Source organism: Paramisgurnus dabryanus, chromosome 6, assembly GCF_030506205.2.
Source record: "Paramisgurnus dabryanus chromosome 6, PD_genome_1.1, whole genome shotgun sequence".
Taxonomy (NCBI): domain Eukaryota; kingdom Metazoa; phylum Chordata; class Actinopteri; order Cypriniformes; family Cobitidae; genus Paramisgurnus; species Paramisgurnus dabryanus.
In genome coordinates, this window is record NC_133342.1 from 24,482,522 (window position 1) to 24,604,249 (window position 121,728).

General features: G+C 37.5%; 3 protein-coding genes across 8 annotated transcripts; 2 read left to right on the plus strand and 1 right to left on the minus strand.

Annotated features, from left to right (window-relative positions):
• Positions 1–1,408: 1,408 nt before the first annotated feature.
• slc12a7a (solute carrier family 12 member 7a) lies at positions 1,409–25,423 on the minus strand. Of its 3 annotated transcripts, none has more exons than XM_065276262.1 (26): positions 24,997–25,423; positions 20,910–20,995; positions 20,135–20,266; positions 19,871–20,017; positions 19,582–19,636; positions 19,368–19,498; positions 18,905–19,149; positions 17,417–17,625; positions 15,250–15,408; positions 14,300–14,398; positions 13,922–13,979; positions 13,618–13,792; positions 13,315–13,433; positions 12,994–13,092; positions 12,620–12,739; positions 10,440–10,544; positions 9,975–10,143; positions 9,533–9,728; positions 8,510–8,679; positions 8,280–8,411; positions 7,501–7,608; positions 6,142–6,249; positions 5,152–5,315; positions 5,026–5,040; positions 2,585–2,718; positions 1,409–2,316 (listed from the first exon to the last, which is right to left on the minus strand). In XM_065276262.1, exons 1-26 carry the CDS (start codon positions 25,115–25,117, stop codon positions 2,225–2,227), a joined length of 3,348 nt encoding a protein of 1,115 aa, XP_065132334.1. In that variant the 5' UTR covers positions 25,118–25,423; the 3' UTR covers positions 1,409–2,224. The 3 variants fall into 3 exon arrangements, with proteins under 3 accessions (XP_065132334.1, XP_065132336.1, XP_065132337.1); XM_065276264.1 differs by lacking the exon at positions 24,997–25,423 and adding an exon at positions 21,610–21,751; XM_065276265.1 differs by lacking the exon at positions 6,142–6,249 and having other exon boundaries at positions 24,997–25,421.
• Positions 25,424–31,273: 5,850 nt separating this feature from the next.
• Positions 31,274–76,722, plus strand: kcnh2a (potassium voltage-gated channel, subfamily H (eag-related), member 2a). Its single transcript, XM_065276267.1, has 15 exons — positions 31,274–31,501; positions 33,043–33,273; positions 43,855–44,022; positions 44,826–45,254; positions 45,473–45,681; positions 67,603–68,040; positions 68,151–68,547; positions 70,831–71,030; positions 71,154–71,406; positions 71,836–72,029; positions 72,990–73,116; positions 73,540–73,791; positions 74,930–75,125; positions 75,217–75,409; positions 75,491–76,722. The coding sequence occupies exons 1-15, from the start codon at positions 31,426–31,428 to the stop codon at positions 75,734–75,736; spliced, it is 3,609 nt and encodes a 1,202-aa protein (XP_065132339.1). The 5' UTR covers positions 31,274–31,425; the 3' UTR covers positions 75,737–76,722.
• A 1,405-nt stretch (positions 76,723–78,127) lies between these two features.
• On the plus strand, positions 78,128–121,212 carry map4l (microtubule associated protein 4 like). 4 transcript variants are annotated; one of them, XM_065276268.2, is made up of 17 exons: positions 78,128–78,229; positions 88,520–88,704; positions 93,870–93,980; positions 94,071–94,160; positions 94,263–94,442; positions 98,399–99,463; positions 108,839–109,239; positions 109,494–109,664; positions 110,275–110,401; positions 110,504–110,563; positions 111,192–111,448; positions 113,063–113,116; positions 115,984–116,076; positions 116,858–116,939; positions 117,032–117,132; positions 117,883–118,063; positions 118,198–121,212. In XM_065276268.2, the coding sequence occupies exons 2-17, from the start codon at positions 88,524–88,526 to the stop codon at positions 118,200–118,202; spliced, it is 3,159 nt and encodes a 1,052-aa protein (XP_065132340.1). In that variant the 5' UTR covers positions 78,128–78,229; positions 88,520–88,523; the 3' UTR covers positions 118,203–121,212. The 4 variants fall into 4 exon arrangements, with proteins under 4 accessions (XP_065132340.1, XP_065132342.1, XP_065132343.1 ...); XM_065276270.2 differs by having other exon boundaries at positions 98,402–99,463; XM_065276271.2 differs by lacking the exon at positions 109,494–109,664.
• The last annotated feature ends 516 nt before the right edge of the window (positions 121,213–121,728 follow it).

The window sequence follows — 121,728 nt, forward strand, 5'->3', positions numbered from 1 at the left end:
TATCCTTATTATCCTTAAATTGTCCTTAAAAATATCTAAGTGCACTTATCTGTATTTAGGTAACACTAGTAGTAAACTTGAACCCATCTTTGTATGAAAGATGGGTTTAAGTTTAATACAAGTGTTAATTAAATAAATGTTTTAATATAGAGATAGTACTGTATGTTTAAAGCGCGTTTTTGCAAAATAGCACAAATAAGCATCTCCAAAGAAGTTTATTTAGTGTATTAAGTATAAAATTAGTTCGTGAAAATAGAGCACTTAAAGTACATTATGGAAGTGTACTACTTTTTACCTGGGTAAAGGCGCAATGTGTAAACTTCAAGAGGATCTATTGACAGAAATGCAATATAATATCCATAACTATGTTTTCAGTGGTAAATAAAGACCTAATATGAACCATTATGTTTTAATTCCCTTCGAATGAGCCATTTTATGTACTTACAACATGGATGTGTTGTTGTAGTCACCATTTTGCTGCATCATGTTTCTATAGCCCATAAGTGACAAACTGCTCTACAGAGTGTGTTTCATCCTTATGTTGTCTCAGATGATGACATGTTTGTCATTTGGCGGCTACCGTAGCTTCTCTATGGCTGTTTCTCAAAAGCAAGGTTGCATCCTATGGGGGCTTTGTCCATCATAGACCAGTCATTCTGAGGCTTTAAGGTCCTTATATATTTAAAGCTAGAACAGGATAACCGTTTGTAGTCTTCAATCTTTACCACATGGGCAGTTTAACATTAGGCCTATGTGAATAATTTACAACAAAACTGAGAATATCATAAATGTCTTCATCTCTAAAAACATGTTTTTGCCCTATACAAAATTGGGCAAGCCGACTTGATTTTCGCAATGTTTATGGAATGTGTGCAGAATTGTGAGCTATTTGAGGTCATCCTTCAAAAGAGGCCAAATGGAGGACACGAAATAAAGGCTGCTTTCAAAACATCCTTCAAATTGAGATGTCCTTCAATGATGCATGATGCCGTAGCAGCTGAGATATGCACCCTTTCTAGGATGTGCTTTGAAAGGGAAGGGTGAGCATTGGACTGAGCCATTGGTTGCAATTCCCAACCTCACCTCTAGATGCCACTAAAGTCTACACAGTGCACCTTTAAGGTGATACAACACAAGGAATGGCCTCCTAAAACACCAAATCAGTATGTTTTCATAGCTAGTGATTTAGTTACAATGAAATGGAATTTTCTGAAATACTGTTGTGTCAACTAGTAATGCATCCACAGTAAATTCAAGATTTATGTCAAAGTCCATTTAACACATACAGTAACAGAATATCACAGTGTAAAGAATGAATGGTGATAATGAAAACACAATTCCAGTCTTAAACAAAATATGAATTAGAAAAAAATGTTTCAAATGATGGTGTAAGAAAATATTCATTCAGTCAGACTTGAAATATCATTTATTACTGATATTAAGTTTAATGAAATAATATAAAATCTATATACATACATACTCATTTGTGAATACTTGCAATATGAGTGCCTTTGTTTCATACTCATTCTAAACTAAAACTAAACATTAATAATTTATTTATGAGAAAACTAGTTCCTATGCACAAGTTTCATGTTTTTGTTCTAGTTTTATTTAAAATAAGAAATATTTAAAAGAAGTGAAACTCGTAGTAGTAAATAATGCAGAATGCATTTGGTTTGGCTGATTTGATTATATCAGTAATTCTACCCATACTGTATTGTGAAAGCAACACTGATCAAATCATATAAAACAAACAAACAAACAAACCAAAATCTAAACTAACATTAAACATGACATAAAGATCAGAAGAAAGATTTGAAATGTTTCAAAATAACAAGTAATACATATGTACAAATCACAAACTCAAAACACTATCATAATTGAACACTGTTGTCTCTGCAGTTAAATTACTATGGCCTCAGCAGTAAGACAACAATACTGACATTACCTTCAAGTCTTAGGGGATCCAGCTAAACAGTTGGTGTGTCTCTATTTACAGGGTATACGTTATTAAGGATCACATTCACAGCCAAGTAAAGAACAATTCTCCTCCACCATCTGTGAACATTCAGTGCTGGCCTGCAGCAGGGGTGGGACAGCTTACAGCTGAGTTCATCTGTACAGTATCTGCCCAGCTCTGGCCTTCTGCGAACTCTGAAGTACTGAACAGTCTGTTCGCACAAAAAATACTTTCCTCAATGTCTGTCCTGTCCTTGCTTGGGTGCTAAGAGTAAATAGTGATGACCTCCCTGCCACCACCTCGGACAAGCAGCACCCGGTTCAATCCCTCTGTCAAGACTTCCAGGAACTCCATATCTGACATCAAAGTGAAGGAGATAAAACCTTGCAGCGATAAAGTGTGAAAAACTTTATATAAAGACATTTAAATATTTATAATTAAATTCTTGACTAAAGGAAGACTTTAAGTAAATGACCGAATATTTGTCATTTACTAGAAATAAATCTCAAGAGTCTGAAAGAAACAGGAAATCATGTTATCACACACGATGCTTTCCAGTATGGATCAAGCAACATAACAGCCCCTTTCAAGTACCACTGCAGGGCATTTCACATGAAAGGATACAGTTCTCATCCCCATCTTTGCTTTTGGGTGGTCCCGGCATGTTTAGCAACACCAGCTGGGCCCCTTGGGATTTGTTGACCACGACCTCATTCAGTTTTACCGCCGTGTGCATTCTTCTTACATTTGCATGATTCCTATGAAAAATTCATTCAGACCACCCGATCAGCATTATTACTCGTAGCGTAGAGGCAGAACCCAAACACATAATTTTTGTTGTGAGTTTTTCTTGTTGTAGTATTAGTTAAACTAGATATCCATTTCCTTAAAATACCAGTGTTTAGCAGAAGAATTATGTTTACGTTTCAGGTAAGTTTTGCTTTTGGGTTATTCCTCAATAAAGAAGTCCATCAAAAAAACTCATTGCTGTTCTTGACATGGCCCTAAGGTTGTATTTTTGCAGCCTGATCTCACAAGAATTCTTACATATTTTACAAGTTGGCTAATTTGTATAAATTCATACAAAGTTAATTGTGCAAAAACATACGATTCTCATAAAAAACAATGAAAACCCAACCCCTAACCCCAACATCAAAGGGGTCAGAGCAAATTGCACAAAAACTGACAAATGTGATCATATGAATTAATACGTATTAGCCAACTTGTATGAATATGTATGAATTCTCGTGAGATGGCGTTGCTACTGTGTGGGAATTAAGGTACTGTAAATCCACACCATCTTTGCAGTGTTCAGGCAATATGGTAAAAAATTTTAGAAAGAAGACCAACTGCAATTCAATATGCAAATATTGTGATGATGCCAACATAAAACCATGACAAATACTCATCCTACTAAATGAGTTCCTGAAACTTCTGCTACGGAGCACTTAAGGTAAGAAATATGGCTACATTGGAATAACGCAACCGGGTGTTACTTTTGGTATATAGCTAAGCATCTTTTTCTGCATTGATGTAGGTTCATTCAAAGTTACAAAGCAGACAAAACTGAACCTTATTGGTGTATATTCTTCAGTTTATGCTTGTGTGACTGTAACAGTTGGAATTGAAGGTATGCCAGAACTTGCTTTTTACAGGAATATATTGGCGACCAGTGTTGGGGAAACTTATTTATAAAAGTAATGCATTACAATATTAAGTTATTCCCCAAAAAAGTAACTAATTGCGTTAGTTACTTTTGATGAAAAATAATACTTAAGTTACTTTTAAGTTACTTTTTCTTACTTGGCTGAGGCTTGATCTCTTTCAGGCCTTGCAGGTGTTTTTATGACTGAAAAGCTCTACATTCAGAAACTGCATATTTCCAATACAAAAATGTCAATCTCTGGCCTGCCACATCCGTTTCTGATCCATACTGTTCCTGCTTAGGCACGCACGCATAAAGTTTGCATAATTCTACATGACTACGTTTAGTTTAATTCAGTACATTATTATTTTTAAATCAAATTAATTAAACTGAAAATCAACTCGCATTACTTTTTAAAAAAAGTTTGTGTACTTTATATTAATGTGTACATTTAAAAAGTAACGCATTGCTTTACTTGTAACTTCAGAAAAGTAATATGTAAGGAATAATTGACAACGGGCCATTGAATTATAAGAAAATAATGCACACCCAAGGTGCAATGCGGCCAGACGCGGGTGTGCAATATTTACAAATAATTCAAAGGAACGAAGTCAATTATTCCTCTTATTCCACGGTTACCACAAACATTGCTCTGGTGCCTATTTTTTAGACATTTGACAAGTTAGGTGTGCGGTTATCAGAAATTAATGCATACCCACGGAACATTTCTCAGCCAATCAGAATACAGCATTCAACGGACTCGTGGTATAATATTATATAATGCACGTTACTTGTAATGCGTTACTCCCCCCCAACACTGTTGCCGACTTTCCAAAGGGACAGTAATGAAAGATCAAAATACATCTTTACATATGTTTAGTCAGCTGTGTTTTATTTGAATGCACATGACCATAAATAAGTACCAAATGGCACACTATACCTAACAAAGACAAGTTGGTTTTACGTGTCTGCTTCACAAATTCATAACTAAATCTGCATCAAAACAGAGAAAGCCAAACGCCTCTGGTGGAAATCCCATTGAAAGCGAAGTGTACCTTAAACAAGTGTACCTTACAAAAATGTATGCAGAGGTATGTATGGCGAGTGAGGTATGTATGGCGGGTTGTAAATATTGTCAGCATCAAACTAATTGTTATTTAGGTTAGTGTTGTTACACAAGTAAACAGAACGGACTGTCACACGGACACAAGTAACATGCTTTGCACTCACATGCTGTGCCTATGCAAGTCTACTATGTAACTTAAGCCATACCAGCCCACACAAAAACACACATCACGTCATGCCATACTGTATGTTTAGAGCGACACACGTGCACATTCAACACATTCTGTTACTGAACATCAAAAAACTAACACAAGCCATTAAGCAACCAAACCGTCTGAAAAGTCTAAAAACTTACAGATTCTCCCACTCTCTGGAATAACAAAACAAAACAAAATCATCAAACTGTGACAAAATCATTTTCATTACACTGATCCACAATATGTAAGTGACCTGCGTAGATGTAGTTAATCAATGAACTCACGGTCTGAAGATGTCCCGCACAGCCATGTTGGGCTCCCGATGACGGTTCCTTTCACTAATCAGCTTCTCTTTGGTCCAGGTCATTTGGACCCGGTCGGAGGTGGGCGTGACCTTGTCATTCAGGATAGCGTGAGACTTAGTGTTCCTGTCATGAATCAGCTGAGCCTGAAGAGGTAAGAAACACAATGTTAACAACAATATACCGCTTTATGGTTCTCTCGAGATGCAATACAGTAGAACAGGAAGTTGGCCCTAAGAAAAAAACATAGAAGACCGTGCTGAAAAGACCAGGCATGGATCAGCATGATTTTTAATGTTGGTCCAGGCTGGTTAGTATTGGGTTAGCCATGCTGATGAAAATTAAACTCAAAGCTGGATAATCAGCATGGTCTTTCTGGTAAACCTCACTGACCGAGGAAATCATCCTGGTTCAGTTACATAGGAAACCTATAGACACCAGCATCAAAAACGCAACATGGGCTGGTGGGCAGCTTTGGTCTTTTCAGCAGGGACAAACACAGTATATAAATACAGACTACTGAGAGTAACAATCCTTATATCCATATCAATAAATGTCAAATAAAAGATCAGAAAATATAAGAAAATTAGTAAAGCTACTGTATGTACATTGACATTAAACTTAAAGCTATCCATGTACAGTATACTACACACATGCTCTATTATAACACATGCAGGCATGCTGTTGACAAATGAAGTTCTGACACTTTCAGGGCCACAGTTATTTTTACACATAAACATCTACTTTAGTAACTACATATGTAATTCTTGATGAAAAACATAGTTGTTTATTCTATTCTGTGTATTTTAATAAAACAAAAAAGAAATAAAGTACTGTAAGTGGAAATACAGCTTTCAATACTGTAAACGCTGTGGCTCTGTTATGCCTAAAATTGTGAAGAGGGAGTCTGGATCGACCAGTTCAGTTGGAGATGTGAAAATGGAGTAAAAAAAAATGGAAGCCCTGAGCTACCTCCTTCTCCAGAACTATGGTTGGTACTTTCAAGACGTTGGGAGACGGTTTCTCCGCACAGGGCTTCCTTCTGATGGAATTCCGAGATTCGTCTGTGATGCTTTGAATCTGCCAATCGCCATGCAGTATAGAGCAAACAATCCAAAATTGTTAAGCAGGAGGAAGAGGCCTTGTTTGACACACAGCTCTGACATACAGTAACTAATGCAACTAAAGCCCATTTGCCACACAACCACATTTCAGGAGGAAGCGTCCTTACCTTTCCATGAGAACAAAATAAGAGACAGATCACCTTATGAACTTCATCACTTTAAGGGCACCTACAGTACAGTATTATGCCTATTTTTACAAGATGCAATATAAGTCTCAGTGATGCCCAAAATGTGTCTGTACCTTTAAATGCAAATGAGCTACTGCTCCTCACTCCCTTGGCAAAAGAGACAATAAACGCTTTTAGTTAAAACTGACTGTTAATACAGTCTGAGATAATAGTATGACACAATTTGCTAAGGCCGGAAACTATGGTAATGCAGGACTGTCAGTCAGGGGCCGTAGGTGGGGCTTTCTCAGTGTGACATCGCATTAACATAACAAGAGCATCAAAACAGCATGTCTAATGAGAGTGCTTTGCTTTAACGGGGATTAAAAAAGGAGTGGGTGGTTTTTTATTGTAGGGTGGTTGTGTTTACACACTGCCAACACACAATTATGTGCAAACACCTAAGGGGATTTTGCATAATAGGTGCCCTTTAATTTATTAATGTACAATATTTGCACAGTTCTATGCCAAGTTGTTCAATGTAGAACTGTCACTGTGTTTCGCTGTTTACACACATGCACTTTATGTAGTCTTGTGTAGTCAGTTTCATTCTTGGTTCTTATTTATTTAGTCTATTTAGTTTTGTGCAGATCAGGCCTGTAGTCCTGTGTCTTATGTTGCATTTAATACCATGCTCCTGAAGGAACATGTTGTGTTATATATATATATATATATCTCCCAAGGGTTTTTCTTAGGACTTTTTTTTATTCCCCGGCTAAAAGTCTGGGGGTTTTTTTCTCCTAGGGGTTTTTTTGCAGCCTTCTTAGGCTTAACTTAGCATCCTCTTCTTTACGTTACATTAGTAATACACATGCTTATAATGTTGATTCATAGTCGCAGCAAATTTAGCTGCTTGTGCTATTGTGTATTATGTTGTGTTATCTGTCGATTTTCTGTGCTTCTATTAATGTAAAGCTGCTTTGAAACAATCACCAATTGTGAAAAGCACTATATAAATAAAATTGAATTGAATTGAATTGTGTTTCACTGAATAAAGCTTGTCTGACTCTAAGAAGAACAGATTGATGGAGAAATATTACCTCTCTCTCTCGCTCTGTCCTAGAAAGCTGCATGTGCTTCAGCATCTGAGACCGTTGCTCCATCACGAGCGTCTTCTCATAGGTGAAGGCTGAGATATCACCTGCATGCTACAGTACATGACAGAGGTCACATTAAATAGTTCACTTTCAGCATATTTCTAAGATTGATTCTATTATATGTTTATTAATAGGATTTGTAGAGCAGGTAATATCAGTGGCGGCTCATGACTGCTCATCCGAGGGGCACAAACTTAAAATATGTGTTGGGAGTGTCATGCGTTTTGCTGGTGTTTTCAAAATATGTGTTTGTTGCGTCATGTGAACCATGTGCATCACGTGTTTTGTCAAAATAAGTGCCTGCTGTACATGCGTCAAAACCGTTTATGATAAGAGACGCTCACAAAATACACGCAAGACATTCCCTAAACAGTAAACTTTGATTACGCATGAGATTATGCAAGTATCTGGCAAAGGCGAGTGTCTCTTTTATCATAAACCCTGTAGACACGTCTGCAGCAGGCACTTATTTTGACATGACATGTGATGTGTGATTAAACGCCATACATGCACATAGGATCACTAGACGCGCAAAACACATATTTTGAAATGACGAACCACACACATGACGGGCTACATACATGTTGTGACGAACTTCGCATCATGCGTCCTCGAGAAAATAAATCACCGGCCGCCACTGGGTAATAATATAGTTTCTGACTATCATTATTTTAGATTTTTGGTGTGCTAAGACCCTGAGGGTGGTCAAAATTCATTCTCACCATTTCAACAACTTCCACTTTAGCATCGAGACGCAGGTGATATAAGAACATCTGCAGGTCTTTCTTCATTTGGATGCTGTTGTCATCCATCTGAGCCACCGTGAAGATTCTCATTCTGCACTTTTTCCAAACCTGGGCATTTTAATGCAGAAAAAGGGCATTTATTTGAAAACTATTATAAACAAATATCTCAGCAGCTTTGCTGTAACAGATATGCTATTGTTTCATACCTTGTGCTGACGGAGCAGAAATGGAAGAAGCATGAGCAGACCGCCATCATGGACAATCCACCAGACATCAATGGTACCCTCTGCAAACCGATCCTGGTTTGTGGGGAAACTGTCAATGTTTTTCGCCACTAGAAGGGCCTGGTGGGCAGCAGTTGTCTCTCTAATGGTTTCTTTGGGGCAAAAAATATTTGTTTAGTAGTGCATTGTAATTTTATAAGCTTTTAATGAGTTCAGCATTTGATGAAACTTGTACACTTGTAACTTGTAAAACCAAACAGTTCTTTCCTGTGTTGACATTTCCGATTAAAACAGGAAGTTGGGGTTCAACATATCAAAATGTCTTTTCTCATTTTGAAACTGGTCTGTTTTCCCAGAAACTTTATGACTTTTAAATTACTATATGTGCTAAAATATCACTTTGTCAACACTGGTGCAGGCAAAAATCCTTGATCTTGTGGCATATTTTCTTAAAAAATGCTATGGAATATGTGGGATATTTATGCAATTTTATGCGTCACATAATCACGTCACTTCATAACGTTGCCATGGCAACGGGACATGCTGCGCTTGTGTGAGGTAAATGCAACATTTTTCAACTTTCTGCTAAGATATTTGTGATTTTTGCTACAAAAATGCCGGGTTTATGAAATCATACATGCTCCGCATATTTTGTGCATGGAAATCTGCAATTTATGCTCCAAAAGTGCAGCGTATTTAAATATGTGGACTTTGGCTGATTACGCGTTAAATTGTGCGATCGCATAAGCACATTTTTCTGGAGGGACTGAGTGATGGTGCCTAAACTATGATACATGAACGGTACATTGACTTCAATGGACTTTTAGTTATTCCTCTTTCACTTGAGATTTGAGACTTAAACTGAGAAACAATTTAGTCCTAATAAAGCTCAGCTCAAGTCTTATAATCCTTATTAATAATCCCTGACCTCACCACCCTTAAACTCTTAAAAGCGGATTATCTGACTTTCTACCAGCACGGGATTAGAGAATTATGTTTCCGCACCGATGAAGTTCCTCCAGGAGAGGGAGCTCTCTGCCTGTTTCCAGTTAGTGGGCCAGGACATCAACACTGCATTGTGTTTCATACCACCCAGCCCTGCAGACTGAATGAGTTGAGAAAAACCATCTCGCTGGTTAGATGACACCACCACGTGACAGAATCCCTTCATTTTTTCTTTTGCCATGGCTGCTTTGATATTCTGTAAAATAATAATGGATAGGTTAGCGTTACACTGTACACTTTACTAGTAATATAGTCAGTTGTCTAGCAGTATCTGAAAACTTTCATACTGAATATAATAAAACATTGTGACTACTAAACCTGAGGTCTGAATATGTGCAATATCTTTTTTATTAATATTAAATAATCCAAAGATGACAAAACAGTCTGAGAATGCAATCTAGTTATCAAATACAGAGGTTCAGCTTTAACCTCATATCTTCACCTGTTCAGAGGTTTTAGCATCTGCTGTACGAGCCATGTAAGTCCCCTCCAGTACGGAGCAGACGATAGTCAGACCCCTTCCAGCCTTAAGCTGTGTTGTGAAGGACAGCAGACGTGAATGTTTCACTTCCAGGTCAGAGTCCAGTTTCAGGAACACCAGCAGCTGGGGTCTGGAAAAGAAATTGGATTCGAAAAATGTGATCCTGTCTGTGAAATCCAGGCTAAAGTCTCATAATCTAATAAAGATATCAGTAGTATCAGATTGATATCACATTGATTTAAATATCAAAAGTCATTATTAAAAATATCAAGGTTACATTTTTCACAGAATGTTCTTTACATTATGTACAATGATTTTATACTGAAAATATTAAATCAACAAAAAATTCACTTTAGCTGGGTTTTGACGAGCAGGGTCACAAATTAGCACAGTTTATACATGAATTAATGTCTATTTAATCCTAACCTCCAGTTTTTGGTGTGTAGTTGCGTCTCTTCCAGTTTGATGAGGGAGTAGTGAGCTGCATTAAGTGACAATCCTCGGAGCCCATCTCCCCATTCCTTCTCCGCCCTGAGGTGATGCAAAACAAAACAAAAGAGTGAGCAATGACATGTAACATAACCTGTAAAGATAACACATCTGTGTTAAACTGTAGGATTATTGAGTTAACTTATTTAAACATGAGTCAATCAGTAACTGCTTTTTTATAGGGTTGTAAACATTGGTTATCATCCATTAGGTACCATGAACAAACTAAGAGCAAGATTATTTTACACCATGAATTAAGTACGGGAAAATTCACAATTAGCTCCTGACATTTTTTTATGATCCTGAAGGGATTCATTTGCAATAACAAACAGCTACTTGCCACCAAGTAAATATATAGACACTAAATATTGCTTAATATAATTATGTTCTTAGCTTATCTGTAAGAAAACTATCAGCCTTAGGTCAAAAAGCGTTCAAACAAGTTCACATTCAAACGAGTTCACGTTCATAGAAGAAGAACATGCATTTGGTTAAATAGTTTGTAAATAAAATTTTAAATGTTTTCATTTGCATATTCATATTTAATTTTATTGAAAGTGTTAAACTGTACAGGTCAAGATGACTCATTCTACCTAGATAAGGCTGTGTTATCAGTTTAAGGCGGTTGTAATCTGCTAATAACAAATCTTGGAATGTCGTCACTGACCAATCAGAATCAAGCACTTCAGAATGCCAAGTAACGTGTCAAGGATGATATAACATTTCTGTGCAGATACTGATATTCGATTACTTAGAATGACATCTGCACTATAAAATAAAATGCAGCATAAAGTTAAAACAACTTGGTTTTGTAAGTCAATATTTTAAGTTTTGACCTGTAAATAGTTGACATAACTTATAAAAACAAGTTAAAATTGTTTAACTTATTAAGTTAAAATAGCATAAAAATATATATGTTGATTTGACAAAAAAAAAGCAGATATTTTTTACAGTGTCCCGATACCAATATTTTAGTTGTTTACTCCTTTAAAGGGGTGGTTCAATGGTATTTTAAGCATTCTGACTTATAAACACAGTTATAGAGTTGTTTCCTCATGCTAAACGTAGGCAAAGTGTCAAAAAGGCAGTTGGGCGTGTTACAGAGTATTTCTGTGTCGAATGCACTTTGTCAGGGTTCGTACAAGTTTCTGAAAGTTTTTTTCGATTGAAGGTCCAGCTGACGTTTCGGGGTTTACTATATGTATCACTTCTTTATATGGGCACTTCCCCTGGAAAACCCTGCCCAACCATCAAACAGCGGGAGACGCTAGACCTTACAAACACCATATCACGGGACACAGCATTGTTTAATTTCAAAACTCAACAATGGCACGAATGAAGAAGTGAGGTTTTGGATGTAAGGAGAAGAAAGCCAGCCTTATGAAAACAATAGATATAGTTTATTATCCGGGGTAGCAGCGGAGTTTTGCGTGTGTTTGATGCACTGGATTTTCCCAACGGGGTCATGGGTTGCATGCGGTAAGTAAAACTTTTGTCTTATGTTGGAAATAGGCGCATGCATATTATATAAATGACACAAACATGAAGTGAATCATAAGTTAAACAGTGTTGTATAGTGTTGCGTGACTCGTATTCGCTCCTCCCGCGGTAGTAACTCCTCCTTCTTCATTTTTTCGTACGTTATCAGAAAGATTCGGTAAAGCTAATCTTTCTTTTATAAATCTGATTAAACTAAAGACTCTTAAGAGATATAAAGGATGTAATACTGCTCTATGGGTACTCCAGATTAACATCAGAAATGCAGAAACAGCGTGTGTTACGCAAGCTTTAAAATAATTATTTAATGAAATCCTAGTAGTGTAAACTGTAACTTTGTTGTCATTATGACCCAATAAAAAAAATAAAAATCACACAGTATGAGATCTGGTGGGGTTATAATCTGCCCTGATCATCTGCTGTTTTATACATTCAGCCGATGTCCGATAATAGAAATGATGTATCAATACCAATTATTGTCTAATACATCGGTGCATTCCTAGTTATTACACAACTTTTTAAGTGAATAATTGTAAATAATTGCACTCTGATTTAAATATTTTGGCACCAGTTGGCTATATTGTGTATATTATTGTGTATGTAAAGTGACTCTTGCTTACCCTCTGTATTCTATGTATTTGTAGATGAATCCAGCAAACACAATGACAATCAACGCATAATACCAAGACGAGACAAACATGAGGGAGAGACTCAGACTCATCCCGAGAAACGAGAGGAACCTGCAGGTATATAAACAAATCCACGGTTGCATTTAATGGCATGCTGTAAGCAAACATTAACTTTGGTCAGACTCATTCTACCTCAGTGTACATGCAGAACTAATAAGCTGGAGCCACGCTAGTGTGGTTAATGAAAAACGAACACCAATGTCACAGCATTAATTTGAATGTGGGACAACAAAGTTTGTGTCCGAGCAAAGCCGTTATGTTCTAGTATACAAGAGTTGCTCTGGTAATCACACAATGCGACTTACCAGTGATAGAACTTGAACCTTGGCCTCCAATTTGGCGTGCGCAGAAGTGTTTGGACAGCACAAGCCAGGTTTACAAAGAGGTAACACATCAAGAAAAACCTGCAAGTGCAAAAAGAAAAATGAAAGTAAAAGAACTGCATGTGATGAACAATATTATAATTTATACCCTGGGGCTGTTGAATGCTTTATTCTGGTTGGTTGGGAAATGTTTCACAGATATGCATTTTATATATATACACATATAATATTTGGGCTGCTAAGGTGTGCGTATATATAATATTTCTCACATAAAGACAAGAAAAGATGGATAACAGCACTCACATTGAGAGGATGGGAGCAACCTCATCCAGAGAGCCAATGAGGATCCCAATCTCACAGATGGCTCCAGTGAGCAGTAAAGCCCAAGTCGGCTCACCGTTAGATTTACTATGACCAAACACCTATCAAAAAGACATAAATTGCACAATGCTTTGGAGCACACTGCACATCAACTACTACACTATGCTGTGTTAATCTTACTGTAAGAGATTACGTATATTGCAGCCTATGCTTTGAGAAATGTTTAAACATGACTCAGTGTAATATTAGCTTGCATATAAAGGTAAAACAGCAACATGTTGGTACCTGCAGGAAAGGCATGATGCCATCTCGTGCTATAGCCTGAAGGATCCTGGGGGCACTGGTTAGGCTTTGTAGCCCCGCCCCACAGCAAGAGAAAAATGAGCCAATCACAATCAACCAAGGAGACGGCCACGCTAGCGTACCAACTATGAGAGTCCTGTTAACCGACTCTCCATACCTATCGTGGAAAAACATGTAAAGACAGGTTGAATGCAGGCAAATTTTGTAACTGTAAGTGTAATATTTGCAAATTTAGCAAGCGTTTTCTGGCAAACTACTTTAATAGTTGTTACAAAACAGTGCTTACTTGTCTCGTAATGCTACTCCTTCAATACACGCTCCAAATAACACCACACAGGAGATGTCTGTTTATCATAATAAAGGGTTTTATCTGACTTGATAATGACTTAAAAATAATGACAGAGTAGGATGAGCTTAAATTCTTTCCCTAGAGCAGGGGAGTCAAACTCAGTTCCTGGAGGACCGGTGTCCTGCAGAGTTTAGCTCCAACCAGCTCAAACACACCTGTCTTGAACTTTCTAGTAATCCTGAAGGCCTTGATTAGCTGCATCAGATGTGTTTGATTAGGGCTGGATCTAAACTCTGCAGATACACCGGCCCTCCAGGAATTGGGTTTGACACCCCTGCCCTAGAGGATTCGTACTTCAATGCAGCAAAAAGATACAGATAAAGGAGGTGGTTACGACAGCCATAATTGTGCCCGTGGGAATGGATCGTTGAGCGTCTTTAAGATTTCCAGATCTACTTGAGCCCGCCATGATTCCTGTGAAAATAAATAAAGAAATAATTTTCGAAAGGTATGTTTGGGGCTAAACTTTTCCACAATGTAGACAAAGAAACAGTCTACCCAAGAAAAAAATTCAACACTTTAAGGCTGAGGGGCTTATATTTGTAAAACGTATACTATAATATAGGAATATAAACTTATATTTGTATTACTAAGGTACAGTTGATAACATTGCATGTTACGTCAAAGCAATAAAAGAAAAATTGTGAAGAATATTCCAATTAATATAACAACATGGGTTAACAGTGACAAGCTTTTCAAAATGAAAAGACGTGATCATTGTATAAAAAAAATGCTGTGTGAAGACTCTTCAAATGAACAGTTTGGTTCCAAAATGCGGTAAACGCCATTTTTTATTAGTTACCGCCAAAATCAGTATTGTATCTGGTCTGTATTAAAAAGTAAATTCTTCATTTTAATATGACAAAGAAAGTCTTTTGATTAAAGCCATGAATGTTTATTTTTTTTAATCAATGTATACCACTAGTCTACTAAATAAATATAACATGGCAAAGATGAATGCACATTTATATATTGATTCAATAGATTTATAGCATTTTGAAAAAAAATCAGTTTTTATAAATCTTTATAAAAATCAAATTATGGATTTTAATTTTTATGTATTATAACCTAAAGATGCTATGTGAAACTTTGTAACAGAAAATAGTGGTTTTCATCTTGTCAATTTGGATTTATGGATTTATTGCGTTTTGGAACCAAACTCTTCATATATGCTTTTGTGTGCCACAGATAAAATATCAGCATTAGGGTTTGGAATGGCATGAGGATGAGTTTACAAAAAAATGTAAGAAGATTATCAGCATTACCTGTAACTGAGGGAAAGTAGATCCCAACCAGAATGGTAAAACAGGTGGCAATATCATTAAGGACATAAGGTCCTGAACTTCCAGCGCTGTTAGATACTGAACTCAATTCCTCCTTCTCCACTATTACACCTTTAGTGCTATATTGTCCCCACAAGTTATCTGTTAGAAAGATAAATACATCACACTTGTGTTATACATGATACGAAATACTCGAAATCTGGTGCTATACAACTTCTGCATTGCGTTTTACTTAATGTATATACCACAGGGCTGTTGAATGCTTTATTATGATTTGTTGAAAAATGTTCTGCGGGTATGCCTTCTTTTTTGATAACCGCACACTTGATTAAGTTTCAACTGCAACAAACCACCATCATTGCGATCAGTGTTTGCATCTCATCAGCTCATTTGCATTTTAAAGGACACACCCAAAAACGGCACATTTTTGCTCAGGCCTACAAAGTGGCAATTATAACTATAGTAGTCAACATTTGAAGTGGATCAAAAACATTCAACAAATTTGTCCTAAAACAAGAACGGGTATTGGATATTGGTTTTAAGAAAACTTTTAGAAAAGGATTTGATCCACTTCAAATGTTGACTAGTGTATTTTGCTATAATAAATTACCTGTGGGGTAATTTGAGCTAAAACTTAACATACACACTCTGAGGACACCAAAGATTTATTTTTAGGGCTGTTTAAAGATTAATCCCAATTAATCACATACAAAATAAAAGTTTGTTTTTGCATAATATATACACTCACCGGCCACTTTATTAGGTACACCTTACTAGTACCGGGTTGGACCCCCTTTTGCCTTCAGAACTGCCTTAATCCTTCGTGGCATTAATTCAACAAGGTCCTGAAAACATTCCTCAGAGATTTTGGTCCATATTCACAAGGTGCTCTTTTGGGTTGAGATCTGGTGACTGTGGAGGCCATTTAAGTACAGTAAACTCATTGCCATGTTCAGGAAACCAGTCTGAGATGATTTATCCTGCTGGAAGTAGCCCTCAGAAGATGGGTACACTGTCGTCATAAAGGGATGGACATGGTCAGAAACAATGCTCAGGTAGGCTGTGGCGTTGACACAATGCTCAATTGGTACTAATGGGCCCAAAGTGTGCCAAAAAATATCCCCCACACCATTTCACCACCACCAGCAGCTTGAACATTGATACAAGGCAGGATGGATCCATGCTTTTATGTTTTTGACGCCAAATCTGACCCTATCATCCAAATGTCGCAGCAGACATCAAGACTTATCAGACCAGGCAACGTTTTTCCAATCTTCTATTGTCAAATTTTGGTGAGCCTGTGCGAACTGTAGCCTCATTTTCCTATTCTTTGCTGTCAGGAATGACACCCAGTGTGGTCTTCTGCTGCTGTAGCCCATCCGCCTCAAGGTTCGACGTGTTGTGCGTACAGAGGTGCTCTTCTGTATACCTCGGTTGTAACGAGTGGTTATTTGAGTTACTGTTGCCTTTCTATCAGCTCGAGGCAGTCTGGCCATTCTCCTCTGACCTCTGGCATCAACAAGGCAATTGCGCCCACAGAACTGCTGCTCACTGGATATTTTCTCTTTTGTGAAATACTCAGACCAGCCCGTCTGGCACCAACAACCATGCCACGTTCAAAGTCACTTAAATCACCTTTTTTTTCCCATTCTGACGCTCTGTTTGACCTGCACCAGATCGTCTTGACCATGTCTACATGCCTAAATGCGTTGAGTTGCCGCCATGTGATTGGCTGATTAGAAATTTGTGTTAACGTGCAGTTGGAATGGTGTACCTAATAAAGTGGCCGGTGAGTGTATGTGTGCACTGTATGCAATTATTTTGTATATATAAATACACACATGGATGTATACATTTAAGAAAAAAAATGAATACATGTATGTGTGTATTTATAAACAAAATAATTACACAAAATATATTATGCAAATACCCACTTTTATTTTGTATGTGATTATTTGCAATTAATCTTATGACAACCCTACTTATTTTACATCATAAAAAAATCTCATAATATGACCCCTTTAAAATAATCACTAGAGCAATGTCTTAGCAATATCTGTGGTAACCGTGGTATAAGCATTTATCGCAAATGGTATAATAATGGCCCGACATCAATTATTTTTATATAACTTTATATCTGAGTGCTTACCTGATATGTCGCCGCTGAACAAGCTACGGGTGGCGTTAATCTCTGTCACATTGTTATTCATGAAGTACTCATCACATGGTAGATCCTGTGTGTCGTTACAAAAAAGGGCCCACAGTTGGGTGGTGGTGGTAACATTGTCGATGGTCTCTGTCTTTACACACTTGTCGAACTTGTAACTTTGCAAAGTACGGTTGCCTAGTAGACAGATTCTGTTTATGTATAAAACAAATATAATTAATATAAATAACACACACTGTAAAAAATCTGCTGTAATTATGCAGCTGGTTCCCATTAGCTTACTGTAGAAGATAAAGACTAAAAATGTTTCATGTTCATTTAACTTTGAACAAACTGTTGCCAATAAATAACATAAATGTAAAATCTACAGTAACTTACTGGTAGCTAGTTGCCAGTAATACTGTATTTTCTACAGACATTTTTTACAGTGCACATTACAAAGCCAAAAGTCAGTAGTTTCGTTTTGGTCGAAAATGAGTTATTGATATTTTTGGGACATTCTTAACCTTATTTATCATGTGAATAAGTATCTTAAGTCAGTTTTGTTGTTGCTTTTTTTTAGAAAAAATAATTATCAAGAAGAAAATAACTGAAAACAAAAAGTCATTAAAAAAATCTAAGTTGTTTTTCTCAGTTCCCCCTTCAGTGAAATAAGGTATTTTTCCTTTGTATGGAGCACAGTACATGTGTTCACATCAAATATGCTCTATTAAACAAGTCCAACTTTTTCTATCAGATGTACAGCAGATGTGAAACTTATTATTATTAATTTGGCTGTAGCTTTAATCCAAACATTCAAGCTATTCATTTGATCAGTATTTGTGACCCTGCCTGTGGTATCCTGGTTTCATACTCTCATCTGATCTCAGTATAACTCAGTGGTAAAGCATTGCATAAGCATTGCGCAAGTTCATGGGATTGAACCCAGGAAACACTTACAGTATCCTGATATAGACCATTTCAAAAGATGTAAACAACACTGATTCACGAACACTTCCTGTTTCAGTTTGTGACACTTTTTTTTATTTCACATATATCATTATCTTTAAGGTGTTTGTTTAACTTTTTGATTCAGTTGTATATGTTCAGTTGGTTGTATTTTAGCCCATCGTTTATCTAGTGTTAAAAAACTGAAACAGGAAGTGCTTCTGAACCATTGTTGTTTACATCTTTTGAAATGCTCTATAAAATGCATACCTTGCAATGCTCTGGCACTTTGAATACAAGTATTTGCCAAATGCATAAATGTATGTAATAGTCTAATTTTGACATTAGGATCAAAGTTTAAATCAATCATTGATTTCAATATTTTACATTGCCATACTCAGTCAATAAAAAATGACTTTAGCTGGGTTTTCAAAGACTGGGTCGCATATGTGATCTCTGGGAATTGAACCCATGACCTTGGCATTGCTATTGCCTTAATCAGCTGAACAAGAGGAATAAAAAAAAAATCGCAGTGCTACTTACTTAAAATCGGTAGTCTTGATGGTGGTTTGGATGGCCCCCGCATAGACGGCCATTATTGACAGAATCACACATGACAAGAAGACCAACGCCAGCTTGTTGACATATTTCACTCCAAGAAACACTACCAGTGACAATACAATCAAACAACCGGTGCCATAGAGACGCATGTTATTTTGCATTGCTGTCATTTCCTTCTCTTTCGTGTCAGCTTGGAACACAGTATAGTTGGGCGATATTATGTACTTCTGTAAAAGGTGATGAAAAAGAAAACAGTGGTAAGTGTCATTACCCTGAGGAAAGAAGTCAATGTAATTTTTAAGGTCATGTCTAGGGCAAAGTACAATGTCTAACTAATCTTGGTATGATAGAATCTGCTGACTTAAGTAAGCTCAGTGCTGACACATGCCAGATAAAGGTGATATGCTATAGAGCATCAGTGGTAGTTCGCAAAGCATCAACTTACCAACAAAATTTCCATGGTGCCAAGCACGTACATAGATCCTGCAAAGGTGGTGCCCAGATAGAAACACAAACCAACTACACCTCCAAACTCTGGGCCTAATGTCCGGGAGATCATGTAGTATGAGCCACCAGCTAAAGTTGAAAAATAACAATTACTTTAAATTCAAACACAGTCAAATACATTACATTTAAAAGTGAGAAGATTGAAATTATACCAGGCACTACACCATTAGTTGCAATTGCACTCATTGAAATTGCAGTCAGCATGGTCTGTGGACAAGACAAAAAAAAACAGGGGGTGATTGATAAATATATTTATTAACAATATGATAAATATCTTTTATAGCCTTTCAAAAGTATGTTCCTAAAACACGAGCAAGGTAAAGTTGTGTTTATTATGTGTGTGCCAACACTGCATCATGCATAGTGAAATCTCACATTTAAAGTCATATGATTAACAAGTCAACAATAAAGACATATAAACTGTTGATGTAAGTAACTTACGCAAGCACAGCACATGAAGACAATAGCAAGAGACTGCAAGATGCCTGCTGTACCCACTATCCATGTAAGGCGCAGAAATAAAATCACACCTAGGATGTTCTGCATGCATGGCAGGTACACACCTATAAATGTGCCCATCTGAGGACCCTTTAAACAGAATGACGCAATGAAACATTAAAGTTTGGCCGGACAAAGAAACAGGACAGTAAAATACAGAAGCTGTGGACTCCAGATATGTGTTTGTTAGTCTGGTTGAAAACATACATTAACTGTGACTCTCTTGATACCATCCTCACTTTCAGCCTCCTCATGCTCAATAACCCCTTGAGTTATGTTGGTGTAGTTTGCCAGCTTGTTGAGGAGAGACGACACCATTGGAGTGCTGTCCATCTCTTCCTATAACATATAAAGGTATATTTAACTGTGACTTAAATGGTTTAACGTATTGCAAATCAGAGATTTATAAACATGATACTATGAACTTTACTATGACACTATAAAAAAATCTCATATATGCAGGTCAATCAGGCATATGCAAACACATTTCACACTAGACTACCTGGGTATGAAATTGGTACCAAATGACATTTTGGATGTAATAAATTAAATAAAAACACACATCATCTCCAATGAGAATAGGTGCATGTAAGTCTTATTAGTGGTTAGAAATATATATATTTTTTTGTCTCACATCTACCATTTCAATGTGCAAATTGTAACTGACATCTATATGACAACTTGAAACTTAGAAATGTGTGCATGTTTTTTCAACATTCAACAAAGATATTTGATTATAAAATGCAGGGCCTCTTAAGAAACATAGAAAAGCGAGTTTTGAGTGTATGGGGTCCATTGCACTTGCACGTCAAAATAAAAGTGTGGCAGGTTAAAAGCATTACTAGCCAATGACAAATCTTTCTCCAGTGTGCCCATAGAGAGTTGCAGTGTAAACGTATGTAGGTTTCTTTTTGATACTGCGTGCTTAAACAACAATTAAAGCTTTGACCACAATATTAGAGGTTATATTTTAAACGTTTACCTCATAGAGAGCCATATTCTTTCCATAGAGGCTCTCATCGTGATCTGTACTGATTAAGGAGCAGGTTTCTCTGTAGGCTTCATCGTCTGGCAAGTGATAAAAACAAGAAAGCATAATTCTTTAGCTTTTGTTAAGAGATTGTGTATAATCTGGTGGAGTTAGTTTTTGTTTCGATGTGTTACATTGTGTTTGCTATATGCTACATATACAGTATGTGTACAACAGCAGAAAGTAGACAGATGGAAGTACAAAGTTAATTCTTATTAAATATTTATTTTAACTTAACATTAAAATTCATCTGCTTTCTACTTTACTTGTGTACAAACCTATCTGAAGGTTGAACAGAGTATGCTGTGACATCCCAAAAAACGTTATCCAAGATGTGAATCACTGCATGCTCAATATACGACACTTTTGACTTATGCTATAAGAATGTTTAGTACACATTTTTGTCTATAAATAACAATATTGGTCTCTACACTGTTACTTTATTATTTCACAATAATTATTTCTGTACATATGTATATTTGTGTACTTATCAGTGCTGTCTATTGTATTCTGCCGTGTCTATAAGCATTCAAGAAAGTTTTTTCATACATGGTACTTGTACTGTAGATATGACAAAAACTATTTAACTTTAAATGATATGCATTGCAAAGATCTTTTGATCATACATATCAATAACAATAGTCAAACTCACCAAACAAGTCTGAATCTGAATCCATGCTGTCACATGAACGTTACTGATTTTGCAAATGACAAACCTTTTCCACTTTAATGTTAAACGGGGGTTTCCTTGTGTCCCCAATGATTTATTTATTGTATGTTCTGAAGTCGATCACTTCCTGTATGTTTCAGAAGTTGGGTAGGGCTAAAACCTGTTGGTCTTCGTTTTTTCAGTCACTAGCAACATCAAAATGGGCTGAACCTTTAACTTTCTATTGCAGGGGAGGTTCATTCTGTTGAGTCTGTCTTTTGACAGTGGTCTGTGAACTAGACTGCCTTTAACCCCTGAGACTTATTATTGACTTCTGCCAAAGAAGATTATTTAAAAACCAGTATACTCTGCCAAAAGACAAAGCGTGCAGCTAAAAAACTTTAAATCAAGTCTTATCAGATGCTAACTGTATACCTTTATTGGTTCAGTTAAGGAAATATTTCAAAGAGACAGGAGACAATAGGAGTCTGTTCTTCAGAAGGTACTGTAAATAAAGCAGTGACTAAAAAACTAATTCAAGGATTTCAGATTTAATAGATTGAAAGAACCCTTTTCATAAAGGCAAACAGATTAGGCTTTTTCCAAGACAAAAGGGCTTGAGCTGGAGACTCAACTACTGTTTATATAGTCTAAAGTTTTGAATGACAGGATCATATAAATAAGTTCTTCCTGAATCTTTGTTTAGAAGTCAATTGTAATCTAATGGGAAATGTCTATTTCCTAGCCTAGGTGTAATTTCAAGGTTTTTTCCGCTTTAAAAAAACAAAACAATGACGGTTCAAGGCATGAGAAACATCCTTTTCCTGAGAACTCAAAGATTCTCTCTGTGTAATATTTATTTCCATGTAAACAAATTTTTATGCAAAAAAATCATGTAAATTAGTAAGTAAGTGCCAAAGAAATTAATGCAACTTTTTAAAATCATAGTTATAAGGACGTTCAAAACCCAAACAAACCTATTTCTAAATATAATACAGGCTTGGGCGGTTTCCCAGACGTATCCTAGTCCCAGACTAAAGTGCATGTTTGACCTGCCTTATTTTAAAAACATCTTGCCCTGATATTATATATATATATATATATATATATATATATATATATAAGTGTCATTGTTTTATCTCAGTGTGCACACCAGTATGGTTTTTTTAAGGTATGTTTGTAAAAACTACCTAAATATCCTAATATAAGACCTAATCCTATGTCTGGTAAACTGCCCCCTGGTCATGTTTTAAGGTGGGGTTAATAACTGTTAATGCAGTCTTTATATAAGTTGACAGAATGCCCTATACGGCACTGGAAAAAATGTCAACAACTGTGTCATTTGTTTAAAGTGCATTTTTACATTGGTCTAATTGGAAACCATCATTTCTGTTTTTAACATGTTAAAAATGCTTTTTAGCACCATGTATTTTTGTAACTCTACCCTTCCCCTAATGTAAAAACTACTGTATTAACATTGTAAGTGTAGAAAAACTAAACAATTTTCTCTTTAATTAAATCTATTTTCTGGATCATTCCATTGGTAATATGCTGTGACTGGCTGTTTTTCCTTCATGATCACATTGATCATTGTTTAAAAATTAAGTGGGAACAACAAAGGAAAAGTTTTTTTGACAAATAATATTGAGGTTTACCAAACCAACTAATCTGTGCTAATCCAACTGAACTAATTTGAATGGAATAAATTGTTTGTAAAAACTTACTAAAGTAATACATTCAATTTCTGAGTAAAGAATTAGAAACTTGATATAAGTTAATAAAACTCATTTTAACAAAAATACAGTCTCTTGTTATTTATTTTAAATTAAATAAGTTTTGTACATTTAGTCAAAGTCAATTTCTGATTAATGTTAAAGTGACAGTAAGGCATAAATATAATTTCAGATTTTTTAAAGTTACTCCAAGATATAACTATTTTGAGTAGTATAATTTCATTTCAAAAAGGAAAGCACAATTGAACTTTTTGTCATGGAAAGTTTTAAATTAAACAAATTAAAGGGGCCATAATAATAAACCAGACATACTGGATTATCCAATTTCATTGGTAATAGAACTATAAACCCCACACTGTAAAAATAGTTGAGACAACTTAAAAATAAAATAAGGCAACCTATCACAAGCATTTTTTTGGACTGAATTCCACCTGACTAAAAAGATTGCATTAAAATCACAAGTTGGCCCAACATAAATAGTTTTATTTACCTAATAAATAACAGAACTAAATATATTTTGTTGGCCAAACACGACCTAAAATATTATATGAAAGACCAATACATTGGTCAAATAATTGCTCAATCATTTTGTGTTGTAGGCATGTTTGTGCATTTTCATTAGTCACTTTGCTGCGTCATAAGCTTAGATGACAAACATGACAAACATCATTAATTAAAAATAACTCCAAATACAACAGATACAGTAACTCACAGAGACAACAACAACAACAACAGCATAAGTAAAGCCAAAACACTAAACAATAAAATTTCAATATTAACCATCGAATTAAACATGATGCAATGCATTCTAGTAACGTTCAAACCCTTTTTAATTTTAAATATAGTAGTCAACATTTGAAGTGGATCAAAAACATTCATCAAAGTTGTTCTAAGACAAGAACGGGTACTGGGTATTAGTTTTAAGACAACTTTTAGGAAAGGTTTTGATCCACTTCAAATGTTGACTAGTGTAGTTTGATTCAGATTACTCAACCTGGCAAGTTGGGCAAACTTTCTGACATATTTTGGACCAAATAAATTGAGTATCAAAGTCCAGTCTACAAAATCTTTGTAAGCAACATGTTGAGGGCTAATATTATTTAGGATAAAGAAAATAATAAATTGACTCCTTCTAATAAAAAAATCTTTATATACAGTTGTTAGTTGTGCCAATTACAAGTTTGTCTTAAAGCCAACCAGTTGCGCAACAAGCTAAACCTGATGCTGCTCCAAATTCCAACAAGATGAGTCTATTCGGATCAACTTTTAATGGAACAAAGCAAAGGAAGATGTCAGAATAAAAAAATGAAATAAAGAAGTGTTAAATGTTCAACCCGGTTTTATATGACCTACAGAGAGAAAGAGAGATAGTAAGAGAGAGGAACAGAGAGAGAGAGAAACAGGAAAAGGGGAAAAAAGTGTCCAGTAAATTACCACTTTGTTTACACTCCCTGAGATGATTTCACAAACACATGGTAGCAAACATGTTTGTTTTTGAGGAGGTTCTTACTGCAAACAGACCCAAACTTGCAGGCAAAAAAGCATAAAGTCTTTTTAAATCATACATTAAAAAGAAAGAGTTCTGCCTTTCTGTGGGCATGTTCAGGCAGAGTTTAGCTTCAGTACGAGGCACATTTTTTCCCTGAAAAGTTCTCACCTGAGCAGGGTCCAGCCGCTGTGTCTGGCCCCTCCTTGTCCTCTTCGTTTTGGATCTGTTCATCATGTGTCTCTGATAGTGGGCTATCTTCCACCGGCACCACTGTGAATGTGGTGGGCATTTTTCCTTCACACCATGTGCTTTGCTGTCTCCTGAACCTTTCACTTTCTTCTTCTCCAAGCTACCAACTGAAGTCTTCTTGGCTTTCCAAAGTTCGAAGTTCTCCCAACTTCTTCACAACTGTTGTGAACCGTTCAGACGCAGGAGGCCACGTGATCTCTTTCACCAAATAAGGAGCTTACACAACTCCTCCCTTCTGCTGATGGGCCGTATTCTCCTGCCACAGAGCTGGTGCTTCCTGTTTTTTGCTAACTGCCCATTATACCTGCGAGGGTTGGTCGTGTTTACTGCTGATTGTTTGCAGTGTTGAAGTCATCAGAGGGTGCACAAAGTGGTGGCAACAAAAGGCGCAAGACAATGCGGCATTCCTTAAGCACAGCCCAATTCCCTGCCCAACCCCCTCCCAATGCTAGCAGCCAGAGAGGAAACATGTGCAACAATCATTCCCATTCACAGGAACCATTAGTACCAGTAAAACCGAAAATAAATGCTCCACCTTTGTTTTCCTGAAAGGTCTATTACTGGATCTTTGTAAATGTTTGGAGTTTATCCGTTCATACAAAACTTTGATTTTGAAGCCAGATTCTCCAAACAATTTCCATACTTTTTATTTTAAAAAGTGCATCACTTATGTTTTATCCTGTAGCGCTAAGGGTGTGTCATAACCATAGCCTTACATGACTTGTGGATTACCACTGACAACACATCCATCAGTCATGTGAGAGTGGCTGATAAGGGTCTTGGCGGTGGCACTTTGCTGAATTTACAGGAAACAACCTGCATAAGCAGCTGTTTAGCTGTGGGTTTGCTGATGTGCTGTTGGTTCTGCAAATTAATTCAGTTAGCATTCAAGACCATTGTTTTCAGGGACACATAACAACTAAGATGTGTACAGCTTAAATATTGGTCATTTGCTGATAAAACAGGAACATTTAATATGTTCAAAGCAGATATTTTGCACTCATACATTATTTGTTTAATGGAAAATTGTAAACAATTAAATGCAAATGACCTTTTTCAATTTTTATCAACCTGTTTGCAACAGTAATACACCTTTACAATTTTTTTTTCATTATAAAGGGTTATTTACATTACTAGAGAATTGACAGATGTTGCCCTCTGTAGGCTGAGAGAGGAAATACTTAGACCATAGCTTTTATCTATCACATAACTCTTTTCGACAGTAGGTGGCAGTATATACTATTTGTACTGACTCGTTTCTCAATACGAAGGCTGCAGCCTGCGGAGGTCGCATATGCAGGCTGCATACGTCATCGAGCCTGGTTTATTTAAGTTACCTGAGCATTACATTCGCAAGTCATAAGCATATTACAACAATTTAGTATTAACTAAGAATAAAAGTCAACTTTATAATCGTTAATATTCCGAAATAAGACAATTTTGATGACGTATGCAGCCTGAAAATGCGACCTCTGGACATTTGGATTAAGAAAGCCACAAACTCTACTAGAAAACTAGAAAACCCATTTATTCCACGTTAAGGACTGTTAAGAAAAAGTAATAAAAGTATTAATAGAGTCTTATTGATATAGGCTAATTAATATGCACGCATTTGCATATTTAAATCTTTGTTTAAATAAACTATACAAGCTACCATACAACAGTGTAAAGTTCAGTCTGTCTCTGACCACATAGCGTTATAAGCCATACATTGCACCTACAGTAATCCAACATCCTAACCTGCACTGTGGTTTAAAGAGCTCTCAGACGTTTAAATTTGTGATAACATTCAGATAAGATCTTCTGTTGTGCTTTTATAAACCAGAGGCTGTCTGCCTATTCTGTCTCCACCCAAACCCAAAGTACTATATTTACATACTATAAAAATATTTTATTGTATAAACCAGATAGTTTTAATATATAATAACTTTTACAATAGGAAACAATAACAGTATTACTTAATGCAAAACTAATGTTGGCTTAGTTACCTACCTTTACTCTCTGTATTTTGCCATGTTCTGGATTCATCTTATGGTCCTTACACACCGTGACGTTTAACTCTCTGTATTTTGCCATGTTCTGGATTCTTCTTACTGAAAAATAGAGAGAGATAATAATTTATACTCATCACTTTCAAACATCTAAAATTTTAATTAAGTGTTATCCATAGTGATGCTACAAAATTACTTTTTGTTTCATAAAAACGCTTTTAGTCTAAGATACTAACTGTTCTTTCTTACCATGCCATAGTCTGTTGAATAGACAAGGGGCAGTTTCCCAGACAAAGATAAGACTAGTCCTAGACTAAAATAAATATAAGAGCTGTCCAAACTGAAAACAACTTGCACTCTTAAAATACATCAAATTCAAGGCCCTTTGGTTGCCTCAAAATGCACACAAGGCATGTTTTTAGTAAGGCATGTTTGTTAAAACTAGTTATATTTCCTAATTAAACTAAGGCATAGTCCTGGTTTAAGCTAACCTCTGTCTGGGAAACCAGCTCTTAAAGTTCTTTATAGAACAAAACATCTCAACAACGATACTTTTAAGTACCTTTATTTTTAAGATTGCATATATTCTAAAAAAACTGGGTTATTTTAAGCCCAGCATTGGGGCAAAGCCATCTCTGCTGGCCTAAACACTATCCACTGATTTATATTTTTATATTTTATTTCCATGAATGTGTATTAAATGAATCCTATAATAGTCGTTTATCTTTACTTGATTGCTTTTCTCTTGGTTGCGCTGCTTCCAGTAGTGTTTATAACAAAGCATTTTTCCAATCATATTTCAGCCAGTGGCTGACATCATGTGTTGCCAGGGTCAAAGAAATCTGCCTAGGCCTTCAGAATGAACAGTGCTGGCGCCTTCAGCTCAAGATAAATGGCAATCAGATTTCAGGTTGGTGTCACCGGCGCCTTCTAGCTGTCTTTCAATGACGTCAGCATTTTTGCGTCATTTGATTGGATTGACCCCCAGCGGTTTCAAACATACGCAGAAAAAATTCCTGCAAGCGTTCTCCAACTTTATGTAGAGTCACTGAGCACTATTAAATCTCTCCCAGATAAAAAGCAGAACTAACTGTGATGTATGCCATGACTGATTTTGAAGTAAAATATCCCATTGAAATACTTGGTTTCCTTCAGCATAAAGATTAGTTTGTGAGCATGTGACAGCTGTACGCGTTGACATGTTTGGCGAGGACTATTCCTGTGTCCGCTGCTTCAGTCGAACAGACATTCTCAACCCTACAACAAAAACTTATGCCAGAACTTCTAATGGACAGTCTCAACTTTCAGTATAAGGCTCTATGGCGATAGAAAATGACTTATTGTTGTACAACAGAGTGATTGAACTCTTCCTGAGGAAAGAAAGGAGGATTTTTGTTCACAAATAAACCACAGGCTAAAGCCTAGTCCGCACCAAGCGTGCCGCACAAGCCCTGAAAAGTGAAGCCAAAATGTCTCGATCGCCCCCCAGTGACTGGTCCCAGTATAGGTCATAAACCCCGCCTCCCCATGTTATTCAATGGGACTTGAGACCAACTAAACAATTTAATTACACTTCAATTATCTTTTTTCCGAAGCTGGTTTCTCTCATTTACTGTAGTTTTTATCACGCTGATGTAAATTCAAGTGTTTGTTTTTAAAATAAGCTTGTTTTAGTTAGTTATTTAATGCTATAAAAACAGTCACGTCATGATTGACAGCTGTGATATGCATATTCTGCGAGAGCGAGGGCGGGGCCATGCTTTCGCGGCTTTACTTCCTACTGCGCTACTGCGCAGACTCAAGACCCAAGATGTCAGCGCCGTATCGGGACACTGACAGCTTCCCTTTTCACCAATGGAAGAGAGCGAGCGGGCATCGTCCATCTTTTTTTACAGTCTATGGTCCACACAGACACAGGTATTTTTAACACCAGAGTTTTTCCTCCCAAAAATATCCTGTCCACACATGCTCGGTTTAAAAGAAATCTCCGTCCACATGAAAAACCAAAAACACATCAAGCTCTGTCAAGAGCATGCCACCCCAGCAGCCGACGATATAACCCAAAATCGTAAAGCCACCTTGGCCAATCAGAAGCCTAAAGGGGATCGCACACCAGCCGCTCAGCACCGCGCCGTTCTAAATCAACTGAACACATTGTTTTCTATGAGTATACGCACACCGGCGCCGCCAGGTGGCGCCTGTCCGAGCCGCCCAGATGTGACTCTGGAAGTTGCTCAAATCCCTGTCGCGCCACACAGCGCCACTCACATAGTTTAACATTAAATAACATCATATTTGTCCCAAATCATTAACGATTAACATTGGCTGCTAACGTATATTTTGCATTTTGAAGTAGACGCTATCTGACGAAGCTCGCGCTATTTAATGTGTACTTCCGGTTTACAATACCTCCGAGTTGTCCTAGACGCGACGCGGCGTGGTGCGACGCTGAGCTGCGCGGCCGGTGTGCGATCCCCTTAACAAAAGTGACGTCGGAAATCAAAACTCCCCGGTTTTACTGTCTACACGCCAACACCGCAACCGCCGTTTCTTAAAATACTCACCCTGGCAGGGGTTTTCCCAAAATGTTTGGTTTCAGTGACGTCATACTCCGTTTCTGTGTGGAGGAACGGCTGAACCGTGTAAAAAAAAGTCACGGTTATAAAAATACATGTGTCTGTGTGAACAAGGCCTAATGCAGGGGTGCCCAAACCTACTCCTGGCAATAGACTGTCCTGCAAAGTTCAGCTCCAACCCAAATCAAATACACCTGAAGCAGCTAATCAATGTCTTCAGGATCACTTGAAAATGTAAGGCAGGTGTGCTGGATTAGATTGGACCTGAACTCTGCAGGATAGTTGAACGCCAGCAGGATGGGCACCCCTTGTTTAATGCATTTTATTCAGTAAGTCAAGTAATGTCAATTTTGTGAATAGTAAACTTTTGAAAAACTCTTTGCATTACCGTCAACAAAGTAATTTAGTAATTATTTTTGATTCTCCAAAACACTTGGTAAACTTTTTCAAGAAATATTTATGCAAGTTTGACTTCATTTCAAATAAATTTCAAACTTGTTTTGGTATAATATTCGCTGCGTCTCATTTTGTAGTTTCTTTTTTTAATAAAGTAAAATTTGACTTATTTATTGAGGTGTAAAATACAGTAATTTTTATTTTACTTGCATTAAACTGTTGATGTGTTTCTGTTTCCCTGACGTCATGATGGTATTATGAGATGGACTAATTCAGACAGGACACCACTAAAGGCCTAGGGGTGAAATGCACGGACTGCCACTGGTTTTAACCCATTGTTGGGTCAAATATAATCATTTTCTGGGTTAATTTAACCAAACGGTTGGGCTCATCCTTTATTGGGTTTAAAATAAGCAACCAAATAAAGCATGATGCTTATTTTTTATAATAAAAAGAAAATAAATAAAACAACATAATATTATATATATATATATATATATATATATATATATATATATATATATATATATATATATATATATATATATATATATATATATATATATATATATATATATATATATATATATATATATATATATATATATATATTTATACTGTTTTATTTGTCAACAGATCCCCAGCAGTACCTATATGCACAGCCCCAGTGGTTTTTAACTTGTTCCAAATATTGCAAAGTCTTTTTTGTATTTTGTTTAGCCACTCATTTACATTTTAAATGTAATTTACAAATAAATAAATCAACTCCTCATTATAACAATGTCATTCAAATACTTTTTACCTGGTAGCAGTTTACACTATTATGCACAGGTTGCGTTCAACCTGTACTAACTTTGCAGCATTTGTAAATCGGATTTGGGCTCGGTGAACACCAGCACACTAACATCAGGATGAGTGAATCATGCGGTCCTCCACACCCTTGACTCCTCACCCCTCCCCAACAGTCCTCTCACTTTCTTCTCCATTTTCATCATCAATCTATACACTATCAAGTTTTCAGTTTTTCGTTCTTCGAAAATCAGAGTGAGGGATCGCATCGTTGCAGTAGCCTACCTTCAGTTGTGAGTCAACGACACGATAGAAAGTCCGTTGATTTGCATCTATTTGCAAAAAATGGGAGCAGGTGACTTGGGGTTATTGGTCTGACAGACTGTGAGCTTGAGAGCGCGGATGCGCGCACTGACAGACAGATTCAATGCGTATGAATGGCTTTCAAGAAACGCGCGTTCGTGTGTAGATGAGGTATAAAAGTACATCTTGCATTAATGTGTGAGACCTGGCGGTACACTCACTCCATATATATCTCATAATTAAGCTAAACGGGGGTACTTGCAGAACTTTTTACCCCATTATAGTAGGACACAATGCCTGTTCGTCGAGGACACGTTGCGCCTCAGAACACCTTCCTGGACACCATCATCCGGAAATTCGAGGGTCAAAGTGAGTGAATGATTTCCTATTGTGCAATAAACATAATATTATAATCTGCTATTGTTATTATAGTCGTATTATTGGTTATTCGTATTTTTATTTGTTTCCTTGAAGTCTTTGAAAAGTGTAGCATATTGCTAAAACGCGTGAATAATTGGCAATTTTGACACCAGTTTGTTTTGACGGTAAGCTGAAGTAACGTTACCATATTGCGTTATTGTGGTTATTGTGGGATGTTAAGAAACCGGACATATGTTGTAGAAGTAACTATTCTTCATTCATCAAGTTCTCAAGTAAAAGAGCTAACTGATTTTTTGACAGCCTACAGTTTTATTTACTATAATTTACACGTGTATTAACCCAGATAAAACTACTAAATATTGAGGCAATATACCCAACTAAGCCACATACAAAACATGGTAAGTGAAATCTAGTAAAGCCTACTTAAGCATAATATAGTAAATACTATAAAGTATTCTAAAGTATTTTGTAGTATTATCTATTGTGAAATGATAGATACTGTAGTAGTCTATATGTTAATATTTACTGTGGTTTAAAAACTATTGTATCTTTACTACAGTTTACTATACTGTAGTAAAAAACTAAACTTTACTACAGTATTGTTCATGTGGGAACAAATAATGACAAGTTCAATAAAGTTACAAATAATAAGTAATAACAATTGTTATTTAGATATTTTGTAGCATACAGAAAAAAGTGGACCCTTGTGGCTTTTATCTAAATAAGACGATTTATGATTGAAAATCGTATTATTTACAATCACAATTCTGAACCTTCATTTTAAAAGAACGAGGTTTTGTTTGTGTGTGAAAAGCATATTTTTATTTTACAGCTGTGACTTCTGATGATCTTTACTGTAGGCAAAACACAACAATAATGATATCATCAATATTTAATTGAAAGATCTGGTTTTTCATAAACTCTTGTAACTGAGGTAAAGCGACATTCTGGTGTCAGACTGACCAACCCTGCATTACCAAATTATGTACCTATAGTCACGTAAATTTATGATTCTTTTTCCGTGACACTGACACGTTTTTACATGACCGTATATCAAGTATTTCTGTTTGCGTGTCATTGTCACATATTGGTTACTCAACTGTTTTGTTCTATTTTCAAATCATTGTCGCTTCGGTTTAGGGTTAGATTTGGTGTTTGCATTATGATGTCACTTTAAGTATTGGTTTATACATTTTTTTCAGGTTTTTTATATTTTCTGATTTTTAAACCATTGTCGCCTGGCGTAGGGTTAGAGTTGGGTTTGGGTAATGATGTAATTTTATGTAAATCTTACCCTAAACCGAAGCGACAATGGTAAGAAAATGGACAAGGACAAAACAGTTGAGTAACCAATACGTGACAATGACACGTAAACAGAAATATGTGATACTGTCACGTAAAAGAATCACAAATTTACGTGACTGTAGGTACGTAATTTTGTGATACTGGGTTGGACTGACAGCTTGATCTTTTGATATGGTCATGATTTATGTAACCCCCTGGATTTGTTCTATCTTATACCCCATCAGATCGCAAGTTCATCATCGCCAATGCTCGAGTGGAGAACTGCGCCATCATCTTCTGCAATGATGGTTTTTGTGGTATGTGTGGTTATACGCGTGCAGAGGTCATGCAGAAACCGTGTACCTGCAGTTTTTTGTATGGACCACATACTGGAAGACCAGCTGTGGCCCAGATGGCCAAAGCTTTACTGGGCTCTGAAGAAAGGAAGGTGGAGATCTCCTTATACAGGAAAGACGGTAAGCATTATAAATGTTAGACTTGTCAGGCTTGCAATGGTAGTATAATTACAAACATTTCAATACTTTGATATGCTGGTATTGTGATTCTACCTGTATCTTTACAAAAACAAAACTACATCCTTGGATTTAGATTTCTACAATTGTGTAATGTAGGATTAAGGTTTCATATTATCATTGACTATTAAATGACTATTACATAAACTATAACCCTAACCCTTTTTAATATTACCCATTAAAGGGGACATATCATAAAAATCTGACTTTTTGCATGTTTAAGTGCTATAATTGGGTCCTCAGTGCTTCTATCAACCTAGAAAATGTGAAAAAGGACAACCCAGTAACTTTGTTTTGGTAAACCATTCTCTGAAAGCATGTGAAAAAAAATAGAAATTTGGCTCCCCTTGTGAGCTCATTTGCATTTAAAAGGAGACACATGCTATAATAAATTATCTGTTGGGTAATTTAGGCTTAAACTTCAAATATGCATTCTAGAGACACCAAAGACTTATTTTACATTTTTCTTAAAATCTAGTAATATGACCCCTTTAAAGATAATTCTCTAAACATTAATTTTTTTCCATTCTGCCTCATCCCAGTTTATTTAAAAAAAACATTTGATATATGACTCATAAAAATGTCAAATAAATCTTTGTACATAGTGTACCCAGAGTTCTTATGTGAAATTTTAGCTCGAAATACCATATAGATAATTTATTATAGTATGTTAAAATTGACACCCTGTAGGTGTGCGCAAAAATGTGCCGTTTTGGGGTGTGTCCTTTTAAATGCAAATGAGTTGATTTCTGCACTAAATGGCAGTGCCGTGGTTGGATAGTGCAGATTAGGGATGGTATTAATAAAAAAAGATTCCCTTCTGAAATCACAAGGGGAGCCAAATTTCAATGACCTTTTCCACTTGCTTGCAGAGAATTGTTTACCAATACCAAGTTACTGGGTTGATCTTTTTCATATTTTCTAGGTTTATAGAATCACTGGGGACTCAATTATAGCACTTAAACATGGATAAAGTCAAATTTTCATGATATGTCCTCTTTAAATTATACTTTGTGACATTTAATCTGTTCTAATCTAACCAAGCTTGATGTTTAGTCATCTTGGAAGCCATCCTTGTTGTTGGTGCTTTGCTGATAGATGGTGCAATTTCAATTATGTCTATTTCTGTCCACTCCTATTTAAAGACAAAGCATTTCTGGATGATAGATTGATATCCAAGCCAGCTGGGATTTCGAGAATAGGAATAATTGTCATAGAAGACATAACTGCATGAAGGACAATTTCTCACTATTGAGTTTCATAGTGCAATACCCGAGTATTCAAATGTTTGCATAGGCCTACTCTAAGGGCTACATGGCATTGTGCTCTCTAGTGATGCTCTAGAGAGAGAGGCTGATACAATATCAGTTGTGTAAAGATATTCACAATACATACATATTGTTTCAAAGTATCTTCACGAAAAAATATTGCTTAAAGCCCTCAGTAAGCAAGGAGTATGGATGTATTGTAGTAACATTTAAACCAAACAGATATCAAACATCTGTTTTTTAAATACAACAATGATTTGCTCAAACATCTCTGCATCTTAGATTGGAAGTGTATAATAGATTTTTAAAGATTCAAGAAAAGTCAAATCAACAATTATAAATAGAAGCAGAGACAGTATAGAAATGTAGGGAGGTTGAGAGGCAGTATTTTTCCACTGATCCGGATGTTAGGAATACCTCTCAGTGTGACCCTGTGTAACCTAACCACCCTAAATTTCTCAGGTGTACTCAGGCTACATTTAGCCCTTTTGAAATATGAGAGCTCTCAGTCTTCTTTACACTGCTGCCTAAATGTCATTACAGTTTTCCCCTGGTAACACTCAGAATTAGGGTTTAGTGTGGAGCAAACGTCTCAGACGAGTAATTCTCTTTTAATAACTTGTTTCATTACAAACTATATTTGCAGCATAATTACTGAAATTTTTTGTATTCATGCTGTGTCCACACTTACTGTAAGCTTACGTGGACTTTTTTGATGTTATGTACCCTAAATAAAGATGGGGTGGCACTGGCACAGTGGTTCAGTGTTAGCACTGTTGCCTCACAGCAAGAAGGTCCTTAGTTCAAGCTCCGGCTGGGTCGGATGGGCTCTTTGTGTGAAGTTTGCATGTTTTCCTTGTGTTATCGTGGATTTACTCAGGGTAGTCTGGTTTTCTCCCACTGTCTAAAAACATGCAGTTTAGGTAAATTAGATATTATAAATGGTTCCTTCCCAATGTGCATCAACTTGTGTATGGATTAACCGGTTCTTGGCCTCAATATAGCAATATATGCTGAAATGGCATTCAAAATAAATAAACAAGCTAACAAAAATAAAGACGCCAAACGAGGTTCTTCACAGCAATGAACCAAAGAACTGTTGTGCAAACTTTCTTAAAATAACCTTTTCTTTCTGACCTCTCTTCATATAATCAAAAGAACCTTTTGTGAATTGTCATTCAGATGTTAAACATTCTTAAATGAACCATACAGGCAAAAATGGTTCTTCTAGCAAAGTAATTCAAATAATACCTTTATTTTGAATAGGGTACAAAACCATGTCAAAAATTTGCTTACATTTGAGAAGTGTCCTTGAAGTAATGTCCTTGAATCACAAATAGGTAAAAGAAAGGTGTTTCATGTTTGTGACTACTACACTGTCATAAATAAAGGTCCCAAGTTGTCACTGGGGCAGTACTCTTTTAAAAGGTCCTTATATGTACCATATAGGTACAGACCAAGCGTGCCGCACAAGCCCTGAAAAGTGAAGCCAAAACGTCTGGATCGCCCCCCCAGTGACTGGTCCCAGTATAGGTCATAAACCCCGCCTCCCCATGTTACTCAATGGGACTTGAGACCAACTAAAAATTAATTACACTTCAATTATCTTTTTTCCGAACCTAGTTTCTGTCATTTATTGTAGTTTTTATCACACTGATGCAAATTCAAATGTTTGTTTTTAAAATAAGTTTGTGTTTAGTTAGTTATTTAAATGATATAAAAACGGTGGTGTCACGTCATGATTGACAGCTGTGATATCGTGTTATATGTGCATTCTGCGAGGGGGGGGTTTGATTTCGCGGGTTCACTTCCTGCTCACAACTGCGCATGACTGGTCCCGAAATCGCTACTGCGCAGAATCAAGACCCAAGATGTCAGCGCCATATCGGGACACTGGCGGCTTCACTTTTCACAAATGGAAGGGAGCGAACAGGCGTCGTCCATCTTTTTTTTACAGTCTATGGTACAGACCAGTATGTACCTTTGAGGTGCCAATATGAAGTCTTTAGGTACAAAGGTGTAGGGGAGAGCAGGGCACAAATGAACGCTTTTTGACTTTTGCTCTATCATTCAAAAAATATTTAAGTTAGATTAATAATTTTTACACAGTTAATACACACTTCTCTGCTACAAATGAACACTTAAAGTTTGATTGTGTGACCGACCGTTATCATACATTTACACTGAAAATGGCAGGAGTGCAAACGTTACAACTTACCCCATAGGTGGGGATAATTGTAACAGAGGGTTTGTTGTAACACCTACTAGAAATTTTTTTTAAACACAAAAAATGTAATACAATTCTGTCTCTATATACTAAAGGTGGGTATTGTTTATATATCTGCCTATAATACTGTAGATAGATAAATTTTCTTTGTATTCATTATCATTGTATACCTAAGGCTCAATTGTAACCCTGAGTTACAACTAACACTGCTGTGTAAAAATGTTTTCAATCCCAGCTGTCAGTTACAAGTTGCTGACTTGTTTCAAAATGGTGTTATGTTTTAGGTAACAAGACAGTGATTTGGTGACTTAAGGGTCTTTCACATTATAACGCTAATTCTAACACAAACAATCACTATATTAGCGTCCACATCACTGCATGATGATAACGTTATGTTGATTCGCTAACGTGCGCGGCACTCGGGCAAAGCACTTGCCTTTAATGGCATTAACCAATATTGCATATTTCTTGTAATAAAAACTTTTTCAAAAGTTTACATGTCACTAAATATGTAAATATGCTATTCTTGTTTAATTTACACAGCACGTAACCAGAAGATATCCTCAACACACTGTTTGCATTTCTCGTAACTCTACAGTGAATCTAGTAGGTAATCTAATAGACCCTTGTTTGTACACAATGATGACGTGGCAGTGTATGCGCGCGCATTTAAGCAACAGAAGTATGGTAAGAATCAACAGTGAAGCAACACAGACAGAGAAAGTTATTTTAAAAAGTTGACTTTATCAACTTTTTCAACAAAGCTACCAGATCTGTGTATAGTGGAGTGGATAGAAGACGTTAGCAGATGGCCAAAAATAAAGTTGCCAGATACATATATACGTATATTAGTATATTATATTAGTGCAACCAAACGCAACAACCAGACATTTACACATTTTGATGCTAGGAAACCATTTTAATAAACTTACTGAGTTGCTAACACGTTAGAACCAATGGGGAATAGTTTTTTTTGTTGCCTATATGTGCACGCAGGCTATTTGATCACGTGAGCTGTTAAAGGGTCTATATCTTACCTTTTGGTGTACTCAATGTGGTAAGAAAAAGGATTACGTAGTAAATTTCACAGCAACTGCATCAGCGCTGGATACAATTTTATGTTATGAACCTCAGCAATGAGCTTCTCCACAGTGTTATCTGTCTTTTCAAATGCACGTGCACTTGAAGTTCAAATAGATTTGATTGGCTGTCAATGACTACGTTTACATGCTGTAAATATTCGGGTTATGATCAGGTTAAGGTCGGGTTTCGGGTTTCTGAAACATTCGGAATAATCCGTTTACATGCGTGAGCAGAGAGAGTTACCCCTGTATACATGGAATTGGCAATATCCCGATGTAAACTGTGATTAAAAGGTAAATGCGGTGATTTTGCGTGGCTCACTATTGCGCAATGCGGTTTTACCGCCTTCATTTACTAAAATAAAATTATTATTTAAATCCAGAACAAGCTGCACCGATGTAGAAGCAGGGTAGGCTAAGTTACATGTCTTTCCTTTTATGAGAAAAAGATTAACAAGCTATACTAGGCTTCAGCTAAATATACTTTTGAAAAAAAAAATTAATTGAAGAACGATTTTCTAACAAGAAGGTTTTTTAAGTGCATATTTACAGAGCATCGGTAAATACAGAACACAACAGTGTCTTAAAGAAATTAAAATTAGACAGTATTCATGCAACTATAAATGTACAAAACGAATGCAATAGCTTACAGAAGGCAATTAATATTTATTTATGGCATTTTCAATAATATATTAGTAGATAAATTAACATCTATAAAGTATGAAAACGAATAAATCATTATTTTGGCTAAATTAAGCTGGATGGATAATTTTTATAATTGTCATCCTTTCAGAACAAGCTTAGGCTATATGCTATCTATAATAACTTACATTATATTCTGAGTGTTACTTGGCCGAAAATATGTAGAAATACATGCAAGTAAAAAAGTACAGAACAAAAATGTTTACCTCACGCGGATAGAACGAAAAGCCGTTAATTAAGCGGACTGAGAACGTGCAGAAACAGTGGAGTCGGCAGATGATCACCAATGTTCATAATGTTTCACGCAGGTACTGTTGATGATAAACTTTCATATCTAAATGTCAGGTATATTCAGTCAGTTAATAATAAAGCCGCCGGCGTTATTGCAACATCCTTATCCACGGAGCGGACGCTGTGTACAAAGAAAAAACCTAAGGTTTTTATTTTAAGTGGTTTTAATGCTGGTAAGCAATCAGTTATATTATGCCACTTTGTATTTGTGTTGATCAGTTAAATTAAAGTAATTTTAATCTTAGAAACTGCATCAAGATGCAGACGACGCTACAGTTATTCTGTCATCTTTAACTTTTTCACACATTCACTGTATTTAACGAAATATGAATAGCATAGTAGCCTATTACATTTTGAATTCAAATTCACGCAAAAAAAAAAAAACAAGTTACTCTCATAACTATTGCCAATCTATTTGGCCTTATTATACATGTATGCTTTGAAAAACAAGAATAGCTATATAATAATTTAACGTGAAAAACGCGGTTGTTGCAATTGATTTCCTCCTCGCTCTAAGTGTGGCGCATCTCTCTCGCCATGCTTACCTCTACTCCCTGCGGGGTTTTTTTGGCGCATACAAGAAGTTTCTCTACTCAAAAGACCAAGATTCCTTGCGAATAGAACATGCGCAGTACACAAATCAATGTTCCTTTTGATGGGAATATCCCGATGCGCGTTTACATGACCAAAATGTCGGGTTAGAAAAGAGGTAACCCAGGGGTAATATTCGGGATTTTAAAAACAGGAATATGAGCATATTCGGGTTTTTGCCGGTGTTTACATGGACGTCCGCGACCGGGTTATTGCTAATATTCCGGATTTGAACGGGTTATTGGCTGCATGTAAACGCAGTCAGTTGTTTATCGTTTATCAGTTGGAAAAAATCGCCCAGAAAGGGATCCCAACGACACCGTTCATTGTATCTTTATAATTATAGTTGTGGTGTGAATTCCGCCATTCTCTCTAATATAAAACCATTTCAAAACTATATTTTTATAGTTATCGTTATCATGTGAACGGCCAATTAATTTGTGCCCCGCTCACCCCTACTTTTTAAAAGGATTTCTAACAGTGTCTACTAAATCCTTTGGAAATAAATATGTGTGTTTATTGAAAAGTACATACTCATGAGATGAAACATTGAATATTTACTTTAATAATATTGACTTTGTTAGTGAAAATGACTAGTTTTGTGGTGAACAATACATAATGCAAATCAATCCACAAGTTGTTTAATTTTTGGTCTTTTCGTAATCTTTAAGTTCGTAATCTAAAAATGTACTTCCCTTTTTGAACTTCGGGCTCTTTCTGATGATGAGTCTGCTGTCAGCTTCGTTTCTGAATGAAATGCCTTCGTTTTAAGATCAAAATTCATTTTGACGTAAAAAAGCCACATCCTCATATGTTTCAAATTCAATATTCCGTTTTTCTCTGAAATACACCACAACAGTTGTGAAATTCCAGTTCATGCAGATTTTAAAATATAAGCAAGAAGATGGTGTGGAAATCTGTAGGTGGCTACTGTATAGTCCAAAGTGCCATTTATTACTTAAAACTAATGAAGCTGTCATGGTCAGTAATAACATCTTACAGTTTGGAGAGGGCTAATGCACAATTACCTGCTGGAAGGACACATGAAGAGTTCCTCTGAGGGAGATTTGAAGGATAATGGTGTTTTAGTGAAATGCTCCAACCTTAAACCCTTATTGGAATAATGTACTAAAATAATATGTGATGAGAAAAGTTGTATAACTGGCATAAACAGCAGTTGTGTTTTATGAAGTTGAAAAGCTGACATCTTGTTAAATTTCCCAATCCACCTCTGCCTGTTTTCCCATAATGGCACGTTTGTTGTGGCAATGATCTTTACCTCTGAAGACAGTCCTTGAGAAGGACTTTCAATGCAAAGCATGTAACTAATGGTGGCTGTTCCAATAATCCTCCGGCACAAAAGAGTAATGCTCAAGTCGTCTCAATTAGCGAATACTCATCTCTCTTTAAAGCCTTTTGGTCCTCCGAGGTTTAACTATGGGGGAGTAATTGTGAACTGCATAAAGCATAGCCGATTCTCAATTAATGATGACTCCTGGGGCAGATTGTGTTCATGCAGTAAACAATCTAGCAATGACTTTTAATAGAAGCTCTCGGTTTTAAACTTATCTCACATCTTAACTTTAATAAATTATCGAACCTCATTAGTTTGCAGTTAAAATGCATAACAATAAGGTCGTCGTTTCTTCACTTAGAAAATGAAAGGTTATGTTTTACTACTTATAACAACATTTCTGCCGAGTAATGAGAATGAAATCTAATCAATTTTAATGGCGCAGCATACATGACCTATTTAGGAGCTAAGCAGGGAGAGGTTCAATGGAGACCCTCCAAGTTCCACAGAAGACAGAGGACGACCCTGACCATCACTCTTCATATTCTGGTAATGATCTCCACTGCTATAATTAGACAAGGTAATGACTTCAGCCGTCTCTGGGAGTTAATTATTTAAATGTCCGTTCTTTATCCCTGAGCTCTCATTGGACAGTTTCGCCAAAAAGTCCTCCACAGAGTTTCAAATTGGGAGCTTGTAGTTCCAGCTGCTGACAGATATCATTGACAAAGTTACATTTGCTCACTACTTAACAGACAGAAAATCTCAATCTATCAGCAGTGTCTTCTTGTGCATAGTGTCATGTAGATGGTATCCGCGGGCTTTGCTGTTTAGTTGCTAAGTTGTGATGTGCGGTTGCTTGCTGGCAAATGTCCAAAATCCCAGGGGAGTGTTAATATGGCTTGGATTACACCTTCAATCTGTCCAGCAGGTGAAAACCATAAATTCAATTACTAAAGGTAAACAACCACCTAATATGAGATTATTCTGTGTGTTCGTAGCACAAAGTTCTTGTTGAGATTTGATCAAACTGATTTACAAGAAGAACACTATATACTGAAACCTTTTTGATTTATTGACAAACCATAGCTGCCAGTGTAACACAAACCTCAGCAGGCGTGTTGTATTGGTTGCTTACCTGAGAGGAGTCACGAACAGGCCAGCAGTTTAGCGCAAACCTCAGGCTGTGATGCAGATTTGCATACCATTTGTTTTATCATATTCAAATGCTGTGAGTAAATCGGAAGAACCGAGAAGGTCGAGGAAATTTACTGGAAGTACTACATATCACAGTCTGAATATTACTGAAGCATTTATTAAGCAAGCATAAATACAGCCTATCTCACAAACATTAGAGTAATACGTTTATAAAATAATCTGCCAAATTGCTCTGGTTTTTGATTACAAATAGTACTCATCTAGTTACTCTTATTTAACCATACTTAAATCCATTACGCTTAATAATGCAGATAATTGCCTATATTCTTTACATAATTATTCACAAGAGGAAAAACATCGGAAAGAAACCCACTTGTAGCACTTCACATACATTATATCAGGACACTAAGTGCCCAATTAATCTGCAACTGAGAAACCCTCGTGCCTTAGATAACCCAAAGCCTCAAGATTTTTATCAATTAATGTTTCCTATCCGTAACATCCATTTCCTAGAAAAATAGCATGTGGTTTTTTCAATTCAGTGTCCATTGCTGTGGGATACAATATGTTGCTGAAAGCACAGGATGAATGTAATAGGAACAGTGCATCTAAACCACATCCTTATGGAGTGGATGCAAGAGGGTAGAGACAAAGATGTGGGGGTGTGGCTGGCAGGCTTTAGAGGCCCTAAATCCCATTATTAATTTCAGTTTTCTATGGTGCTTATGTTCTTATGAAAACAATACAATTTCCTCTGGTGGCATTAACCTCTCTCGTCCTAACAGATGCCTCTGTCCTTGGTACTGAAGAAGTCCAAATCCGATTTAGTTTGTAAGGTTTGCAAATGAAAGTTTGCCTTTTTCTATTGATGTTTTTACATTTTGCAAATATTTAGTTTACAGTTTTTATGATATGTATGCAGAAATGCACGTTTAATGTCTCTTTTGCTAATTATACATTTACTTTGTCAATGGCCGGGTCAAACTTACTTCCATCACGTTACTGCTTACCAACATGTTACATCTTTTCGATATAAAGTACATTTGGGGACATATAATCTGTATACAAACAAGGCAGAATTTATGTTCACCTATACTGGTTTACAATCTCATACCCTCTGAAGTTTATGACACATGAGATGTCAAGGTTTGGGGCCATGAAGCAGCAGATGGTTATGCAGTCCGCTACTGTGTTGTACAGTAGCAGATGCCACTGGTATGAATGAAATGATTTAAATAGGAATGTTTCTATCTTTAATCCCTGAGAGACGGCAGTTGTGTTCCCCATCCCATTCGTGTCCTTTCTGTCCTTGACATTCTTTGCTTTAAAGCACACCTAAACATCAGTACTGATGGCTGACCAGTCTTGCACAGAGAGGGATTGATTGGTTTGGCATTGTGAAGAACTGGAACCACAGTGCCATTGTGGGTCAAGTATCAGTTTCCACTGTAAACATTCAGGGCTCACAACAGTGCCAAGCCGGTTACCTTAGATCATTCTGTATACCTTGCTTGTTATTGACTGTAGTAGCGCTGAATTTACAGATGGTAAATATCTGTGACAGGACATAAATACACTTAAATACTGTAATGATAGCATTGCTTGCATTAAATGTGAAAAAAACATTTTGAGAAACTAGTGCTGTGTGGTGCCCTCTAGTGTTGGATAAGAGACTTTACTGAAAGCAATTGCCTTACATATTCTAATCTCCTAGTTGCAGGTCTCACATCTTACAATCCTCAAACAAACATAACATTTGATAATTAAAGTGCTTTATTTTTTCGTTATTAATATAATTTTTTTTTTTTGTAGTTGTATAGTTACTTTGACACCATTAGCATCAACCCTGACTGATGCTAAAACCCATATAAAGTAGTTAAATATTCTGATGTTTTCATCTACTCCACACAGGTCTATGTTTGCAGTGTCTTGTAGATGTGGTTCCATTAAAAAACGAAGATGGCTTAGTCATCATGTTTATCCTAAACTTTGAGCTTGCAGACCAGCTAGACAGATCCCTGGGCAGCTCACCGAACAGAGACATCGACTACAAACTCCCTATACCCTGGCTCTCTAGAGGTACTAAAACATGATTGACAGATTTGTTTGGTTATTAAAGATATTAAGGATGTATTTTCACAGAACGTTCTTTACATTATGTTAAATTATTTTTATGTAAAAAACAGTGAATCACAAAAAATGACTTTTGCTAGGTTTTCATTATTTTGTAAATCAGTTTGGTGTGTTTCATAAACTGATACAATTGCATTGCTTAGTTATACTGTAAGTCAGTGTTTCTCAACTCCAGTCCTCGTACTGCTGTAAGTCATTTACCAAATGCTTAACTCTTTCGCCGCCATTCATGGGTTATCTCGTCAATTATGAGTTAATATTTACCTGATAAATATGCCTTTTTGAAGAATTTCTATGGAAAGGTGTAATAACGCTTTTATTTCGAATTTATTAAAAACTAAAGCAAAAAATTGATTTAATGAATTTTTTAACTGCATTCATGTTTGATAATCGTTCTGAGTCTGATCTCTAATATAAATTCCTTTTAAAAACGCAATTTTTCAGCTTTTTTCTCAAAATGTTTTTGAAGAGAAATGTCCATATTTCAGTGGTTAAATTAAGTGGAAAAAAGTAAATATATAATTAAACGTTTTTTTTTCCCGTTTTGTTTGTTTGTTTTTTTGAAAGCAGAGGGTCTGTTATTTCATTTGATTTATTTGTATGTTTATATATTCATAGAAGAATATTTTCCTCCAAAGAATTTTTTGAAACTTTTGTCACAATCACAAAAAGGCTGCCGGCGAACAAATTAAGTGTAAATGGAATACTACATACATAACAAATAACTCGTCTCATCCAATTTATCTCAGCAAGAAGACGTCGGCTCAGGCTTTCCATGCCTCTGCTCCGCTCCCTAAGCAAACAGTCTCTTCATGAAGATGCCGAAAGGGGCTACCTCCAGCAGATGCCACACATGGGCCACGAGTCAGTAGCCCTTGACAAACTCCTGTCTATGCCAGAACGTTCTGCATTAGGGGGATCTGAGGTTTTGATTTGGGAAGAAAAGGCCCAGACAGAGACCGATGGTGAGCCACAGCCATCAGAAGCATCCCCTCCCCTTCCTCAGGGCTTTTCTCAGTCCTCCCCACGTTTGCCCAACCTCGCGTCAGGAGCATCCCCATCCAGCTGCAACATGGCCCACAGTCGCTCCTGCGAGAGTCTTGGCGACATGCGGCCTTCGGCCTCCACCAGTGACTTCAACTGGGACAGAAAGCTGCCCGTCAGACCCAGCAGCACAGGTGATGAGAAAAGAAGGAGACATTATTCAATCAAAATGAAAGCTAGTTGCTTTATATACACATTGGGGCTGTTTCCCGGATGGTTATATTAGGACATTTGAGTAGTTTTTAAAAACATACATTACAAAAACTACTGTATGGCATTGGCAATGTATATAAAATGTACACAAAAGTAACAGATACTCAGAACGACTATATTTGTTATCCGTTGCTTTCAGGTGCCATGAACCGCAAAGCTAGTTTACAGAATGCTTCAGACTCAGATCTCAATCGGCTCCGGACTTCAGTTCGGGCCCCCCAGATAACACACAACCTTATAGATATGAAGCCGGATCCCTTAATCGCTGTTCCGCCCAGTGAGATTGACATCATCGCCCCATGCAAACTGATAGATCGGACACATAATGTCACAGAGAAGGTCACTCAGGTGAGTTACAGTTTTTGGTATGTATTGAAACAAACGCACACCTTCTAGAAGTACAAGTTAGATTAACAATTTCGTAAAACAATGGTGAAGGGTCAGATATAATAAACTGGGTGTGCAGTTATATTTTCTTTTGACAGAATGGTCTTTCACAACATATTAGTGTACTGTAGTATCATTTGACTCTGTCCCTAATCTCATATATTAAAAAACATGTTGCTGTAGTTTACCGGTCTTTTGATTCAGTGTATCCAGATGGTGTCAGTACAAACAGCCTTTTTTGTAATACCTGTGTGCAAACTTTCAAACACAGGTGTCTCAACTTCTAACACAGGATTTTAAGCTATACACTCAGGGCATCGCCCAAAGCAATGTAGGTGCAAGTGCCATTCACCTGCGTTTAAAGCTCCATTTAGTTTTCGTTTCACACACAGGAATAGCAAGAGTTAATGCAGTATCTTGGTGGTGGTCATATTGGTGACACCTGCACATGGCTGGCTGAACAGATACTTTCTCAGTATTCCTGTTTGAAGGGCATTCCAACAAAGCCCAGAGAGAAGGAGGTCATGCCAGAGGTCACATGGCACATGCCGCGAGGTGTACTTCCATTTTCAGCTGAGCTATCTGGATGCCCATGACAGAAAGATCTATAACTCTACACCCAAGCAGCCATTAGTGTTCATGTGGGTGTGTGCTCACAGTTGCTTATTCATTTGTCTGTGTTTGGACCCAAGTGCTGTTGAAATAATCAGGATTTTGTTGTTTAATGTTTTGGTTTAATTAGCTGCGGCTTATCAACCAGCTAAGAAAATTAAAAAAGAGAGATTGTGTCTTTTGGCATGTCTATAGTGATATACCGTTAACATAACAGCAATATTAAACGTTATGCTGTGACCTACATGCACTGTATTTCCAGTCCCATACTGAATCTGTGGATTTTTTCACATTTTCTGGGTTGATTTTTTGTACAAATTTGCATAATTCTATGAATGGATTTAAACATGGTAAGTGTGCACTGTAAAAAAATATTTTCGCACACATTTTTAAAGGGGCCACGGCATGAAAATCTGACTTTTTTCACATTTAAGTGCTATAATTGGGTTCTTTTATCAACCTATAAAATGTATAAAAGATCAACCCAGTAACTTAGTTTTGGTAAACCATTCTCTGCAAGCACAAGAAAAAATAGGTCATTGAAATTTGGCTCTCCTTATGATGTCATAAGGAGATCTTATTATAACAATACCGCCCCTTAATCTGCACTATCCAACCATGGCACAGCAATTTAGTTCAGATAGAAAGAGAGAGACAAAAAAATAATTGACAGCACCATTGAGTTTGAATTGCAAAAAACCACCATCATTGCGATCAGTGCTTACATTTCTTCAGCTCATTTGCATTTTAAAGGACACACCCACCCAAAACGGCACATTTTTGCTCATACCGACAAAGTGTGAATTTTAACATGTTATAATAAATGATCTACTGTATATGGTATTTTGAGCTAAAACTTTACATATGTGCTCTGGGGACACTAAAGATTTATTTGACATCTTAAAAAAGTCTTGTGACATGGCCCCATTTAAGGCTAATCAATTCATTTCAACTGTATTGACTAAGTTGCTGTAATTTATAAAATAAATTTGACATAACTAAAGCAAATTCAACTTGATTTAATAAGTTACAGAAATGGATCACTTTTGTAGATAGTTGAATGACTTAAAATCCTAGTTGGTTAAAAATTAAGTGCTTTTTGTGTGTTAGAGCAGAGAATGCTATAGTTATTGGTAGCTGTACGTATGATGAAACAGTTCAACAAGTGGCATCTATATCTAACATAACATTCATTCACATAGACATGCTCAAATATAATAGGGCTTTGGGTGTGTTGTACTGTACTTATGTCTATTGTAGCTGCTGGAAATTAATTGCTGGTGTCTGTGCCAGGGAAACATTTGACCTCTGACTCTCCTTAACACTGATTGATGGCTCATTCTGATGAATGTAATGCTTTGGGGGACAGAGGGAAACCTCACACCCTCCTCTACCTCTGTCCCACCCCTCACAGAAGTGGCAACTCTCTGGAGCTTCTCCCCTGAGTCCCAACCCACTTAAAATGTCATTAGCTCATTAATCACAGCGGCCCAGTCACAGGAGCACAGTGTTGAGCTCTCGCCCGACCTGTGGGAACAACAACACCTTTCTTATTGGAGTCTGGACAAAAACTGTTCATTTCAAACAGATGCAGCATTGATGCAGTACAGTATTTACAGTACTGATAGAGGGGCATGTGACCATAAACCAGAACATTTAAATGTTGACCCCTCAAGTACTCGTTCCCCTGGTTGGATATCACTGGTTTGTAGAAATATGCTTTAGGCTGCAAAACAGTAGAACATATTCAGAGCACATTTTATTTTTATCTCCCACTCTTGTCATATTCTCTGTTACCTAACCAGGTGGGGAAAGGCGGATGATTACATACTGCACTGCTTAGCATGTGTGGGATTCTCTCTGAGTTTGTTTTTCAGGGAAAGCCCATTTGATCAATAACTTTTATCTCTGAGATAATAAGCTCACTCATTCCACATCCACATACTCCTCCACCCACTGCTGTGCATTGTCACAGTTACTCATAACACTAATGTCTTGAATGTAAAGATATTTGATCAATTGAAGTTTGAATGATATGCCTGTACATGCATTGATATTTTGTTTGATTTATACGTGGTGTTATATCAGATAGGAATGGAGATGAGCTTTGGAATGTTGTTTTGTTTTTCTGCAAATTGATATAATTTATTTATTGAATAATTTAAATGTTAAAGGAATATTCCACTTTCATAAAAAAATCCAGATAATTTACACACCCCTGTGTCATCCAAGAAGTTGATGTCTTTCTTTGTTCAGTCAAGAAGACATTAAGTTTTTTGAGGATAACATTCCAGGATTTTTCTCAATTTATAGACTTTAGTGAACATCAACAGTTTCAATGCAGTTTACAATTGCAGTTTCAAAGCAGCTTCAAAGGGCTCTAAACAAGCCCAACCAATGCATAAGGGTCTTGTCTAGCTAAACGATCATCACTTTCGGCAAGAAAAATAACCACAACTTCTCTTCTTGCACCAGACGTGTGACGTGCCAGCGCGACCGTATTGAGTAATCAAGTCGAAAAGTTACACATGATGTATGCAAAACTATTGCTCTAGTGTTTACAAGTGTGGAGAAAGATGACTGTTCCGACGTTATTGTATGTGAAATGATACTAATTAACTCTTTCCCCGCCATTTACGAGTTATCTCGTCAATTAAGAGAAAACATTTCTCTGCCAATGCCGCTTTCCTAATGAGCTTTTACGGTAATTTGCAAAATTCCACTGTTCTTCTGCTCTTACCCAATTGTTAAAAAATTGAAGCAATAACTAATTTAACAACATTTTAAACTCTGTGTATGTTTTGATCATCATTCTGAATCTGATCTCTTACAAAATTCCTTTACAAAAATGCAATTATTTTAACTTTTTGCTCAACAATTTGGTAAACCTACCCATATTTATAAAAATAGAACAAATGAAGAAAGGATGAAATGTTTTTCCGTATTGTTTGTTTTTTGTTTGCTTGAAAGCAGAAGGTCTGTTTTTTCTTTGGATATATTTGTATGTTTATATATTTATAGTAGAACATTTTCCTGGAAGGCATTATGTGAAACTTTTGTGGAAGTCACAAAAAATGCTGGTGGGCAACTTTTCAAAAAAGGCTTAATATCTTTGTGTCACTTTATTGTTTAAAATGGTCTGCAAATGTGCGTTTCACATATGTAATGCGTGGCTTTTTGACGTAATTAAGAAATAGGTATGGTTGCGCTGCTGCGTCACACGGATGACATAAGGGTGAGTTAATTATTTGGTTTTTCTTTTATGAAAGTGGAATAAGCTAAGTTACATAATTTAAAGAATTACTTGCATTTACGACACAATGAAACTTTATACAATTCAAATTAAATGTATTTATATAGTGCTTTTCACAATTTATAATCTGGACACATGCATCTATTAATCTCATTTCATGATTTGATATCTTACTTATCTTACTCTTTGAGGAGTTGGCCTATTTACAGTTAATGAGACGACATGGACGGAGAATCTACTGTCTTCCTTATTTATATAACAATGACATTTCACCTTTATTTTCACTCCTATCTGTTGTTATTTTCTTTTCCTTTTTTGAAAACTCTAAAAACGATCCGATCCGATTCTGATACCAAAATTCTAAGTATCGATACCGATACATGCCGATCCGATACCACTGTAGTTTTCTTAACCATTTTTAAATTATAATAATTAATAATAATTAGTTACATTTATATAGCGCTTTTCCAGTGCTCAAAGCGCTTTACATATGAATGGGGGAATCTCCTCAACCACCACCAATGTGCAGCATCCACCTGGATGATGCGACGGCAGCCATATTGCGCCAGAACGCCCACCACACACCAGCTTATTAGTGGAGAGGAGACTGAGTGATATAGCCAATTAGTATGAGGGATGATTAGTAGGCCAATGGGCAAGTTTGGCCAAGATGCCGGGGCACACCCCTACTCTTTTTCAAAGGACATCCTGGGATTTTTAATGACCACAGAGAGTCAGGACCTCGGTTTAACGTCTCATCCGAAGGACGGTGCTTTTTTTGACAGTATAGTGTCCCCGTCACTATACTGGGGCATTAGGACCCACACAGACCACAGGGTGAGCACTCACTAACACCTCTAACAGCAGCAACCTGGTTTTCCCAGGTGGTCTCCCATCCAAGTACTGACCAGGCTCAGCCCTGCTTAGCTTCAGTGGGCAAGCTGTCTTGGGCTACAGGGTGATATGGCTGCTGACAATAAAATTGCAAGCACACACACAAAATGTTAAATGTGTGTAGTGCTTTCTGCTAATTTTAAATGTAAAATCCAATATAAGAACAATAGTAATTGTTAATCATGGCAGTGTTTAAGAGAACATATAATAGGTACGTTTGATCAAATAAGTATATGCTAAATATATTTTCCTTAATTGCTGTCACAGTAAAAAAGTTTTAGTGTGCAAATGGTTATTTTGGGAATTATGCGCTTGACCGGATCTTTTATGCACATCCCGAGTGCAGAATTAATGGGCCTACAGTAAATCATCCTGTACACTACCTTTATGGGCTTCCTAGGTGCAGAATTGATGCACTTGAATCATCCTCATATGGGAATTCTCGCACTGCAATGGAAAGTTTATAACTGTTAAAACACAAAGTAAAGATATGTGTGAGGTGCTCAGCACATCGTGAATTGCATCCATCCAACGGCTTACTGAGACTATAAAATCAGATCTTTAAAATAGCCTACAGTTATTGTGTTTGCGAATGACGCGTTTTATCCGTCAGCTTCACAAGTGGATTAACCCAGTTGCAAGTACAGTGTTTCTGTGAACCTAAATGTCTTTAAATGTGCGTTTGCCCGATACGGATCCAGAATATCTTATCGGACATTCCTACCCACAACAGGACAAACATGTCGTCATCTGAGACAACATAGTGACGAAATGCGGTTTGTAGAGCAGATTGTCCGATTAGGGCTACTGTACAGTAGAAACGTGTGGCTCTAAATGGCGACTTCCATGTAAGGGGACCTGTGGTGTATGTAAATAAGAATGGCTCATTCTAAGGTAATAAAAACATATTGTCAGGGATTTGCAGGAGAGAACCCAAATGCAGACGATGTCAGAGGTGAACTGAAAACACTTTATTAACAGACACAAAACAAAGGCCCACGTCGAGGCAAACAGTATAGACAGACACAAAAACACTAGACTTGACAATAAAACTCTACTAGATACTTGACTGGAATACATACGACTAGATCACACGGACAATACAAAATGAACCTGCACAGAACTAATGCTGCGTTCCAGGCAGGTTTTTAAACCCGTGAGTTACGACTTCAAAACCACGACTCACGACCTTATGCGTTCCAGGCAGCCCGTAACTCGTGTTTTTACAACCTTCTACCGGTGAAAGTGCACTGGAACGGCAGTCAAACCCGTGACTTCCCACCCGTGAACTCGTACTAGATCAATGTACTCCCAGTTCAGAGTCGTGAGGCGTGGTTTTGAACTTGTGAGTTACGGGTTACGGGTTGCCTGGAACGCAGCATTAGGACACAATCACATTAAATAAGGAATCCAAACAAGATAATGAGGAGGGAACAGGTGATGGGAATAAGTAATAATTAACAATAAGCAGGAGAACGAGGGGGCGGGGACAAGAGACCGGAGGCACATGACACAATAAACAAGACATGAGCCTCCACATAAAGCCTGGGATTGCAAGAACCCTGCCACCACAACCAAATACAAATACAACACAAGACTCCTGGGCAGGGTCCTGACAATAGTTCATTATGTAAGGTCACTGAAAATAGAGTTATGTACTGTATATTAAATTGCATTTCTATCAATAGATCTTCCTAAAATTCACACACTGCACCTTTAAAGAACACAAATTTAAGATACCAAGAACTTGACAAGCGCAAACCTTAGTAATCTGAAAGGCAAACTTTTTAACTGTATGTCTTTATGTTCTTTTATTGTCAAAAGATGGTTTGCTCTGGTGCACACAGTATTTCTGGCACATAGACACTATATAAACATTCATTGTATGGAGAATTTCATATTGTACTAAAAGATTCGGAATGACAAGAGGGTACAGAAATAATAGGAGAATATTTTAAGCAAACTCTTCATTAAGCAAAGATCTCCTCTAAGTTCCTTTAGAGAGTGCAGAGACAGCAAGCTGAAAAAGAAACAAATCACACTGATATTGCCTTTGACACTCACTTAGTTTGCATTCGACTTCCTATCCATTGTTTCCAAGCTAAAGCTTAAAGCAGACATATCATGCTTTTAAATCTGTCCTTTTTACATATACACCTTTTTTGAACAATGGGTGCTGTTGCAATCCTCTTGTGGTAAAGAAATTATGTTTGCTCTCTCACTGGACTGTGCTGGACAGGATCCAGAAACTCCATTAGTTTGCCAAACTACATTAGAGGACTCTCGGCAATAGCAAATTACAATCGTTATGTACAATCATAATGAAGTCAAATGTCCATGTCAGATAGCAATTCATGTTTAAATGGGATATGACATGTTCTTTTTATTATTTTATTATGTTCTCTGAGCTGTACTTATAATATTACTCAAGTTTTATGCCGAAATAGACAAAATGGAGTAATTAAGTAAAATAAGCAGTGTTTTAGTTGCTGATAAAGAATGATGCATGATAATTGTAATCTCCAAAAGATTTATTATAAGAATAATTTACAAATATGCAAAACCAAAACGTTTGGCATAAGTAAAAATAATTTATTGGTAACAAACAGAAGGTAAATAATTTACTGTTGCTGAAAGCCGTTTCAGCAACAGGACAGCGCCGTGAGTGTTTTGAAGAATATCACTTACAAAAAATTCTCATTTCACCATATCCAAAAGTACAATAAATCAGTGGGGTAGCATTTAAAAAAAAATCAAAATAAATGCAATATTAGCACTTTTTAAAAGCAAAAAAATCTGCTTACCAGGCTACAGGTGAAGCAGCTCTTCTCCCAGCTGATCTCAGCTTCACGCCTTCTAAAGTCCAGTAAACTGTCCTCATTTATGTCCAAGAGACTCAATAATAATCTTTTACATTTTCATTTTTCATATTTAAAAATGTTTGTGTGCTGCTGCGCATCCATGTGTGTAATAAGCAAATGTGCATTGTCGTTATAGGTGCATATTACTAACGTGCTCTTTAAATAACAAAAACAATATTGAGCCATTGACTTTAGACTGTAGTACGTAGTCGCAAAGTTGTATCAAAATAGCAACACACTAACAATGCGCCTAAACACACCTTGTTTTCAAGCCAGCGTGCACATGTGCGCACAAATGGGCGCAAATGCATTTGCTAACAACTTGATGCTGGACATGAAAATGGTCTGAAACTAGCAACATTTTTCATTTGTTTTTTTTCCAGAGAATGATTCACATAAATGTTTTCATTATTGTTATTGTTTTAAAATATGCAGGATAACTTGCAGGATGTATTAATAATACCAAGACCTGTTAAATGTCAATAGATCAAGGCAAAATTGAATCATGACCACTTTAAATGAACCCTTGCCTTTAAACCAAACTGCAGCTACTTTCACTTTTAACATCTGCTGGATTGTTTTTAACCCAATGCTGGGTAAATATTGGACAGAACACATGTTTGGTTATAAATAAACCTATGCTGAGTTGTTGTTATCTCAACCATGATTTGAAACAACACTGTGTTAACACAACCCAGCATAGGTTTATTTATTAACCCAACATGTCTACTGTCCAATATTTATCCAGCATTGAGTAAAAAATTTAGGAATAATCTTAGCGGTTTTGTTTTTAGGATTATGAAATGAAAGGACAGTTATTGGATAGTTGCATTAAAATAATGTGAATGACAACCCATGCCAAAATACATTATCATGCATGTGCAGTGTTTGTCTTAGTCATAATGAAATGTGCCTTTAGCTAAGAACATCTCTAGCAAGGTCAGTTAGTATTTCTGTGTCTATTGGGAAACCAAGCAGGTTTAAAACTTAGTGCCTTTAGACATGCTGTGTATCGTGTAATTTATGTACATCTTCCAACCAATTTTTCAGTTTAGCAGGATACCACATTATAATATGTGACTGTAAAAATACAAAATAATTGTTGGAAGACATGATTGCCAAAAAACGTGATAATTCCAGCAGTAAAATGATTAAAGTTAAAAAAATGGAGTGTCAGACACTAAAACATTTTATGTGTACACTGAGCTCCAATGCTAGCTAAACTAGTTGGCCATCAGCTGGAAAGTCTGACCTCTGTTGCCACATATTAATGGTGACTGTACATGCATGAGGTCAGTCATGGGTGAATAATTATTCTCTTAGGGGTCATGCAGAGTGTAAACGCTTGATCCATGGATCAATTCTTGGTTGGGAATTCCAACCAACCACATCCAAATTAAAAGGAACTGGAGAGAGATACATCTTCATACTGTGCAATTGAGGCGTGTTTTTCTGACATTCTCCTTTAAAATAGCTTTAAAAATATATTTTTTAAGAATGTAAAAACAAATTTGCGAGGACTCACCCACCAATCATGTGGCATTTGTGAAGGTGTGGTAATGACCGGCTGAAAGCACTCATTCACCGTTTGCCCTGGCTTAACTTTCTCTCCAATCATGTAATTTCTGAATCTTCAAGTGTACATAGACCTAATGTGGGTGAAAATTATCATAATATAAGCCGGTGAGAGGGGAGGGTACGTAATGTGCCCGAGAGCTGTGCAAACCGAGAAAAAACTCTGGCGTGTTTGTGTTTATTGGAGGACGAGAGGATATCCATCAAGCCCCGCAGCTGGGCTACTGAGAGCGAGGAGGTGGATCAGACAGCCAGCTGCAATTACATCTCTTCCTGAGAGAAACTTTCACGGGGAAGAGAGAGAGAACGCATCCAAACACAGCGTTTCTGAGAGCGGGGACGGGAGACCAAAGGCAGTTTACTCTCTTTATAAGGCAAAGCGCTAAATAGTGGAGAGGTGCCCTGACAGCGTGACCATGGATTCATGCTGCTCATGTTCATTCTCAATTTGTTATCAGTTGCAAAGCCTCGTACCGCTGTCCTGGCTGGTTTAGAGCGACTACAAACGTGGAAACAACTTTGGAGATACTCCAAAGAAGAAGCTTTTAGATTGACAGTGATTAAATGGAAGATATTCACCTCGAGAGTGTGATGGAAACTCTCCTGGGATGCAGTTCCTGTTTCAGTGAGCAGTAGGTGAGGTGAGATGAACTAGATCCAGGGAGGTACATATGTATAAGGAGAAACTATGTCCTTCAGTGACAGCATTCCTCAGGAGGGAGCGCAAGGGACCGGTGAGCAGAAGAACACACGGGTGAAGAGGGCCGTCCGCATCTCTAGTGTTGTGGCTCAAGAGGTGAGAACAAGCATGCAGATCAGTTAAACAGAATTGTTGCTACTTTGTTTTTTCTGGCAATGTTTGTCTAAGACTTTTTTATATTAGACAAGTTTAATCATAGTTTGTTGTATGCGTTCAATGAGTTAAAAACTGAAAGCTTGTGTAGAAATGATTTTGTTGTAATTTTATTAAGTATGGAGTTCAGTAATGTTCAATGTAGGTTAAGAAAACATTAAAAAGGGAACATGTTTAGTCAATTGTAATCTAATGGGAGCTTGTGTGTTATTGAGAGAGACAAGTAGAGTCAGATGAGGTAAACTGAGCCACGTCTATAGCATCTCTTCAGAATTGAATGGATTGCCAGTGTTGTGACGTGTTATTTCAGTCATTATTTAGGGACAGCAAAACATGAGACTTGGATTCTTTGAAATGTGATTATAAATTGGCGTTTGTTCCTGTTTTGAAAGTTGAGACCATCTGGTCAAAAAAGACCGCCTGGTTAAAAAGGAACAAACCCAAACAATTTGTAGTTTGTTTGTTGTAGTTTAACTACAATGTTTTAAAGGGCACCTATTTCATTGCTAAAAAACCCCATTATTTTGTGTATTTGGTATAATACAATGTGTTTGTGTGGTTTATGGTTAAAAAAACAAATTATTTTTCACATACCGTACATTTTTGTAGCTCCAGGTGTCCCTCTCTTCCTGAAACGCACTGACTCATGCAGTACAAAAATCATTCATTTGAAAAGCGCTGTGTCCCTGATTGGCCAGCTAATCTGTACGTTGTGATTGGTCTGAATACCTCTGACGTCAGTCGGAAATGGACGCTCCTTACATGTTTGAAAGATTCGGTCACAATGCAATGCTGACAGGAGTTAACTTACAGGCTGAGTCCGAAGCGGGAGGAATTATGATAATTTCGGTCTTCTTTACATCATCAATGAAGTAAACTGTTGCCTACAATCTGTGTGTTTGTTGACATTAACTCACGTCATCGTTTACTTTGGGGTATGAACCTTTTGCATATCATTAACGTACTAATACAGGCCAAAGGAAATTAAAAGTCACGAATCGGATAATTGGTGCTCTTTTTCTACTCATTGTTGGTTCACATATAAACAGTTTTTGGGTTATTTTAAACTGATGGCTGGGTTTGTCCCTGTTTAACCCAAAGTTTTGTGCAGGAAGCACACATACTGAGGCATGTATTGAGCTTGAATGAACTTTAGGTCGCTCTGGATAAAATTTTTATTCAAATGCATAAATATAAATGTGATCTTTTAGTGTAACAAAATTCATTTACACATACAGAATATGCACTGCAAAAAATGATGTGTTAATTTTTTACACATTGTGTGTGTCATGGCATTTAAGGCGTTATGTCATGTTAAAATAAATGAAAGGGCCAACACAAGTTGTGTTAAGAACAGTGACAGGAGTAACGCGTTACAAAGTAATTCAGTTACTGTAATTCCACTACCTTTAGCGGTAACGAGCATGTAACAAAGTATTTTTTTAAATCAAGTAACGCAGTTACAATTACTGAAATTTAAACGAGTTGGTTACTCGCGTTACTCTATTTTGTGATAAATGAACACTTGCAGACAAAACATTTCTGATTACCATTTCAGGACTGTGTTGAGCGGCACAATGAATAATAACACAGAAGAAATTACTTTGTAACACGTTACTCCCATCACTGTTTTAAACACAACTTGTGTCGGCCCTTTCATTTATTTTAATATGAAATAATGCCTTAAATGGCATGACACACACAATGTGTAAAAAATTAACACATCGTTTTTTGCAGTGTGGGGACAGAGATTCATCTCTTCCTGGAACTTCTTAGTTCGAATTTCTTCTGTAATGTCAAACCCCTGCTTTTAAATATATTTTTTTTCTTCATTTGAGGGCTATTTACATGTAAGATTAAATGTTTAATAGGCATGTCTAGTTAAATATAATGGCTGTTGTTTATCATATTAATTGACTACAAGTCATTAGATTATAACCTTTTTATAAGGATAATAAAATTTGCTAAATTAACTACACACATCAACTTTGAGGACAAGTGAGTTGATGTGTAAGAAGCAGGAAAATTAGGCAAGCGTAAGGATCTGAGCGACTTTGACAAGGGCCAAATTGTGATGGCTAGATGACTGGGTCAGAACACCTCCAAACAGCAGCTCTTGTGGGGTGTACCCGGTCGGCAGTGGTCAAGTACCTATTAAAAGTGGTCCTAGGAAAAGCAACTGTAGCTGAAATTGCTGAAAGGTGAATACTGGTGCTGATTGAAAGGTCTAGTGGAGTCCCTGCCTCGACGGGTCAGGGCTGTTTTGGTGGCAAAAGGGGGACCTACACAATATTAGGCAGGTAGTCATAATGTTATGGCTGAGGATTGTCTTTCCACTTCCACATTATGACCCCAACAGTGCTAACTGAAACATTAAGAAGCTTAGAAATTCATCTATAACCAATGCCAACATTATGTTTGGCAACAATTAGTCTTGAGACAGCTCTTTCCTTTTACCCATCATGAGATGGCAATGAGACCTTTGTGTAGGCCATCAGTTGGGACTGAACCAGCTCATATTAATTGCACTAATTTGGTTTGCTTTTTAATTACTGAAAGTTTTCAACTTTATATAGTCCATATCTTTCTTTCTTCACCTTTCTTGTAAATCTGCTTCAAGGCAATGAAAAAAGCTCTATACAAAGTGCTATACTAATAAAGGTGAATTGACCTGATATGAAAGATTGTGGTGTTGTGGTGTTAGAACCTGGATCTGCTCACCACAGCAGGTCAAGGCCCCCACATTCATCTCCGCACAAGGATGCCCTTGACTGCCACAGCACCTGAACAGAGACAATTACTTACCGCTAGTGGCAATGTCCTATAGGCTGTGGTGTTTCCTTGATCGATAATCATCCTCTCCTATGAGATTAACTTTAATGCTCCAGCTGACAGCTCTCTCACGCCGTTCTTCAGCTCAATATGTCTGAGCTTCTACCTGTGATGTTCCCAAGAACTTAATTACTGTGTCACAACACTTTGGGTCTGCTGTGAATGCAATTCTGGCAATGCCTACATTAAACTTGCTGGAACATGAGCAGCATTATTGATTCATTTTAGGGGATGTATTTTGTAAGCCACTATAATGGTCTTTCAATAAAGGGGTCTTATATGTGAAGACTCCATGATGACATTGGTGGACAGCTGGTGCAGGGTAGGAGGCAGGAGGAAGTTTTCGCCTTACAGAATGTGAATGCCTGAAACAACACACGAGTGATGCATATGGCATTGTGGAATAGTCTGTAAGCCAAGGTTATTTGTTCTATATATTTTCGATTGATGAGACCTATAGGTTTGTGAACTTTATGACCTGACTAAGTCCGTCTGTAACAATCGACAGTAATAAATTAAGTGTGTTAACTGTAAATGTTATTGCAAGCGCTCTATAAAGGAATGGGAATTTGGCTCTAGATCAAAAATAGAAATTGTTTGAGAACAAGGAGTCGGTTTTATGTTTTATGGTGTATTGGAGCTTCACTGTAGTTCAACTCCAGAAGGTTATTTTGAATCTCAAAGTTTTGAAATGACATGTAGAACCCCAACCCACCCCAGTAAACACACGCACACCCTCACATATTTAAAGTGATATTAGTGGGGAGTGATCATAGACTTATATATTTATAGTATAGTATAGTAGCATACATACAGTGGTTAGAAAAAATAGTTATTCATTTTAGTGAGTGATTTACCATAAAATGTGACCTGATCCTCAATTAGGTCACAACAATAGACAAACACAATGGCCCTCATTTATCATTCTTGCGTAGAAACGGGCGTATATGTTGGCGTAAGATTATGCTTACACTCCTCTCACCGCCTGATTTATGAAACTGTGCGTACCGTTGATATTCAGGTGTACGCAATATCTGCCCTTCATAAATGCCGCGGCCGAAAACGAGCGTCATTAGAATAACAAGCCCATATAAATTCAAGTCTCCGCCTCCCCCACGCCCTCATTTTACGACATTGACACACGAAAGACGGCAAAGAAGAGAATCCGGGGAAGTGAAAAGAAACAAAATTGTTTTATTTGGCAGTTTAAAGAGTGGGATTAAAGACACATTAATAATTGGATGACAATTTGTAATATTCTTATTATTATTTTTATTATTAATTGATATTTAGAAGAATAATTATTTATCATTATTATTATTTACTGTTGCCTACATCTAAATTCTATGTCTGCTTAATGGTTCAGTTAATTTTTTTATATAATATTTTAAAATGATGTAGTAACTTTTATAGTGTGTTGTTCTGTATTTACATACAGTTGTTTGTTAGCTGTATCTTAGATCCAGTTTGATACGGAGCTCCGGATATAATTCAAATTAACAATTTGTTTCCACGACATCCACATGTTTTAGCTAAGCTAATTCATAATTTGAAGTAATAATAATTGTAATAGTAATTACGAAATATTCTAAATATTATAATAATTAATTCCAAGGAACAAACTGTTGAATATTGGGAACAAATTCTAAATTTATGGCCATGCTTTAGACTAAATAAGAAAAAGAAGTGTCCATAGCATAAAAAATTATTTGTGGCCATAATTTTGTCCGCATGTCATCATGATCGGATTTACGGCTCCATTCAACACAAGCATTTTACCTTACCTCATCTGTATTTATTTATCATCAAATGGTACGTAACTAGCTTACCTTTTGATGCATTACCATGTTTTCGTAGCACATCCTTGTGCTTTCTTGCAATGTGCCGCTTCAGATTCCAGGAAGAATATTTGCTAACTTTTACAGTCTCTCCGCAGTCCCTTTCAATTTTTTCTTCCTGCTCAATCTTAACTTTGATTTTTACTAAACATTTATGTATAAGGCTTGAATTCCATAACTTATTGCTAGACGTTTTTACAGATTCTCGAACTAGCAAATTATCAAAGGGCGTTCTGGGTTCAACGAGCGGTGCTGAGGGAGCGGAATTTTCAGAAAGGCGCTTTGATGGTAATATTACCGCACCGCTCAACGATCCGCTCCCACTAAGCTCCGTTCACATGCTCGCTCTGAAACATCAGGTAAAGCGCACAGGCTCTCAACTGAAGGAATACATATGCATACAAATTAAATGCTTTGGTAAAGTCTCACAAATTAAACATTGAACATTGTTGCATAAAAATAAACACTGAAGTTTATATTTACTATGTTTTTTACAGTGGGTCATAATATATCATATATTTTAGTTTGTCAGTACGTTTTGTGGTGTTAGGAAGTTTTTGCGCATTTCTGCACTAACTCAAAATGTGCGTACACCACCTCCTGAGCTGGCGTAGGATTTGAGCGTGCCGTACGCCAACGTCCATATTGATAAATCTCAAAGTCACCGTGGTTTTGGGTGTACGCAAGGTGTACGCTGGAAATTTGGTGTAAGCACTTTTGATAAATGAGGGCCATTGTGCTTAAGCTGACAACAAACAAATAATTCTAGTTGTGTCTTTTTGAAAACACCCAGTAGCCTCTTATGGAACGGCTGAAAATCCACAAGGGGGCGCATTTGTTCCTCAGACGTTGCACAATAAACATGACATCCGAATATATTCATTATAAATCGTGAATGAAAAGTGAGATTCGAACGAATGTCTGTTAGTGAACTTATTGTATACACTATTTATATCGTAATTCTGTCAGAAACGTCAAGATTGTGAGATGAACAAATCGTTTTGGATTAAAAGGCTTGGATATTCCATTTCCTTGGACTTTTGGGGATTTATGAACAATTTGTTTTGGACAATTTTACCGAAGCGGATAAAGGAAAGATTTTGAAGGTAAGTAAATATCCTAAATTGGCGCCGCCCGGTTCAGGTAACTAACAACTAGATTACAGTTTTATGACTGCTAAAAATCATATTATGCTTTCTGTGTGCGCTTATTGGAATCCCGAAAGTCTAAGCTTTACAACGATGTGCCGCATGACCGTATATTTTGAAGATTTAATGCTTCAAAGTTACAATGACGTAATGCAGCCTCACGTGCAAGGGAGGGGGTGTGCCGTGTACGGCACAGTGTTCCTTATCAGGTTAAACATTCACAGTGCTAGAGGAAAAAGTAAGTTAACCATTGGATTTAATAGCCTGTTAAACCTTCTTCAAGCAAGCACTTTCAGTAGTTTTGAATCAGACCTGCACATTATTCAGATGGAATTTTAACCCATTCTTCTTTACAAAACGCTTCAACATTTGTAGGATGTCTGGTGTGAATTGCTCTCTTGAGGTCATTCCACAGGTTAAGGTCTGGGCTTTGACTAGGGCTTTAACTGGCATTGTTTTTCTTATGCCAGTCTGTGGTGGATTTACTTCGATTCCTAAGGTCATTGTCCTGCTGCATTAACCAACTTCTACTGAGCTTCACTGGGGTTTGCCAAGGTGCTTTTTTGCGAACTCCAGACGCACATCAACATTTTTTGGAGAGCAGTGACTTCCTCTGTGGTATTCTCCCGTTGACACCGTGCCTGTTCAAAGACTTATGGTATGGTAGACTCATGAACAGAGATGTGTGCCACTTCCAATGATGTCTTCAAGACTTTAGCTGTTACTCGTGGGTTCTTTTTTACTTCATTGAGTATTCTGTGTTGTGCCTTAGGAGTCATCTTGGCTGTGCACTCACTTCTAGGAAGGGAAACTACAGTATTAAGACAACTTCTCTAACTGTAGACTGATGGATGTCTAAACATTTTGAGATTGTTTTGTATCCCTTTTTAGCCTTATGGAGTGCAATAACTCTTAATCGGATATCTTTAGAGAGCTCCTTCTTGCGAGGCATGATTCATAAAACTGATGCTTCTTAAGTACATCAATCTTAAAATGTTTGAGTGTATTTTAATCAATCAAAGTAGCACTAAACCACACCTTTAACTAATGTTATTAATTGGAATCCAGTTTGCCTATAAATTTTACAAATTCACTTACATTTTCCTAAAGTACAGTGAATGTTGAACGGGTGTTTTCAAAAAATACACAAGAAACTAGAATTATTTGTGTGTTGTCAGCTTATGCACATTGTGTCTATTGTTGTGACCTAGATGAGAATCAGATCACATTTTATGGCAAATCACAGTAGAAAACCAGTTCATTTCTAGGGGTTCACATACTTTTTCTTGATACTGTATAATGGTCTCTCCTAGATTCCCAGAAAAAAACAGGTGCAATAGATTTCGACATGGCTTTGATGCTTGGCTTCTTGCAACAGATGGTGGTACAGTTACTTATTACACAGGCATTGCAGGTGTAAATTTAGGTTGCTGAGCATTGCAATGATCACTTTTATGCTTTATCACTATCGCACCCTTGAGCAGTCACTGAACTCCTCTGTGTTCCTGCAAATAATGCACAGTGAATGTCTTAGCATTGATGATGAGACAGAGTTAAAATAAGAAACGGACCGTTCAAAATGTGCTCTTTGTAGCTGGTGGCCCTGTACTGTGATTACATGTGAGCTGGTGTTGGTTAATCAACAAACCTTGAGGTGATTAAAACAGATTTATTATATCAGGTGACAGGAATCCAATGTCACTGTTTTAAGCAGGCAGACAAAGGTAACAGATCCAAGCACAAACAGCATTTTAGTAAAACAGAAATAACAAGACCAGGAACAACAAGAACCAGGGAGGAGAACACTTCAAACAATAACCAACCAAGAACAAGAACACAAGGGGGCTATTTATACACAGGTGGTAACGAGCAAACAAGAAACAGTTGGGCAAGGAAATTAACCAGGACCAATAACTACAAAAGACTACAAAACATGACAGACAGAACAGAATATCAAAATAAAAGTACAAGACGGGGAAAACACAGGACAGGTTCATAACATCCACAGCAAAATTACTGGTGTTAAATGGTGTATATATGAGTCCCACCCTGTCTGGAAAATAACAGAACATTGAAAGGAAATATAGTTGATGTTTTTTGTACAAATCTGCCAGGAGATAAGCTGTAAATTTATTACAACAACAGTTTCAAGAATCTCTCCTAGTGGGCACTCTCTCCTCCTTCACTCCCTCTCTCTCTCTCTCTCTCTCTCTCTCTCTCTCTCTCTCTCTCTCTCTCTCTCTCTCTCTCTCTCTCTCTCTCTCTCTCTCTCTCTCTCTCTCTCTCTCTCTCTCTCTCTCTCTCTCTCTATCACTCTCTCTCTCTCTATCACTCTCTCTCTATCTCTCTCTGAGTTATTCTGCATCTGAATCAGAGAATAGATGGCTATAAGTCTTCAATAAAGCCCTTACCTTAAAACTTTCAGGCTTTCTTGGGAATAGTGATGGTAATAGTTGAGCCCAAAGCTCAGCAGTAGATAGACTGAAATCTACAAGAGAAACCACCAATCCATGGACAATACAAGAGTCAGCAGAAAGTCATAAAGAGAGGAGAAATAAGGACCTGGAGGTGGACAAATCCTGGATCAGTGCCTGAACTCACTGTTACCCAGGCATGGTCAGAGAGTCAGAGATTCTGCTTCAGTCTGCCACTTGTGCTGTGGGCAGGGGTAGTCAGGGTATTATTTGTGGATCATGATTCTGACCTTGGTGCTGAAGCCACTAAACAAGCTCTTCCAGCCCTGTCTTTCTTCTGCTCAACATCAGCCTTCATGCGAAGCACACATGCCTTGCAAAGTAGACTCCCAAAGCTTTCACTTTTGGGACAAGACAAGTCCCAATCTTAGGGAGGAGGGCAAAGAGGTAAGAGGAACGTGAAAGTTTTGAGTTGAGGACATGTTTTTTATCTTTATTACTAAGAAATGTATTTTTACGATTTGATGTCTGCTAATTTGAATAATCTGTTTGGATTTGTGTAGTTCAGAGATTAATTTATTTATTATGTGATTATTATTATGATTATTATGTAAGGTTCTGACCATGTTTTGCTGTTCCACAAATACAGTATGATTTATATGAATGAGTGATGATGCAAGGGTGGGATTTTTGACCTAGTTACAAAAATAGTGGCATGAATTAAACATTATTAATCTAGAAGCTAACTGTGATGAGCTGTTAGTCACTGCTGACGTTATTTGTGAGTGTAAAATGACAGTGTCAGTGAGATGAGCTCTTTTTGAAAACCCTAATATAGTCATCATAACTGAATTACATCTGGAAGATCTGTTTTATATCTCTCTCTTGCTTTTCTGCTTGTGGCGGATGTGTTTCTTCTTCCTAACTGATGCATAATGAGCAAGAAAAAGATTAGATTAGTGTAAATGAATTATGATTTTGCATCTCTGGTCTTTAGTTGTTTATGAAGATTGAGAAGAAGAAAAAAATGCTTGAATCTGTAATTGTAAATGAAGAGCTCAGATGCAAAAGCTAAACACCACCATGCCGGTTAGAATATTGACCACATTTTTGAGCCTTTGTACCTTTATTCAGAAAGGGCAGTGTAGTGTGACTGGAGAGAGAGAGAGGGTGGGATTGGGAAAAGACCGTGGATCATGTTTAAACTTGGGTCTCTCTTGTGAATACAAACAGAATGTGGCAGCCACGTGGATCACAGCACCCCCTATAGTATGGTTCAGTTTTTTTAATTTTTACCTGTTGAATTCAGACTTTTTATCATATGCGATGTTTCTAGTTGCATCTTCAGTGATTTTGAAACTGTTTACTATGGATTTTCCAAAGAAGTGGATTTATTTTTTTGAAGTGGAGAGAGGCTTCTGCCAAAAAAGCTTGTTAAATACCAATAAAATGACTTAAGGGACATTTGTGAAAATATGATATTTCATTTACTGACTAATAACCTTTCATTGCCATTTAAGTGAAATTACTGAACCTTAAAGGAACAGTATGTAAGAAATTTATATCAATTAATCATTAAATGGCCCTGAAATGTCACTAGACATTAAGAAATCATTTTCATTTCAAATACTTCTATCACTCAGAACAGCGGTCCGGCCAGGATATTGTCATTTAAAAAGTGGAGTTGCAGCCCTCAACTGATGTTTATGTTGTCGTTTGGTATATTGGCCACCAGCTGTGTGATTGCAGTACCAGTTTTAGCCACACGTTTTGTGATTGCAATACCAGTTTTGGCCACAATCCTACATACTGTTCCTTTAACAAAAGAGCCTGATAAAAATGCTCATTTCAACAAAAACAAAAAATGTCAGATGCACTTCAAATATACAGAAATTTGTGTTTGCTCTTAAAATTTTTGAATCAAATTTGCCACTGTGAGCTATAAGAATAGTTGAAACATATTTGTGTGTGTGCGAGGCCAGAAATTAAAAAAAAAAAAAAATTTGATTAAACAGAAACTGAAACGGACAAGGAGATCAATGAGTACATAACGGCTACTGTAGTTGCAACACACATTTGGAAATGCGAGGCGCTAGAGAGAATTATTTATTTAAATGCAAAATACAATTTCATCACTAGGGGGAAAATTCTACTTATTGTTCCTTTAAAGGAACACGCCCACATTTTGGGATTTAAGCTTATTCACCATATCTCCCAGAGTTAGATAAATCCATAAATACCTTTCTCATCTCTGTGCGTGCTGTAACTCTGTCTGACGCAGGCGCTGCTAGCTTAGCTTAGCACAAAGACTGGAAGTGAATGGCTCCAGCTAGCAAACTGCTCCCAATAAGTGACAAAATAGCGCGAACATTTTCCTATTTATGTGTTGTGATTTGTATAGTCACACCGTGTTCAAATAGCAAGGTCATATGAGACACAGCCATCTTTTAACAGTATACACACTGGGATCTATATTTTCAGAAGGCGAAGAACTGCTACTTGAGCGGAGTGATTTGCACAACTCTGACCGAACTCTCTGCTCCTCACCAGGGGGCTTCTTGGGTGCTACGAGCAAATCACTCAGGATGTGAATCACGAGCAAATGTGTGGCTTTTACACAAAAATATTTTGTGTCTCTCCTGACTGGGTGGGCCAGCCATCAGTCTGAGTGGGCCAGTGCCACCCTGGCCCTTATGTAGCCTCGCCACTGGTGTGTTCATGTTTAGCTATACTTTTTGAGGGCCAAATACTTTTTAGTATTGTAGTCTAGTGAGAAAAATCTGAAGTCATTGAAAATAATTTTAAATAGGTTTGTTTTGGGATAGGGGAAGGAATAGCACATATCAATATGTTAGTATGCGTATGATTGTGTCTATAAGAGGTCTTCACTACTTCCACTACGAAGCTCTGTCTCCTTCCCTCTACTTCCCTGTATGCGCCGATGTGTTGTTTTTTCCTCAGGCTGTATATTATGAGTAAGAGTAATTAAAGTCTCACTAAATTGTGTCATGAGCAAATGACTAAACATTGGTCCCCTCTTTAGGGGCCTTGAAAAACTAATGAGTGAAAGTTTTCTCCCCCGGCCTAAGTGAATGTTGAAAAGAATAAGGCATTAATGTTCTCCCTGCAGTCATGTCTACTCATTTGAGAACATCTCTAAGACTAAACATAGGTTCATTTTTTCACCCACTGTGAGTTAAGGCCCACTCGATACCTGTCAGAAATATATGATCATATGATCTCCTACAGCAAACTTTGTAAAAGGCATCCATAAATAAACAGTGAAAGTGAAGCTCATTACCCTGATGGGTAGCAAATGAAATTTACATAAACAATTGGAACAACCATTCTTGTGTGTTGTACAATGACCAATAATTGTTTTTATTTTTTAAATTCACTTTTATAGTTCAAAAAGTGCTCCTTAAGTCTCATATACAGTGATGTCACTATGTAAATATTGTTGATGTAGGATAATAGTGTAAGCTTTTCTGCACTTGAATGGTGTCCTACGACACCATGATTTTTTTCATTGTGGTGACACTGTTGTTGTCCTGTAAGGTCATTTAAGGAATTCAATTAAAATTGGATATTTTCCTCCACAGGTCCTGTCTCTGGGTGCGGATGTTCTTCCTGAGTATAAGCTCCAAGCTCCCCGCATCCACAAATGGACCATTTTACACTACAGCCCATTCAAGGCGGTGTGGGACTGGGTCATCTTACTGCTCGTGATCTACACGGCCATCGTCACACCTTATTCTGCAGCGTTCCTGCTCAGTGATGAGACGCAGATCAGCGTTGAGGAAGAAGATGCCATGAACCCTTGCTACTATTGTAGTGCACTTAATGTAGTGGACCTCATTGTAGATATCATGTTCGTAGTAGACATTGTAATTAACTTTCGCACAACGTACGTAAACAGCAATGACGAAGTCGTGAGTCAGCCGGGGCGGATAGCCGTACATTATTTTAAAGGCTGGTTCCTCATTGACATGGTGGCTGCCATTCCCTTCGACTTGCTCATTTACGGCTCTGGAGAGGAGGTGAGTGACTGTGTGAAGTAATGATGTCACCATTTATGTGTTTGGATTGCTGTACTGTAATGAGAAGTACTCACTATCGCCCGTTGGTGCGTTGTTTTATGCATTTATAGACAACAACTCTCATTGGCCTGCTGAAGACCGCTCGGCTGCTGCGATTGGTGCGCGTGGCTCGTAAACTAGATCGCTACTCTGAGTATGGAGCTGCTGTGCTTTTTCTACTCATGTGCACCTTCGCGCTGATCGCCCATTGGCTGGCCTGCATCTGGTATGCTATTGGGAACGTGGAGAGAAGTTCCAATTCTAAGATTGGTTGGTTGGACTCTTTAGGAGAACAGCTGGGAAAGCCTTATAATAATTCCATACATGGATCAGGTCCCTCTATTAAAGACAAATACATCACTGCGCTCTACTTCACCTTCAGCAGCCTCACGAGTGTAGGCTTTGGAAACGTCTCACCAAATACCAACTCTGAGAAGATCTTCTCTATCAGTGTCATGCTCATTGGAGGTTAGTGTTACATGCTCCGTTACTGAACATATTCAAAACCAATTTTAAAGGACCCTTACTGTACAATACTGCACTGTACAAGTGGATATACAGTAGTTTTCAAAATTATTTGGCCACCATGCCACCATTAGATTTGTTGTTTTTGCTATTTAGTGAACATATTATTTCTGTCTCTTTATTAGAATACAACTAGAAAATACAGGAAAATTGTATGCAGAATAAATCTATAAGTTAAGAGCAATTCACATTATAACAAAACTATAATGATAGCTATATTAGCGACCAGACCAGCAGACGATAATAATAACTTTATGCTGATTTGTTCGCTAAGCCCAGTACTCGCGCAGATCATTCACCTTTAATGGCATTAACTAATATTGCATATTTCCTTTAAAAACATTTCTAATTGTACACATGTCATTAAAGAGCACCTATTTCGTTGCAAAAAAAACAACGTTATTTTGTGTATTTGGTATAATACAATGTGTTTGCGTGGTTTATGGTTAAAAAACACATTATTTTCCACATACCATACATTTTTGTAGCTAAATGCACAGATTTAAAAAAGCTCTGTGGCCCTGATTGGCCAGCTAATCTGTATTTTGTGATTGGCCTTAATACTGGAAATGTGACACTCCTTACCATGTTTGAAAGATTCGCTCACAATGCAATGCTAACAGGAGTTAACTTAAAGGAACAGTATGTAGGATTGTGGCCAAAACTGGTATTGCAATCACAAAACGTGTGGCTAAAACTGGTACTGCAATCACACAGCTGGTGGCCAATATACCAAACGACAACATAAACATCAGTTGAGGGCTGCAACTCCACTTTTTAAATGACAATATCCTGGCCGGACCGCTGTTGTGAGTGATAGAAGTATTTGAAATGAAAATGATTTCTTAATGTCTAGTGACATTTCAGGGCCATTTAATGATTAATTGATATAAATTTCTTACATACTGTACTGTTCCTTTAAAGGCTGTGAGTCCAAGCGGGAGGAATTATGATAATGTCGGTCTTGTCTACATCACCAATTCCAGGATATTAACTGTTGCCTACAATCCGTGTGTTGGTTGTAGTCCAAGAATGGAGATTTACATTGGAACTCGCATCATCGTTTACTTTGGGTTATGCACCTTCTGCAGATTGTTAACATGTACTAATACACACTTACACACCAAAGAAAATGTAAAATCATGAATAGGTGCTCTTTAAATGTATAAATATGCTTGTTGCATTTACACAGCGGCTGTAACCAGCAGATGTCCTCAACACACTGCCTTTAGTGTATTTCTAAACAGTGAATCTTTTGTAAGTTTGTGTAATATCTTACCTTTTGGTATAGTTAGTGTAGTAGATAAAAAAACATTATAAAGTCAATTTCATTGCAACAGCGGTGGACACCTGAAGTAATTTTATGTAATGGACCTCAGCAATGAGCTTCTCTAGTGTCATCTGTCATTTCAAATGCATGTGCACTTAAGATTCAAATAGATTTAAGTGGCTGGCATTGGTTTATCGTTCATCAGTTGGGGAAAAAAACTCTGCTATTAAAATAAAACAATTTTAAAACGTATTATTTTTATAGTTATCATTATATTGTGAACGGCCCTTTAGAGTGTAAAGTATTTAGTGTGATCTCCCCTTACACCTGTGCAATAGCAGGAAACTGCAGAAATTAAATCTAAATCTAATCTATTGACTTTAGGAATTCAGTCTCCTCAAAAGAGTTCAAGATGTGCTTAGTGCAGTGGATCTCAACCCATTTCACTTCAAGGTCCCTCTTATTTCCCAAAACAATATTTTATGCCCACCCCCACACTTTATTTCTATCCAATAGAATGTTCTAGAGCTTGGCATGAATAGACAGATGTATATTCATTACAAAATAACCAAACAATAAGAAATATATAGATTTTTGGTTGTTTTATCTTATTTAAAAGCTTTTTTGTCTTATTTTAAATCATTTTAAATCATCTTAAGGCCACTTGGAAATCAGTTGAGGACCCCTGTGAGCCCCGGCCCCTGGCTTAGTGCAAAGTGAGGTTACACTAAACACTGACTTTTGCCTGAAGAACACATTTTGTTCTGAAATTTTGTGTACATATTTCCTGTATGTTCTGTTTGTATCTCAAATAAAGATAGGGGGAAAAAAATTGAATGGTCAATAAAACAACAAAACTGGTACTGGCTTAAGACTTCTGCACAATATTACATATTTACCTTTAATCTGTGTGGTTCAAATTTTCTTTAAAATGATTATTAAACTTTTCTTCACAGCGCTGATGTATGCTAGTATATTTGGAAATGTGTCAGCTATAATCCAGAGGTTGTACTCTGGCACAGCGCGTTACCACACTCAAATGCTGCGGGTCCGGGAGTTCATCCGTTTCCACCAGATCCCCAACCCACTCAGGCAACGACTGGAGGAGTATTTTCAGCATGCTTGGTCCTACACTAACGGCATTGACATGAATGCTGTGAGTCACAAAGCTTTATCATGCACACCTGACTGTACTAAACAAGGATTATTCCTGGATACACGACAGGACACATTATGTCGTATCATTTATTACATTATCTTTTGGTTTATCCCACTTCAGGTGCTGAAGGGGTTCCCAGAATGCTTACAGGCAGACATCTGTTTGCATTTAAACCGTACCTTGTTGCAGAACTGTAAAGCTTTCAAGGGGTCCACTAAAGGCTGCTTACGTGCCTTGGCAATGAAGTTCAAGACCACGCATGCTCCACCAGGAGACACCTTGGTCCACGCGGGCGATGTGATTTCAGCACTCTACTTCATTTCTCGTGGTTCTATTGAGATCTTAAAGGGAGATGTAGTAGTGGCCATTTTAGGTAAAGGGCGAGGGCTTTAGTGGTTGTGGTGGTGGTGGTGGGGGTTCACCTGTTTAATACAAAAAACTGACTTTAATTGGGAATATATTTATACGTGTGTATTGTAGCATAACCATAGATGATAGAGACTACTGTTTTTCTTTTGCATTCATGTCCAAAGAAAGTAACTAACTTTTAAAGTTTAACCTCATCATCCTTGTACTGAAAGCCCTTGCAATTTTTTGAGACCTTAAATAGGAAAGTTATTATTGTAGCTCCATCTTGTGTCCATCTTGTGTATTGTTAATGACCAAAAGGGAGCCTAGGGCTATCTATTGTTGTGAGAAACTCATTCAAGCATTCATTTTTGTCTGATCTGTAGAAATGAAAAAATATGTCTGTCATATCTTAATCTCTAATATTCTGCCATTCCCATAATTTATCTTGCAGGAAAGAATGACATCTTTGGAGAGCCTATTAACTGTTTTGCACGTCCTGGAAAGTCAAGCGCAGATGTAAGAGCATTAACTTACTGTGACCTTCACAAAATTCACAGAGAGGATGTACTGGAGGTCCTGGACATGTATCCAGAGTTCTCAGACTGCTTCTGGGGCAACCTGGAGATCACTTTCAACTTGAGAGATGTAAGATCTGTTTATAACTTTTAAGGTATTTATTTGGCAAAATTAGTTGACAGAAAGGCAAACCATAGCGTAATAGGTTATTTGAACATAACAAAATGCATAGAAAAACAAAAAGCTCAAAGGTAATAAAAACATAGACTAACTACACTGCAAAAAATGACTTTCTTACTTAGTATTTTTGTCTTGTTTTCATTAGAAATATCTAAAAATTCTTAAATTAGGAGATGCTTTTTTTGATGAGCAAAATGACCTAAGAAATAAGTCGTGTTTTTAGACAAAAAATATACAATTTAGGTGAATTTGTGATTAAAACGAGCAAAAATATATGCCATTGGGGTAAGAAAAAAATCTTAAAATAAGTTTTCTTTTTTTAAACACTTAATTAATGCAAAATTTTTCACCTCATTGGCAGAAATTTTGTTTTAAGCACAAATTTACTTAAATTGTTTTTTTTTGTCTTAAAACTAGACTTATTTAGGTCTTTTTGCTTATCAAGAAAATACTTCTTGATTTATGAATTTTTAAATATTTCTATTAAAAACAAAGCAAAAATGCTAAGTAAGAAATTCATTTTTGCAGTGTATTTGTTCCGTTTTATTTGTTGTTAATAATTAATGTAATTGGTTAATCCACTTTTTTAGTTATAGTTATATTTTATAGTATATTTATATATTATATTTTATTATTTATTGTAGTCTGGGCTATGTTTTAGGAAACCCTGCACATGTGTTGTTTGTACATTTTTTTGCCAAGCCTCCTTAAATTCCTCTCAAAGCTCAGCTTCAGTTTCTACTCCAAACACACCAATGCAACATGCATTAAACAAATTAATGCATCTTATAAAATATTTAAGTAAATTGTTCAAATTTGGACATCAATTTTTAAATAGACATTATAGTGCAGGATCTTTAAAACGCATCATGAATGTACCTTTAAATGTCTGTCTGATCTCCCCATCAGACAAACACTAAGGTTGGATCAATGAGCAGTGACCCTGACGATTCAGACCATGGCTGTCACGACAATTTCTCACACAGGGAAAGGTTGTTCTTCAGTTCCAAGAATGAGAGAAATCTAGTGCTCCAAGGTAAGACCAAAAACACATATGATAGTTTTTTCTAGATTCTCCTGCAATAGATCAGGGGTATCATATTACGCGGGTGGAGGGCCACTGTACTGCACTCGCAGAAAAAGATACAAAAGTTGTGCCTTTTGCCACTGGGACGCTACCTTTTAAAAAGGTCCTAATATGTACCTTTGAGGTACCAGTATGTACCTTTTAGGTACAAAAGTGTATTTTTTGAAAAGGTACCGAACCAGTAACAAGGTTTTTACCTTCACGTATCTATAGAGTTTAGCTCCAATCCTAACCAAACACACCTTAACCAGTGTATCAAGACCTTGAAGATTACAGACAGGTCTGCTTGATTAAGGTTGTAGCCAGGAGAAGGACTGGACCTGTTTTAGATTCTTTGATCTCACGCACTCTACAATTACTCTTTTCAAGCAGAAAAAACACAGAAGGAAGAAGACAAACCCAACAGAATGACTTACCAAGCACAGAATCCGATCAACGCTCAGGACAGACAAATTGCTCATAGGGACTCAGACATTTTTGCCTCCCAGTCCAGCAGTGATGACGAGGATGAGGCCAAGCATCCGTCTGTGTTAGTGGACTGCTCGCAAAGCCATATCACTAGCTTGGGCAATGCTAATGGGGAGAAGTACCAGAAAACCAGTAACTCTTTTAATGCACTGTCAGGTAGGATTTTAATAATGTGACTTTATCTCTTTCCTGAGGAAAGTGGTTTATTGTCTAACTAAAGGGACACATTTTCCAGCTCCTCTAGAGTTAAACATTTGATTTTTACCATTTTGGAATCCATTTAGCCGATCTCCAAGTTTGGTACCACTTTTAGCATAGCTTAGCATAATCCATTGAATTTGATTAGACCATTAGCATCGCGCTCAAAAATAACCAAAGAGTTTCAATATTTTTCCTATTTAAAACTGTATCGTGTACTAAGACCGACAAAAAATTAAAAGTTGCGATTTTCTAGGCAGATATGACTACTATACTCTCAATCTGTCGTAATAATCAAGGACTTTGCTGATGTAACATGGCTGCAGGAGGCGCAATGATATTACGCATTGCCCGTTAATAGTCCCCTGCTATTAAAAGTAACTAAGGGGACTATTTTCAGCTGCTGCGTAATATCATTATCGAAACTCTCTGGTTATTTTTGAGCAATGCTAAATGGTCCAATCAGATTCAATTGATTGTGCTAAGCTATGCTAAAAGTGGTACCGCCAGATCCCGGGATCGGCTGAATGGATTGTCTCTTTAAGGTGTATTATGTATATATTATATTGGGTAACCGTAAAAGGCTGATTAAGAAAATTACACAAAAAATAATAAAACTTGCATTGCTGAAAGTATGTCAACACACCCCTCTTATTGATGGATTTGGCCGTTTCAGCTACACCTAATAATACCATATTTTTGATTGATTGATCAAGCATACAGCCAAAGGGACATTTCTGTCCCATGATAGCACTGTACCTGTTCAAAAGGGTCTGTAAAGAAAGTTTTAGTGAGTCTGAATGGGTGTTATTCATACCCATGAATGGGGCGTTAGTGGGAAACCTTTTCAGGAAAGTCCTTTAACTTTACTTTAAAGCAGCAGATAAAATAACAACTTCTAATGGATGGCATGGTTTTAAAATGAAATGCTTTGTTGTGTGGATGTCACATACTTTTGGCCACTTGAAAGACACCCTTAGATTAATGACCTTATACAACTATTATATATCTTATGATGTAATTCATATATTAAGATAATTATATAAGTGCAGTTAATGCGTAATGTTGAAATTACTTTAACCTTATCTTAATTTAGGAACTCTTTCTGGCGTCTCAAACATGTTCAGTTTTTGGGGGGAGAATCGTGGCCATCAGTACCAGGAAGTACCCAGCCACAGCATATCCTTCCCTTCATCTTCAGTTCCATCCAATATGATCCTGCACAATGTTCCTCAGCTCCATTGCTCTGAGGTAGAGAACAGACTGGAACTGATGCAGAGACAGCTCCATCGGTGAGATCCAATAGTGTGTTTTTCCTTTTTTTTAATGATCTATGGATCATTATAGCTATGGATTTTAAGCTAGGTTTGTGGTCTTTTGAAGACTTGAGAAGCGCATGTCAACGGACATCGGGGCCATTATGCAGTTGCTTCAGAGGCAGATGGTGCAGGTTCCACCGGCATACAGCTCGGTGACTTCTCCGGTAGAAGCATCTGCAAATCCACTCAAACCAGGCCAAAAACTGGTTCAGCCTGTCAACCCTTTAGAAACAGAAACACCGGATATTCCCTCTCAGGTATCACAGACATTGATGAACTACAAGAATGAAAATCTCATAGCCAATCCAAATTTCTAATCTTTTTGTGTCTTTCCTAAGATTCTTCATCCACAGGAATTTGCTGACAGTCCTAAAAAGTCTAATGAAAGCATGTCGGGGGCAATGGAGCTACTAGAATGTTCCCTACAGCCCTCCTCTGATGGTCAGGCTTTCAACCAGAGTTCTGCTGAGACAAATACAGGGACATGGCCGCATAGCACGGGCCAAAATTCAGCAAACCTCTCAGATGATCTATCAGCGCACACTGATGCACAGCAGGCTGAACAAGGAAATGATCATTTATAGGAGCCTTCTGGAACAGTTCATCATTTACAAGGTGGACCGAGGCTAGATTTAGTGTCTAATGAGTGGGTTTGATTCCCAAATACGATTCTGATCCTGGGAGTTAGGAGTGAAGTGTTTGTTTAAGCATCCAAAGGCTTACAAACTGAAGGACCACCTAAAAGCAGAAAGTCCCTCCTACTTCAGGTTCATATTAATTACCTCAGAAGCGTAGAGTCGAAATTAATGTCCCTGTAGTTTTGCAAGTTTGTGTTAGCTGGTCTAACAATATAGTTTTTACCTGTCTCTCGCTGAAAATGTTTTATTTCACAAAAAGTGTTCATTTGTTATTTTGAGCCATAAATGCAATGATTTGTATTAGCATATCAGTTTTTTAATAATGCAGTTTTGTGTGTTGTCTGTATCGAAAAGGTGTCTGATGAAACAATACACTGCACTGACTAATCATAAAAAGACTGGTTAAGGTTTAAGCCTTGGTTCAGTTTATGACAAAGAAATTTTTTTATCTCAGGTGGCAGAACACAAGCTCATCTCATGTAGATGAAATACCTCCAAATAAGTCAGTCCAGGAAAGATTGATACCTGCTGTATAATATGACTCAGCTCTTTAAAGTGCATGAGTAAAAGCATGTGTTAATATCTTTCTCTGCACAGATTTTCCAACAAAGTATATTATCACTAAATATCATCTGTTTGACCAAAGGGTCAAATTATGTGTAGAATGTGATTTAGAAAGTATAAATTAAGATCATATGTGAAACATCCATATCAGCAGTGCAGTTAATGTAGTAAATGCCAGACACCTTTTAGTAGTAAATCATACCTTTCAAGAAAGATATTATTATGAAATGTGACATATAAAAGGAGTATAGCTGGGAATGTTATAATGTATTTATTAATTTATTGCAATCTTGTGTAGGAGTATTTATTGTTAGTTTATTATACATTTACTATTGTGCAGATTTGATCTATAAACTTGGGTCATATTCACAGCAAATAAATAATTTAAGTCATCCAAATGTTTACTGTAGTTTATTAAGCACTCACCAAGATTGAAATGGAATATTCTGTCATACTTGTGTTTCTATCATTAAACATTTTTTGCCCCCAAAATTAAATGGGACATTTCACAAGACTTTTTTAAGATGTCAAATAAATCTTTGGTGTCCCAAAAGTACATATGTGAAGTTCTAGCTCAAAATACCATATAGATCATTTATTATAACGTGTTAAAATTGACACTTTGTAGGTCTAAGCAAAAATTAGCTGTTCTTTGGGTATGTCCTTTTAAATGCAAATGAGCTGATCTCTGCATTAAATGGCACTGCCATGGTTGGATAGTGCAGTGCAGAATTTGGGGCGGTATTATAATAATAAGATCCCCTTCTGACATCACAAGGGGAGCCAAATTTCAATGACCTATTTTTTTCACATGCTTGCAGAGAATGGTTTACCAAAACTAAGTTAATGGATTTCTAACATTTTCTAGGTTGATAGAAGCCCTAGGGACTCAATGTAACACTTAAACATGGAAAAAGATTTTTTCGATTTCATGATATGTCCCTAAATGTGACAAACTCGGCATACTGCAACCAACAAAAGTTATGAAATCTTTAATCAAGACTGAAATTGATGATGTGAATTTAAACTTTTATCAAAGGATTTACCCTATTTCCACACTGTACTACTGAACATTTAAGAACTACATTAAAATATCAATCAATAAAAACAGAACTTAAATAATAAAAGTAGAAATAAAAGGCTAAGGCTACGTTTTAGAACAAGAAACAGAGGAAATCCGTCCTTCCACAGACCTGTTTATTTTTGGAGGGTCATAATTGAATAACTTACTTGGGGAATATTCAAATCTGAATTTTCATTTAAAGTATTAAAAGGTACACATCTATAACAGATTTAAATCAGACAGTCTGATTGCTTCTTCCTCTACATAAAATCAACTGTTCTGATACATCCGGATTGAATGAACCACGCCCACCCAGCCTTAAAAATGTTGTTCAAAGAACAAAGTAGTTTCTATTTATATTTAGTAGCAATTCGGTAGCCTGCACTGTTTATTATGCGCTGATTGGGTAAAACCGCTGTCTATCATCTACATCAACGTACTGGTTGTGTCTATTAACTGTCCATCAATGCTGGGAGGGACACTTTTAATAATCGAGAGGATGCTCAAACTCAAAGCAGACTTGCGGGATAAAGACAAGACGTGTTCGACTTCATGCGGCGTTGCCCAAACCGATTGATTTATGATATCAAAGTACCGCGAGAGCGCTGCGTTTTCATCTCGCTCTCGCGGTACATGATGTCATTAGCCGATCAATCTGCGCAGCGCCGCACGAAGTTAAACTTGCTTAGGACAACTGTATTGTGATTGGATGGAAGAATCAAGGGGCGGTGCGTTGTTTTGCGATCACAGAAGCGCACTGCACGAGACATCGGCCAAGACTACATCGTATTGAAATTTAAAAACAACAACGGGTAAGTGCGTTTTGACGTTAACCCTCTCTTTCACTTCTTTAAATTAGAAAACATTTTGATCCCATATGCATGAAAAGCAAATAATGACAATGAATCCAGAAATGAGTCATTGAATCAGCCCGTTATGCACGTTTCGGAGTCACAAGGGGTTTGATTCAGTCAATGGCAGTCGCTGCTTCGCAGGCTGAAGCTTTATTATGCGATGTACATAAACGATGCGTAGTGACAGTCTCTGCACGTTTGCAAACGTTGTTCATGAATGTGTACCGAGATTTCTCTTTGTTTCGGTTCTGCCGCAGTTTGGAGATGCTCTGGACAGGTGTCTGCTGCATCGCACCATAGCCATGACAAAACCTGTTTCCAAATCTGCTGTAGTTAGTTACATCTCTTGTAATCATGGCTTATATTATAAGGGTTGTTCGATCCATCTACTGTAGGCTAGACTGCAAGCGTTCGTCGCGACAAACTAAAACAACGCTTTCGTTGATTATAATGGGAGCCTTGTGTTTGACGCTTCGCTTGTTATAAAATATCTGCCATAGATAGTAGCGCGTTTAATGCGTGTGTAGGCTTTCTGCAGTGCACCCCTCAACATGCCTTTTGAACATGCGTCACACTGTAACATCGATCTGAAATAAAACACACGATCCGGCACATTGAAGGTCGTGTAGTATGTTTGGCTCGAGCATAGCCATAGTAATCATGAAACGTAACTGTGCTCTTTTTATTTGATGTAACAAATCATCTCAATCAGAGAAATAACTTTGTGATGTTTTCATTGACCACACCCCCCATATATTTTGTTATTGCTCGTTTTTTCCCCTTATTGAGGCAGGCTTTGTTTCCCAGTACGGGTCATATCTTTCTATAAATACTGTATGTTTTAAGTTGTATTGTTGATCAATAACAGGTGAGAACATGGAAAAGTATTAGCATGAGCTGCAAGATAAACAGAAATAATGCAAATGTGCATATTGCAATATGCTTATCGTAATGAATTGCAATAACTGACAGATTTTAATACTTAAGAAAGTGTACATATGTCCATATTTTGGTCGATGCAGGTAAACGATAGACTAGAGTAACAGTGATGCTTCTTTTCCAGGAAGAATATGGGACATGTATGTTTTATATAATTTTCAGTTTTTATTAACTTATAATAATTATTGATTATAAAACAAGTTATCCAATATCCCTTTTTTCAGTATTGTGCAGCCCTAGCCTATTTTTTGTTATATTTCTAATTTACAGTTATACTTTCTGCACAGATGTAGTTGTTTGAATCATTACTGTATTAGGGTGATTTCAGACCTGAGCCTTTGTGTCGGTGCGTTTTCTCCCTTGGTTCGGTTAAGGCGGCATATGTGAACACTGCATTAGCGCTCGGATCCACACCAAAACAACTTGCCCAATTGCAAACATACTCTTGAGTGGTTCGCTATAAGTGTGAGAGCAATTAGACCCAACGGACCAATGAACAGGCTATCTTATTGCTTTATAAAAGAGCACCTATTTCATTGCTAAAAACAATGTGTATTTGGTATAATTCAATGTGTTTGTGTGGTTTATGGTTAAAAAACACATTATTTTTCCACCGTAAATTTTTGTAGCTTCAAATTTCACTCTCTTCATGAAACGCAAGGATTTGAAAAGCTCTGTGTCCCTGATTGGCCAGCTAATCTGCACGTTGTGATTGGCCTGAATACCTCTGACGGCAGCTGGAAATGTGACGCCCCTTACCATGTTTAAAAGATTCGGATGTTAACAGGAGTTAAAGGCGTTTTTAAGCGAATCGGTGTGTTGATTTTTGAAATGTGTTTTCAAACAAACTGAACGTAGTTAACTCCTCCCCTTCCCCCTCCCTTCCGTGCTTTCATGAACGCGCCCAAACCCAACCCCCAAATCCTTCTTGGCATTTATTGGCTGGAAAACTTTGTTTTGTTTCTTGGTGCAGGTTTGGCCACTGTGTTTATATTGAAGTTTGTAGAGCCTGGGCGGTCTACAGAGATCACGTTTTTTTACAGTTTGATCAGCGGACAGGCAGCAAGCAGATAGTGAGGAGATGTTTGCTGTATGTAACAAAAAATGTTTTATGGTCTAAAACGCGTGAATTTGCTTAGAGCACCTTTAACTTACAGCCTCTGAGTCTTATAATGTCCGTCTTGTCTACATCACCAATCTCAGGAAGTAAACTGTTGCCTAAAATCTGTGTGTTTGTTGTAGTCCAAGAAAGAGATTTATGTTGGAGACGATAACTCGCGTCATCGTGTACTTTGGGGTTTGTACCTTTGCATATCGTTAACTTTAATGTGTACTAATGGACACTAAAGGAAATTTTTAAAACGTGAATCGGACAATAGGTGCTCTTTAACTATGAACATACCTGATAGCTCTTTAGTGATGAATTCTGGTGAGCATGTCAACATTATTTAAAACCAAAGCGCACCTGTCTTCTAATTGCTCTTTTCCGCAATAGGTACTTGGTAAGAATGTTGTCCCACCTAGGTTTTGATTCCTGCTCAAAATAATAAAACACCCTTAAGTTTTGTATATATAGTCAGAGGCATTTGACCTTTTTTTAGACTTGTCCCATTCCCACCAAGGAAAATAAGTAATGTTATATAAAAAAGTGTAAAGTTTCAAAAATTCTTTTAAATATAGGAGAAAAGTAGAATCCACACCACAACTACAGTATAATAATAAAGATACATGGAAAAAATATTGTTGGGATCACTTTCAGAGTGATTTTCTTCCAGCTGATGAATGATAAAACATTATCAGCCAATGCAAATTAAATTTAAAGGGTTTTTACATTTAAAATGTGAAATGCAGTGTGCAAGTTAAAATATAAATATAACTATCATCTGTTGTTGTTGTGAACACTAATATAGTTATTGTTAAGATTATCTTTATAATTATATACTTTTTAGAATTTATTTCTCATACTTCTGGCAAGGTATCAAAAAGCAAACAAATATACTGTGTACACCATCAATGCCCTGGCTCAATAATTACTGCTTTATCGTTCACTAATATTAACCTGAAATTATATAACCGAACAGTGTCACCATATGTTGCAGGAAACTTAAGTAAGCTATGTAAGATGGTGTGCTGTTTCTTGGACCATTGTAATTCTGGGGTGTCAGGCCAGGGCCTGCTGGCTTGTTGTGATGCCCTGTGTCCCGTCATACATAATCTTCATTCCCCTCCTTGATGGTGTCTGATTCAAATATAAACAGACACCCTCTCCACTGTTTTCCCTTGACCATGGGTAAAGTGTTTATAAGACAGTATCACTTTTATGATGTGATGTAAGCCGTAAGACTCTACTGTGTAAAAAAGTGTAAAAGAATAAGTATAACAATATTTGGATCCCACCTCTCTCCTGTCTGCTTGTCGATCTGACCTCATTTTCTTCAACTGGTTATCTGTTACGTAACCAGGTTTTATGATTCATCTTTATTGATGGCTCCAGTGGACTATAAAAACTATACAGTTTGAGGGACAGTATTTTGACAGGTTTCTTTATTTTTTGGATGTTTCGCTTTACCTTATAATAAGTCGAAGAGAGATAGACAGAGATTGGCAGTGGTGCAGATATACATAAATCCTGTCACAATGAGTGGCAGCCAGTAACTGCATGCTCAATGGCTTTGTCACACAATAGGACACATTGAGTCAGACCCCCATCCCACATTCTGTGTGCATTCATACAGGAATGTTTGGAATATAGCGTATACACAGCAACACAAATGACTGTCAAATGCCGTCCCGAAACACTTGTGCCCTTTTCCTTAAAATCGAAAAAAGATGGAGTGAATGCTGAGAGAAACTGTTCTGATTTTATACTATTTGGCTCGATGAACATTTAAATAGATAGTCTGGTTAACCACTGAGAGTCTGGTTAACTACTGAATCACACTTATGCAGATTTTGCTTTGTTCCTTGCTTTATAATCTGGGATATTATCAGTGACATTCTGGCCATTGATACTGTACAGTATTTGTGCAGTATCTTAATTTGTAAAATGTAGATTCAGCGCATGTGATTTTATCTCACATTGCATGATTAACCCATATCATAATACAATTAAATGACATTCTTCAGTTCTTCTTAAATCTTTTTTTAAAAGTTTCCCACATACATATACAACAAGACACATGCATTTTGTTTAAACATGTTCCTTTAAAATACAGAGAGATGCCACTCTGTGCCAGGGCTGGTGCCATCATGCAGGGCACAGTGAAAAATTGCTGAATCACAGAATGGCAGAGGACTGTGTGTGGCCTTAGATCTCAGCAGTAATGTACCTGTGAGTCATTTGACATGGTTGAATTGTTAAGCCTTAGGACTAGGAGACAGCACATTACGACAATATGCCATATGTTTGGTTCGGTGTAAACACTGAAATTGTTCTCTTATTTTTAGGCCTTAATTGTAAATGAATGAGTAACATTTTGAATTAACGTTCAGAAATTTTTTCCCAGGCCATGTTCAATATATCATTGGTACTGGGGGATCTACATACTAAAATGTGCTGATTTTAAGCTTTACAGTTTTTGTTTTGCTCAATGTTTTATGTTCTTATTGTGCAATGCTGTTTGTGAGCTTTGTGTACAGTAACAGCTGATTCCAGTAAGTGTTTTTGGGCTGATGCTGAGTGGATTCAATCCAGCCGACAGATTCAAATGGGAAAATCATGCTGGCTCTAATCCCTTCTTTTTTTGGACCAGCTGGACCTCTTACCATCCATCAGGATATCAACAGAAAGAGGGGAGGGAACAGATTTGCAGACAGGGCTGAGGATGAGTAGCGATGTCAAAGATCAACCAATAGCTGAAAAGTGTGATGGATTTTGGTTCAGTTCTGGGGGGGCATCATTTTAATCCCCTGTTTATCTTCAATCAGACTTGCGTAATCATATTAATGTCTATACTGGATGGACCAAAACCACTGCAGAGATTTGTTTAGCTTTTTACTCATTTGCCCCCTGCTGCTTTGGGTGGTGAGGATTTTTATGTTTGTCATGCAACGGTTTTTGGACTTTTGGTTAATACATTGTTATTTTAGGGTCTTTAACCCTTGTGTGGTGTTCATATTTTTGTTACTTAGACAATGTTTGTGGGTCTAGTGGACCCACTGCATTATTTGTATCTTAAAACAATGCCATCATACAAATTTATGTATAACTGTTAACAGATGTTTATTTTAGCCTTATTGCAAGTAATATAGACAGAATTTATGTTTAATATTTGTCATTTACCACTAGTTGAGGACTATTTATAGATAGAAGTGCTATTTGTTTTTGTGATAATATGAAATAACAGAAGAAAATTCTATTCTCCCCCAGATATTGTGGAAAAACAAAATAAGTATTTATCACTTTTTCATCTCAAATAAGTTTTTCATCACTTTGATGTTTAATTCTTTGAACTTAGTTTGAAATTGTACACATTTGTGTCAGTTTACATAGCACAAGCCCCATCTGAAAAGATGCGGTATCATAACACATCATCCACATTGAACACATAACCTGTTCATGCCAGCCTACACAACACATAAGAAGCAAATTTTACTTTGTAGCTGTGTTGCATATGCATTTCTTGCATTTTATAGACATATACTGTGTCTTCCTCTCCATCTTATGTCCACACACACACACTGCAGTACAATGTGTTGCTATTGGCTACAACCTAAAATGATAAAAATGCTTGGATATAAAATTTTACTTTCTTTATTTCTACTTCTCTATTTACTTTGTATCTCTCACGCACTCATAACACACACACACACGTGCGTGCACACACCATAGGTTTTGTGGTAAACCCATGGTTTTACAAATGGTAATCTATACACAAATTTACCATGATTACTACACTTTTACTATAATACAACCATTCTTATTTTTTGTAAGGGAGATAATGGTAAAGGTAGAATGGTTCCTGATAGACAGAAGGTAAAGTGTTTGGGACAGTGGGGGCAGACAAGTGTTCATGCTTGATATATTACATGTTTTATCCTTGCAGCCTTATAGCAAGTGCAGAAGGACAAAACTCTGACATGCATCCATCATATATGTACAGACATATATACAAACACACTCATGCACTCACAGGAGTCCCAGATAGAAGAAAAACAGAGTCAAGTTACATAGCACATTCAATTTTTAAACTCTTATTAACCCCGGGTCCAGTGGACCCGAACACCACATATGTAATATAAATGTGTAGGGGGGGTGTACAGTGTACAGCCATTATCAAGTTGTTTATTTTTATGTTCTTTATAGAAAATGAGCCAAGGCCAATGAATCTGAGGTTGAAAAAATAATTAATTGCATATTTTTTCTTTTTGTAAATATTAAAAACGGGTCCCACAGACCCGAACACCACACAAGGGTTAAAGGTGCGTAGTAGTCAGTGTTGTATAAATAATGGGTCACAGAAACTTGTGCAATGGCAAACAAATGTGCTGTCTTGGGCTAAAGCACAATAAACCTCCCTTCCTCAATCTCTGGATAATTTCTTTTATCATGTGACCTTGTACCACAAAATAGCTCATAGGGGTCAATTTTTTGAAATTGAGATTTATACATCATCTGAATAAATAAGCTTAACATTGGTGTATGTTTTGTTAGTATAGGACAATATTTGTTTGAGATACAACTATTTGAAAAGCTGGAATCTGAGGGTGCAAAAAATCCAAATATTGAGAAAATCGCCTTTAAAGTTGTCCAAGTGAAGTCCTTAGCAAGACGTATTACTAATGATAATACATTTTTGATTATTTGTTTATTTACGGCAGGAAATTTACAAAATATATTCATGGAATATGATCTTTACTTAATATCCTAATGATTTTTGGCATTAAAAATTGATAATTGTGTCCCAATGTTGGCCATTGCTACAAACATACATGTGCGACATTTTGACTAGTTTAGTGGTCACATATTTTCTTTGGCTCCCTACTTTAATCTCTTATTTGCATGCTCGTATATGCATCTCATTTATAAACCATATGCAATCTAGTTTAATCTGCAACCTGCTTTTGTGATGGAAGATTGGCAGTACGAAATACGCAGCTGGCAACGAAGTACCCGAGTTTCCCTGGGACATCAGTGCGGTCGGAGTGTGTCTTCTCAACAGATGGACATATAGTGAATGAAAAGCGCTCTGCTCTTGACCCCTAAAATGTTGATCGACTTGTTTTCCTGACCAATAATTTGTAATGGCCCTATTCTTTTTGCGCATTTCATTATGCCTGCCTAGTGCCGCCTAAGTGTCGGTTACGTTTAATAAAAAAATACACAGCATGTTCTCAACTTCAAGTAAGTCTATTTAAAGTTTCATTTTTGAACAGTTGTTTGAAATGGATCGAATCATTATTTAAAATAATTTTTGAATTGCGTAAATCATAAAAGCAGCCGGTTGAAGCCCGCAGTAATGTTTTTCATTTATGGCAGCAGTCCACTCTGCATATTTTTTTAGAGAATGTTGCACTACTGTTGCTGTTTTTTATTCTGCACGAAACTTAATGACAATGAATAAGAAATATTGCTGACTTGTGCGTTTCAGGCGCTCTCTTTACATTTGTCTGTTATTTGGCGTTGAAAATGGAAACGTCTTTTTTAGACATGGAAAATCGATTTTACAATCGATTCAATGAACACTTATATATTAAAAATCGAAAATGATTTTTTCACAAAAGTGACAGCCCTACCACTTAAAGGCAGGAGAGGCAGGAATTATCAAAAAAACTTTTTTACAAATTTGTTTAAACTGTCTTTATATACCAATACATAATAAAATGTAAGTACTCTGAAAAACAGAGTATAAAACTCGAGTGTCTTTAGACCTCTCACCACTATTTTAAACACAGCTCATTTTTCCATTCGGGACGAAACAAATGATTGGCTTGCGCGACTATCACTCTCTCACACGACCATGGCACCACCCCTGTTGCTATGGGATCTGCCCACACATGCGCACACCCCATTGATTTAAACGTGCACGAGGCGCTCTAGGAAGAGCAAAAGTATGGCAGAGAAAGAGCATTCAAGACTCACAGTACCTGCATATGCAGTCAGCCAAGGGAAACAAGGCAAACAAAGGAATAAACGAAGCAATCAAACGAGAGTAAATATCGCGTGGCTTTTCCTCGAGTCGATGATGCGGTAGCGGTATTGTCTCTGGAGTGTAGTCCTCATCAGAGTCAACAATGCTTTCATCACGGAAACTCTTCCATGCAAAACACTGGCTTAATAGTGAGTACTAAAAGCCATCCTATTTGTTTATATTCATAGTGATAAAGTTAGGTGTATTATTACATGTGATTGTGACATGATGTTACTACATGCACCGTGCTCCCAGCAGAGCCGGTCAGCGTTGCGCGTTCATGTGTTTTGGGGGCGTGGCTTTAGAAGAAACCCAGAAGGGAGGGGGTGGAGTGAATGGAAAAATGAGCTGTGTTTAAAACAGTGGTGAGAGGTTTACAGACACTCGATTTTTATACTCTCTTTTTCAGAGTACTTACATTTTACTTATGTATTGGTATATAAAGACAGTTTAAACAAATTTGTAAAAAAGTTTTTTTAGATAATTCCTGCCTATCCTGCCTTTAAATATTGTGCTGCAATAAGCAATGATCATATGATGATCAAATGATGGAGAGCTGCATTATACACATACATATATAGCCAGATGTGTGGTACAGTCTCTGCATTTTAAAGAGGAATTTCTGGTGCTTGCATCACAGTAATGGAGTAATGCTGAGTCCCACTAAGGTGTGCCAGATCAACAAAACCCCTTTTACGCAGCATGTTGATCCCAGAAAATTGCCTTAAAATTGCCAAAGTGCCTTCTGTGAGAACGCAAACATGTCCTGGAATTGTTTCTAGGATCGCTCACAGAATGGGGACCTGAGCTTTTCTGTGTATTTTCCGTAATCTGTGTGAACACTAAGTCAGTCTTAATTTTTTTTGTCTTGTTTTCCAGTATAAATATCTAAAAATTCTTAAATTGAGATACATTTACTTGATAAGCAAAGTGGTTTAAGATTTGATTTCTTGTTTACAGAAAAAATATAAGTAAACATATCTGCCAATGGGGTAAGAAAAATAAACAAACAAGTTTTATTTTCTTACCCCATTGTCTGATAATTCTACTTATTTTAAGTAGGGATGCACCGATACCACTTTTTTGGAATATGAGTACGAGTATGAGTACTTGCATTTCAGTACTTGCCGATACCGAGTACTTAATAAAAAACATGATTTAAATTTACAGGTAACAGCTTTAGTCATATAATTTAACAAAAAAACAAGGGACTAGTTTTCCAGTTTGTTGTAAACTCTGCCTCTTTGGACAACACAAGAGGCATTAACCCCTTACACACCGCTCAAACATAAGACATTTCTCAGACCGTGGTATCGATCCCTGGTATCGGGGGACTTTTAATGAGTACGAGTACTTTAGAAAATGTGGTATCGAGGCCGATACCCGATACCAGTATCGGTATCGGTGCATCCCTAATTTTAAGTATTAATATCTTGTAATTAATTTCCGTAAACAAGACTTAATATCTTAGGGCACTTTGCTTACCAAGTAAATGTATCTCAATTGAAGAATTCTTAGATACTTACAGGGTACTAAAAAAGAAGAAACAAAAAATACTAAGTAGGACATTCATTTTTTGCTTTGACAAAATGGCTAAACTCTGTTTAGCTAAAATCAGCTGACATGTGTAATTGTAGTGGCACAGCTAAAGGACTGAGAAACTGCTCTCAAACCTGAAGCAGGTTCACCTGCCTTTATCCGCAGTTGTGTCTGTCATGCCATATCTGTGTTTTATGGACACATCCAGCAGCTGCTGATTTTAATGTGTAGCACATGGGCATGGACGATTACATTTACATAAGTCACTGTAAGAGACCATAATGCAAAGGTAATGTTGCCTAATCTGTTTTATACTTTAGCCTGCGATTAACTGGAATGGATTGACTTCTTAAAAGCATTGTAAACATTTCTCATAATTAGATCTCTCAGCGTACCAAATTCAATGGTTAATCTAAAAGGTTCCACGTTAACTTTACAAACATTATAATGTTGCGAACAAAAAATAGGCCATTAGGCCAATAAAGTTTTATTGCGAGAGCATTAAGGGCAAGATTGCTATGTAAAGAAAATAATGTATTTGCCCTTTCAGCTCCATTTCCTTTTAATACGTCTAAGTTCATAGCCAAATAGGTTCAAGCTTGCTCAGTTTTGATTGATTGCCCCCCACTTCTTTCTGCAGGAAAATGGACTTCAGTTTACGTGATGCCTTCACAGGCGGCGCACCTAAGGCGACTCAGGAGAGTCTGTTGAAGAGAGATTTCATGGCAGAGTTAGAGGCGCAGACCTTTGATGATAAAGTAGGTGAGACTTGTGGAAAGACAGAATATCGCCCCCTTGTGGATGGGATGGAAGGAAAGAGGGAAGGTATGTTTGCATGAGCAGTTTTTAATGTTATGTGGGTAACCCAACATAATAGGCTAAACAAAATGTTTATGTACGTTTAAAATATTTATTTTATTTTTCTATTTTGGTTTCACATGCTTTTCAGGTTAGTTATGTGATAATGAAAACATTCAGTATTTAGAGTTTTTTTATTTGTGTAAGCCTAGACATAATTTTAGCCCCTCCAGATGCCTTAAACACTGATGCCAAGAATCAGCCTATATATGAACTCTAAACCTAAGCTGCGGGCAAGCAGGTGGAAAGTCAGCCTTCCCTTTGAATTACAACCATCACCACTGATTATTCTCAAACTAGTTTGTTAACGTATGTACTAGGGCCCATTGTCACAGTTTTATCACACGGTATGCATTCAAACACTAATGGTGGCTGTGTCTAGGCCTGGAGTTCTCAATAGAAACACTACTGAAAGAAAAGGCTTGGAGGAGAAATATGTTCAAACCTGTTATTGTTTAACAGTGGAGTTGGTTAGCCAGGAAACTATTTTCTGTACTGTAATTTGGCTTGTAGGATTAGTTCATCTCTTCTTGGGTAATCATTGCAATGTATTTTACTGTATGTACGCCACATGTAAGATAATATTGAGAAATGTCAATCTCCTCAGTATAATATGGCCAGATATGTCCACAACAGCTTTAAAAACTTCAGATCAGTATGGGTATTAAGTTTTAATGTTTTTCTTTTAAAAGAGAAATCTCTTTATTTGATTATACAGTAGATCTCAGTTATATAAGGTTGTAGTAGTACATGATATTTATAAAATTCAGTCTGATATGATCATAATTTAATATTAAGTGTTGGGCGAGTTAACTTGGCAACATTGATAAAACATTAAGTAGTGGTTTCCCAGACAGGGTTTAGATTAATGACATTTAAGTAGTTTTTACAAACAAACCGTACAAAACAAAATACTTTTGTGCATCTTGAGACCAAACAATGGCACTGATATATGTATGTTAAGGTGTTTTTAAATGAAGGCAACTCAAACGTTCATTTTAGGCTCTGACTAGGATACGCTCTGTCTGGGAAACTGTCCCTAAGAATAGCTACTAGTCAAGAAATATATTCTTCCTTTCGACTTTCAGCAAAAAAGTTTCTCTGAGATAATAAAGCTGTGATATTGACAGAGCAATAAAGATTTATATGCGAGTTGTCTGTTGACAGGTGCTTGGAGGCTCATTTCCAAAGAACAAAGTACATGTGGAAAAGATTAATCAATAACCGTGCTGCTACTTAAAACGATAATGATATTACACATGCACTTCGATGTCATATATAATTATTTGTCATGATAACTTTAATATCAGCTTACATCTAATAAACCGATAACCTTTAATAAAATAAAAATAATTGGATTTCAGCAAATTGCTCTATAGTCATTTGCATGGCTCTGTTTTGCCTATGCTATCATATGACCTTTCTTTTCAGACAGCTGTATTTTATAGACATCAAGGGGGGATTTAAGTAGGATTTTACTGATAATATGAGAACATAAGCGTGTTAGTTTTGTAAATAATCGTTTTTTTTATTATATGTAAGCTGACATTTTTCGGTAGTTAGAATAATATATTAACTAAAAATTTGGTTAAGTTTAATTTTTCTCTTAGCAAACATATGCTACTCATGGTCATTCATAAAACTTTTTTGTTTTAAATATGGTCATTTATATGCATGGAAGAACCATCAAAATCAATAGTACATTTAATCTTTTCATGTCTTACTGTAAAAAAGTAAGAGACTTAAAAAGGTACAGTAATTAAAAATGTTGTGTCAGCTAATATTTTTAAGTTGAATAACTTAAAATTGTAAAGCTCCCCTAACCTAAAAATGCACTTTTAAATGTGTTTCTAGCAGAAAATAACTTGCCAGTGTGTGTGTGTACAGAAACATCCTGTTATTATACAAATCCATCTTTTCTTTTTTGTGTAATCTCATTTAAACCGCAACAGTCACACAAAACAGGATCCCTTATCAATGTGATGTCACATTGATTATACCCCAACCATAGCCGCTCACAGACTCCGCCTTATGAGCTTATAGTTCAACCTTCTGCCAGAGACACATGTTTTGATGTACTCCAAAGCACATGTGTAAACCCTTTACCCCCTACTTTGCATACGGAAGGGGAACAAAAGCTTTTTTGCATTTAAAGAGACACACACAAAAACAGCATGTTTTTCATTGCAGCCACAAATGGCCTCTTCAACATCATATAATGAAAGATCTTTGGTGTATTTTGAGCTGAAACTTTACAGACACATTCTGGGGAGACCAGAGACTAATTTAATATTGCTCAAAACACCTAGGTTATGGGCCCTTTAAAGCAACCGGGTAACTCAGTGAACCATATTCTCGGTTCTGGTACACAGTACAGCACTGGTTTATGACATTACGTGACAGCAGATTCTGTGGTGAAGGTAATATTTAACTTTCTCTAACTGCAGAAAGGAGACTCTTCTTGGCAGTCAGCACCCTAAGCGCATCCTCTCTGGGACCAAAATTGCTATTTTTAGTCTGATCATCCATTTTTTGGCTTATACTTTGACTAGTTTGCTGTTGTATGTACTTCCCTTTGTAAGGACATTAATCTGCACACATTTAGATGTCAGCCCCCAAAAATAGGTTTTATAACTCTGGGCCTGCGGCCTTTCAGCTCCTTTAAAGGGGATCATGGGTATTATTTGCATAAAAAATTGAAAGCCCCTGTCATGTAGCCTTACTGTAAGTATGGTCTATTTTTTATGCATGCGTCAAACGTATGTGTACACGTACGAGTCAAATAAACTATACTTTACAAGGCTGTGCATTCGGCCGTGCACGTACGTTTGCCTACACATAAAAAACAGACTTTACTCCGGGCTTGAGGGGAAACATACAACTTGAGGTACAAAAACACCATTCACCTAAAGGTCTAAACAGATTTTCAAAGCATCTCTTCTAATATAGCACGACCCAGCAGATAGACACAGCATGACTCACAATTACATATACATCCATCCTCTTCCACAAACAAGATAATTGCATGGCACTAATACAGTCCAGCCCTGTGGTAGCGCGATTATTACCCCAAGGCTGGTATTTGAGCTAATGCTGCTTTAGTACTGGCTCCCCGTGTCAGTGTCTGTTGATGCTGACAGAACGCTTTGCCTAAAGAAACTTAAAGCAGGCTCAGCTGGTTGTGTATCTATGGTAACGGACCTGCAGTCCAAGTCTGTCCTATCTTCTCAGTATCATTTATCTCCATTTACCCTGTTAGGCCTATTTTGAGGGGCACCCAACTGCCTTTGACAGAGGACACATTAAAGTAGACAGATCTGAAATTGCTTGTTTATAGGACCTAACAAATGACACAGAACTGTTTAGCTGCTAATGAAGTTTTACATTTTATGTCAACATATTGTTTATTCAACAGTATGTGTGGTTGATCAGAGTATTTTTACATTTCATAAATAAAATTAAAATCTCATTATATAAATATGAGAATCAAAAGTTTGATTTCAACATCTTTAGCATGGCCTTACTCTTAATGCTAAATATGTAGTTTTTATTTGTTTACAAAATGTTCTTTACATTAGGAGGATTTTGTATAGAAAACAGTAAATCATAGGGGTGTCACGATTCTCCAAATCCTCGATTCGATTACATTTTCGATTCTAAGGTCACGATTCGATCCGATTCTCGATTTTTACATATTTTTTTGAAGACAAAAATGATATGCCATTATTTATTATTATTATTATAGTTTAACATTAACATGCACATTGCACAACTCGCATGAGAGTTTGTGTGCTTCACTTAACGCGAGAGCTTGTAGAGAGAGGATTCCTTTTTGTACGCACATGGATTTAATGCACATGGACTTAATGCGCGTGTCTTGGACTCATAACATCTGAAATAAATCCAGCATCATAAGCAGCTGCGCTTCTCTCTGTCTCACCTGCACGTGCTCTCGCATCTGTCCGAAGTCTAAACATAAACTAAAGTAGTAATCCTTATGTATATGTTCAGTTTTATGCGTTTCATGCGAGCTGAGGCAAACTATCCCTTTTGTTTCAAATATAATCCGCTGCATCTTTGTGCCTCTCTCACTCTCGCGCTCGTGCAGAGAGCTGCGCTCTGTCCAAAAGCAGATCACTAGGTAGTAATCCTGTTTATGATATGCATTTCAAGGAGTTATAGCATCCCTCGTGTTTAAAATATGATCGCGTTCCGCTGGACAGATGTTTTTAAAGGCATCTCTGACCCCGGATTTCCACCGACTGCGGAGCAGCTGCAGATCAGCTCCGCTGCGTTACGTCTCCGCACTCTGCCGTCCGCCAATACCCACCAGTTCCGTTTTTGTTGCAGAGCGGCTGCGTGCTGAAGTGACGAGGTCTCGCAAATTCACGTGATGATCGCGCGATACCTTCTGTCTCTGCCCATGACGTTTTTACAAACCAGCCCAGATCACAACACGAGATCTCGCATAGACAGAGCAGTACATCAAATCCATCCAAAATTCAAAAAATAAGAAGGCTGCTAAAACATTTATATATGCTTTATCTTTAATGTATTTATTTGAAACTCCCCTGGCTCTGTTCCTGTCTATTATTTGTTGTTTCTGTATTAATGACTTTATTTGTGCGTGTTTGTAATGTTTGTATTGCAAAGATTTAATAAAAAAACACGAGTTCTCGTGAATTCAGGTATGATCACGCGATAAAGTCATGGCTCCGCCCTGCGGAGCTGTCCGGCATCCGTCAAAAATAGAAGCTCTGCGTATTTGTGCCGGAGGGCTGCGGATGGCCGGAGCTGTGACGGATTCGGAGCGCAGTCAGTGGAAATACACACATTGACTTGAATGGAAACCGATTGACTCCGCCGCCGTTCCGCAACGGATCCGCAGCCGTTCCGCAGTCGGTGGAGTTTTTTTCCCTCTCTTGGCAAGCCGACCGGACGTGACATGGGGGCGTGGCAGCATCGACGATCCCATTTTTTAATTCGAAGTTCGAAGCTGTGACTTAATTTCGATCGATTTCGATTTAAAATCGAAATCGTGACACCCTTAGTAAATCATAAAAATGACTTAACTAATCAGCTTCAAGGTCTGCATTGTTTAACATGCAGTATTATTTTGCCTCTTTTCTCAGGGTCTGGCTTCATGTCTGGAGGCCAGACTGGGGGTCTTCGTCAAGACCCTCAAGGAGAGATCCGTCCCAGTTCGCCTGGACAGTATGCCTACAAGAATGACTTTCAATCAGGTGGGATCATTGCGTTTAAATTGGCATGCATAAATCTTGTTGCATCTTCAATCTTGTGTTAGATTTTAGTCCCAGCTATGCTTATTTCAGGCCCGCCCTCAATGATTGGAATGCCTGCCCAAACGGGACACCAGCAGATGGGATCTACAATGAAAGATAACAGCAGGGACTCCTATTTGGGTAACCACTGGATTATGTTTAACAGGTCATGGGTTCGCTTCAACACATCTCAGGCTCTGTTAAGTTTTAAAAGCAGTACCACTCTGCTTTTTTGTGCTTTAGGGTTCTCCCAGCCTGCGGGTATGAATATTAACGTTGGCATGGCCCCTTTCCATAACTCCAAGTCCCCTGACCTTCAGAAAAAGACTTCACCCTTGTTTGCCTACGAACCACCCAAACCATCCCAGATAACTTCTAGTCCAAGTGAAACAAGTCCTCGTAACAGCCAGGAATATTCTCCAGGTAAAGTCTATCTCCATTTAAGACACTTCACTGCAGGATAGAGAAGGTAAGACAGACGTTAACACAAATTAATCCTAAACATGTCTTGATTCTTATTGATTCTTATCAATCAGATATCAGCTGTCATGTCATCACACACAAATGCTTCATCAATAGATTGTCATAACAGAAGTGTTTCATATATTTCATGGTCTTCAAGTTGCCACTGATATTAAGAGTGGTTTACTAAACTGAGCCAAAACCACCCCTAAATGAGAGGAGTTTATCGTTTAAATAGGGTAGTTTAACATTTAGGAAAATTCTTAAAAATATTGTTCACAGTGTAATGCTTATTCCAAATGATTTGTCCAATTTACATTATACATAATGGCCACATAACCACCTGCAAACTGAACCAAGACTCTTCTGATTCTTTAGTCCAGGGGATCTCAAACTGGGGGCCGCGAGATGGTGCCAAGGGGCCCCAGTTTTGACATTTTATAAAATACATTATTTCATCATGAATTCTGTGTAATTAAACCTAAAAAATAAGGCTACTAACCAACAGCACTAATTTGTATAACTTAAAATGTTTTGTTTAATTAAAATGTTAAATTTTAGAACTGTTTTTTGTCATAAATTTTCTTTGGGGTGGCCGCGAAGGAATGTACCGTACACAAAGGGGGCCGCACACTGAAAAAGTTTGAGAACCACTGCTTTAGTCACCTGTGCATTATAAGGGGAGACATTATAAAGATTTTTCCTTATTAGGCCGAAGGTATCTTAGGGCCATCCACATACGTGTGTCGTCCGCATGACGTCATTTTCGACATCAGGAGGGTCCCCGGTCATCCGCGTGCACCGTCCGTGTGCTGCCCAAAATTTGAGACTGCGTGGACAGTCCGCGTACAACAGCACATGTGCGTAAAAATATTGAGATAGGACACTCCAATTACAATAACATAAAGGCAATAGACAGCGTTTGCACACACACCATCATCTTTTTTGCTTTTATTTTCACTTCTTCCAAGAACAGAAAGCTGTGGAGCATTTTCGTCACCATAATGTTTGATTCCTGTTCTTTGTTTTCTTGATGTTTGTTCTAAAAAAGTTTTGCAGTGGTGAATGTGCTACTTTTCTTCATCTATCCTAAATTTTAAATGTACTGTAAATGTCACGAATCAGTGCTGCCCTGACAGCCTGTTAGAGTAATAATTTGAATAAGAAATCATATGTATTGCGTACGTGTCGAACACGGCCATCAGCGCATAGCTGCGGTGAAGCCCACTTGGTATACTTTGAAAGCTGCGAGGACGTGTGTATGCGCGAGTCAGACACTGAAAAAAGTATACCCGGCCCTTAATCTCTCTGTAATATTACTTTTTGAGTGATGACCATGAAACTAAAAGAGTAATGTGCCTTCTAGCCCAGAGCCAGAGTAAAATTTAGAAAGACCTTAGACCTTATATCTTAAATATAGATGTTGCTGTCACTGGCACTTCCTTTATGAGTCTGTTTATAACTTTTTGATCAATGAAGACCACAGATCCTGTTGTATGTAGACGAATTTACAAAACTTAGGACACCTTGCTTAAGTTATAGTTTGGATAGTTTGGGGTTGGATCCAACATTTTTGTGGGCAAGGGCTACCACAATGGATAAAACAATCTGGAGGGCTACTTTTTGACATAGTCTACTATATACTACCATTTTGGTTTTACTTGTCTATTTTATTTTATTTTACTTCTTGATATGTCTTAGTATTGTTTAAAATGTTAACATAAATAAAAGAAGCCAAGCTAATATAAAAATTATGTAATAAATAAATATTAAAATTGAGACTATTAATAGAATGTGCTTTGGGGGGCACCTCACAGACTCTCTGCGGGCACCACGTTGGAGACCCATCTTAGCACATAGCAAACACAAGGGTTGTCTAAAATAAAGTTGTTTTAGTTACACTGCCTTTTCTGCAATGGACAGACACGTCTGATTAGTATTTAGCAAAATGTGTTTTTTTAGGGACTGCATTTTTAAAGATGCTTTAAAATCTTAAAATGCTCCCTTTTCACATTTTAAAACAGAGGTATAATGTAAAACAAGGTCAGTTTTTATAGGAATAAACAAAAGGGTAGTGTTCAGCAATGAATTACATTTTTTTTCTTGATATTCTTGAATGAATGAAACATAGTCCTCATAAACATGGTCCAGAGTTTGGCCTTTAATTTTAACAATATTGTTAACCCTTTCCCTGCCAGTGTTTTTTAAAAAGTGCCAGCAAGTGCTAGCACTTTTTATGATTTTCACAAAAGTTGAATGCCTTGTTCTTCTTTAAATATATGAACATACAATATATTAAATGAAAGAACAGATACTCTGAAATTTTTTTTTTATCCTAGCTTTATTTGTTCTCTTTTTATCACCTCTCAAATGTGCGTAGGTTTCTTCAAAAATACACAATTTTGAACAGCTGAGATAATTTCATTTTGTGAAGGACTTTTGATAGAGATCAAATTAAGAGCGATCCTCAAAACATACACAGAGTTTGAATTGTTTGCCCTAAGGGAATACTTCCGGGTTTTATAAGTTGGGTGAGAGCGCCACCTGGTGAATAATAGCGGAAATACGGATTGCCAGAAAAACTCTTCATTGGCAGGGAAAGAGTTAACCATTGTGTGTTCAGTATTTACATTTACATGTATGTCTTTCTTGTCAAAGGCTTTGTTTGTTTAATTCACATTCTTAGTGCTGGGAATTATATAGAGTATTTTACATCACACGACTCTTCTCTGTGTCTTTTGCCTTGCGTCAGTCCCTTGCCTCTGTTGTTATCCCTGTCTGCACGTTATTTCTCCATGAGTTCATTTGCCCATTTGCACTTTCACTTGACATGCTCTGAGCACATCCAAGTCTCAGCACATTCACTTTCAGCCACTGTCTATATCACACCCATTTAACTGCTCTCTGGAGCAAGTAGGAGCATAAATACTTACTTCAATTTTACATAAAGTTCCTATTCAGAAACAGCAGGCCTGGTTAGGTTGTATCATAAATACTAAAAAAGCCATTTTGTTTTCTATTCAGTGTGAAATGGTGAATGTTGTATGCCATAATATCATTACACCTAGCATAACTAAACATATGATGCAAGTGATCAGTGGTTTGTAAGCAGATTATCTATTATCTATTTGGTCTCGCTAAATAGCTTTTAAGGTTAATTCATAGTGCTCCAGCAAACTTCAACTTAATCGTATTTTGTTGAGTTCTGTTGAATTGGGGTATTATGGCTTGCTCACACTATCTGAACCATGCCCGAGCACTTTTGGCTACCAAAGCCTGGTTCGTTCGATTATTGTGATCTGTTGATGCACGTTCTTTTTTCAACCCGCGGGTCCTGCTTTTATGAAATTATTTGGTTAGCCCCCGCACCACAGTATCTTTTTATATAACCCGCCCTGCACCCACGACCATTAAATACAAATACTAGGCATTGTAATGTAAATGAAAACAGGCCTTATTTTACCCTAAAAGTGCTTGGAAACAGCCATTAGATTACATCACAACCATTTCTGAGAACCGGTCCCCAACATTAGATTTAGCTGCTTGACCTTCTTTTCTTTTAATGATATAAATTCCCAACCTTAATTTCTCCCGCACCTCGCTTTACATCTTGGACTCTTGTTCTGGGAGTGTGCTTCGCGTTTTCTTGCAAACAGTCGCATCCTAATGACTAAAGCGTGCTCAGTCCCATATTAAAAAATATAGTGTGAGTGCAAGCTTGTGGGGGAGTGGGGGCAATTGCGCTTTGGCATGGTTCAAGGCAACCGTGCGTAGTGTGATTACACCCTTAGTCATTAGTTGGTGTTTGCTGGGGCAATGTGAATTAGCATATATAATTTGGAGATGCACAAGCTTTGTTGTCAAATGATTTGTATGGTAAGGTCAGTGACACTTCCTCTTCCTCTCTGTACACAAAGAAGTTTGGGGAAATCCTCGGACAGGTGTTGAAATGCTCTCTACGGAGCAGTCCCATGCCCTCAACAAGACAGAGCAGAGTTTCACCAATCTCTTGGGTTCCCAGAGTCAAGATGCACCGTCTGGGGAAGAACAGTCCATTGAGGAGGAAACAGAGAAGCAGCAAAAGCGAAAAAAGAAGAAACGCAGGAATAGGGAAGAAATGTATGACTTCCTGGATAGCCTTGGTTCCCCTGATTCTGAAGAAACCCCATCGGAAAGCTCCAACCACGGCTGTCCTTCACCCCCAAGTGAGATCCAAGAGCGAGGGGGAGGGTGCATCAAGGCAAAGAAGAGCAAGAGCAGGATGAAGCTTCCCGAAGAGTGGGGTGCTCCTGCAGGAAATAGCAGCAAATCTGGGTTTTCTCAGCCTAATACGTCCAATTTGATGGACATAGATTATAGCTCTAATCTGGGTGACTCTAAGACACAATCAAAAGTTAGCATTGGTCAAGGGAGTCTGTCGCCCTCTTTCACACCCAATTCTCTTAACCTCACGGACACACATGCATGCAAAACCCAACCAACTGGTCAGGAAAACACCTCCTTATTCTACAGTTTCCCTGGCACCACTCCCACTCATGTAGATGATGAAGATAAAACTTCCAATGATAATTTAGGTGGAAAAACTAAATTGGCACTGCCTGGTATTCACCCCTTAAATCAACTACCCATTGACTCAAAGAATGACCATACACACTCAACCGATCCTAACCAGTCAACCTTCACCCTCAGCCCAACACACACAGTCATGTTACTCGACTCAGTGCTACAGGAGCAGACCCCAGATGCAAGCCCCCCATCTCAGAGCACACCTGTGAAAACCCCTCTCCCTCATATCCCTGCCCTAGAATCTGGTCCCAACCCAACCCATGGCCCACTGACCATCGGCACCGATAGCCCTGCCTCCCAGAGTACTCTAACTACCAGTCACTCCTCCCCAACAGTCCCACCTGAGGCACAACCTTTCGTCCCGTCACTTACAGAGAAGCAGGAGCCCCCGCTGGCACAGCCCCCCCTACTGGAAGGTTGGTGATAATGAAGACTGTATGGAGTTTTACATAATGCATGGCTCCATTAAGTGGGCCTCCTAGCCTAGCCTAGCCTAGCTCTTTCTTTAGCAAATGACACTAAAGCAAGACTTTCTTCTTTCTTTCTTTCTTTCTTTCTTCTTTCTTTCTTTCTCATCTTAGTCCTCTACAAATTGGACCTTTGCTGCATGTAATCCATTTTGTAACAAAGATTATTTCACATTTCGAAGCTGTCATAACACACTGATCGCTTTGCATCAACCAACTAACTGTTACACTTTAGTGACAATATTTTCATCTCTTGAATTTCAGCACAATTCCTCTTGGTCACAGCATACCACAAACTGTCTTTTAAAGTGTTGTGGCTGTAGTCAACTGTCTATGTTGGACATTTGCTCATTATCTTTTGGGTGGACGTCTTTTTTCAATGTCTCACCTTGCCACCCTATGCCATCTAAAGCTTGTATAACACTTTAGTCCTTGTCCTTTCCAACTGTCAATTTCTTAACAATATTTTTTTAAAATAAGAGGTATCTCTGACAGTTCCTATGCTACACTTTGACTCTTAACTTTAAATTTAACTCTTTATAACGATAACATAATTTTTCTTTATCGGAAAAATCCAAAAACTGCCAAAAAGGTGTAATTGTTGGTATTTTCTTCTTTTTCCTGCATGTCCATCCCTGTCTGAACACTGCACATCAACCAGGTAAGAAATTATATAATTTTCTCACTCGTGGATACATACTCTAACTGTGTAGTATTGAGTATAAAACTTTATAAGCTTAAATGAGACATATCATGAAAATTTGACTTTTTCTATGTTTAAGTTCTATAATTGGGTCCCAAGTGCTTCTATTAACCTAGAAAATGTGAAAAAGAACAACCCAGTTACTTTTTTTTGGTTTTGTGCAAGCATGTGAAAAAATAGGTCATTGAATTTGGCTCCCCTTGTGATGTCAGAAGGGGATATCATTATTATAATATCCATCCAGAGAGAAAGAGACTACAAAGTGACAATTTAAGATGTTATAATAAATTATCTGTGGGGTATTTTGAGCTTAAACTTCACATACCCACTCTGGCGACACCAAAGATTTATTTTACATCTTTAAAAAATTATTTGTTTAAACTTATGGTTCTACATAGCACCATCTGGTTCTACACAGGTGCTACTGTACTGTACATATGTGCTGTATAGCAATAAAAATGTTTCCCCTATGATTACGAGCCAGTAAACCACTTTTTGCACAAATTGTTTTTAGAGCGTATGCTATTTAGCCTTCTAATGTTTGGTTTACCTTTGAACTTTTTCCTCGCCAGTGTTTTTAAAAAGAGTTGCCAGTAAGCGCCAGCATTTTTTAGGATATTCACAAAAGTTTAATGCCTTCCAGAAAATGTTCATACAATATATCAAATGAAAAAACAGACCCTCTGCATAATTCCTACCTTCATTTGTTCCCTTTTTTCATCTCTTAAATATGGGTAGGTTTCTTTAAAAACACCAAATTTTGAGCAAAAAGCTCAATGTTCATGTTTGTGAAGGACTTTTGATAGAGATCAGATTCAGAGCGATCCTCAATACATACACAGAGTTTAAACTGTTTGCCCTATACAGATTGCCGGAAAAACTTGTCATTGGCAGGAAAGCGTTTTCTCTTAATTGACAAGTTAACTCGTCAATGGCGGGGAAAGAGATAATGAACAACTCACAACTCAAGTCACCAACAGAATAGTGAACAATTTATGGGTTGTATTATCCCTATAGTATTTTATGGCTTCATCTTTCTGTACTCTGTCTTTCTATCTTTCACTTACTCTCTCTCTCTTTCACACTACATTTACCATGCTCTTGCAGAAGCTAATGTAAAATTGATGTCTGGGCCATTCATCATTACATAAGATATAAAGAGCTGTTCTTTTTATAGCAAGTGATTAGGGTGTGTTCAGATGCATTTGAGATGTTCTGCAGTCAGGCAAGGATACTGAGGGATGTAGTGCTCTGAATGCTACATAACTATAGGCTAACACAGAAATCCCTAAAGACAACATGAATGTCACAGTGAGTAAGAACTGTACTTTTATCTAGGCAGGTTCATCTATCAAGCTAAATTAAGGCCAAAAGAAGTTATAAAAGGAATTTGCAGGTTATGCCATTTCTTATTTTATTGGGTTCCAGTCATATTATACCCAGAACTTTATTAGCAATGCCAGTTTGGTAATAGCAAATGCATTCAAATAGATACTTTTTAAGCTTGGCATAGTTTTGGCTTTTTGGGTTCAGGAAAACAGGTAGCTGTCAGATTTTTTTATCTTTAAGATGCTCCTTATGGGTTTTTGTTTTCAACTTGCATCACACTTTCTTCCATTGTCCTTTTCTTGCCCTTGCTCACTTACTTCCTCTCCCTCCCCTCTGGTGGTTCCGACCACACATCACCAGCCCTAATATCACCAGCTGCATTGACGAAGATACAGTTGCCATGGATATGGGAGGTGGTTTCCGTGGTGATGTAGCGAATAGGACCTGCCAAAGCACAAGCTAGGGTGTAACTGTAGGATATGTTCCAAAAATAGAAACTGTGACATTGCTTCCAGATTACTCAATGAGCATCAATGCTCTATGCCACAGTAAATACATTAAATGTTTCCTTAGTAAAACATTAGGGTGTTCTAGTAGATGCTTAATGCACGATAAAGATCCTTATTTGTTTGATTTGTTTATTTAGATAATTGTAAATAATACACACTTTTAGTGACCCAACCCTGGGTTAAAACAACCCAGTTTTTTTAAAATGTACAGTAGATTTAAGTGCATATAAAACATTAATCTCTTTCAACATTGTAAACTAATTAAGCCACTTAAATCTGTCCATTACAATGATTTTACCATGGGATATAAGAACCTTCATGGAAAATCAATTTTACATGGCCTCAAAAGAGCAACTATATTCACATATCAAAGTCAAATATTTATTCAAGCTTTATTCACCCTAATTACAACATAAAGAATTAGGAAGATTAAAATATAATGTATTATAATTGTAAACTATTTCGACCAGATAAATAACAATGAGGAAATGTACCAATTATGAAAATTGTCAACTAAGCTAAAAATGTACCATGAACACAATGTAGTGGCAGCTAAGGGTACTGCCTTTACTTCAAATCTTTCCAGTTCAATATCTTCCATAATATTAAATTGTATGGCACAGCAACTGATGCATTGTACACTTCCAAAAAAGAATCGTCAAAATGGTCCCAAGCTGTCATGCGGCAATACCCTTTTAAAAGGTCCTAATATATTTATGGCGCACTTGCACTATCCAAGCCAAACCGTGCTTGGGCACGATTGACCCCTAAAGCCTGGTTCGTTTGACTATTGTAATCGCTCTATATTGCGCCCTGTCAGGTTTGCAGAGGTGGGCTGGAGGGTGGCTCACTTGGGCTCAGTCGCGGAACTGACAATGTGATCGCTAAACGCGCCAGAGTGCGATTCAAAAGGAGAGATGTCAATTGTGCGACCACTTACCTTCATATGCCTTCTTAAAAACCCTCTGATGCGTGCAGCAGGGTTACGTGAATGTCTGAGCTGCACACGCGACAGATCAACCAAGCAATATGATAGACATGTTGCCAGTGTTGGGAAAGTTCACTTTCTACAAGAACTAGTTTAGTTCACAGTTCACAAATTTTAAAATTAACTAGTTCAGTTCATACTTCATATTTCAAAATTATGAACTAGTTCACAGTTCCAAAAAAGAACAAATTTATAGTTCTTTTTTCCCATATTATTATTATTATTTTTTTAATTATTGCCATTAGCCTATAGCCCATATAGTACCACAGACAGCAATTATTTTGTCAGTTTTAACACTGAAACTAAATGCGTCAGATTTCATCTTCATATCCAACTTTAAATCCTTATCCAACCATGGTTTACATTAGCATTGACTGTCTTTTAATTTTTGTATTTGCTTGCACATACGTTGAAAGGCTGGCTGGGTGCTTTTGGGGGGTCACACGTGCACGTTAAATAGCGTGAGCTTAGTCATAGTCTATTAAGATCCAGAATATGAGTTAGCAGCCTATGTTAATCAGTAACGATTTGGGACAAAAATGATGCCAGATTGGGTGTTTTTTCCGCTACACATTAAGGCCTGTTTACGGTGTGTTTTAGTCAGGTTTTCGCCTGGAAGACTCTATAGAAATCTGGCACCCTAATGAACGATGTTAAACTGAGAGAGCGTGCCGTTCACATGCACCAGAATGAGTTCACAGTAACGTTCATCGGGCAGTAATACAGTATGTTCAGTTCACGTTCGGCCAAAATATGAACGAGTTCATGAACTTTCTTTCAATGAACTCGTTCAGGCACAACACTGGAGAGGGCTGTGTGTCATCATGCACTAAACGACTCAGAATTAACATTACGATGGGTTCCAGTGATAAGAGGGCGCTTTACTTCCTGTTTTGTTCAAAACAATCGCATCCTAATGACGGAAGCGTGCCCGGCTCGGATCATAAGGTACAGTCTGATGGTGTGCTTCTGGAGTAGGGAGGGGGGACAATCATGCTGGGGCATGGTTTGGTTTGGATAGTGTGAGGGCACCCTTAAAATGTTCAGTTGTGGGAAGTTATTTGTATGGAAGCTCTTGTTCTTATGCAGTTCATCTAACTTGATTTCTATACTTTTTCATGAATATTCAGGAATCATTAATAATAATAATAATAATAATACAATAATACTCAAAAATGTCCTGTGGCTAAAAGACCATGAATCAAAACTTACTTGCCCTAATGGGCCTGTAGTGAGCTGTCACTTTTTATTTTATTTGTTTATCATATGCAAAATAAAACAAAGCTAGTTATCTAGCTGACAGTCATTGGTAAAGGTTTAGTTAAAAATGAAAGATTTATTTTTTGCATTTCTTACTATGTACGGTTATTTGTTAAGGCCACTTCACACTGTGAAACCCCTGTTGGCAGTTGTTGGATCAAAGTAAATGAGACTTTAGAATGTGGGTGTCTGTTGGTCTCTGTTGGTGTCTGTTGGAGTTGGTAGTTGACTGACCAGTGTGAATTGGCCTTAAGTTGCATACCTTGTTGCATTTTATTATTTGTATTTTTTTTTTCACTAACCTTGAAAATCCACTTTGCCTAGGCATTAAATGCACTGAAATAGTGGTGTGCCGTGCATGCCTCAGACCTTATATACAGTAGATTGCTCAGCATTATTTGCTTTGGTGCAATAACATCTTACATGTTATTTCAACCCAGAGTTGGGTCAGATATAGACAAACTAAACTCGGGTTAATTTTAAACAAAATGCTGTGTTGTTTCAACCAAATGCTGGGTTGTTTTAACCTATAGTTGGGTAAACAACCCATCATATGGTTATTTAAAACCCAACAGTTGGGTTTATCCATATTTGACCCAGATAGAGTGCTGCTCTGTTAGGTTAAAAAGGGACAAACCCAGCTGTTGGGTTAAATTAACCCAGAAAATGTTTATATTTGACCCAAAAATGGATTAAAACAAAACCCAGAGTGTATTACATGGGGAATTACTGTATACCAGGCATACATTCTACACAACCTAACACCTAAAAACCGCAAGATGGGGAATCGTGCTGTGCAATTTTCGTTCAGTGAAGATTTTGTAAACCATTAACTGATTTGCATATTCCTTAAGTTAAATTGGTCCTGGAAAAAGCAACATATAAGCAGACATAAACAGATAAAGTGAGAGCTGATGTTGTTTTGAAGCAGTGGCTGTTTGGTGGGGGCACACCACCCGAGGACCTGAAAAGCTTAAAGCAGCCAGTGGCTGCAATGACAGCATCCGCCAGCTGCCGTCACCATCACTAATGGGGATTGATGTGTGTGTGGTGAAGGGTTAGAGGTGTGGTCGAGTAAAGGTGTGTGCTTGCGTTTGCTAGAAAATTCTGAATGCAGAACGAGACGATGTTTGTGCGTGCATGCGTGCGAAAGAAAGAGAGGAGGTATTTATAAACACTGGATTCTGAAAGCAAGGGTTTTCAATGCGGGGTGGCCAATAAGGATGTAGCTTTTTGTGTTCACGTGATCAAAGACTTGGAAGGAATGTGTGGACAGAATTAGGGTGAGAGAGGAAGAGAGTGAGAGAGCGAATGAGAGATAGGAGGGGGGTTAGGAGAGAGAGAAGCAGAGTCATCTCAGCATCAGTGCTCAGAGAGGTTTAGACACCAGCACTATAGATTAACCCGGCACATTTTTTTTCTGAGGGATACACACTTTGATAAAGGACAATTGTTACAAGAAACGCAAGGATGTCATCTCAGCGCTCGGAGTGCAGAGATCTGTGCTCCATGCCACCCTCCATGCCAGGCTTGGCATCATCATCCGCTTCCCAGGGATGGACCTGGCAGCAGGGGAAAGCAGAAAACCTGGCATCCTCTAGGCTCTTGGAGGACAAGCAAGTGTTCCCCACCAGGTCAACAACACTTAACCAGGAGCCAGATCAGTGGGTTACCAGTCAACAGAACAACAGAATTGGGACAAATTTGGGCAGTATGGCAGAAAGCCCTACGAGTCTGTCATCCTCTCCATCACCTGTTTCTCCAGGAAGACCTCTTGACACCAATGGGGTCACTTCTGGATCTGCAGGGTCACTCTTAGGACAGATCTGTTCAGATCTGAGCAAACCAGACAATGACTGGAGTCCACCCCCAAGCATCTCCGGGATTAGCAATAAGACAAATCAGACACAAAACCCCGCACCGAATTACTGCGTGATTAGCGTGGTAAATGACAGCTATGCGGAGGGTACGTTTGAGGGCAAAACAGAGACACACCCACCACTGGGTATGTTTCCCATGCAACAGAACAGAGTGGTCCAGCGCACAATGTCAGATAGTACGCACCTGACAGTGCCTGCTAGTGTCCAACTGCCTGATAAATATCCAGGAAAGGACGTGCCGCCTCTTCAGGCTGCTGTCAAATGCTTTACAGTGGATGATAAACAGAGCATCCTGCCATCCACAAATATCTCATCTGCTAAAAAAGATCTACCTGCTGGAGCACTACAGACCCCTGACAGGGATCAATTACAGCCATTGGAAAGTTTGAAGGCTGTTTCTACCCCTGCCTTCAGTGATGTTCAACCAAAAGGAAACTGTAATGGTAGGTGAGATTGGGGGCCGTGAACTCCACGGTGGATTTCTAGATTATGTGGACTGATTATTGGATTACTTTATGTGTACTAGATCAGATGTTTAAAAACGTTATTCAGTGGGACAGAGCTTAACATTATGTGTGTGTTTTAAAGCCATGTACTTTTTTTGGCAAACATACTCTCACAAATGATTGCTTGTGGATGGTTGTGTTGAAAGTTCCTTACAAGTTGGTTTGAGTTTTTGCCCTAACACCCTTCCTGATGGTTTGCTGTTTTAGTCCAGTGCACGTGTACATTATGTGTATGTCTGTGCATGAACGCTTATAGATTGGTGCAGTACAAGATAGAGGAAAAAATAATAGACAGGATTTGTTGTGTTGATGTTGTGGTCAATTCAAAGTTTTGGTAAGGAAAGTAAGTTTCTCAGAACAACCTACATTTTGAAAACTTGCTATGGCAGGGTAATCCTTTACTGACAGCATATGACATTGTGTTCATCCTGCATCTTTCAGTCTTTCATTATTTTGTCTCTGGAACAGTGCGCTCTTTCTTTTGTATCTCTGTCTCTTTGTTGGTTTTCCTCTGTCACACTGTTTTCGGTGTTTTGGTATTCCACTGCCCATTGATTTTTTGCATTGTGGGGAGAATGGTGCCAGGTTACATAAGGCATCCAGGCTGACAATGTGCTTTTCTGTCTGTCCGGCTCTAGGCACTGTCACTTTCCCTGCCCTCTTTCATGACCTCCCATGCTCCTCTCATTCTTACAATCAGATTGTACTGTGCTTGAGTCATGCTGACTCATTCTTCACAAAATGTATCATACTCTTCATCTTTTTCCAGATGTTCCACTTATCCACTCAGAATGTTTAAAAAAAATGTATAATATTAATAATATTTAATCAACATAATTTTTTAAAATACACTATATTGCCAAAAGTTTTGGGACACCCCTCCAAATCATTGAATTCAGGTGTTCTAATTACTCCCAGGGAAAGAAACTCTTAATGCTTCATCTTACCAAGACATTTTAGACAATTTTTTGCTCCCAACTTTGTGGGAACAGTTTGGGAATTGCCTCTTCCTGTTTCAACACCAGTGCACAAAGCAAGGTCCATAAAGAAATGGATGAGTGAGTTCGATGTGGAGGAACTTGACTGGCCTGAACAGAGTCTTGACCTCAACCCAATAGAACATCTTTGGGATGAATTAGAGTGGAGACTATGAGCGAAGCCTTCTTGTCCAACATCAGTGTCTGACCTTACAAATGTGCTTTTAGAAGAATGGTCAAAAATTCCCATAAACCTAACCTAAACCTTAATCTTGTAGAAAGTCTTCCAAGAAGAGTTGAAGCTGTTATAGCTGCAAAGGGTGGGCGAACCTCATATTAAACCATATGGATTAAGAATGGGATGTCATTCAGGTTCAAGTGCATATAAACCCAGGAAGCAATTTTGTCTAAAGCAAGGCTACATTTGGGCTGTCGGTGAAAGGTGAAAAATGGCATGTAACCAAATTCAAAGTTATTTAGGGTAGAAGTTGGTTACTCATAGGTGGACTATATTTGGTTTATAGTTAGCCGTCATTTCAATGTCTCAGTTTTTACTTGTTCGTCATTGGAAAATCTTATTAAGTTGAAATTTTGCTATTTTAGTCTTAACTCTTTCACCGCCAGTGTTTTTTAAAAAAGTTGCCAGCCAGCGCCAGCGTTTTTCATTATTTTCACCAAAGTTTAATGCCTTCCAGAAAATGTTCTTCTTTAAAAATATAAACATACAATATACCAAATGAAAGAACAGACCCTCTGCTTTCAAACAAAAAAAAAACGTTTCTTCCTACCTTCAGTGGTTCTTTTGTAATCAGCTTTTGAATATGGGTAGGTTTTTGCAAAAACACCATATTTTGAGCAAAAAGCAGAGATAATTCCATTTTTGTGACGGACTTTCATAGAAATCAGATGCAGAGCGATCTTTAAAACAGACACGGACATACAGCCGCTTGCCATAGGGCAATACTTCCGGTTTTAAAAAGTTGCGGAAGGGCGCCACCTGGTGGATAATAGCGGTATTGCGGAAAGACGGAAAATCTCGTCATTGGCGGGGAAGCGTTTTCTCTTAATTGACGAGATATCTCGTCAATGGCGGGGAAAGAGTTAAAAAGTAATGCTGTGCCAAGTTGTGCGACATAACAATAAAAGTAATATTTTTTCTTTTAATGTGAAAGAAGACAAGACGGGCAAAGAAAAAATGGAGAAGGTGGACAACATAAACATTACCGAAAAGCAAGATAAGCCTGAAAAGATGGAGAAGATCGATCATCTGGACAAGAGCAACGAGAGCACAAAGAAAACAGACAACGTGGATAAAACTCAGAAGAATGAGCAGATCATCAAAGATGAGAAGACAGCCCAGAAAGAGGAGAAACAAGACAATAAGGTTGAGAAAAATGAGAAGATTGATAAACCTGAGAAGACAAACAAAGAGAAAGAGGAAACGAAGGAGCATGGAGAAAAAATGGACAAGACAGCCAAAGCTGAGAAGAACGTCACAGCTTCTAAAGGACCTGCCAAATCCCCAACAGCTAATGGAAGCAAGCCGGTGACGAGCCCTGACAGTAAAGCTAAGGTACGTTTGGAAGTACGATAGATTTCAACATTCATCCGTTTTTCTTCCCACATTTGAGAGAGTATATATGTCTATTTGCATATGAATATGAAGGCTTTGCTGTCATTTTTCCATCTTAAGAAAAATTTAAGAACACTTAACCCAAACTTACTTACTCATGATTTAATAATACCATCACTGCTTCCTTGCTTTTATTATGCTGCCATGTTGCAAATCATTTTTTTTTTATTTGCTTTTTGCTAATTCATGCGCAGCCTTCAGTTGGGTCAGCCAAACAAAGCTCAACAAGACCAAACTCGCTGTCCACTGGACACAGTGCTGCCACCAAACGCATCTCCCCCACCACCAACTCTGCTAACAAAAAAAGTCCAGTGCCCAAGGCAACAACCCCCACCACCGGCACCAAGAAATCCCCCACCTCCAAGGTGAGTTAAACCCATTTTCCCCATCTGTGCTTTCTGGGCACCATTTGAGACTTTTACCCATGCCCATCTCAAGAAAGGGATGTTTCGGGGCCACATTTTTGGAAAAGTAAAATACGTTTTTTTTAAGGACATCGCTGCAAAAAAATTAAGAGCCTTAAACCAGTATAGGTTGATTTGCTGGTCTTCCAGCCTGGTATGCACAGTTGTTTGTTTTGCTAGATTTGTTTTGCATACAGGCTGGAAGAGCAGTATGGTCTGACTCTGGATGAGACCATTACACCAGCTTAAACTAGCTACAACCAGTAAACTAGCTTGTGCTGTCAGCTGTAAACCTGCTTAGCAAAGATATCAGTTTGCTGAATAGGACTACTTATTTTTCTCTCTGTTCTTTAGGTTTAAAACTGCCTTTTGTCTAACATTCATTCATATACTTTGTGTATTTAATAAATAATTATTTTTAGTGCCTTTTTGGCAGTGCACTATATAATAAGCATTAATACCACCGTGTACAGTATGTAACTCATCTGATCTACTGTAATTTCTATATTTTTACAGCCTTTTAGAAGTTATTTTGCAACAACCAGATTAATTTAATTGCCTCTTTTTGCAGTCCGCTGAGAGTGGCACAGCAACTCAGCGCCGCCCTCCAGTGCCAAAAGCTAAAGCTGCATCTGCTACCAACTCTAAAACTGGCACCAGCACCCCTGCAACTACCACGTCTGCTCGTCACACCCCCAGTAAATACTTCTGTGATCTCAGGATTAAGTAATTTACAGTCATACACAATGATGTAAAGTCATTTGAATTTCTATGAATGTATTTGTTTCCGTGTTTTACAGCTACAAAACCTGAAAATCACGCAGGAGAGGTGAAAAAGACGAGCGCAAAGACAACACCAGGTAAGAGTAGAATATATAGAAATCTTTTGCAGCTGGATTGTATAATATACTGTATGATCAGGCATGTGTTTAGCTTTTTTTTTTAAATACAACAAACAATTCATTAAAATTTTAAGACATAGATTTTTAATTGAGAAGAGATTTTTATGAAAATGAAAAGAAATAAAAATGCAATATAATAAAACAATACAAAACAATGATAAACAATACGATGCAATAAAAGCTTGCGTCTTCACCACTTAAATATGTTATTTACCTGTAGACATTATAAGCATTAAGCACTGCAGAAATCCACTTTATAAGGGTCAGCAAACATGCTGATGTGTAAATAATGGTGCTTACCAGTCTTTAGCTCTTATGGACATTTTAAAGAACTAAATGAGTTTATCTCTGCACTTTCTCGAAAACACAGCCGTTCTGAGCTAATACGCACTGACTGGTACATTTGTTAGTCATCAGATCTGAAGCTGCTGACATACTCGGGGATAGACTTACTTACAAAGCCCATCACACTGATGTTTGCTTGACTTTTATTGTCCATTTCTTTCTTCCCTCTATCTCACCATACACAATGTCCAAAACCCGCTTAAACATTAATGAGGTCAACAATAACACTTTTTTTTCACAGTTAAAACTACCCCAAAGTCAGCCCGCACGCCAACCTCTGTTAATGCCCCCAGCACAGACGGCACCAATGGGACCCCTCGTCCCTCTCGCATCACCAAACCCCCCGTGCCCAAGCAGACACCCTTGGAGAGGAAGCCCCCTGTGCCTCGAGCACCCCGAAATGTCCGGCCCACCAATGCACCTATGCCTGATCTGAAACATGTACGTTCCAAGATCGGTTCTACGGATAACATAAAATACCAGCCTGGTGGAGGCAAGGTTAGTTGTCTTGTATCATTTTTATTGTACAGAAGCATTTTCATGTAGGCAAGGAATGCAACACAAATATTTTTAAGAAAAATACTGTTAGCCTCATGGAATTTCTTTGCAGATTTAGATTCAGTGTGGCAACACATAAGCTCACACTGTACTTCTGCCATTTAACACATTCTCTGTAAATGTTAAGTTTAACCCCAAATACTGACTGAGAAAATGGATACTGTACAAGCCTTCCATTGCCACAATGTTCTGTGATCAGCATCCCCCAGCCATAATGGCAAACAAAGCCTTATCACTGTGCATTTTACATTTTACAGCATCTGTATAGGATCTATTTTTGTCTCTCATAATTATCTCCTCTGTGGATTAAACTACTGTAGTCACTGTAACAGGACACCAGGCAGATTTTTCTCTTGATCTAGGACCAGTCATGTTTTAGGCTGTCTGTAATCCAGATGGTATTTGTCAATTAAAAGTGCATCATGTTTATTAAAAAGGTTGTTTTGCAAAAACAGATATGATATTTAATTGTCAGTAGCTGGGTTTCCATCACCTTGATTTTATGTGCATTTTGAAGTATTGCATAAGTAACGAGTGATAGAAATGCCTTAATTCGCAAAAACGTTTATACGCTCGCTTGAGGTGGTTTTTGATTAAAATGCAAAAAAGAGTAAATGCGAATAATGGGAAATGGAAACGCGTTAAATCCATTTGATTGATCGTCTAACTGTATTAGCTGATGTTGTCTTTCCCATATGTCTTATGGCATCGTATGGCTTATGGCATCGTCGTAATGCCTTTGCTGGTAGTGCCTGCAACACAATGTCTGGATGCACAGGATTCAGTTTGGCAATTAGAAGCTGCCTTGCTAGTAAATTTTACTGTTAGTTACTAGGTTACCAATACCAATGTCATTCACTCTAACAACTTGATGGAATTGCACCTAATTCGTAGCCAGGGTTTCCCCATGCTGCCTTGCACGCAAATTTATTCACGCTGCAAGTCTAGCATGAAACCCATGGACCAATATTTCCCCTGAAATAGGGAACCAATGACAGAACGGGGATGGGGCAGCAAGACGATGACGACGTCTATGCGACACACTGAAGCAGTTTTGTTTATCCGACAGCAGACGCGAAGATACTTTTTGATGCAGCCTTAGATAGTGTTCTAAGTAGTTTCAAACGCAAGTTTATTTAAAAAAAGAGCAAATTTTGGCGTTAAACAATTTCATATCGAAGAAGGATGTTTGGATATGGCAAGACATGATAGCCACAGAGTTTTATAGGACCAACCTGCTAGGCATCGTCATAGACAAAGTACAATTAACTTATAAATGGTAAGTGGTATTTATTACTTACTTACTTATTCATTTAGCTGACGCTTTTATCCAAAGCGACTTACAATTGCTATATATGTCAGAGGTCGCACGCCTCTGGGGCAACTAGGGGTTAAGTGTCTTGCTCAGGGACACAATGGTGTGTCACAGTGGATTCGAACCCAGGTCTCTCACACCAAAGGCTTGTGTCTTATCCACTGCTGAGACCTGTGGCCCTAGACTTTCTGTACCCTCTCCCTGCACTGCACTGACTAAAGGGGTGCTTGTATCCTCAGGTCTCTGCAGCCCAGGGCAAGGCCGATGCTCTGCCAAAGACCAACCAGGGCAAAGTGAGTCCCTCCCAATAACATCTCCCTGACTCACTGACTCAGTATCACACTCTCTCCTACACTTTCTCTTGACCATCTGAACCCTCTCAAACTGACTTGTTTATGTGTGTTTATGTGAGTCAGCCAGCATTTTCACAGGGACAGAATTCACTGAATTTTAAGTTGTTGTTTTTTTTCTGAATGATGAGGACAAATGCAAGCACAGTTGCTTTATGTACATATGTTTATTCAATTATATCCTGTTGTCTCTATGTCCTTCTTTGGGTTTAGGACTGTGTCATTCTGTACCTGTAGTTAACTTGTAAACATACAGTGAAGTCTGCTTTACCATTGCTGTTTGTTTAATGTCATTTGGTTTGGAATTAAGCTTAAACTAAGCACTAACAACACAGTATGCATGTTGTATAGGCTCAGCAGCAGTACTCACACATTATTCGACCAGCATTCTTGCTTTTTCTTTTAAAGAAAACCCTGCTTTTCCGCTGCACATGTGCTATACTGTATATCTCACCTTTCTTGCAGCTGTTCACACAGGAGACTGTGGCTAATCTTGGGAAATTTTGTTTTTCCATTAGGTTGTATTTGTTAACATTGGTATATGCATTAGGTAACATGAACTAACAACGAGCAATATAGTTTTTGCATTACTTAATTGTTAATGTTAGCTACAGGGATACTCCGGCCAAATATGAAAATTACCTCATGATTACCTTACCCTCAAGCAATCCGATATACACATGTCCATCATCTTTCAGACGAATACATTTGAAATTACTTTAGTGAATGTCCTTGCTCTTCCACGCTTGAAAACAGGGATCAGGGGACAACATCTGACTTTAAACCCCAAAAGGGCTCATGTAATGCCGCTCTTTATCTCTGTCCACTGGCTACCTATTGAAGCACGGGTCAGGTATAAAGCCAGGGTATACTTTTTTCCGCATCCAGCTCGTACGCGCATTTTTAGGATAGATGAAGAAAAGTAATGGATCCACTACTGCAAACAAAGTTTAGAACAAACAACAACAAAAAAACAAAGAAAAGAAATTAAACATTATGGTGACAAAAATGCTCCACAACTTTCTGTTCTTGGAAGAAGTGAAAATAAATGAAGAAAAGATGATGGTGTGTGTGCAAATGCTGTCTATTGCCTTTGTGTAATTGTTTGTAGTGTAGTGTCCTGTCTCAAAATCTTCACACGCATGCGCTGTCATATGGGACTGTCCACACGGTCTCAAATTTAGGGCAGTGCGTGGACAGCCGCGGACCCTCCTGTTGACGAAAATGACGTCATGCGGATGGGTCGCATACGTGGACATCCCTAGTATACCTTGGCATGAATCACTACTGCTCACTTACAGAACTTTCATAAGCATTGCACCGGCATATTTTCACACTTTAATGCATTCCTACACCCTATCCAGAACCTTACGTTCAGCAAAGGAGCAGCGCTTGGTCTTACGTTCACAAAAGGGCACTAAATCACGTTCATTTTCCTTCAGGAATCCCTGCTGGTGGAATGATCTTCCTATAGGAGTCCAATCAGCCACATATCTCATTGATATATACATAAAAAAAAACGAAAAACTCATCTTTTCCAAATATTTTGGCAAATTGATACTTACTATAGACACACCTCTTCTATTCAAAAGAAGTTAACTAACTCTATCTCATCAGGCATTGTTTCGGAATTCTGAAAACTTGTAACTTGGTATAAGCACTATTATTCCCTCCCTATGACAAATCGCTTGATTGTTTCCTTATCTTTGGATTAAAGTGTCTGCTAAATGCCTAAATGCAAATAATGTATCGATATTTCTATTGTTATAAAGCTAGGAAGAGCAAAAAAAATACTAAAATTACTCCAAATTTGTCTAAAAGATGATGGACATGTGTATCTTGCTTGAGGTTGAGTAAGTCATGGGGTAATTTGTGACTGTAGTATTGCTTTAACGCTAATACAGTTATTCATTTTAGTTTATTGTGCATTAATTTATGTAGTGTTACCGTTTTTTCATAAAATGTAAATACTTTCCAAATCAAATATACTCGATTAGTGGAGGTGAAGTGGATTTCCTACTATTGTGTTTGACTTTACATCATTAATACTTTTTGTCGGATAATTTAACCTGGATATGAAAAGGTTTTAAGTAAGCTAACATAGTTGAAATCTATTGCATCCTTATAGTTAAATTTTGTAGTTCCCAAGACCACCTACAGCCTCCTGTTCTTTCACATTGAGTGTGTGTGTTTTGAGCCACTATACATGTATCTGTATATGTATACTGTTACATAGATATTAACCACTAGTGCTTTGCTTGTTATTACTAAGTGATGTTTTTTGCTGCTCAGTGTAAAACTATCATAAATCATGAAGCACAAATCATCATGGTCATGTTTTTTGTTGTTTTAGGCATAACATTAAGCTATCCAGTTATCACTAAAGCATGTTTGTTTTTACTTATGTGCCTCTGTACAGCAGATCAAAATAAAATACATTTAAACTACAGCCCCCCAAGTGTTTTACCCATGTCTGAGATAAACGTGATAAAGTGGGTAATAAAAACCCTCTGACTCAGACACAGTGTTGTGGACTCTGTCCCAACAAATATATGAGTCATGCAAACAAATGCTATACCGCACACATCAGCACACCAGGCACTATCCATTCATCAGCATAATCTTAAAGTTTAACTTCCACACATGAATATGATGATTTTGTATTTTCAGTGACACTGTGCTACTGACTTTTGTTTGGGACAACATTGTTTACACACTTTGTGCTCATAGCCTTAACTTTTCTATCAGTCTGCTTTGCATGTGTACCAATGAAATAACATTTGACCATGCATCCTCTGTGCTGTGTTCAGGTTCAGATAGTCCACAAAAAACTGGACTTCAGCCATGTCACCTCCCGATGTGGCTCCAAGGACAATATCAAGCATGTTCCTGGAGGAGGAAATGTAAGTGTATAGTGCAATGCCGTGCCATATGTCTTTGATTTATGACCTCGCCTGTGAAAACACAGCTAGTCCATTTTTAGTGATTTACTGATTTCTACATAAAATCATCCAAATCATGTAAAGAACATTCAGTGAAAAATAACCTCAAATTCAAAATATTTCATTCAATGGCTGAAATCACACTTTAAAAGGACACCCCACTTTTTATATATAATATCCTCATTTCCCAGCTCCCCAGGGTTAATATTTAATTTTTACATTTTTGGAATCCATTCAGCAGAACTCTGGGTCTGGCAGTACCACTTTTAGCATAGCTTAGCATAATCCATTGAATCTGATTAGACCATTAAGCATTGCGCTCAAAAATATTTCTATATTTTTCCTATATTTAAAACTTGACTCTTCTGTAGTTACATCATGTACTAAGACCAACAGAAAATTAAAAGCGATTTTTCCATGCTCGTAGAACATCTGAATGGATTCCAAAATGGTAAAAATCAAATGTTTAACTCTTTGGGAGCTGGAACATGATTATATTTTCAAAAAAAAGTGGAGTGTCCCTTTAATGCTCCAAATCGCATCATTAGATTATGAGATTTCAGCCTGGATTTTACAGACAGGGTCACATTTGCTCATGAAAGCACTAACTGGCCCTTTCCATGTCAGTATCTGCATGTATTAAGCTAGTTAATACAGGCAGAGTTAGCTTGACATCTCTCATCGTAATCTTATCAAAACAAAGGACACTTCAATCTAACACCTTTTTGGTCTTAATTTATAGGTTCAGATTTTAAATAAAAAGGTTGATTTGAGCAAAGTAACTGCAAAATGTGGATCCAAGGATAACATAAAGCAAAAGCCAGGTAGGAGACCACTCTGCCACTTAAAGTATTGTCTATTACTATGATTATTATGACGTCTCATTTCTATGTGAATGATGATTCATCTCCATTAGGTGGTGGTGATGTGAAGGTTGAATCCCAAAATATGAACGGCAAGGACAAAGTGGGATCACTAGATAATGTAGGCCACGAACCAGGAGGTGGAAATGTCAAGGTTGGCACTGGATTAGGACTAAAAATATTGCATGTTAGAAATGTGCACGCCTCCTTTTGTAACTAATAATTTATGTCTGTCAGAACAAAGAATCCAAATAGTTAACGGTCTCATATGTTTTATAGTGAGTTTGTTTCAAATATCGTAAACATGTCATAGTCACAGTATGGTATAAAATGCAATACAAACACATCTGCATTTGAACTTTAATCTAAAAGCTGGCATGCAAGGTAAGTTTGGCAGTGTTTGTTTTAACATTATATACTACAGACTATGGCCCACTAAGAAAAAGCTATATGGATCTGTGTACTGTATATTCAACTATATGTCACCAATATACTTTAGCAAGCAGGTAAAAACTATAAGTCTTTGTGCTTGTGTGTACACACATACATTTTTCTAGTTGCTTATGGACACTATAAAGTGCATTTGGGTAAACCTCAGAGGTTTTGCACGGTCTTCTAGAAGATAAATGTTTTTAAGAGCACTATTTCAACTTTCAGCTGAGACAAATGCTTGCAGACATGTTTTAAAGCTCCTGTATTAAGAAATCCTAGTAATCCTAGTTTGAATTGTATGTATTTTGTGCATAAAAACATTACTAAGATCTTTTTTATAAAATAATTGTTTAAGACATGGTAAGGAAGAATTTACTTTGTTTCAATTTTGTTCACCCTTTAACACAAAATTTGTATTTCATTCACCCATGCACCCATTCTTTGACTCCTTGCTTTTGAAATGTGTTTCCAGGTTGAGGGGGTTCAGCAGAAATCTGAGGGAAGCCCATCTTCTCCTGCCATCTCTCCACAATCTCAAATGGGCAGTGGGGCAAAGGAGAACGGTTTAAATGAGGTCACTCCTACCCCTGTACCCTCTATGGGAGAGGGGCCCCGGGACTCCCAGGGCCTGGACAAACGCATTCCTGGGACAAGTAAGTGGGGAACCCTTAGCCCGTACTGTACACCACCAACGTGAAAGGCATGAGAGATATTGAATTCTGAATATTCTCAATTGAGAAATGTATTGCACAAATCTGCTGTTTGTCTTTCCTTTCTTTGCAACCAGATTAAGTCTTACAAGCTGAACATCCGCGAGAAAGCACGAGCTCGCACGGACCACGGCGCAAAAATCATCTATTGGTCCCCCCTGAGTGGCAGCCACCCCCACCCACATCGCAGCACCTCTTTCAGTGTTTCTCTGGGGTCCGCCATGTCCTCACACACAACCCAGCTCGTTCCACTTACTTAACCATGAGATGGGTGCAAACAGGAGAAGGACTTTAATCTTAATCTTCCAAACACAGCTTGTCCCTTTAAATCTGTCTTCTTATTACCTTAACCATTAGCTTCATCTCTTACTGTTTTCTTTGATTTCCCTGCTTGGCGAGCACCCATGAGATCATGTGAGATAGGACAAGGCTCTGGCTGACAGTGTACCTGCTTGAATGCAACATTTGGTTTGGGGCTAGATTCAGTTTTCCAGTTTGGAGATTGAGATAATATGCCGGTGTCCAGCCATTGCAAAAACTCCTAATTTAATCTTAGTTAGGACCACTGCAATAAGGACATCAAAATCAGAGTATTTCTTTCTAGCCTTACTAATAGTCAGTGTTAGTCCTGAGATGGACCTAGGGTACATTTTGAGGTGACACTCGCTTTTGGGCAGTAGATGTTCTCCAATGGGAACCCCAGAATTCACTCGAGATGTAGCTTATTACATCATATTATGGCTTTTAAGCTCCTTGTAATGATAGTATGTGGGGGCGTCTTCATTTCGGTAAAATGAATCGGTCACCGTCCACCCAACTGCTCCTCTTCTCATGTTCTGTCCTCTCCACATAAATTATAAACCCCGGTCACCCCAGTATTTAAAAAAGCACTTACTCAACTAACAGGCTGTTTAAACAATAACATATTTACATCTTCAATAATTTTGCTGTATTGTGTTTGCGAAAATACTGTAAAGATGAGCTGAATCATTATAACATCTAACCGTCTGCTTACATCTTTCTATTTCTCTCAAACGTCTTGTGAGCTAGGACACAGCATCCTTTAACACATACGTACAACAGCTTGATACAGTAAGAGAAAAAGGCAAGCGCACACACAAACTCAACAGACAGGATGGAGAGAAGTCGGGAGAGGGATTAAAGATGTTTAGAAAGGAAATGTGTAGACAGGTAAAAAATCTGAGTCACCCACACTTTAAATGACTCAAAACATGAAAACAGTAGCAGAATACAATTTCATCCATTACCCAATTATTAATTCACGGGCAGTTGATGTGTTAACATCAATTACTAAGCTTTTTAAAAAATAACTATCTACAAAGTACAGTAGTCCATAGTTTCCTCTGTGTAGGGCTGCTTCTGTGACACTCTTGACTAGTGACACTGTGTAAAGGTGAATTTGTGGGCACTTTATTGGTACTTATATTACGCTAGATATGCACAATGCCTGCGGAGAACATAAACACATTGCTGGTGTTGGTCACAAGGTCGTGTTTGTACGCAGGGTTTGGTACATTACATGTTGTGATATATTTAAAATGTGGTATTTTGACAGTGATGTCATGGTAGATAGTTGATAGATGATGGTGTAGGGATAGATGCAGCACCTTACACATCGCTGACTTACTAAAATATACACACACATACTCAACACGTCCACCTTAAGATGGCGGTTTACATAAGTTAAGAGTGGATTTTGTGGTGGTGGTATTATTATTGATGTTCAGTCAATAAATTACAGCGTTGTTGTTGCAATCGTAGCTCTGTCCCTGTGCTTATTTGATAGCTTAAGAGCTACAATGGGAACACTAACCTAAAAGAAAATCTAGCAGGCCCACTTGAGACCGAACAGTGAGACCGGGAAGTATTATATTATGCAAATATCCTAGAAAATAAGGATCTGGTAAGAATTCCAAAGGCACTTTATGATGGATGTTTTATACTGCAAAGAGACTGACATATTGAGCACATTTTCCTAAATTCATTCCCCTGACAAATGAACCCCAGTGACTAAAATGTGCAAGACATGTACCTATAGAGAGTAGTCTGTAAATACGGTTTGTATAAGTGTGAGCCAGTGTGTTTAGTGTAGAGCAACTGTGCTTGACTAAAAGGTCCTGTCTGTACTTACTTTTGTGATTTAGTGTGCACTATTCGGGGGCTGCTTGAGTATACGTCAGTGCTGTACTCTTGATACGGTGATCATAACATATTATGCCTTCCGTAAGCTCTGTTTTATCTGTCAGTCATTTCCATAATAAATGAACAATAACACATGTTAGGACACTTCTCGCATCTCTGCACTAATTCGCTTAAAGCTGTTTTGTAAATACACGATTCACAGTTTATATCCAAACAGGGGAAAAATACTTCTTGATTGGGTTGTATAAAGAACCAAAGTGAAGATTTAGCATCAATAAAATTTCCCCACACAGTATGAATCTGCCTTTTAAAAACATGGCTGGCAAACAAGAATGTTTTTAAAATGTATTCAGGAAGCACAGAGTATGTATTACGTGTAACTTTTCTCTTTGTTGCCACAATGTATTTAATAGGAGGAGTGTGATCGAGTTTGAATGAGAAAGTAAAACTAAAGGATCCTCCAGATTCATGAATGTTCTTTGATGTAGCACCCTTCTGGTAATGACTTGAGCGCTTGGCCAGGAACAAGAGGTGGATAGGTAACAAGTACAATAATGGGAACAATGATTAACCCCACAAAGGGTCACTTACACATAAACCCTGAATGTTGTTTGTTTGCACATCTTTACAATACTACTATAACTGGTAGGCTAATTGGCATGTTTAAAAACTAGATAGAGCACTACAATTAGGCAGCAAAAGTGACCCCTAGTGTGTCTGTTAGGACTTACAATGTGTGTATTTCCCATATAGACAACACCAAAAAGCATGCAGAGAACAGTGGACTACAGACATTTGTCTTCAATGGGAATTATTGTCTCCCCTCTGATTTAAGATGTATTTTTGGTATCAAAGAGATGTTCATTGTGATTAATTGTTAACCAGTGATGTGGATATTTAATCATGAATAAAAAAGATACAACGCAAAATTTGTTGTCTTTCTTTCTGTTAATAAAATATAAAGGTCAGTTGTGAATCTGAAGTAAATTTGTGTTTTACAAAAAATAAATGTTTATTAGAATTTGTAAATGTGAAAGTAGCCTTAGTTAAATAGCTATTTATTGTGGTATAGCTGTAGCTCTGTGAAATACAAGCCAAACCAAAAGCAAAGTCTGTGTCGTAACTTGACCCACTACAGTGCAGTTCTGCTCAGGTGACTGGATTCAGGTTGACGTAAGCCATACGAAAGCGTTTGTGCTTGGGGGCACCTACCGGCAAACAAGAGTATTGCAATACTTTGAGATTAGCGAGAGAGTGCGGCTGTATGGTTTCAAATATGGTTTAAATGAATTAAAACTTTTTTTAACCTTAAGTTACTTAGTCCGCCAATAAAAAATATGAAGATTAGACAAAAATATGAATTCTCAAATTTCTATTTCATTATTTGTTCACACAAAATCATAATCAGTGTCAGTGACGTTACGTGACGTTACGTGAGGTGAGCC

Bases quoted from the DNA above. Each gene is read 5' to 3' on its own strand.
- slc12a7a (XM_065276262.1), bottom strand. From the start codon at position 25,117: ATGCCCACCACATTCACAGTGGTGCCGGTGGAAGATAGCCCACTATCA. The intron at 15,409-17,416 runs GTAAGCACTCAG...TCTTTCTAACAG, and splicing joins GTTCAGCGGCGACATATCAG to ATAACTTGTGGGGACAATAT. The intron at 6,250-7,500 runs GTAATATTTCTC...GGCGATTGGCAG, and splicing joins GGACAGAGCGAGAGAGAGAG to ATTCAAAGCATCACAGACGA.
- kcnh2a (XM_065276267.1), top strand. From the start codon at position 31,426: ATGCCTGTTCGTCGAGGACACGTTGCGCCTCAGAACACCTTCCTGGAC. The intron at 44,023-44,825 runs GTACTAAAACAT...AATTTATCTCAG, and splicing joins TATACCCTGGCTCTCTAGAG to CAAGAAGACGTCGGCTCAGG. The intron at 68,041-68,150 runs GTGAGTGACTGT...ATGCATTTATAG, and splicing joins TTTACGGCTCTGGAGAGGAG to ACAACAACTCTCATTGGCCT.
- map4l (XM_065276268.2), top strand. From the start codon at position 88,524: ATGGACTTCAGTTTACGTGATGCCTTCACAGGCGGCGCACCTAAGGCG. The intron at 94,161-94,262 runs GTAACCACTGGA...TTTGTGCTTTAG, and splicing joins CAGCAGGGACTCCTATTTGG to GGTTCTCCCAGCCTGCGGGT. The intron at 110,402-110,503 runs GTAAATACTTCT...CGTGTTTTACAG, and splicing joins GTCTGCTCGTCACACCCCCA to CTACAAAACCTGAAAATCAC.